The sequence below is a fragment of the Lepisosteus platostomus genome, chromosome 8 (genome assembly GCF_059453375.1).
Source record: "Lepisosteus platostomus isolate fLepPlt1 chromosome 8, fLepPlt1.hap1, whole genome shotgun sequence".
In the NCBI taxonomy this organism is placed as follows: domain Eukaryota; kingdom Metazoa; phylum Chordata; class Actinopteri; order Semionotiformes; family Lepisosteidae; genus Lepisosteus; species Lepisosteus platostomus.
In genome coordinates, this window is record NC_142618.1 from 48,095,236 (window position 1) to 48,239,414 (window position 144,179).

At 34.4% G+C, this 144,179-nt stretch overlaps 1 protein-coding gene across 3 annotated transcripts; it reads left to right on the plus strand.

Moving 5' to 3' along the window:
- Positions 1–51,823: 51,823 nt before the first annotated feature.
- On the plus strand, positions 51,824–118,333 carry LOC148657466 (cadherin-7-like). Of its 3 annotated transcripts, XM_088643764.1 has the most exons (13): positions 51,824–52,024; positions 67,513–67,583; positions 78,847–79,213; positions 80,352–80,646; positions 81,466–81,585; positions 88,097–88,264; positions 89,329–89,516; positions 96,043–96,296; positions 101,543–101,679; positions 102,272–102,393; positions 103,561–103,678; positions 104,501–104,752; positions 116,648–118,333. In XM_088643764.1, exons 3-13 carry the CDS (start codon positions 79,007–79,009, stop codon positions 117,136–117,138), a joined length of 2,352 nt encoding a protein of 783 aa, XP_088499890.1. In that variant the 5' UTR covers positions 51,824–52,024; positions 67,513–67,583; positions 78,847–79,006; the 3' UTR covers positions 117,139–118,333. The 3 variants fall into 3 exon arrangements, with proteins under 3 accessions (XP_088499890.1, XP_088499891.1, XP_088499892.1); XM_088643765.1 differs by lacking the exon at positions 67,513–67,583; XM_088643766.1 differs by lacking the exons at positions 51,824–52,024; positions 67,513–67,583 and adding an exon at positions 74,402–77,595.
- Positions 118,334–144,179: the final 25,846 nt, after the last annotated feature.

Here is a 144,179-nt window from a genome sequence, read left to right on the forward strand (position 1 = left end):
AACTTGGAGGTTTTCAGAATGAAGGGGCCTATCGTTTGACTTTGGTTCCGTTCGGCTCAGCTTCTCTTCGTTTTCATTCGTTTCGCTTCGTGTGTGTTTCCATATACAGTAGCTTCGGATTTGTTGGTTTGTGTTCGTCCCTTGTACTTTCATTTGTTTGTATTATCCTGTATTTCGCCATTGCCTTGCCCAAACATGTTATATCAACCTCTGTGTGCAAAGAGAGGACATTAGCTAGCCAATATGATAAAGAAATAAATGATTATTTTGTTTATTTCTTTTGCACATTTATTTGAGCATTTCCATCGATTGTACAAGCACTTGGAAACTGTCCAATCCCTAAAACCTTACAGCGTACACAGATTTCTAAACTGATCAGGATCGTTATCTTTGTCTTATGCATAATAATGTTCACCACCCTGTCCAGCAAATTAATAATAAACTTTATTTTATATACCATTTTAAACGAATAAGTAATTAGATTGCTCATAAACCTAATCACTTATTCTACATAAACACAGCGTAATGGCTCTCTGAAAATGCTTTTTCTTTTTATTTAGGCTCAGATTTCAACTATAGATCGTATTATTAATAACCATAATAGCGACCAACCAACAAAAACAACCATATAAACATAATACCAACCAAAAACATAGATAACAACCACAATACAAAATCAAATATATCAAACCATTAAACTCTCTCAAATTACCTCAATTATCATAATCCCACCCCTTATGCAAAACCAAACCCTCCTCCCATCCCAGTTTATCCTCTTTATTATAAACAAAATCCACCTCAATTTTCAACATAAAGCATTACACAAAATGAATACCTCAACACTCTATACTCAACAACGATAATTCACAAACAGCCAGAACATGTAACTCCACATTTCAAAATAGACCTGATTTCCATCGCCCCACCCCTTATGCACAACCAACACCCCTCCCCTATTCTCTCTCTCCACTGGCGTTTGTAATCGTTTTTATTTTTAAATAAATTTTAGCAAAGTCATGTATTTTAAAAATCTTAAGATTTCTATAGTTATGTCTTTATTTAGTGGTTTCATTAGTGACAAAGGCTAAACTTTCTTGGAAAAATTTCTTTTATGTAAACCATGTTTGCTATTAATTCATTTAGGGATAGAATATGTTCATTGTCTTCCAATGAAAGAAGGGTTCCTTTCGCCGTAGTCGAGTTGACATTAGAAGCTTGCCACGCCCGGACTGTTACACCAATGCATTAGCATGTTAAAGAGATTTCATTGAGGAGCCTAGCTTTCTTAACTAGTAAGTACTGTACTTACTGGGTTTTTGAGGGGCGGAGGTGTCTTTCGCTGGAAATCTCGCCCCCTTCTACTTTGAAAATACCTGTGAAACCGGTTTAATTCGTCACAGCCAGCCAGCAGAGAGGGGGGTTGTATTTGCAGTGCATCGGTATACAGTAACATATTCTAGCCCAGTAGATAGGAAAGCCAGAGCCGACCGCTACGCTGCCCACGTGTTATGCTCTTCGTTAAAGTCTAAGCCGGAACACATCATTATATCTCATTTTGTATTTCTTAAAAAAAAATCGTTTGCCCAGCCTAACAGTATTGTTGTTATTGTTTTAAACCTGTAAAGCGCTTTGAGGAGCCACCTTTAAAGGCGCCATATAAAATGAAGTTAGTTATTATTACTATTGTTAATTTGCTGGACAGAGAGGTGAACATGATTACACAGAAGACAAAGATAGCGATTTACGTTGCATTGTGCATTGTGCTGCTGTAATACAGTTTTAAATAATTAAAAGTCTAAACAGTATCAGCTTTATTTATGGGTTTTAAATAAAGGCAATTTAAACGCACTTTAAATCAATATAAATGTTAATATTGTAACGCATAGGTGACTATTCATTGTTATTAAAATTAGTTAAATTTGATCATGTTGTGATATTTAGAAATATACATTTGTTTGGTCCGAGTGAAGTTTTATTTAATCTCTGAGCCATACTGATTCTTATGGAAGCCAGTTTCCGCCAGGGAGTAAAAAAAAACACACTATGATATTCTCTCCGATACAGTGCAGTTAAAAACATATCTCTGATGCTGTTCCTAAATGAATATCGTTTATGACCATCAGACACTTTATGCTCCTTTTCTTTTTTCTAGAGGCATTTCATGATGTACTTTTCACTGATTAAACAATATTGGCTCTGGAACAGTTTTCAACCATGTCGTTTTATAAAAAGGGAAGATATGTGAACAAGCAAAACCCAAAACAAACATGTATGCCATACGGCGTACGCGTTACTGAAGCTTAAAGTTTAGCCTTTGTCACTAATGTAACCACTAAATAAAGACATATAGAAATCCCTATGTTACAGACTGTACAGATGCAGCCATTCAAAATGGGTGAGGTATTTCGCGGCATACCCCGGTGGGCGTGTCACAGTATCACGCGGTATCACGCATTTCACGTGTGTCACGTGACTAACTATCCGGCGTCGCCTTGTAAAACCGCCAGGGGGAGCTTAACCTCTCATGTACAGCATTTGAGCCTTTAATTTTGAACTGTGTATTACAGCATGTTAATCATCAGTCATTAAAATGTTGGTATATTTTATGAAAGCAAGATTGCTCAGTTGGACAAAAGTACACAACCTACCTTTACCAGAAATATTTATGCATCAAAGCCTTTACTGAAGATATTACTAATAGTATTAATAATGGATGACTTTGGACAAGCTGTATACTCAAAGTATAATTTCTTTAGCACATTTGTACAAGCACTTGGAATCTGTCCAAGCCATACTTTGTCAGGCATTTTGTTTTACTTCAACGGGGCATAAAAACTTCCTTGCTTTTAACAGGGCGTTTCATAATTTCTAGCTACGAAAATGATTTAAAATGCGACACCTATCATTCATCTAGAGCTTAAAATATCACAAGGAAAAATACACACCGGTATTCCATTTCTCCCTAAACATTGTAAGCTTCGAAGTCTTTAACTAACGTGATACCGGAGTCAACAAGCATACTTTTAGAATTTGATTAAAAGGGAATATAATATGGAATCGCGTATCTAAAGAATTTAATAACGGTATGATTATATCCGTGTACTGGCAGGACTGTGTAGGGCTGTTTCGCCTACCTGATCATGCGAGCTGTCTTGTAGCCTACTGGTCTAGGTGCGTGACTACCAACTGGCAGGTTGTGTGTTCGAATCCAGCTGGTGCTGGACTTTTATTTTAACAAACATTTCTTCGAAAAAATAGGTAAGCGATATTATGGACAATCAATTGACTTTTATATTTCAAAATATCGCAACATGATCGATATTTGCGATATTTTGAACATATCTTCCCTTCTGACAGCGGTTCCTGCTTCTATTGTGTGTGTGTGTGCAACAGTAAATTTTTATAGAGAAATGGAGGCTGGACAGTATGCGTTACAATATAAACATTTATATTGATTTAAATCGTGTTCTGATTTAAATCGCAAACGCGTGTTTAATTATGTGTTTTTTAATCATGATCAGGCTAATGCATTTCTACATTTTCTGTATGAACCAGCTTAGAGGTTCATACAGAAAGACAGCTTGTGTTTAAATTGAGTGTAAGGTAATTTATGCTTCTAAAGTCATGGTCAGTATTGTTGTACTGTGCTGTAATGTGTCACATTATTTTATAGCGTTTTTATTGCGTTATTAAATCCGGTGGCGCTGTGTTAGTTTCCTGACTTACATTATTTAAACTGTGACACTGATCATTCATCTCTAAATAAACTTTATTTTATATAGCGTTTTAAGCGAATAGGTAATTAGATTGCTCATAAACCTAATCACTTTTTCTACATAAACACAGCGTGATTGCTCTCTGAAAATGCTTTTCCTTTATTTTTAAAGTAGGCTCAGATTTCAACTATAGATCGTATTATTATAAACTTTCTTGGAAAAATGTATTTTATGTAAACCATGTTTGCTATTAATTCATTTAGGGCTAAAATACGTTCATTGTCTTCTAATCGAGTCGAGTTGACAATGGAAGCCTGCCACACCCGGACCGTTAAACCAACGCATTAGCACGTCAAAGCCCATTGAGCCAGTATTGGCTTTAGTATCCCCCCCTTCTCCCCTCAATTCAATTCAATTCAAGGTGTTTTATTTGCATGACAGATGGGTACAAGCAGTGTTGGGTACTGTATGTATATTGTAACGCTTACGGCAGACAGGCACTGTGTAGGAGCCGACGCACCAGAGCAGCGCCTGCAATTTTTATATTTATAACTTAGTTTTTAAAATTAGTCAAGCAATACGAAGCATCTCCTTTTACTTAGTGCCTGAGCATACTGCAACGCGTGTGAAGCCCATAAACGATATTAATTTTGGAACTTAAACATACAGTATATGGCTGGTCTCGGTACTTTAAAGAAAACATACACACCAGTATTCCATTTCTCCCTAAACATTTTAAGCATCGAAGTCTTTAACTAACGCGATACCGGAGTCAACAAGCATACTTTTAGAATTTGATTAAAAGGGAATATAATATGGAATCGCGTATCTCCAGAATTTAAAGACCAGACAATCGCAAACTCGTTTTCAATAAAATTATTTTATTCATTCAGCAGTTTGTGAGAGGGACATCCAGCAGGGAGAGACACACACACCAGTTTTCATTGACAACATTGTTTTTTTTTCAATTCCTCTTGTCTAACAGGAATGTTTTGTTTGTGGACAGACTGTTAGACAAGAGGAAAAGACCGCCTCCTCCTACGAAGCATTTCGTTGATCCGATCACTAATTCTTTTCCAGTCGTACGCAGCAAGGGTTGAGAATCTCCGATTCACCATTGTACTAATGGTTTCCCGGAGATTGCAAGGCAAGGCACTTTTGCCTCTGGACCCATCGAAATTTACAGACGTGGTCCACCCCCAGTAAATTTCAAAAGTCACAAGATTTCGAAACACGAGGGCGGCGTAGCGGTCGGCTCTTGCTTTCCCGTCTATGCCGATGCACTGCAAGTACAACCCCCCCTCCATCTCCTGGGTGATGGGTAGCAGTTGGACATCTGGGAGAATTATTCGTCCCACTGGCATCTGTGAATTCCGCTGTGCTTCCTGGGGGGAGATAGCCGGCGGGGACAGCATCAACAGATTCCTGCGCGGTGGTGAACTGAGAGGCCGGGATGGAGTGTCCTGAGGCGGTGTGTGCTCTGCGGGGGGCAGAGCTTCCGCCAGGCATTGCAGCCTGCGCGGCGGGGAGAGGCACTTTTCGGGAGACAGCTGCTCAACTGTTTGACTGCTGGAACTCTAGCCTCCCAATCCTCCCCAGTAATGCATCGTAATGCTCCCGCTGCTGCCGAAATGTCTCCATACAGGTGCTGCTTCTACAGGTTGGCACCCTGGCCAGTGGCCGAGAGCAGAGACCCACGGCCTGTGGCAAAATAACATAATTCATGTAAGAAATAAAGTCACACAGTAGTATTCATCAGTCGCAGAACAGAAGTCAAAATAAACTTTTCTTTTTTTCCGTCTTACCGCTTTCTTTTTTACTGTCCTGGTGGTAGATCGTTTCGCCCGTGCGGTGTTTTCTTGAAGAACAGGCTACGAAGAAATAATTATAATTGAATTTAAAATTCAAAACGGCAATAATACCTTGTAATATGCGCTATAATCGCGTATTTCAGATGAAGTCTGCTGTATTTGCTTACCCTTCGCTCTTTGGAAGCTGGGGCGGCAGAAGCACCCCGTCTCTTCCCGTAAAACGCCTTGGTCTCCATACTGTACTATGGTCGCTGTAGTGCAGGTTCGCAGTTTTTTTTTAGTGATGGGAGCTCACCCAATCCCTTGGTGTCTTTTATGCGTCACACATACTGTATTTCAGCGCCATATATTTCATGGATATTATGGAATATAATGGATGGATATCTTAGTTATCTTTCTAGTTCACAGGTTTGCATGCATAATTTAATTTTGAAAGCCACTGAGACATCAGGTACTACTGTTGTATTTATGAAAAAGAAACAAAACAAAAAACATACTAACAACTGTGCCATCCTACTCCTTAGTTAATACATTTTATTATTCATAAACAGTTAACATTGTTAGCAAAATATTTTGAATTATATTTAACCCTATTTTTTCTTTAGTTTTGTATTTAACTTATTATATGATAGTCAGACTTAATGTATATTTGAACAATGAAAATATATTTTTACAAGATTTTACATTAAGCACTTAAAATTAATATGGTTAATAATAGTAAACTGTAACATGCTGTAACAAGATCGGTTAAACTGCGAAGAAAATGCTTTCAGAGAAAATGTTTCAACCAAACCTGTTCCCACACACCCCGCCCCCACTACCATTAGAATATACACAAACATTTTAGCGTTTCATTCTGAGCAGAAGACCCTCACACCTGAAGAGTGCTGGCTGTGACGAATTAAACCGGTTTTACAGGTTTCAATCACAGACCATGTGACATGGGACTCAGTAAACTACAGTAACACCGTATTTGATAACGCTTTAAAAACGCTATAAAATAATGTGACTTGGCACAGAACAAGTTTACAGCACAGTACAAAGATAAATGCTGACCATGACTTTAGAAGCATAAATTGCCTTACACTCAATTTAAACACAAGCTGCCTTTAGCCCTCTAAGCTGGTTCATACAGAAATGTAGAGATCTAGGCTCAGAACACACAGCTTCATTAGCGAATACATATGCAGGACAACTAGAGAAGACGTTTTACAGAGGATGGATTTTTAGAAACATCCCATCAGACATCCCATCATATTCACAACGTGAAATCTAGAAAATAATATTACGTAACCAAAATCCGCAATATGGAAACAGAACCTGTGTAATTGTTGATAGATGATGTACTCGTAACATTTTTTCAAGACGAACTACAACATTTAAAAAATGACTTGTATGTACTTGATATCTCTAATCAATCCACGGGTCCCAGCACAAAACCTAGAAACATATACGTGAGCAGTACTTAAGCACTGTAGTATCGGTGTTAAGACATACCTCTCAAATACTGTAAATCAAGTTAAAAATATCTCAAGACCGATTCTGGTCGTAATGAAACCATGCAAGGGAGTTTTTATGTCCGTTGCAGTTCTTTTGCAACATGAATATAATTATATCGTTATTAATTTCTTAAGATTACGCGATTCCATATTATATTCCCTTTTAATCAAATTCTAAAAGTATGCTTGTTGACTCCGGTATCACGTTAGTTAAAGACTTCGAAGCTTACAATGTTTAGGGAGAAATGGAATACCGGTGTGTATTTTTTTCTTTAAAGTACCGAGACCAGCCATATACTGTATGTTTATGTTAAGATTTCCCTTCAGTGGTAAAATTAGATATGAATATTCAATACTTAAACAGGCACAGTTAAGACATTAAATATACATATACATATTGTATACAGTACAGTTTGCATACGGTAATATGTTTATGTTACGCGATTAAAAAATAAATAAATAAAACTGGAAGGTCCAGCACCACCATTATGTTTATATGGTTGTTTTTGTTGGTTGGTTGTTATTATGGTTATTAATAATACGATCTATAGTTGAAATCTGAGCCTAAATAAAAAGAAAAAGCAAGTGATTAGGTTTATGAGCAATCTAATTACTTATTCGTTTAAAACGCTATATAAAATAAAGTTTATTATTAATTTGCTGGACAGAGCGGTGAACATTATTATGCATAAGACAAAGATAACGATCCTGATCAGTTTAGAAATCTGTGTACGCTGTAAGGTTTTTACTTCTTAAACTTTTAAAATACACGTTTTGAATAGAAAGAAATCCTCTTCCTGGTAGTGTGTATAGCACACCAGCATGTCTTTTTTCTCCAATCAGAGGGGTGTCAGATAGTGTCAGCCAATCACCATTCTGCGTTGGGTAGCAACGGGTGACTGTTCTCAGGCGGAAGATCTAAACAGCTTAATGTTCGTGTTAAATATTTTTTTTAATTCAATTAAACGGGCACAGTTAAGACATTAAATATACATATACATACTGTATACAGTACAGTTTGCATACGGTAATATGTTTATGTTACGCGATTAAAAAATAAATAAATAAAAATGAAAAGTCCACCACCAGCTGGATTCGAACACACAACCTGCCAGCTGGTAGTCACGCACCTAGACCAGTAGGCTACAAGACAGCTCACATGATCAGGTAGGCGAAACAGCCCTACACAGCCCTGCCGCAGTACACGGATATAATCATACCGTTATTAAATTCTTTAGATACGCGATTCCATATTATATACAGCCCTACACAGCCCTGCCGCAGTACACGGATATAATCATACCGTTATTAAATTCTTTAGATACGCGATTCCATATTATATACAGCCCTACACAGCCCTGCCGCAGTACACGGATATAATCATACCGTTATTAATTTCTTGAGATACGCGATTCCATATTATATTCCCTTTTAATCAAATTCTAAAAGTATGCTTGTTGACTCCGGTATCACGTTAGTTAAAGACTTCGAAGCTTACAATGTTTAGGGAGAAATGGAATACTGGTGTGTATTTTTTTCTTTAAAGTACCAAGACCAGCTATATACTGTATGTTTACGTTCCAAAATTAATATCGTTTATGGCCTTCACACGCGTTACAGTATGCTCCTATTCTTTTTATGCTCAGCTACTAAGATTTCCCTTCAGTGGTAAAATTCAATATCTACAACGGGCACAGTAAAGACGTTTACAGTAAGTCTTTCTACGACAGACCAACGGACCACGAGTGCCCCTGTCGGTCAACCAATCACGCACCGCGGTATCGCGTGTCATCATACCTGCGGTATCTGTACCGCGGAGTCTGTACCGCGCACTTTGAATGGCTGCATCTGTATATGGCTGGTATTGGTAGTTTAAAGAAAAAATACACACCAGTATTCCACTTTCTCCCTAAACATTTTAAGCATCAGAGTCTTACATGTGGTTATTTCAGAAACGTTTGTACGTGCTCCTTCTGACCGTGTTACTGTTTACTGTTACTGACCATATTAAGTTTAAGTGCCTGTGGGCACTTTTCCTGTCCGTGGTGGGTGGACCGTCTTTCATTAGAAGGTTAGTCTGTTCTACTCTGAGAATGTAGAGGGGGTGGAAAGTGCCCGCGGTCATTTAATTAGTATTAAAATTCGCACTGATTCCCTTGCGAAGATACGAACATAGGAATATTCGTGCGTGGTCAAAAAAATGGCATAAAAACGACAAAGTGAAGGCTGTGAAAACATTCACAATGTAGTTTATACACAAAGCAAGTGTTCTCACAACTCTAGGAGGTTTCGTGAAAATGCTACAGGCGTGCCAAAATAATTATTTTTTTTAATTCAAGGTGACTTTACCGCGGTTTTCATTTTCAGATTGTGAATCAAAAAAAGCATTTAATTAAACACGCGATTGCGATTTTAATCACTGTATTGATTGAAACACACATTCTGTACAGATACAGTACAGTCACATTCTCCTGTCGTCCAGTGGTGTAAAATGAATTAGCAGGTGATTGAGATAACAATGCACCACCCACTGAGTGGAATGTTCTCATTTGTTCTCAAGTGTAAAAAGAGGTGATAATTCTTAATAATTCCATGTCGCATTAACTAACCTCTTAAGTTTATTCCGCCAGACAGTGCATGAATATAATTATATCATTATTAATTTGTTTAGATACGCAATTCCATATTATATTCCCTGTTAATCAAATTCTAAAAGTATGCATTTGTTAGATAACAAGCGAATTCACAGAAAAGGTTAAAAGACTATCACTTTTCACAAAGTATATAATCCTAATATGGTCAGGAGGAGCACGTAAAACGTTTCCCAAATAACAACATGTAAGACTTTGATGCTTAAAATGTTTAGGGAGAAATGGAATACTGGTGTGTATTTTTTCTTTAAACTACCAAGACCAGCAATATACAAGAATATACAATTTGTTAGGTATACAATATACAATTCTCAAGAATCACTTTGTATGATTGGAAACGAAAACATGATCGGATCAACTAAATGCTGTGGTGTTACTTTTTGTCAATGAAAAAATAAACTCTTTTCATTTACAAAGACGGTTACAAAGAACGTGGACCAGGGTAATACTTTGAGCTTACAGCTTGTCCAAGATCATTCATTATTAATACTATTAGTAATATCTTCGGTATTTTGATGCATAAAAATATTCCTGCATAATTAAAATATTTATGATAAAGGTGGTAGGTTGTGTACTTTTGTCCAACAGAACAATCTTGCTTTTTTAAAATATACCGCCTTTTTAATGTTTAATGATTAACATGCTGTAAAACACTGTTTAAATTTAAAAGTCTAAAGAGTATACATCTTAAATTCTTAATTGAATAAAGATTGTCCCTCAGCAGTGAGCGGGATTCGAAACCGACGTTTTCTGGTGACAGCTCAAATGCTGTTGAGGAGAGGTTAACCTTTATTAGCTCCACCTGGCTGTTTTACAAGGTGATTCCGGATACTATTAACATAATCTAATTTGCATACGGTATGATGCGGTATACTGCGACACGCCCACCGTGTTATACTGCAGCATACCCCGCTTGTTTTGAATGGCTGCATCTGTAGTGTTTCAGGTTTTGTTTTGGTAGTTAGGTCAGCTTTCCCTCACTTTATTAGCCAGATGCATTTTGTTAGTTTATTTTTTTTCCTTTGGCACCTCTCAGGTTCCCTTTCCCTGTGTGTTATTGTGTCCTGTATTTGTACCAGTCACTTTTAAAATAAATCACTTTTGCACCAAACTTGTTGTTGCATCCAAAACCATCCTAAATGTTACCCCCCTTTACCCCTAGACACTTGAGGTCGTAACTGTCTTGTTTCTCGTACATGTATAGTGTAGAAATTAACAACCCAGGACGACGATGTGACACTCGAACAAACTCTTTATTTCATCTGTAACTCCGAACCTGTTAGCTCCTACATTCACTATAACCTGTGACCCTGAGTAACCGTTATTCCCGCTCAGCCCTCCACCAATCAACATGCAGTTTCACTGCCGACGCACACAAATATTACAGTAACAATGGTTTTAAAATCAAAATCAACACACAACACCACAGACTATAGATCATAAGACACAAGACAACCTAAGCTTTGCAACAGTGTGTTTCATAACCAGATACAAAAGCATAAAGCAAATAATTTTTTTCATAGGGATACAGTATTGATCTAGCATTTTAGTTTAAAGGTGTTCCAAAGTCCATCAGTAATTTAACTATTCTCAAGCAAGATAAATCACAAAAGTAAAAATTCACCAAAATACAAAAAACATTGTCCACTAACTTGAAAAAAGTGAATTTCTATAGTACAACTAATTCCATGTGCTAAGGAAACCACCATTTCCACCCACACGAAGTCTAATGGTGCATGGATGTACTGCTGGAGGATTCTTGCCTGTATTTCACATACTGTATAGTGTGCTTTTAAATGTTGATGTTACTACCTTTGCTCTGCTTTGTTTCCTTACCCCTGTTAACTTGTGAAACACCCAGACAATGTAGTCAGGGGGATCATGGTTTCTTCTGTCATGTGTCAAGTGCTTTGTATTATGCCTTCAGCTTTTCCTATATGAAGGGTTTTACGCAAAGCAATGAAACATGATGGCTTCATCACTACATAATCCAACAGAGAGGAAATGTTTATGGTGGAAAATAGTAAAGCACAGCAGTGCCATGAACATAAAATGTGCTGAAATAATAGTTTCTGAAAAAGTACTGTTGCAGCAAAGCCTAATCTGTTATTTTTGCTTTGCAGTTACAGTACTTTAGGTTTGTCAATGCAAATTGTATACAGATTATATATATGTACTGTATGCATTTGATCATATAGGAGCAAAAACATACTTTGTGTTTGTCAGTGATTTTAAATGATCATATGCATTGGAACACATTCAGTTTAATCACATTTCAGAGTGTAAAAATCAATGTTTTGTTGCATATCCCTTTAGGCCATAGCTGCATGAAGTCTGTGACCCACTGTGCTAACCAAACTCAGTATAATCATTTGCGATTACTTGCTGCAGCCACTTTGAGTTCTTACCTTTTCTTAGGGTATTTGACCTCATTTGTTCTCTCTTAGTATTCAAAATGCATGTTCAATTGGATCTGTAAATTAACTGGGCCAGTATAAGACTTTCACTTATTTTCTGCTGATGACTACCTACTGTAGGTTGCATCGGCCTTATATTTTGGGTCATTGTCATGCTACATACTGTAGCATTGTCTCCTGACCAGAATAGCCTGACAGTAAAGACAATAATAACAGTAATAATAAATATTTATATATGATGTTATAAATACAAATTTTAATGCAGTAAAATTTCTGGAGCCCAACATCTAGCAATTATTCAAGGTACCATAAAATAAGAATAATGAAACAACTTGATTTTGGAACAGGATTTCTACTGGGATTTTGTATAGAGTTTTAAATATCTACACAGATTTTGTTTCTTGCAAAGAGGTTCTCTGAAACTCAATTCACACAATTTTTACTTGTGGAGACTCTTGAAAGATTTCTGGTTTACCCACACCGTTTTGACGACTTAAAGGTAGTAATTGAACAAAATTATTCTGCCCTAACATTCTTTAGAATACATTGCAGAACCTGAATGTCTGATTGCAGAATGTTAATAAATATGTGAAAGACAAATGAGAGGAAAATTAGTAATGTTTGAAAATTCCATGCAATGTTTATTTTAAAAACATTAAAATGATCAGCAGAATAGAAATCAGACAGGATTACTGTTTACCTTTCTTAAATTTATATTTTCAAAACAGAACACATTGAAATCAAAACTTTTTAAAAAAAAATCTTCAAATACATTATTATTTTTCTTATTTGAAAATTACTTTTTCTTTTAAATATGATTGACTTGTTTAATGTGTTCTGTACTTAGAGTGTTTGCAGTTCTTTTTTAAAATGTACAGTATCTGGTTAAATGACAATTCACACATGTGTTACTTTTAATTAACATTCTTTAAATCTTATTCTGATTTTAAGATCACTATACTGTAAAGGAACAAGTAAAGGTTTATTCCATGCTGAAAAGAGAAGAAAGGAAGCACAATGTTTCGGCTGTGGAGCCTTTAACTTTTATTAAATCAGATCACATTAGCATTTCTTTTGAGAGTTTACTTGTCTCTGCTTGCTTACATGCTTTTCTTACTAAATAATTCTCCAAGAAACAGAATCTGCATAGTTATACTTTCTATTTGGTCACAAAATAAGCTTACCTAACAACTTGGCTTTAAATGTTTTTTTTCTTCTGTTTGGTGTTGCCAGCTCTACTCACTATGGGAAAGCCTACTCAGAGGATAACTGCAGTATCATCTCTAACAGGCTGACATGGAATTGGTCTGTCAGTGTTTGGTTCTAAACTGTACCACTCCTGCTTAATTTGGGTTTGTTTAGATGAGAATGCTTGGTTATTTGTGCAGCTTTTCTAATTTTTGCAAATTTATTAAACTCAGATGCTGGTGTTGTAGACTGTATATGGTGTTGTTCTTTACCCCTGGAAGTGATCTTACTGTTTTTTTAATTCTTTGTTTTTGGGGCAATTAATTAAAGTTTTGAATCATTGCTTAAAAGATTTTCTGGTGGTAGAACTGTGTTATTTTTTATATATTATTGCTAAACAGTTCTAGCATATTTTTGAAGATGCTGTATCCTTGTTGAAAAACACCCGCTGTACTTTGTAGAACAGTTATACTGTACCTGCAATTCTGTAACCGTGTTCTATGCATTCAAGCACCTATTGTCACTATGAGTATTTCTGAAATTCACACTTTTAAACTGGTTTAGTTTAAATTATGGAATTGATTTAATATATGGAAAAACCTTAGTTTAGTTTGATGCTGCATTTAGTCTGCAAAACAAAAACATTCTCAGAAACTCAGAACTACAGTATCTTATATTATTTCTGTGAGTTCTCAATCACTTTTAATTTTAGAAGTGCATTTAATTCTTGATTTACACTACATGCAAAATAATTTGAACAGGTAACAGTTAAGAAAGGAAACAGAATTATTACAAATTACAGTTAAGGAACTTCACAAATTGTGCTCTTATTTATTTGGAAACCTAACGTCAGATCAATGTTATTAACTTAAAATACTGTACATTTCTGTTAGAAATACAAAGTATTGGAAAAGTTGTAAAGCCGGTAATTGTGATTGGATTTACAATTAAAAACACTAAAACAACTAATCAATTGTAATTAACTGGGACATTTCAGTGTAGTTAGAAGACCACTATTTAATGTCTTTATCTTTTCATCCTAAAGGAATATCACATACAATACCTTACAAAATACCTTACACATACACTAGCTCAAAATAGTGGAATCCTTCTAGGCTGTTCTGAAATAAACCCCTTATCCATCCTATAGAATTTTTTGTAGATGTCCCTCATGTTATAGCCAATATATTTTTCTCCGTGATCGTCATAAGCTATTTTTATTTTGGTATCTCTTTTGGCACAACAGCAGACATTTGCATGCTTTCTGTGCCCTTCTTAACTTCAGCGGTCATCCAAAAATGTCAAGCTTATACAGCCTTTGACAGAATGTCTGGATGTTATCCTTAGCTATAGACTTGAATTTAATGCAGTGTGGCTGCTGAGCTTGCAACAACGTTAATTACACACTTCTCTAAGCATCTAATTTCCACCCGCACTGCCCTTTTAAAACCTGCCTCCTCTAACCTAACCATTGCTTCACCTATTCAAGATGGCTGCTAAATTTAGTCTTCCTCATCACTGCCACTTCAAGGGTATGTTGGTGTGTCTTTTCATGCTCAGCTTCCACATTTAGTAGCTATTGATGAAAGCAAATCACAGCACTTTTATGTTATGCATGCTTGAGGACAAGAGTTTAAACATCCTCGTATCTTTTCAACACAGCATGCCTTGAAATGAAGGACCAGGCTAATGGCCTTGAAATTCTTGATTAGCTAAGCTTTATTCCCTACTATGTCAACAACAATACATTTTTGTCAGTAAACATTTCTGTTTAACCTATTTAAATGCATGACCAAACAACTACAGTACATTTGATTAACATTTTAGATACCAACCAAACATATACTAAAATATATAATTATGAAATTAAGATATGGAAGAAAAATAATGCTCTGGCTTTGAAAGCTTTTTGGAAAAGATGGATAATGGATAATACATGGTATTTTTTTCTGTTGTTTCCAGTTATTCTTGGAGCTTTTGTGTGAAATTACTATATATGAATTTAACTAATAAAAAAGGAAAAAATAAAATCTCTTTCCTCTTAGTTCATAGACTCATTTTTAATAAAGGGTTTATAATTCTGTAAAGAAATTAAGAAAACAATAGATAATAATTTGTTCAAATACTTGTTAATATATACAGTATATATGACATTTCATTTTATCATTTTAATTGAAATGTTTAACACAATAATTATCTCGACTTAAAATGAAGTTTCATGAACTATAGCGCATATGTTCTCCAAAATGTAGTAGTACCAACACAAATTCAATTACTTTTGAAGTACTGTATTGTATGTGAATATGCTTATGATTGTTGATTAAGATTCAGAGCTTGAATTTAAATGATACTACACCAATGAAAAAGATGGACTTCACAACATGATTTATAAGACAAGAGTCAGCTATAACTTTAAAGTTTAATTATTTCGATACACAGAAATGTTTTTTTTTTAGCTTTCTTGTCTTTTTTTGCTGTACAGAAGCTATCAGGCCTTTATTAAATAGTGAGTCCATTTAAAGATCAGTTTAGCCATTTTTCAAGATAAAATGTGATAAAGGTTTATTATGTGAGCTAGTGTAACAGTACATCTTTATTTGTTAGTAAATTGCATTCAATTATTTATATTTTTCAATAGAATGAAAAGCCTAAGGACTGTGATTTAAACAAAATCATGAATCTAACATTTACATGTACCTGTCTGTCTGCTTGAGAGTATAACATAAACAACAAACTTTCAGGCTTTTAGTCACACTTTACGTTACATGGATAGAGACAAGCTCTCTATTCCCCCTCCATGGATTTCCAATGTTGAATTACCTAACTTATCACCTAACTTACCTAAATCCCATTCATGCTCATGGGATCCTTGTTCCAGAATGCATAAATGTTTCTGCCAGTACAAAATCTCCTTCTTCCTTGTGAATTTTAATATAACCAAACCAGAGGCGAGAGTGCTGGGGCTAGGCACCACTCCAAAGTCTGGAGAGGACAAGAGAGTGACATAGGAAAGTGCCGTGAACCATCCTGGTAGATGTCCACAGACAAAAGCTACAGGAGATGAGCATCAGGAGGGCTAGTCATACTCTGTGTAGCAAAGTACCTGTGATGCTGCTGCCATAAGACCAAGAATCTGTCAGGAGAGGAATGCACCCATCAAAAAACATTCCTGCATGTACAACAAGTTCATGCTGGTCCTGGACACACATAGCACAGAAAGCTTTTCCTATTCAGATGAGGGTCCAGAATAAGCACACAAAAGGCCCAATGGAAGTTAAAGAATATGTTTTCCAGTAAAAATAAGACAATACACGTGTAGTTAATGTGCTCCAAGTGTAAATACAGACTTCATGTCAACACCTTGTGAAATCTAAATAGTGTAAAACACTGCTGCAAAAAAAGACCATTTTTTTTGGTGTGGTGGACTTGTCCTCTAAGATGAGGAGCTGTTTATGCTCATATCCTCTGAGTAACGGGAATCAAAACCCAAAGAAGAAGAGCGCTGTACTTGTCCCAGTGGTGCCATGATTCAGATTTTTCAGACTGATGTTTATTAGTGATTGAGGTTGCTGCAGGAGAAGGGGGAATTTAGAAGGCAGAGTGTAACAGAGCACAGTACACGTCGTGCATTAGAGAGGTGACATCACCCCCCTCTGAAATTTGGTGTAAAACTGTCCTGCAATAGAGAAGCTTTTTCATTTGTAATGATGGAGTTATTTACTGTCGAGGAAGTAATGCTGTACATGTTTATGCTCAGAGCCCACAAGAGACCAGAAACAAAATCCAGAAGGGACAGGGAGAACAGCACTTGTCACACACATACACAGAATTTCAAGCTTTCTTGAGGTAACATGGACCTTCTCCATGCTTTCTCTGGATTACAGGGAACAGTAAAAATAGAAGAAAATTTAACTATTTTATTCTTCTTGTTAATTATGTCACTGTTGCTAAGTAACCCTTACGTGAATGCAGTTACAGAAAGTTCTGTCTTCTCCAAAGAGCCAATAAAATATAATAGCAGGCTCATACCAACTTCAATGTCAAGCTATTTCTCAACCTTACATTCCTAAAATAATAGGCTTATGTTTTGTGAGTTGCAATATGCCTAGAGCATATCTGTTCACATGAACATTACTTTTAAACTCAATAATGTAAAACAACACTTTTAGTACCCATAGTAATGATTAATGCGACAGTGTCACATAGACAGTGTTGTATCCACCTTATTGAACTGCAGACCTAAGAACATTATAGTTCTTTTTTCCTAGTTGATAACCAGGGCTGGATAGATTCCCTAACAGCTCCAGGAGAGAAAAGTCCTGACTGGAACTTGGGGCCTGAGAAGAAGGCAGTTATCCATGCATACACCCCAGAGGTTTCACATCCACACATTTTTAATAACCCATGGATATTATAGACAGTTTGAAGGGAAGCTGAATTAAAAAACTGTCCCATCAAGTGTGAAGTGTGAAGTGAACTCCATCTCAAAACTGATAGCCACAATCACATGGCAGATGGAAAGCTTGTGGAACATGACGGCCATCAGATATACAGTAAGATCAGAAACCATATTGAATAGTAGTTCATTTTCCAGTTATGGGGCAGCAGGAGTCAAGTAGGTCCTGTGAAAGTTGTTGAGGATGGCTGAGAGGAGGAGCCCTAGTCCATTTCTACCATCCTGCAGAATCCAGGCTCTGGCAGATAAATTGGAAAGCCATATGGGAGCAAGCTATGATGTGGTGATAGCAGAGCAAGCAGTTCTAAATGCTACCGTAAAAGTCCTTGCTCAAAGTAACAATTAGAACACACCTGACCCGATGGGGGAAATGGAGGGACAAAGAGTGGCTCATTTGCTCCTGTCTATCAGTTGCTTGTAAAGCAGACATCTAGTTACACAGAAGGAGAAATCAAAAAGATAGCAAATATCTCTTGTTTATGCATGGGATACTCAAGGCGATACAGAACTTAGAAAACACTTACAAGTCAAGGTCATGATAAGGACTTTTTACATTGTGCTACTGAAGTGCAGCTTCAAGGCAAGGACCATGGTATGTTAACAACACTGGGAGTTTCTTTGAGCTGAGAGAGACAGCAGCAGAAATTGAATACCATTACAGAAGGAAAAGGTTGAAAAGATACTGGAAGAGAGAGATCCGTACAGGATCCATAAGCAGAGGAATTTGCTATACTGACTTAAGTGTTGATACATATGTAGTTTGGGGTCACTTTAAATACCCTCAGAAATTTCAGGGAGATATCATGATGGTTGCTGAGTGAATTCTGTCCTCACAATAGAACAAACATTACTTTATTAAAATATGTAGAGTTATTTTTTATGTGATCAATTGTAATGTTGAATCTTTCTGTTGAAAAGGTAATGCAGATATTGTGTTAATCACATAAAAAGAGTTTAATCCACATGTAAATTTCATCTGACTTTGCAAAACAAATATTCAGTGATTATTAAGCAGAGACAGGTGTGTCTCATTTTTACTTCATGGTGAAAACATGATTTTTTTATTCTGTAAGCAAATGACTGCTTAGGCTAAACTGCCCTGTTTCTAGCCTTTAGATACGCACTCCTTATCTCAACTATTTTTTATTCTAATGATTTATTAATTTGAAACCTTGCCTGTGGCAGGGCCAAAAAATGTTTTATATATAGTGAAGGTGCATGTGTATCTAGTTTATAAAATAGCTATACTAATGTACATTATATTTACAAGGGACTGGTTAAAGAGAGAAAAATGAAAATGAAGAAGAGATAGAAGAGGTACCTTTGGGACTAAAGACTGTAGCTCACAAACAGCATAATGTGAGAATCATCTATCTCTTCCTAACCTCATGTAATTTGTACTATCATAATGGTAAATCTTGAATTTCTATACTTGTGGGAATTTACTGCACAGATAACAGGCTATTTTAAATATACATTAAAAAGTATTTGTTATATTTATCCAAATTCTTCATTAGAGCAAGACAATTTAAATCAGATTTTTTTCTTTTTTAGCCTTTCCATTGCACATTTTCTACTGCATCACTTTGATATTGACAAGTATACCATAGCAAAATTCCAACACTGACTTTTCCTGTTGACTGATAAGAAACATAGCAACATAAGAAAGGTTATAAATAAAAAAGGCCTTTCGAGCAGTATACAGTAGCTTGTTTGGTAGTAACTAATTGATCCAGGGATCTCAACTTGTTGTTTGTTGAAAGAAGCCAAGGTATCAGCTTCAATAACATAGCTGGGAAGCTTGTTCCATACTCCCACAATCCTGACATGTGACATTTAAGCTAAGATATTTGTGAGGATAAAAGTTTTGCATTAAAAAATTATGTTATCTGTTTTGCCTGTTTAAAAAATTATGAATATGATTAAATTGTATTTAATTAAACACCTTCATTTTATTTTTGTGCTGAGTTATTCCATCATTTTTCATTTCTTTAAGCTCTCGTAAATGTTATTTGATACACTTTAGACCTCTTGCTACATTACTGCTTTAGTTGAAACTGTACATTGTCACATGGGTTTACATTAAAAATATCACGACTACAGTCAATTTCTTGTTAGTTGGTTTTGTCTTAAGAGTAGTAGGTCCACTGATGTTTAAAAGAGCTATGTATGTTGACCTATTTATGGTTTTGCTGTAACATAATTAATATTAATTTTAAATGTAAATAAAAGCTTCCTTAATTGAACAGTGATTCACCTTTACTGTAGGTTTTAATTACTTTATGTTGTTGTGAATGCCAGTTGGATACTATGTTCAAACAAGGAGCAGGTATATATAAAAAACAAAAGGAGATGTTCCACACATTGAAATGAAAGTCATTTAGGTGTCAGTATCATGGTTAAAAGAGAACAAGGAGAATTTAATTCCATGCTGAAAAGATAAAACATAATGTTTCAGCTGTTGAGCCTTCTTATGCCACCCTTGAAGATCACACACAGAAATTGGCTCGAACGTTTTTTCTACTTCCTACATTAATAATGAATTTTTAGAGAAGATATGAATCCTTAGTAATCCTTTCATGGACACCAGAAGAAATTAATTTATTAGCAGTTACTCTTTTGATAAGCAAACATTGATCCATTCATTTTCTAAACTCTATCCAATACAGGGTTGTGAGAAAGACAGAAGCAAAGGATGCAAGGAGGGATCCACCCTGGACAGATACTAACATGCACACACTCACACTGCCAATTTTCCTAGAAGCCAGTTTACCTATCAGTATGTCTGTTCAGTATGTTTGCACTGTGGGAGGAAACTAGAGCACCCAGCGAAAACACACATGAACACAGGGAGAACATACAAACTCCACACAGATAGCACACAAGGTACAGAATTGAACCCAAGCAGCAATGTTAACCACTGCACCACCATTCTGCCCAATAAGCAAACAAATAAAGAAAATATAATTTGTGCCATCCTTTAGTTTCCTTGATGACACTGACACAAATTCAAAGTGATTGTGATTGTAAGGGCTGTATTCTTAAAACATATCTTATGTTTACCTGCTTTTAACAAAGAAAAACTGAAAATTAATCATCAAAATATGTATAAACTACATAAAATAGAAAGTAATCCAGGATATCAGCTTCAGCAGTGTGTCTGAGTATCTTAATACAGACACTCACAGCCCTTTGTGTAAACAAGTGACTCTTAAATGCACTTTCCTTCAACCAAGTAAAAAGAATATAAGAAATAGCCAAGTGAAAAAGAAAATACAGACTAGTGAAAATCAGTAAAATCAGTGGCTATGTGTATTAAAGGTCGTTTTAAGTATATCCCTTCATTCTAGAGGCCATTGATAAAAGAAAATACAGTAAAATAATAAGGGGTACATATGGTATCAATCTATGACTAATTTATACTTGGTTAGGAAAAAAATGATACAACATTAACTTTATTTAGGACAAAGAGCAGATAACAATTCTTTACACAAAGAGATCTGAGCATCTGGAAGACTATTCCCAGGTTGAAGCCAGTTGAGGATTACACCCTCTCCTTTACATTCACTTATCTACTAATCTACCTAAAAGCACGATTTAAGTAGCCCCAGTCTTGTTTTTTATGTTATTATCTGCTAATTATTAGGAAAATGATTTTCTAGAGTAGCAGTATCTCCCTAGTGGTGGCCATCTGCAGTCTTCCAAGTGCCATGGAGTTTTGTTTTCATTTATTTTCTTGAGGATGATTATATAAAAATATTTAGGACTATAAAAAGGATATTTATAGAATTTAAAATATTAGAATTATAAAATGATCTGAGGATTCATTACAGATATTAGTTCATACACTTTATTAGGAAAATGCCATTTCAGATTTTTTATGGTAATGTAGTGGCAAGGCTTATTAATACAGGATTAAGTTTGCTGCTCCCTTGCCAGTCCCTCTCTCCCTCATCTCAGTGGTGCAGGACACACAGACGCCATTCCATTTGGTTCAGATTTAAGGTGTTTTTCTATCGGATAGAATTTCCTGATAAGGAACAACTCCCAAGGCTGAGATTCTCCAGCCACCGTAATAAATGGTCATCTCTGGCGCCTTGCTGTCTGGGAGATTCCAAGGGAGAGTCTCATCCCAGGTTGTTTACAACCCAAATGTCAAAGAGCATTGTTACTCATCCTCCACCTCGATCAGCTAATTCAGGAACTGGTAGGGCAGGGTAACCCCACGTGGGTCTCGAATGCCCGCGAAATGACTGTAGTTCCTCCAGATAAAAAGGCAGTACAAGGCCCAGAAGGTGCCCCTCCAGGACATTTCTGAGACTCAGCTCGGACAATCATGTGACGGCCAGTGAGTCCGAGTGCCAGGACTTTACTTTGTTCTAAGAGTAGGGACCGGAGGTTGCCTGCGCTTAACCAAAGGATCCGCCCGAGATTAGCCCAGCAGCAAGCCTCGTGAACCACCGGTACCCCACCGCAAACGTTCGCCTGATCAACGAGTGAACTACGGTCAGAACTGTCGACAGCTGAATCTCAATATTCAGGACTAGTGCTACATCGTGAATGAACCGGTCTTCTTGTGACTTGCTCGGAATCGCAGTCACTTTTCATTTGCACAAACTCTTGCTAGTTCACCCAAGACTAACTAGCCGGTCCTCAGAGAGCCCACTGCCAGTGCACCGCAGCAGAAATCTCTCCCTCCTTCTCCCACACCTCCAGCCGCACCGGGACAGGCTGGCACTGGGCCAGAGGATGTCGATTGGACGCAGCAACAGCCTGTCGCTGTTCCCTTGTGACCGCGGGAGATCTGAATCGACATAGATTGGATGAGTATTAAACATTCTGCATTATAGCTCGAGAATTCAATTGTTACCTCAACCCCAGTTGATATCAATTTAATTCCTACGAGTGATGTACTTGCTTTGGAGTATCTAGTGTAGAAGTTGTAATCAAAGCTCATTAATGAAACAGTATAAATGAATGTTATTCTGAATGTATGTCTCTCTTGGTTTGTAACTCTTCATGATTGAATATATACCTTTTGCATTCTACTACCCCTCACTGTAAGATCTGTTATGTTTATATGCAAATATTATGTATTAATAAATGTATTGTCTTGTATTAGTATCCGTGTGTGTGCGTTGCTGAGTTATTCTGCAAGGTCAGTTTTCTAATAGCCATCAAAGAATCTTTTTGTGACTTACTGCTACAATTAAAAATTGTCCGGTACGCTCTGTAATTTCTGGCAATTTCCGTCAGCGGTTTTATTTTTTTTAATTTAACAAACATTTTCTACTGTTTACATTCATAAAATCAAATTTGTTTCAAAGAACAAACTGACTGCAATAAAAATGTCAATAACTTTGAAAGGGTGATAAAAAAGTCATACTAAAGGTATTTCCCGCATATCATTGGCTAGTATGTTTAGAAATATGACGTGATTTCAAAAAATCACAAGGAAATAAACGCAGCTGATTGGTTCAGAAATACCTTGACTTTCATCGATACGGGCATTTTCAATGACCTACTGAACATATGCTATTTTTTCTAGTTTTTCTGATTATACTGTAACTCTAGTCAGGAAGAAAGTCTAGTCTTGACCATGTTTTTAATTCGATTACTACCATTAGACATGCTTTGATTTTTTTTTCTTTTTTGCAAGTAAGATTGTCTTAAGCTGTTTAAGTCAATATAGAATGTCTTGTCTCAACAATGTTATAAACAAGTATTGAGGATTGGGCAATTGACCATGCTAAACATGTTTAATAAGGTTATGAATGTCAATTTCACTCATTGTAAAGAAGAAATGTTACAATTTACAAGCACCTGTCATATTTTGAATTTTACATTGTTATCTTGCTAAGCAAAATTAACCTCCAATGAAACCTCCTTGTGAAAAAATATTTAATCATTGAATGATTGACAGAAATCTGCATTTTGTTAAATTGCTCTGTTACACAGTTCAGTGTTATTTCCAGTTCTTTAGTTCCTATAAAACAACAAAACAATTATTTTCTATACAACTCAATATGAAATATGATATTGCATATGTGTCATTGCAAACGTATGACAATATCCACAAGCAAATGACACTTTTTTCAGAAATATAGAAATTCAGCAACAACAAATATGAAATCAAACTATGAGAGAGTCTCCATATATAAACATGCAAAACATGCCATCAATTTCCCTACGGGATTAATAAAGTATTATCTATCTATCTAAAACAGTTTGCGGTATACCAGGGTACATGCATGTGTACCGTGGTATGTTTTCCAAAGGTGGTACCCAACCCTAGGTACTATCCATATTTTTTTATTCATTTTGTTTTATATTGGCTGTCTTCAATCCATGCAATAATTTAACCTGTAAGGATGCAATGCAGTGGGATGTATTAAATATCTTTCTCAATATACAGTAACTATACTGTATATAGTTGTATTGAGAAAGGTGTTCATCAAAATAAAAATCTCCCATGTGTAGAGAAGTTGGCTATGATGCAATAATCTCAAAGAAACAGCCCATTAACATTTCTCCATCCACCAAAAGTAATACAGTACTTTTATTAATTTGAAGATTGAAGTCGTTGGGAAAAACTTTTACATTTGAATAAGCCAGACAGTGCCATTAAGTGTTTATCCCCCAATTACTGTAAGCCATTTAAGTTCATACTTTAGCCAGTTACAAATTATGTTCAGGCCAATAAGGCATATAGTAATAAAGTTTGAAATAATTTATTAAAGTTGTCTAGTGGACTTTGAGTAAAGATTTGTTAGTTTTATTTTCCACATACCATAAATGATTTAGTGAGATACAGTATGTAACATCTAGCCAACTAATTAACATTATTATTTGTCATTGAAGTTCAGAATCTTACAATTGCAAACATAGATCTGCATCATACAGGTAACAAATACAAATACAATATGTTTTTTTCCCTGCAGTACTAGTGCAATAAAATCTAACCTGTTTTAGAATCCCATGGCATACACTATGGTCTATATCAATACTGAGTTTTAAACTGCTTCAGATGTAGCCATTCAAAATACCATGGGATTTGACCCACAGGCAGCAGAGGTATGTGATAATCAACAAGTGGCACTTGTGGTGAATTAGTTGTTAGTGAAATTATTGCTTCATTTAATCTCTCTACTGTGCATGTTTAAATTTGCTTAATATGGAATATTAATATGGAATTCTACAACTAAAGGGACATTTTGGTAGGTGAGCATAAACATAACAGGAGCATAACACCTCTGAATGTCATATAGTCATAAATGATATTAATTTAGGAATATAAATATATTATACATACTGTATGACTGGTAGTATTCCACTTTTTTCATGAACATTTTATGCATCAAAGTCTTTAACTCAGTCACTTACTGTAGTTATTTTGGAAAAGTTTTGACCTGTTCATTCTGAATATATTGAGTTTATATATATTTTGTAAAAAGCTATAATGTTTTAACCTTTTTCTGTGAATACTTGCTGTCGTTATTTCAGTTAAAAAAACATACTTTTTAGAATCTTAATAGGGAATATAATATGGAATTGCGTAACTAAACAAATGAATAATGATATTAATTTAAGGATCTAAATATATTTATATAGCCCATAGTATAACTATAGTCCACTTTCTTTGTAAACATGTTTTATTTTTCTTTGACTCATTCACTCATGATTACTTTTGAAACATTTTAAGCTGTTTGCTTCATCTGTATTTCCAAGCTGCACCTTGCTGCAGTGGTTCATGGATGGGTCTCCATCTGAGTTCAATTCCCACTTAGGGCACAAGTTTTTCTCCTAACAAACAAAGAATCCTTTTAAAAAAATAAAATAGTAAATATTATGTACCCTATATTAACAATTATTTATTAGTTTTTTTATATCACAATGTATTCAATGTTAAATTCTATTAATAATGAAATAAAAATGTGAATGAGCAATGTGAATACTATCAACATTGGGAGTAAAAACCAGTTCAACTGGTTTAAATCAATTCAATTCAATATACTTTATTCAGCGATTTGTGAAAATTTTCACAGGTTTTAGTTAAACTATATGTGGTACCTGGTTGCATTTGGGATCCCAGGTATAAGCAAGTTCATAACACAAGAATGCATAATGCTATTATGCAAAATAATAGCTTCTCAAAAATGTAAAAAAATTACATATTTTACGGCATGACTGGCAACTGATTGCTTCAATTTTTATTGAAAATCAAAAATATGACAATAACGTGTCCCTGCCTAAATTAGACATTGCATGGCTTTTATGAACAAAAAACGGGTGATCTTAGAATCTTTGTGTGAACTGTAAGTTTTTTTTCTTTTTAATAAAACATTAAAAACACTTTAAGTTTGTAAATGCAACATGGGTTTCATACACAAAAAATCACATTCTCCCCTACCCCTGTGGTGTGAAACAGAGCAGCAGGTCTTTTGGTAATGACGTGAATTAATTAACCTACAGACCATCTCCAGGATACTCGGAAAGGGGGAAGTGTTTCATGCTAGCCAACCAGTGCATTATCACCTTGCAGTAGGGGGAAAGGAAGTGGGCTGTAATTTCACTCTCCATTAATTCACTGATGCCCAATCCCCAATAGTCACTGATGCAGCTTTAGCCAAGTTATTCCTGGTTTAAATTCCTGTCTTAAGAAAATAATGTGATTTTTTGTGTATACGTTTCATGTTGTGTTGGTAAAATTATTTTAATAACGCGTTCACAAAGATTCTAAGCTGATCATGAGGAAGAAAAATCACTAACTTTTCATGCATATTACAGTATGTTGTGTTTATAACTATCTAAAAATGTTTTTTATAACTTTTGAAGTCATGCAATGTATAAATTAGTCATTGTTTCTTATTTTTGATTTTCTATTAAAAACAATTTAAATCGTGCAAACTCATCAAAGATTTATTTTTTATCATTTCAAAACTTGGACGATATGCCTCAGGGACTCATTCATAGTATAATGAACGTGTCTTCTCTATAACTCTTCAGTTTACAGCTTGTCCATGGTCATTCATATTAACATTACTCATATTATATTAGGTAGTAATACATTTAAACTGGAACATTTTTACAAATATAGAAAGAGGCAATACACAATGTGTCTCCTCTATAACGTCAGTTTACAGAATAAATCCCGCAGAGCCACAACATGGTAAACAACAGTCACTACAGTAGCTCACTTAAAGATGTAACATGTCTGTCTTCACTGTCATGGTATGTTTTCAACATTAATTAGCTGTTAATTAGCTCTGGCTACTGGCAATTGTAAAAATCACCCTTTTTCCCTCCTTTGTTTAACTTAAAGAATTAAATGAAGAAATCCTTAATTACGAAACCATCACTTATAATTCATCCAGATACACACACTCAAGCCGGGGCTAACAACCTCCCAGTAATACTTTGGACTGTGCAGTACTGTACTGTACTAGGGGTAGAATGTCGACTGTGACACCATTACTACTATAAGGACAATAAAAGTTTTAAAAAAAGTAAAAATGTTTTCAAAACATCCACTTGTGATATTTATCTGCTTGGTTACACGCTTCCAATGTTAATATTACTATCAAGTGGTGTTAAATCAGCACAACGTTTTTTTTTAAAATAACAGTAAGTGGTGCTCTTACTGCGTATTTTTAGAAAAGGATAAAACATTATAACTTTTCATGAAGTACAGTATATAAACTTTATAATATTAGAACAAGCATGTTAAAACCATAACCCATGTAAGTCACGTTAAAAACGTACATACATGTAATATTTATGAAGAAGGTGGAATACTGTTGTGTACCTTTTTATATTTAGCTACCACTATCACCTACTGTGTGGATATTAGGTACTGTATGTATTACATTATACTACTGTTTTTATTATTTACCCTTGGATGGGTACATACCTATGTGGATGTAAACTTCACATTCACAAGCTACAGTATAATAATAAACTCTGTTTTATATATCCAACTGAGCAATCTTGCTTTAATAAAATATACCTACTTTTTATTGAGTTCAATATTTAACGTGCTGCAATACACAGTTTAAAATGAAGTCTAACAGTATACAAATTAAATTCTATAACTGGAAAAGGATTGTCCCTCAACATTGACCAGGATTCGAAACCAGGCATTTCCAACTGCTCCACATGCCACGTTAAATTTTCACTGCTCTACCTAGTGGTTTTACAAAGAAGTGCAACCCCACAACTGAGTATTTTAAAATACCTACGGCTACTGAAGCCGCTGAACTGCAAACTACTGAGGTATTCCCCGTGCATTCTGAATGGCTGGATCTGTATGTATTCACAGAATCCCAGATATAGTGCCCTCCAAATGGATTAGAAAAATGAAATCAAAACCTGGATTTTCACTATGAACTCTAACAATAACTATTTTTTAATTAAAAAAATCATGACAAATAAGTACAACTCTAAAATAGTTTTATTTAAATCATAAATAAAAAAATATGTTATTTTTATTAAAGGCAAATCAGGTTTATCCTCATGGGTCAATTGAACAAACGGATAATGCTGATAATAATTCTTTCTGAAGTAGTTTCATTTTGTTGTTTGCTAAAATTAACAATGTCATCCATTAGCCAGCTACTCACAACTCCAGAGTTTGTTGCCTCAACACAATTTCATTAGGACAGTGTTGATGTTGTGAGATAAGAATATGGGCATCCGCATATAGATAATGAATCTAATAAACATTATATAACACATGTGGCAGCATGTAAAAACCATATAAAGTATCTACATTATAATAATAATAATAAACTTTATTTTATATAGCGTCTTTAAAGCTGGCTCCTCAAGGCGCTTTACAGAATGAGAACAACAATAAATAAAAAGAAAACACAAGATACAACATGATTACAATATAGAGAGGAGACCGTGGATGGTGGTACTAGGAAAAGCAGAGGGGTGAAGAATGGAACCAGTTAAGTAAAGGCTCTTCTAAATAAGAAGGTTTTGAGTCTGGATTTGAAGGAGTTTAAAGAAGGTGACTCTCTGATATCCTTGGGCAGAGAGTTCCAGAGCTTGGAGACATAACAAGAGAAGGCCCTGTCACCCATACAATGTAGACTTGCTTGGGGGACAGTAAGGAGACCAGAATTAGAAGAGCGAAGGTTGTGAGGTGGGGAGTAAGGCAATAATAGTTCAGGCAGGTACTGAGGTGCAAGGACTCCAGGACAGGAGTAATGTGATCACTTGCACTAGACCTGGTCAGGATCCTTGCTGCTGAATTTTGGACATTAAATATTTCCATATCAATGTGTCCATTATATTGGTATATTTTGGGGATGCTGCTATTGTGGCCTTAAGCAGAGCTCCTTGCAAATTGCTGTGATAATGAATCACTAGTTCATCATAGAAAATGAATCTTTGTTCTTTATTGATTTGTGTGGCTAAATAAGAGTTTAAATAAAATAAAAAGAAACAACTGTAGATACTGTAAATAAACTGGAGTAGGAATTGCCAAAGCACTAAAATAATTGTTACATAAGAGAATAAGGGGAAATACCTGACCCAAAAGACAGTGTTGAGACACCATATCAAAATCCAACTGTCTTTTTGGGCCATGTTGCAGAAGAGAGGTGATGACAGGTATCTGGGCTTTATGAAGTTGAGAATGATCTGAGAAAGGTGGATAAGAAACGTGGTAATTCAGCTGGAAGAGTCCCTCAGCCTCTGTCTTGGTGGGATAGAGAACACTGTTTACCTGTATTGGCTTGATAGGCTCACAGATGTGGCAGAGTGATATGTCTCAACATCTCACCACTGAGTACCTTTCCAAATTAATCCACTTGTGATGTACACTGGTCATCAGTAAAATTGAGTCAGAGATAACCCAGATCAAAGTGACGACATCACTCAATGAATGCACATGCAATTACTGAATCTCTTCAATTATTCTCCATAAAAGTTGTGGTTATATGTTTGCATTAATTCATCTGCTGCTTCTAGTCATCTCTATTAATTGTTCACAACAAATATGATTTTAATTTTTCAGGTTATGTTGGGTTTCTAAGTGTTATATTGTAATGGGTGGTCTATGCATTCTTTCATAATGATCTGTACATTTTGATCACACGTACATTTTGTTTAAATAAAATAATGTATCCTATAGTTTTTGATGTATTATTGAAACTGACATACTGCCTCCTGACATACAAGTCTTCTCAACGGATTATCTCACAGTAATATCAAGTATGATTATATTTGATTGTTGTTATTATCATATTACAGAGCTCATTAATTCAGAGTGATATTAATTCATGGTACCGACATCAAAACAGGTAAATTGTGAAATATTTACTACTATAATGCAGTCATATATGGCACCCCCTCTGACATGTCTACTGCTAGCAGCAGGTTTATTTTAGTTTATAATTGATGTATAATGTGAAGCATCATGTTTGAGAACTATTACTGTACTCATTTCATTCTACTGTCTCTTCTCAAGTGTCCATATAACATTCTCAAGTGTCCATATAACATTCAATATGTACAGGAATATTGTACAATGTACAAAATGCAAGAAATCTATTACATACTGTACCTTCAGAGAACTGTACTGTAGTGTCTCATCAGAGCAATCAACCCACCTGAAATACACTATCGACTTGCCAAATGCCAAATGACACTACAAACTGAGGTGATGGCTCTGTTATTCCTTTGTTCTGCAGGAGTAATGGAACATGCTAGATTTTCAGACTACACCCTGCGTAGAGTTGTCAGCCATGACTTTGCAAGGCTGAGCAAGTCATGAGTTTAATCAGGGTAATTTTAATTATCCATGTGTGATAATCACAGATAGCTTGCACATTACACAATGGGCACCTCTATGGTTTATGTAGAGATGAATAATCTGCATTAGTGATCATAACTGCATGTGTTTGTAATCAATAACTTCATTGCTGCTGTAGACAGTTCCAAAGACTGATGAAATACAGTATTATGGATGACTGTGCATGTTTCACAAATATAGCTGAATATATCAGGTAACCACAAACTGTCTGATACCTGCAGCATAACCTACAGTTGTTTTGAAGAATCAACTGGCATGAAAGGTAAATCTGCTAGCATTAGCCATCAGAGGCTGACTAAAGTGTCTCGAACATTAGTTCATCTGTAGTAAATAACAGTTATATTATCTTTTGATTATGTAACCTTAGCTGCATCTGGCACTGTTTCTCTTTTGTCCTCAATTGCATCTGCAACAAACTACTTATATTTATTGACTGTAAATTTGTAAGTTTCTTACCTTTTGTATTTTGTTCCTTTTTCAGTTATTAGTCTTTTGCTTCTTTAAATTCCCAATATTTCAAATACTTGTTTTCCTAAACCCTGATTAGCACTAATCTTAGACTAATTTACTCTCCAATTAATGTATTTTAGGATTAGAGTTAATTAGGGTTTGTGAAACTGGCAAATGGTGTTTTCCATTATGTAACGTGTTATTTACTGAAGATCCCATTTGCACTACTAGATAAAACTGGTTTAAATAGGTCTAAGCAAAGGTCTCAAATTTATTTTCAGGATTCCATTGACGTGTGACCAGAATCACCCTTGAGAAGGTCAATAATACTATTTCCTGAAAGCTATCCTGATCAGAGGCAATGCAAGGCAAGTCTTTAAAATAACATTTATGACTGCAGTAGATTTATACATGACAGCACTGTGGATAATCATGTTCATGCTCACACTCATTTGGTCAAAACAGAGCCTTTAGATTTCTGAAATGAGCCAAGATTATTGCCTCTTTACATTTCAATTGTAATAGGCTGTCTAAAGAGAAGAATCTGCTCTAACTAAAAATTCAAGACACCACTCTTTGAAAACCAGATAAAGCAGAAGTAATGTCCAATGCTAAAGACTGTTACTTACATTTTTTTATATTGACTGTTTAATAGTAGTACTTTAGATGGATATCATAGGATGACAACAAAATTACCCCTGAAGGCAAGGTAAATATTGTATTATTATTAGGGTACACAGAAGAGAGTAGGGGACCTTGAGTGGCTCAGTCAGTAGAGGCAGTTGCTTGGAAAGGAGGTTGAGCTTTGTGTTGCTCGCCTTGATCATTACACTAAGATGACTGTCATTTAGATTCCACAAGAGATGAAGCTCAATTAGCATTGTGAAGCTCAGAGTCAGCTGCCCCAGCAACTTGAGTGCTGTCAGGGTTGAGTTGGGATTAGTCGGCCAGAGATCTCTAGGCCTTCCCTCTAGCAGACTCCTGAGTCTTTGTGGGCATCTGCAGGCTGGCTCAGTCACATCACTGACCATTATTTCATTTTGTGGTGACTGTGGAGTTTTCAGCATGACACATAACAAATGGCTTAGAGGGTGGACGCATCACAGGAGCATGACTGTGTGTCTCACTCTTTCCCCAAAGGAAAATCAACTCTTAAAATAATTGGTTGTTTAAAATAAAAGTATATATATAATATTCCTTCAAACAGTTGTCAGTTCAATACTTCTTATAGTTTCAACATTAAACATACACATTAAACTTGATTTATCAAGCTCTAAAATATGTACTTATAAATACAGTACATGCTATACTGTATGCATATAGAACGCTTTCTTTGCAATATCAACATAAGTTCGGGGTTGAAGTCAACAAACAAAATGACAGTTTAATATTGACAGAATAATTGTGTAATTGATAAATACATTATATCCACTTTATATATTATCCTTGATCAAGTGTTCACTCTTATCAATATTATCCACAATTGTACAGTGTAATTTATATTTGAGCACACCAAACAACCAAAAAGACAAAAAAAAGCAAACACAGGTACAGTATGTTATCAACCAAGGTACACATAAAAATATATTTACAGTACATTATGAAAAAGAATCAGGTACTACAAGCTTGTATTGCTACAAAAAATAATATACACAATTTTTAATGTACAGTAATTACTTTAAAGCAAATATTTTTATTTTAACCATCACAACTTGAATGTTGAACTTAACGTGTGCATTAAAAACATTGTGTCAGCAAAACTATAAATAGTCAAAACCTTAAACCTTATGATATCCCATAAAAGTTCGATTTCAGATATTTGAGTTTTGATTTCAAGTTCAGTTTAAAAATGTGTTTTATTCCATTTGTAATTGAAACAAATGGGACATCACTGGACGAGGATGAGTTTGGAAGATACTCTGTTTTTTTTCCATCCACGTGGAACCTATCCTGACAAGCAACAGGTGCAAGAAAGTATGCATCCTGGATGGGACAGACACTAACGTATACACACTCAAAGCCAGGGCCTATTTTCTTAGAAACTAGTTAACCAGCCAGCATGTCTTTGCACTGTGGGAGAAAAACAAAGCACCTGTTGGAACCCCCCACAAACACAGGGAGAACACATAAATAGGTCCAGTGCTGTAAGAAAGTATGCCTAACCAATGCTCCACCATTCCATCACATGTATAGTTTTATATAGTGTAAAGTGTATATAATGCAGTCCATGTCAACTCGGATTTGTTACTTATGTGAAGAAACTTTACAAATAGAAAGACTCTGGCTTTTAAACCATACAGTACAGTTAATGTATAAATTAAATCTATTTTAAGCTCTGTTATAGCCTGTAAAGTGATAAGGTTTTCATTGAAAAGGGAGGTTGGTTAGCTTCAAAGAAATCTGCTGTTCTCCTGTTGGTGAATTTAAGTGTTTTCACTTTGCTCTTGTAATCACTGGCAGATGCTCGGGCGAACATGAAGTTTGACCCCCCAACAAACAAATCATTATTCTAACCTTCTATTGACTAAGCAAGTTCAGACCTTTTTTATTCATTGGCGCAAAAAGGCTTTCACACACAGACTGCTTGAAGCAGAAAAACACATTGTATTCCTGGAGGCAGGCTTTTGAAAAGAAACAGTGACAGAGGGAAACAGCAGCCTTTTTAAAAATGTTTCTGTCAAGTGACATCTGCTGTTTTTTGCTGAGGACTGCTTTAATGTCACTAACCTTGTTTCTCTTTCTATGAAGGTTTTTAATTTTGCAGAGAAAGGCTATATTGCCTTTGGAATCCTTCATAAGAAAAAAATCATTTCTTATTATCTTCAGAGTTTATTGTGTCAGCAGCAAATCACTCCTGTCTTATGGTTTTAAATAATATAGTGATTAAATATTGTATTTACTGTAGCTGTACATTTAAATGTATTAAAATGTATGATAATGTTGCAATTATTATTCATTATCTTGGCCTAAAACCCATCAAAGTCACATAATTATTGGAAAAGTGGAATGTTCAAACGAAAAGAAGTGGACTAATTGTTTATAGTAAGAAGAACAGGACCATAATTGTAAAAATAAATAACATCCTATTTATATGCATACAAACTACATTGCTGTGCAAAAGTGTTAACATAACATAACCTCACTTTATTAGTCCTATACAATTTCTTGCATTAGGAATTCATCTTTTTGCATACCCCAGCTTCCTCTCCATGAGACACACACATACACAGACAGAAAGAGAGCCTGGGATCTGAGTGCAGGGTCAGCCATTGTACAGCAGCCCTGAAGCAGTTGGGGTTAAGGGCCTTGCTCAGAAGCCCAACAGAGTAGGATTCCTCTGCCAGCCGCGGGATTTGAATCAGCAACCTTCCAGCCACAGGTGCAGATCCTTAGCCACAGAGCCACCACTTCTCTCCAAATGTTAGATCATTTATATGGTTGTACTATTGAACCATAGTACAATGATTGTGATGAGTGATTTTCTACTGAGCATTTATTAGTTCTGATTTATAATATAGATCTATATGCTATGGGTGATCCTGATAGATCAAATTGTTTTGGCATAAAAGTTGCTATTTCACCTCACAGATACGTCAAAAGAAAGGAATTACCTTAATAATGAGGAACATCTAACAATGAGAACATCAGATTCGAGTAGTTAATTTGTTGGACCAAGTTTTTGAAGAATTCAATCATTATGAATTAGAGAAAGCTAAATGACAAGCTTGTTTTCTTCTCTTTCAAGATGTATCAATTCTCCATCCATTTTCAGTCTTCTTTTCCTGGCGATGGTCACGGCTAATAACAGTCAAACCTGAAGTTGTTATAATAGTAGAAAACAAGAGCAGAGACATTGAGCAAAATGTTGATGCTCACAACATACATTTATTGCAAATCATTTTGTGTATAAGGTTATCTAAATCTTTTACTTAACAGTATACATATCTTATCAATCTGCATTTTTGTTTCATAAAATTTAGATTAATTTGCTTATACTTTATTTGGGTGTGGAGTGGAAATATTTGTTAAATCTTGCATTAAAACTACTAAACTTTTGAGAAAGCATGGCTGCCTGCATTTCTGTATAAATCCTTAAATTAGATTTTGAAAGCATCCAGCCTTCCAAAGGACAGAGAGGGCAAATGGCACTATGCAGTCTGTCACAGATAACCTGAATTATAGGAGAGGGTGGAGACCTAAGAAGAAAGAAACTGAAAAGGTCATTCTCCTTGTTGGCATACTAATAAATGCTTAATGCAGCCTCTTGATACTAACCAATGGCAAACAAGTGCTCAAGCCTGTTCTGTAGAAGACTGGAAAAAGGAAATGAAGTGATGGGTTTATGACCTTGGGACAATTTATTGCCTGCATTTTTTTCTAATGTCTGACATTAGAGAGATAGATCCATTTTAAGGTTCCTATTTATTCATTAATTTGGTAATGAGGACATCTTTCATTTGCTCATTTGCAGACTTGACTATTTGTTTAATTAAAATAATGTAATAAAACACTGCATGAAAGATTTAAAAAAAATATGTTGTGGTACAGTAAATACAGTATCTTGTATTATATTTAACCTCTATGAAAATCCTTATGATATACTGTATTATGTTTAATAATATAACAATAATATTTTAAACAGTAGTATCTACCATCTAAAATATATCTAAAATACTATTAGGCACAATAAATATATTTATTGCAAATAAAAGGATTATAAGAAGTTCTGGAATTTTTATTTCTTGGTTACCAAATTATTTAACTTTAACATTTCTTGAAGTTGAAATCATCTTTATATTAATATAATCTACCAACCTTAATTTGAATTTGGTTAAACCTGAAATGAGTTAATGGGCCAATGGTTTCCTTTCATTTCTACCTATCCTTATTTTCTTATGTAGAAGTGCATTTTAAATTGCACAGTTAAAGACAATACACTGATTTCCTTCAAGAAAGGTTTGGATGAGAAATCTCTGTTCGCTTACTTACTATCAATCATATTGGCTGAATGGCTTTTTCTAATTTTTAACCTTTCTTATGCTTACATGTATTTATAGAGAAGAAAGACATTACAGGCTGTACACACCAACATAAACATACACATAAACAGCAACATAAAGATATACATGTAGGTTTCTTTTAGCAAAGTGTGACTGAATCACACTGAAACATTGACACAAGTCAGGGAACAAATGCTGGGATTAACAATGCTATGCAACTGTGACAATTCAATGATGCTTTGATCCAGATTTCTCAAGTAGAGTTGAGTTTATTTTCAACATTATGACAGGTGGATGCTCTCAGTTGAAATTAGCTTTCACAAGTGCTAATTGATTTATAGACTTTTAAGGTAAATTAGGAGGTACAGTACTTGCCATGTCTAACATGGTTAGAATAGAACAGTCATTCATCCATCCATTTTTAGTCAATTTATCCTGATATGAATTTGAGTCTTAGATGTGTTATTCCATTTTATTAAAACCCAGTTTGTATAAAAACTCTCAATAAAGCAGCCAGTACAAGCTGATTCAAGAGTTATTTTGTTATAACATACAGTAACAGCATTTGAGAGAAAGTCATTCAGCCCATCTAGTTGGTTTGCTTGCTACTGTAGTTGCTCATAAATATCATCCAACCACTTCTCCTTAATTTCTATTTGCATTCTCTGGATTATGCTTCAATTCACTTAATTCATTGGATTGGATTTCTCTTCAAGTTCATTGGATTGATGCTTTCAATGACTTTGAAATCTTGAATCAGGTCCTGTCATAATCTTACCAGTTCAAGGCTATAAAGATTCAGTTCTTTAAGTATCTCAATGTAAGGCAATTACTTTATTGAAACAATTAGAAACATTTGAAAAATAAAATGTGTGAGTGATTTGGCAACTGGTAGGAATTAAAAGTGCAATACTTAATAATAATCATGAGATACTGTAATCATGAGCCATTGTTCTTAGGGTCTATAAGATTCCAAACAAAACAGATAGATTGGTAAACCCAGTATCTTCAACATACAGTACTTTGCACTAAGGTTTAATAAAGTGAAGAAATTTAACAGAAATGAAGTCAAAACATTATAATAGAACCAACTTTTACATTTTCTATTACCATAAAGAAAATGAAGCAAAAAGCATAAAAAACAAGACAGAGGCATACAACAAAAGAATTAGACCCAACACATAATTCCCCAATAGGTTTGACACTATGCTAATCAAAGGAGCACACATCAACACATGCTGTGCTCTAGTTCTTTAAAGTGCATTCCCAACTTCAGTTTGACTTCTCCAGAAAATTTTCACCTAATAGCTTCCCTTGTGACCTTAAGAAAAATCTCAAGTTTATGTCTTAACTGCTGAATTGTGTTTCATCTTTACTTTCTCCAGCAGATTCTTCCAGATCTGATTGTACTTCAGTTGTGGTGATCATACTCAATCCACATTTGATTAAAGGTAACTGGCATACTGCTATGGTCCTTGTACAAGAAAATGAGGGGTAATGACAATATGTACTAAAAAACTTTTATATAATGCAGGTTGTACAGTACTTACAAAGCCTATGTGGTACTTACTGATTATGCTGATTTGATTTTCACTTGGCAAGCTGAGGGTACCATAGGCAACAGAAACCCCAGCAATCCCATTAGTGCTTGACCTGTTTTGAGCCACTTCTTTGGATATCACAATTACAGTAAGCAAAAAATATGACAGTCTTGAATCTTTATACAACTGAGATTAACTTCTGCCCAGAAAAAAGTAAGTTCTTTCTTTTCAAACATGTTCAAAGAGCAGTGGTTCTCAAAACAGGATCAAGTTTTAAGAGACAGGTTGTTGGAATGAAATATTAAAATTACTGTGTGAACTTTTTATGCGATTAATAACATTTTTCCTCAGACTAAATTACAGTTGTAATTGAATATTTTTTACTAATATTATGCTTCTGGTCTTACTGGAGGCATATCAAATTTAAGTTAATAAAGTTGCATAGGTACAGTATATACAGTTAACTATAAAAAAAATCGACCGTCTTATATTTTAAGAGAACATACTGTATACTAAAAAAATACTTGTAATAAAAATCACTTTTATTTCAGACTTAATCCAGGTCTTGCTTCTTGATGTTAAATTGAAATTGATATATTACATTTTGCCTCTCCTCCCTCAAAACAATTTTTACATGTACATATACTGTATATTGCTTGATATGAGATATACAAATATTATAAACATTAGGAACACAATTTTAGGCATTGGTGATTCATACAGTCCTACATAATTTATAATTGGGGTTCAGTATTTCTCTAAAATAGGATCTTAAATACTCTCCAATTTGTCTCAATCATTTGAAAATGCTGATTTGTTTGAAACAATTTGACTGTACCCAATTTAATTTAAAGTAATATTAAACAATGTAAGAAACAATGAAGAAACCTACTAATATAATCCATATAGTTATAATGCCAGTCTACATTACTGAGTTGATAATCAGGTAGTAAAAATAATTTCCAAATTTAACCTTTAATTGCACTTTATTAGCATGAAGTAAATGATTATTGTATTGATTTCAATACGTTAAAACTTTAAAACTGGACATTTTTCAATAAAAGGTGGTACAGAAGATTTTTTAGAAAGAAATGTTTCTAAGTCATGTTATTTATTCTAAGAGGTACACTTCATTTGTTAAACAGGACTTACTGTATGCTCTCAAAAATCAAGCTTGTAATAATGTCTTTGCAAGAAATTGTATAGACAGTCTCATTTCGTCCATGTGCTTGTCCATTTTCATCTCAAAATAATTGTGAAGTCTGCGTCTCTCTCAATTGAATACAATTATGCACAAAAATCTGCACCAAACAGCCCAGTCAGTTTGATGATAATTTCTGTTGATGCAGATAAACAGTCATCTGCATGTGGCTGTTTGATTACTGACTGATGGACCCATTTAGCTGTCTTCTCGACATTGTTCAGCTTTATTAAATATGATGTATACTGAGTCCTTCAGGGATGAGGATTTCAGAGGTAATCTTTTTATAGCACGAATCTTCAGAAGGTATTCGTCTGTTAAAATGGTAACTTTTGCTTTATAGAAAAGAGTCTTAATTTCTTCACACTAAAGGGGGTTAAAATGTATCTATATACTTTCCTTTTCTTCTCAGTAACATATTTAGGTTTATTATATACCTGTATTTAGTCAATACATACTGTAATGTTAAAAATACAGGGAGTAAAGAAATTAATTTTCTTTAAAATTTTTCAAGAATTAATAATACAGAGCAGGATTACAAATAATTAAAATAAACAATCATAACTCCCAAATCTTAAAGATATATGAAGAATATATCCAAGTGGTTGGTATAGTTAGATGCATCTGAATGCACAGCTCTGGTGAAACAGTAATAAAGCAGAGGTAGACTGAGATAAACAAATATTTATTAACAATAACACAAAATAAAACAACACACTACACAACATACAACTTAAGGTATTTTAAAACAAGGCCTACATCCTAACCAACCAGAAAAACAGTATTGGGTTGTGAGACATCTAAATAGGTGGGTGTTACACTTCAGAGGAGGATGAATATTATGTTTTGTTTTGTTTTGTTTTTTTCCTGAATGTTAACACATTTTAGATCTTTCCTAATTTAAGACCAATAAGAACTGAAAATGTAATCATTAAGGTACATTGCAGACATTTTGACTACCAAATGATTAAAATGGCAAATCAATGATGCAAAATTGTTGAACATTTACCAGTCACATTGTTGTATCAATGTTATGCAAACAATGCATTGATATCTTTCAGCCTTACAAAATATCAAATCAATAGCAGCATGCAAAAATGATTAATATATTTAAATACCGTACTTAAAAATACAGCATGTCAATAAAGTGTAAGTTTCAGTTTTACTTAATTCAATTAGTAATACAGTGTGATGATGTAAACACAAAAAATATAGTTTAAAGATTATAAGGAGGTTTTATAATTTGTCTTTTGTGCAATTCTAAAAACATTTGCATTGTCTGTCTGATAGAAAGGATACAAATAATTGTTATACTGAACAAGACCAACACTCATCCCCTTCCAGTTTGTACACCTTATGTACCTTATGTACAAACTGTGTATACAGTATGTAGACACCTACTGTACCTACTGTATAGTTCTGTGTCTTAAAACACAGAAGTGACTTTGAGCCTTAAACTGTGACTACAGAAGTTGAAAATAATTAATTTTAGAATTTGTTTTCTTGTATTTTGTCAATTTGATTATGCAGATACATTCACATTATTTGAGAAACATTAGCACACTCGGTGAATAACTTATTAGTATGATTGTCTGTCTGAGACCAAAATGTCTATGTGAACACGGCCATTATTACTAATAGAAAATTATCAGTCAATATGAAATACAGAAAGTTGCACTAACAATGAGCTGTGAAATTGTGAAATTACTGTAAACTGTTTATAGATTTTTTTTTTAATTCAGCAAAAATATCAAATATTTTTTCAGTGCCTTGTGGATGTGTTATTTCCTTTCAGTTAAGCTTATGTTTCAAGACCTTAAAGTCTCCTTAATATGACAACATATAGTTTTTTACTTTACTTTTTATTCTAAAGTAGTTTATGGTAATGGCCGTATATTAAAAAAAGACATTCCGGAGGCCATCCTGGTTTATTCAGGACCCCTATGTCACCAAATTGTAATTCTGCTGTCACTGAGACAGTGTCTACCATTGTTGGAGTTAAGCAGCATTTCACCAACAAGGTGATGATTTAACATGGTTCTATAAATTGTATTACTGCCACATTTGTGGTACAAATTTGAAGTAGATTTTAGTATGATCAAATATGAAAAGTGTCAGGTTAGTGCAGGGATTTCTAAGATGTCTGAGAATAAAATGGCAGTCAGACAGCCATTAAACAGGCTGTTTTAAAGTCTGGTGAACATCAAGAAAAACATATAAACCACTAAGCCCCCCACTTAGCAAGCATTTTGGGTTCAGAGACAAGTGAACAGGCATATACTGTACCTATTGAGGCTGTATGAGAAGAATGGGATAGAAACTCACAAGCATGTGTTGTAAGGTACCACAGTTTAAGATGGTGTAAAACAGTAATCCAAGCGTCATAAATGAACCCAGGTGTAGGGCCAGACAGGCAAAACAGGGAAATAGCAGGCAGTGAGATGGGTGAGGAAACAGGTAGTCAAACACAGTCCAGATCTGTGATCCTAGCAAGCAGGGTCTCAATTTATATGACACAAAGTGAAAGCTCAAAGGGAAATACACAGGCCCAGGTCGGCATGAAATAGAAAGGTTTATAACACAAGTAATGTATAAACCACAGCTCAAAGTGCCAAGGGAAAGTACAAAAGGCAAAGTCAAAGCACAGCAAAGCCAAGAATCCAAACAGAGTGCAAGACAGGGAACTAGGAATACATAACTAAGGACTTTAGAGTCTCAGCATTAACTTTTATAACAGAAACATCAAATAGCTTGCTTCACCAGGAGACAGGAGAGGAGAGGTGTGTACCCACAAGTGAAGCAAGCTTTTTGTCTGACTGCTTTTCCTCAGCAACTGGGCTGACAGGTAGGACAGGTGTGGCTAGCAGCTGTGGTAGAACTAACCTATTCCCCAGCACTTCCACAAGGATGGGGATGACATCTGCAACCTGCTTCAAAGCTTGTGTCGCTCACATACAGCTTGTGTTGCTTCACACAGTAGACTCACTGTACTGTATATCAACCCTGCTGGGGACAAATGTTACACACCATTATTAATTAACTATGCCATTCAGCTGAATAAAATGATTAAATAATAATTAATTGTTTTCCAGAAAATACAGTCACCCCACTATGTATCCTTTTATATATTCCTTTATTTTTCTGTATCTAACAAAAACAAATCTACTGTTAACTCTGCTTTTTTAGAAATGCAATGAAAGCCTCCAAAGATTTCCTGTTTTCCTGGTGTTAAAAAGGATGTAACATACAGAAGATATTCTGCAGTAGCATGCATCATCATGGTTATTGTCAGAGAGCTCTTGAAAACTACAATAATATGGTCATTGACCTTCACAAGTTGAGGGAAATCTACAATATAAATCACAAATGTTACCACTATGAACTGAAGTTTCCACTATTAAGGAATGTAAAGTGGTAATCTCGTCCTGCCCCTAGGACTTCTTCATTTTATTAGTCTGGGGATTCCCAAAAGCACAGGGATTCAATTTGGATGAACTACATAGTCAATGACTGAAGAGAAACACTCAAACCCATACAATTCATTTTCAACAGAAAAGTGCATACTAAGAATTGTGTTTAAAAAATTCAACCATTCAATGTCACCTGGATGGATGTAAAATTCATGTCTGGGTTGTAAGAAAGAATGCTCTTCAGAGGGCGATCCACATAAAGAGGCATCTTGAATTAACAACAATTGGAACCATTAATTTTGGTCAGAAGAAAGAAAATTAGAAGTTTTTACTTGGTCATCGGTGTCCTGTCCTTTCCTGTCCTGAAAAAGGTGAAGCTTATTTTGTGAAAACAATATTTTCCTCTATGAAAGGTCTGTGGTGTTTTAAGGGAATTTTGTATAGTTTCTGGGGTACTTTTTAAAATATGGTGAATTAGGAACTCCAATGTATATCAGGATATTTTGGTGAAACACCTGGTTCCCATTGCCAAGAAGCTCAAGCTTGGCCAAAATGCACATCCCATTCAAAGCATTCATCTGAATCAACAATGAAGTGGTGAAACTAACTGCACATAAAGACAATGTTCTCAACTGCACCATCCCAAACCACAAATTCATCAAAATCATCTGAAGGATCTAGAGCATATCTGCGTAGAGGAATGGTCAACTCCTTCATCCTCAAAAAGGCTACATTATTAGAAACAACAGGAAACATCTTGTTAGTACAATGTAATCTTTGCCAAAGGACATCTTACATAATACAAACTATAGGGGTGTGAATAAAAGTAACTCTTGTGTGTTTTGTACTTTAATAAATAATGAATATGACATTGCACTCTTACAAAGCTATAAAACTATATAGCTATATTATTATATTACAATAATATTATATTTAAAGATTTACTAAGGAACAAACATTTTCCAATCTGTAACTGTTTTTATATTTTGTAAGTTATGAATATGAATAAAACCTGAGGGCATGGTATATGATAATAATATCCAATTGATTTATTTCAGTAGCTGTTCTCCTTTAAAATTATTCAATTTTCTACAATGAAACCCCAAGAATGAATTAATATATGTTTAACAATCCTAGTGACAGTATACTATAAGCAGGATGTTACTGCTTATACTTTAATACTTTAATAAGAAAATAATTTCTTATTAAAACATCAAAATATTTATCTAATTTTTGCTCCAAGTCAAATGAATTCAAACTAAATGTAGGAGAAATTACATTTAAAAAATTTAAGTATTGAAGTATTATGTACAATATACTGATTTGTATCACAGAATATACTGTTCTTTTGATGCTGGTTTGTTATCTGTTCCAACCTTTGAAATGACAATGCTTTTCTGTACTAATTTATCCAGAATTTTACCTTCTGAAATCTATTAGAGATTCCAAGTATGTACATACTTTCAAATCTCATCTATAAACTTCACTTTCATTAAGCTTGCACTTATAATTAGTTTTCTCTTACAATTAATCTATGAATTGGCTACATTACTCTGCTCTCCTCCCCACTGATAGCTGATGTGTGGTGAGCGTTCTGGCGCACTATGGCTGCCGTCGCATCATCCAGGTGGATGCTGCACATTGGTGGTGGTGGAGGGGAGTCCCCATTACCTGTAAAGCGCTTTGAGTGGAGTGTCCAGAAAAGCGCTATATAAGTGTAAGCAATTATTATTATTATTATTATTATTATTATTAAAATTAATTCTCATAATGAAATTTCTAGTTCATATTTTGTTTCCTTTATTTTGTTTTTAAACTCTTGAGAAATTTAGTGACGATACTGTAGGTGCTTTATATGGATAGTGCAGTTGTATAGTTGTTAATATTCCTGCCTCACAGCACTGGGGACCTGGGTTTAATTCCTGGGGTACTATCAATGTGGAGTCAGTAGTTCTCCCGAGTGGTAGAGTGAAAATTTAAAAAAATCTGAATTCCCATATAGAATTTTCTCTTCTCTAACCACCCTTTGCAAAAAATATACTAGCAATCAAAACATCACTGGTCTTTTCCTTATTATTCATAAATTTCGCCTTGACATCAGAACATCTGCTAAAGGTGTGGGGAAATGCACAATCGGTGATATTTATTTAATCTCCACTGTCTTCACCCAATGCATTCCAACAGAGAAATACAGTACACTTGCTCAGCAAGGTTTCTCATCAATCTTTTTAAATGTATAAATGTTAGTTCTTGCCTGGTGCTAACTCAAATTAACGTCTTTGCATTTTCTCAACATCTCAGGTCCTGCTCACTTTAACTGGAATTAAAATGTACTACGGCCTAGCACAATAAAAATACAATTCTTAGTAAATCTTATTTTCTAAGAAATGAGCTCCTCTTATTTGGATCCCAGGAAGAAGCATGCTTAAAGTTTCTACATTCTCTTTGTAATCAAGAAAATGTAATAGGTTAGTGACTCATTTTAACAGGACCTCAAGAGGATATATTATAGACTTAAGCCTGTTTACCTGAGGCTCCACAGATATCAATACACATCAATTTTTCAGGGCCATAAACTAAGTTCTGTATTGTGCTGCTGTAATAACATTGACTACGTTGAATTTAACACATAGAGCCAGATCTCCATGTATGAAGACATCAAATAATAATTACAGTCTGGTTTAATGAAGATTTTAATCCATACATGATCTTAAAGTCATTTATTGCTTGTAAGGATTTTTTGTCTGCCCCATTTTTTCAATGTCCATTAAAAATCAATAGATTCTCATTGTCACTCTTGCATTGCATTTACAACTAAAGAAATATTAATATAGATATGTATTGTATGGTTCTAATAGTAAAATAGGTTTCGTTTACTATTTTATGCTGCATGACATCCTAATTTTCATCTGAAGGTCAGTTTTAATTAAACAAATTTCCTTTCTTATATTCATATGGCATTGTCTAATTGCTTATAAGTTAAAAAAGGTATAATTACAGGAGGACCTGTCACAGAAATATCCAGTGTTGTAAAATTATGGTCCCACTTTGAAAAGACCACCTATGTTAATCAACAAGTTAATGGGAGCTCGTTAATAGGCCTCTTAATATTGGTTGAACTGTAATTCTTATGATCTATTTCACCGTCATTTTAAAACATTTAGTATGTGAATGCCATTATCAAGTTCAATTGCAGCATTCAGTCTAAAAATCCTTGGAATGGCCAGTCTGTCCGAAAGAGTTTGCCCACACAATGAATGACAACTGCATATAATATGACCCAGTCCATGTCATGATTGTCTTTTTTTGAATGAAATTCAGCGCACTCCTGGAATTTTGATTTAAATGTTTAAATAATTCATAGTCAACTGTCTTGACTGTCCATTGTTTCAGAATGTGCAAGGTGAATCAAATAAGCAAATAGACTAATAAATCCTATTACTTGTGTCTAAGAATAGTTTTTTCTTTCATAATCTTGGTCAATTGGTTTACAGTTTGTAGAGTACAATTGTGAATAACAATTCAAATGTGTTTTCATCATATTACTTTGAGCAAACCTAGTGAAGAAGAGAAAAACATAGTATTCCATTCATACTGTATTTGTAGTATTACTTTCACTACTGGATGTCTTGTTAGTAGTTATGATGAATACTGTTAGTATAAGAGGGATATGGAAATGACAGAGAATACTAATACAAGAGCTTTAGAACACTCAGCATTAACTCAAACAGTTGGCTGAATTACAGAAACTAGTTCAGAACTACATTTTAACATTATTTTCCCTGTTGTAGAGAGAAAGAAAATGATAAAGTAATTAAATGCCAAATATTACACAACAACAGAAAATATTTCAGCAACTGACTTATTATAGACTATTGCTGTTCATGTGCATAGGTATTGCTTACTTTCTTTAGTCTATAGACAGTAAAATACTAAGTGCACTGTTTTGTTTATCATTTTGTTTTTAAAGTTTTTTTTTAATTATATTAATCAAATAATTATTATCTATAAATGTAGGCTACTACTTTATTTATTTTAATACACAAACACACAATGAGCAAACTCATCTCATGTGTCTCACCTGGCTAAACTAGGAGCCTGAGGCAGGAGATTATTGTAGTGACTGAATGCTCCTTCCTCCAACCAGATGCAGGTAACTACTTTCATCACTGTCAAATCCCTGCCTACCTATTTTTGGCACATTCTTATTAGATTGTATTGCCCTCTCTTTAAAGTTTGCACGTCCATTCTTTTTAGAATGCACATTCTAGTTTTCTAGTTTACATGATCATGCTATTTAATATGTACGTCCTTATTTTGTAAGATTATGCATCTTCACTTTTTATTTATTTTCTCTTCCACGCTTTTTTATTTGCAAAACAGTTTTTATTTGCTTGTCCTTTGCACTTCAGGGCCACCATACATTTTTTTTTTAAATTTAAAATCATCCTAATCTTGTCAAGAAATTCAGGGATTATTTTAATGTTTTTTTTTGTAACATTCCACACACAACAAATGTGATCAATTCTACACTAGGCAGTGAGATTATTAACAGAATAATTGTCCTGTAACAAATGTAGTTTTCACCAAATCAAACGCATTTCTTTATGTACACAGAACTCAGAGAACCTTTTAGTATTCTTCCTGTATGAATATGTTCTACATATATAAAAATCAGAAGGTACAATCCTAGTCTGTCCCACATTCACTCTGCTAAATACAGTATACAGTATATGTTACCTTCCTGAACTTTCTCTTGTACATCTCTCTCATACTGTATGTCTCAGTCTGCATTATCAAAGAAGCCCTGTTGACCTTGAAGTCCTCTTTCTTGTTCTTTCCATTTATGGAAATATATTTTGGAGGACCCTGAAAACAAGTTCTTCCAGAAAATAGATTCCAGTGCCCAACATGATGAAATCTCCATACAAGCTCCACAGACCCAGACATTTTCAATCATACCAGATTCTGCATTGGGCTTCTTTTCTCTCTTATAACAGCTCTTATCATGCCAGGACTATGGATGTAAAGAAGTGCAGTTTAGGACCCTGTGCAGATGGTATAACCCGGAAGTGACTGGAAAAGGGCTACGGGGAAAACACAGTTAGGAAAGGGAGGAATGGCAAACAGGGGGCGGTGCTGACAGTGGTCAGGGGCAAGGGAGGAGCACAGGCAAAAAAGTCCAGGGAAGTCCAATCAGAAAATCCGGGCACAGTCCAAAATCCAAACCTGGGTGATCCATCCAAGACAAGACGAACAACGTTAAAATCTGGAGCGGAATCCGGAACAGGACAGGAGGTTAAAACAGACTGATGAGGCCAGGCGCTCCAAGCCCCAGACTCAGCTCGGTCAGGATCCCGATCGGAAGCCTAAGCCCTCAAGCTACGGATGTAGGGCGACTTGATGCTAGACAGGCCTCCAGACGTCCGTGTTCCAATTCTGAGCCCCGAGGTTCCGGAGCACCGGGTTTAGATAAAGAATGGAACAAGGGGGCAGGTGAAAGTGATAATGAACTTAGCACAAAAGGGTCAGAGTCCCCTTAAGAGGACGGATGATGATCATGACAATGGATTGCAGCAGATCAATATTTCACCAAAGCCTTTAGATCATCATTCAAACCTGACCCTTCTTGTACAAGCTAGATTTCTCCATACATTGGGATAGCTTCACAAATTAAAGTCAAAGCAAATAAAATCACAGTCTCTGGCATCTACAGCATTGAGAAATTGTGTATCTTATCTGGGTGTGGTAAATACTGTAAATGATTTATGCTAAAATACTACCAACTGAATGCCACTATTAGATTACCATGGTAATTTCTGCAGATTGTTACTAACTAATAAATCTTCATATACTCCCTGCTGGCATGTAAGGTCAGGAATTTTGACAGTTTTTGCATTTGGAGCTCATGTTTGTAGTGTTATGAAAGTATTTTTTCTTTCATTTTTGCAACATTGCTTGTATTTCCTAAATTTTGTACCAAGCTGATATGAAAAGGCTAAAGTGTACTTTTGTCTTTTCCAGGCTTTCTTCTTGTAGTGCAGTGCTTGTTGGTGCATCTAAACATGTTATTTAACAACTTAAAGGCATGTTCAAAACTCAGCCAATCAGATTCTAAACGAAAATGCATGAAAATATATTATGTTGTGCAGGTTCCTTGCACCTCCTTTGGATTTTTTGAAAATACTGCTGCCAAACCTGTAGTGATTATAAGGTTTGGCTCTTGACTCAACCAGTTAACTCTCTTTGCACCTGCATGCCATCTCTAGATGTCGGCCTTCTTTCAGTTTCTAACGTTTATTTGCCTTTTTTTGTTGTGTTGCTCTGAGACAACAGAATGATCTCCCAGCCCATATCAAATCTTTCAAGTCTGTCAACAATTTTAAATACTTCATCAAAACTCACCTTTTACTCTAGCTTTTAATTATTGTCAAAGTTGTTGTAATGAAAACATTTCTTGACCTAACCATGACTTTTTATCATACTAACTTTTAATATAAAAATCAAAATCTTCATTAAATTACAAAATCTACTGTTTTGCTTTGTAACTGAATAAATCTTATTTTAGTAGAATTACTGGAGTGGAAACAAAATTGCCTTTTCTAGAGCATGTTCATCATTTGCATTGCATCTAAGCATGTCTTAAGGCCACCACACTGGAAATTGTGGAAATTCTAACCTTATATAAAACTAAATGTGCTGCTTAAACATCATATGAATGTCTTATAAGCAGATCTAGTATATCTAGTCAAAATTATTATTATAATGGTGGTTGACTCTTCATTGACTGCTATTAACTTTCTCATCAGTCCAGCCATCCATTTTCTAACCGCTTTATCTAATACAGGGTCACGAAGGGAGCCAGAGCCAATCAACCCTAGAAATGGGCACAGTGGATGATATGCCCTGACAGGACGTACTCTTCTTGTCTTTTTTATTTTTGCATCACACAGTTCAGTATTCAATGCCATCAGAAAGGTTGCATGTAGCGTGCCCTATCTCTTTATTTATCTTTCTCCTGGAGAGGTGGCTCAAGAAGAGACAAATTTGGCTTAACATAATGTTTAATATTGCTTTGTACATTTTTATTTGATAGTGTTTCAATTTTACCTAAAAGATTCCACTATGACATGACATGTTGTGATTCTGTTCTGCTAATTTAAAACCCCAAAAGTAGGATATTTTTCTCACTTTTGATCTTAACATTGTAATATCTCTACTCAATCTCTTAGATGAGTAATTCACTCAATTAATCTCTTATTCAGAGCAGGCCAAGCTAATAATAATGGGAGCAAACATAGGTAGTAAGTTACACATGAATTACAACAATCTTTATTTGTGTTTTGATGTCTTTATTTGCACTTGTTCAATTCAGCTGACCTTAATATGAAGTGAGTAAAATAATGGGGAATCAAAATGTTTTTGACATACACCCTGGTCCAACTTTCTTTTGTCTTAATCATGCAAGTATTTCCTTCAAAAAGATGGAGATTTATTGTAAATGTTGATCGTGAAATGTATGAGATCTCAGTTCAGCGATGGTAGATTTCCTTTGGGATAAGAACTTGAATATGAATTAGCACCTCAACAATTGGCAAGTCATGGTACTTTTTCAGAGCAACACTTCTATTAATCAGATTTTGCGGTTGACAGGATTTTGTCATAGTGAGTATGCTCTCCTGAAACAGCAAGATTATATGTAATATACAGTAAATAAATGTATGTCTTTATTGCTATTAGTATTCAAACTTATACTATAAGTTATAGACACTAAATATTTTATAAAGAGTTTGGTTTATTTTCTTACATTTTTTTTCTTATTATGTAATTGGCAATGACAGTAAACTCCCACCTTTTTAAAAAATTCGTACACAATCGTCTTGGACATCATCATCCATCTTGTATCTACTTATTAAAACTAACCCAACAAATGCCTTGTAAAAAATTGATATCACCAACAGTACTATGCATACAATTTTTTGATTCAAATGGAGCTTTTCAAATCATTCCTCTCATGAAAAGATTTACATGCTAATACTCTTACTATACTGTAAGAAAACTGCAGTTTAAACAATTTTATGTTTCATGTGTTAGGAAGACTAAAGCAAGCTTCTAGCTCTAATTGTAGATATATTTAAATATCTCAAAGAGAAAATAGCGAATCAGAAACAGGAAAACAGGTGCTTGACCAGAGATGAACAGTCATGAGAGTCACACTAGCCATACTTCTGTTTCGACAATGAGGTGGGGCGCCCTTTTATACACTCCTATGAGACAACAGCAAAAGGTGACAGGAGAGAGATGAATGCCAAAACTCTTGCCAGTTGAAACAAAGCAATTTTAATTTAGCAAATACGTGTTCCTAGCAGCACCTTGTACACATTATCACACACACAACCCTCCCAATCGCAGCTTCCCAAAAATCCTAACTGCTATTATGCTATCAGCTGTTCACATTCAAATTAAACAGTTGGCTTGAGTCAAGTTATCATAGCAAATGTACTGTATCAGAACAGAAACAGATGTTAAATATCATTTAATATTTAGTACTACATATTTCATTTTTTTCATTAAAATTATACTTTGTTTCTGGTCATTAAAAAAGAGCAGTACAATTTTGTTTAAATATTTTGGATACTCAAAATATCCAAAATATCTATATTTTATTCTCCAGAGAGTTTCCATAAATACTGTGGTAAACAGTAATAGTTGCTCAATGGATGTTTTAAATCATATAGAAAGTTTGAAAATTTCATGTAATATCGCAAAGATGTTTTAAAATTATTATTATTATTAATCACAAAACTAAAGCCAACAGAATAAATTTTAAAGCTGCTGTTGAATGCATTTTTCTGAAAAACATTTTTATACTGAAACAGGTGTTTATTCATACTAAGATAAAATGGAAAGTGGATTTAACAACATTTCATAATGTACAGTAATATTATTTGAATGAGCAGCTCATGAAGTACTATACCATCAACACCTTGGGGTACACCTCACTAATTTGTGGCTTTAGCATGCTATAGAGACTCTTTCTAGTAGTACTGTGCATTGTCATACTTAAAGTACATAGAGCTTCATGATGATGACACAGTGCTTCATTTGAACAAAACCGGTGTAATCACAAAATGTAATTTCTTTCATATTTAACTCATACGTAGATTTTACATGTAAAAACAAGTCGCAATTATTATGAAAACAATTATGTTAAAGGATAATAATTCTCCTACTAAAGTCATAAACATGCACATCTGTCATGGAGTTCTCTGTTGTTTGAATGTACAGTATTTCCTGTTAAAATTAATTTGATAAAGTCAAATCTGTAGGTCACGGATGACGCATAATTTTCATGTAACTTAAGAAGCAGCTCGTTTGTCCCATATGACCAATGTCAAAACAGAAACTGTGCCCTTTTACTTACAAAATACTTTTGCAAAAGACAGATTGCCATCTTTGCCACACCAGCTATATTCCTAATAAGTACTTTATTGTTCTTGAAGGAAAAAAAATCCATTTGTACTTCCATGCCTCGACTGTCTGCATTATAATGAAGGCTGTGAATGTCCAGCAGGATTGTGATGTGCTCCTGGACAAAAGTGCCTGTGTTTGATTTGCCTCCTTGGAGTTCAAGAAAAAAAAGAAAAGAGTTTGGGGTGGTTGGGGGAGAGCTATGCATTAGCATTGTGGAAGAAAATAGTCAGTTTTCTCACAGCACATTTCTAGCTTCATTGCCTAGCACTGGTGATTACCCCTCAGTCTGAGAACTTATATGAAGATTGCTGTACTGAAAATAAAGTATGCTTTTTGCAGTAGTGATAATGGGCCACTTGCCTTTTAACGAATTGCAAAGGCGCCAAGGTAAGTTGTTCATTTCAACTGAGGATTGAATATACTGTACTCATTTGCCTATTGTTTAAATGCAAGGATTAAAATACATGCTTTTAACAAACAAGGTTAATTGAAAGAAGATAAATGTGTGAGTAAATCTAAGCAGTACAGACGTGTGGGTATTAATATTTCTAGTAAAAACCTTGGAACAGGTTATTGTCTAATGAAGAAATAACAATCTAGATGGGCTGTATTGCCTCCCCTTGTTTGTTCTTATGTGTGTGGTGAAATATTGTGTAGCAATTTGGTTGTGTTGTTTTGGCACCTGTTTCAAGCAGGCCTTTTCAAGAAATCATGTAAACAATCTTTAGGAGATGTCACTTAGCCTTAGTAATCTTAATTTAGGAAAGTTTTTTTATTTTTTTACATTTTTAAGTTTTTAATTAAATATGAATTTAATATGAACTAAGCTTCTCCTTAGATCTTATTGTAGAAAAGAATGCATTGGCTTTTGAAAAACAAGTCTCAATGAAAATGTCTGCTTGTCTGTAAAGGCCTGCTTAGCTTATTACTGAAGATGATTTTTAGTATTAATATAAAAATAACTAAAGGGATTTCCTGCTTTTACTTATATATGTAGGGGTTTTATGTTCTTATGGTATCCTACAAAAGCACAATGTAAAATGCAGCTTCTTTACAAGGCTTCATCTCTTTGATTCTTGCCCAGTACAATCAAAACTAAAAGCTTAACAAGAATACTGTACATTGAAGATGTCTCAGTGAATATTGAACAGTTATACAGTATGACGGTGTAATTAAATATATATATTTGCCACAAGATACTAAAGCATAGCTCCTGTTGAAGTTCAGTCCCTGTAAGAATGAGCATGCCGAAACCTCTAGTTTAAAATTACAATGTACAGAAGTTCTTAATAAGTTCTTCATAAGGAAAGGTGGAATGTTACAGAATGAGTTATTGTTTTTTGTCCTGATATTTATGTCAAAGCTCAGAAGCTTATTGCACACATATGGTCGGATTCCTGGGCATGCTTGGTCAGTTTTCGATAAAATAATTTTCTGTTAGAAATGTTGCATCACTGTTGATTTCTCAGAATGAATATTGTGTTTTTTAAAGTATAAAAGCATAATGACAATATGGTTTCTCTTAAACTGGAAATCACAGTGATAAGAGCCACATGGGGATAGACTTCAATTCTGGATTGGGAGTACTGTCTGCATGACGTTTGTACTGTATGTTTTGCCTGTGTTTTCATGGGTTTTCTCCCAAAAACTCCTAGGATAATTGACATTTTGGAAAATTTACCCTGGTGTGAGTGTGTGCATGCCTGTGTTTACTGTATGTGTGTGTCCTACGATGGACTGGCATCCCATCCAGGATTGCACCCCAACTTATTGCTGCTGGGATAAGCTCTGGTTCTCCCACAACCATGAATGGGAAGAAGCAGTTAAAAAATGGATGGATTTAAAGTCTTGCAATGACTGCTTCTAATTTTGCTGAAAACATCAGGTATGAAGAAGGCTTCACAGCCAAAATATTTTTTTTCTTTTTATAGGGTAGAATTAACCTCTGCTTTTTCCTTTGGTGTTTTACATCTGATACAGTTCTCCATTTGTACTTAAAACTATATGCATTTAATCTCCAATTTCATTTTTATAGAAAGTCCCACACTATCGCCAGTATGAGTGAAGTCTTGTCTTCAGTTGTACTTATTAAATGCCCAAACCTTTTGGAGTCTTGACAGAATGCAATGAAGAGCCTTTAACATATGTACTATAAACTAATATTTCAGGTAGTTATATTAGCTTTACATTAAAAAAATAAAATACATTCTCTACAAAATCTATAATATGTAAACATAATTTCAAGAGGGACAACAATGTCCAAGAATTAGATACTTGTGAATGTTTGTTTTTTTTGCTGCAATGGATGTGGCTTAACCTGCTTGATTAATGCATAGGCTCCTAGCCATAGGATAAGGAGGCTTGAACCTCAGAGATACGTTAACCAAGAGGTACAGTAGCTGCAAGGTGGAGGAGGAGTGCTTGAGATGAATGCAAAGAGAGATGTCTGTGTTTGATATATTTAGCTAATTTCCTTACTGATTGTGATTAAGCACAGCTGTGTGAGATTAACATGTTGTTGTTATCTCTCTTGAACTTCAATTAATAACTTTTATTTATTATCCATCCATTTTTAATAACCACAAAGTCTAACACATTGTTAGAGTAAACCAGACCTTAAACTGGTTTACTGTGACAGTCTGGATGGGACAGCCTGTAACAAGGCAAACATGCACTCACATTCACGTGTGGGGGACAGTTTAGAAATGTTCAAATGGGAAGCTGCAAAGGAACAAGCAGAGATTGATTACTGTACATGCTGAAAAGTAGAAAGAAAAGAAAAACAACTGCTGAGCTTTCTGTCAACTTGAAGAAGAGTTATTTGTTTCTTTCTACTTTTCAGTGAGAAATTAACCTCTATGCCTACAATTTAGAGATACCAATTAACCTAAACGTCATGGGCTTTGGACTGTGGGAGCATATGGAAAAAAACAACGTACTGTCATGAAGACTCGCAAACACCATGCAGAAACAAATTCTCAGACCAGAATCACACCTACAGTAGGAGCTGTGCGGCAGAAGTGCTAACTGCTATGCCTCTGTGCAACCCAAATGATTGATGTTATTTATTTAGGGTTTTGTGAGCAATAAAATCTTAAGACTCCAATAATACAGATGAGTCTTAAGTGAACTAGTGAATTAATATTAATTATTTGTTTCTTATCTCATGTTTTCTTCCATTATAGTGTAGCTGAGGAGAATTTCTCCAGTATGAAATAGGTAAAGTTTTCATTCTACTTATTTATTTTAAATTTGGACAGACCACATTTGTATGGATATACAGTATTTGAATTAATCTGATTTTACTTGATCAAAAGCTTTCAAATAATTAAACTTGGAACCTTCTCCTGTGTAAAGAAATCAAACTTGTCTATGTGACTTGGAGGTGATATGATGTTTAGTGAAGACAGGATAATGGTCTGACTCAGAGAAGTGGGTGTCACTGTTTCATGAAGCAGAACTGTAAAACCTGTTCCCATCACAGCTTCCCCAACGACCAATTAAAATGGTCCTAATGTGTCCTAAACAATGGCTTGTCTGATTGTGTAGCAGAAAAAGCTTTAGGCTGTTTTCATTGTAACTGTTACTAACACTCTTCAATCTGCAGACCCCAGAGGGGTCCATTGAAGGCACATTTTTTCACTCAGTAAGGTAGACATTATTTTGCTGTAAGCACCTTAATCTTGTGCTTATAAATGACAGCCTTGGGGTCAAAAGCAAGTCTATTTGTCCTTGTTATCTAAACATTTGTGAAGACAAAGTTAAATGGAGTAATTGTACTTCTAATTCTTGCAACCTTAACATATAACATAGCAATAAAACATTTTTCTGAAACATTTGTATGGAAGTCTAATCAATATATTGTGTTATCCTGTTTTAATTGGAAGAACTTAACTGCATGAAACTTGGATCATTTTTGTAATGTAAAGTTCTCATATGTGTATAAAAGCATACTTTATAAAGGATTTACAACCACTTTTTGAAAAAAAACATTTTACATTTTCAATGGCATTTCAAGCATTTTATTTGATTTAACTGTCTGTACTTTGTATTTTTTGTTAATCTGAAATATTTGAAAAAAAATCAAAATTAATAAAATGAGCTTACTCTGTATGTTTTGGCTATAACTGAAATATTTTTAAATGTACCCCATAAAAGCACTCAAAAGTCATTACAGTGCTTTCAAGTCAGGTACTGTACCTCTACATAGAGTATCTCTACCAGGTTTGTCTACCAGTACTTTAAAAAGCATAACAATATTGTTGTAAATCCTTCACTTTAAGGAAAACTTTCTTTTAACAATACAATTGAAACAGTACCCTAATAGGTACAGTAGGATTTCACAGAGAAAATTAATTTCCTCCATTTAATTTGTAAAGGAACGGATCAGAAAGATAGAAGCTCTATTTTGTAGTGATTGTTTTGGATATATGCACCTACATCACTCTTTTAAAAATTTACAGGTGTATATTTCTTGCCACAACAGCTTATTGTGATGTTATGGTATAGTTATGGTAAACTATACACTTACCATTACATAAGTAGCATGAGCAGAAGTGAAAGTACTGTTTTCACTTTTAAATTCAATACGTGTTATTAATTTACTGGAGGTAAATACTCTTTAAAACTTTCTTTAAAAATGTGAATATTTGATTTTTGGTACTTTCAGCTTGTTCTGAAAATGTAGTATTCATTAGATTTTATATTATCTTTTTCATTTAATTTAATAGTTGTATTCATAAACTATGGCTGAATATGCAGTATACAATATATAGTATAAATTTTGTATCACTTATTACAATTATGGCCTTAAGCAACTTGACCATAAGACAAAATTAATAAATATAACAATTTACAAATTTAACTAAAACCATTAATAATGATGCCATTAAAGCTGGTCCAGTTAAGCCACTCACACAGATTTATTTGTTTATTTAAATTTAAAATGTTTATTTAGTCTGCAGAGCTTTTCTGTTTTGGTGTTGCACAGTGACAGTTTTTTAATATTTTTCCCCATTGTTCAGATGAAAATCAAGGTAGCGTAACACTTTAACAAAGTGCAACTTTAGTTAGTCAGAGAATCCATGCTACTCATAATGATAACTCAAAGAGGTAATAATGGTTTGAGCTCTAATTTCCAAACTGAGACAGCGCTATTAAAAAAGAAGGATAGTTCTCAGAATACAGCACAAGCTTGCCAGGATGTAATGATCTCCATTGACATCAAGGAGTACAGGAATCAGCCATATGAGAGCTAATCTGGGCCCTGACAAGCAGCATGTGTTGTAAATGATGGGGTTGTCTTGCACCCAAAAAAAAACAAGTTTTTTCCCTTAAAGCAAACTGGTATAAGACTAGTTTTGTGAGTTTTAATGCACTATCTTTAGATTTCAATTGATGCAGCTGGCAGCTTCGTGACAGGCCTTCATTAGCACACGATTCATTGAGCACTAATTGAAATGTCAGTCCCCAAGGCAGACAGATATGAATATGTCCAGTTTACTAAAAAAAATGTTTTAAAAACTACACCAAAAAGAAACCACTGTGTACCATCAAGGGATTTGATGTTTAAAAACTTAGATGCATGACTTTAAAATATGCATACTCATACCCCAGGGAAATTAAAACAATGTTTTTCTTTGGAATTGAGATTATTAGAAACATTATTTACAGGGCATGAATAAATCTGGGAATTCAAAGAGGAGAACACTGAACTAAATTGAAATGCAGAGGGAGTGTGAAGTTGGTGATTACTACTGAATAAAGTTGCAGATTGTTTCACTGATTGAAGGGTGCCATTCTTGAGGCTCATTAACTTTTTAATTCTTACAATGTTTCTAACAGACATTTATGTATGCATTCTTAAAGGTATCTGAAGCATTTTTATAAAATATGGGAGTGGACATTTCATACTTCTGGAGTTTCTGAATTGACTACAGCAAAAATAGCAAAAACAATTTTAGAAGGTTACAAGCTGATGGAATGATGACTGTCTCTGTGGTTCATCTGACCTTCCATCTTTTGTGCCATGCAGTGTGTAAACACTAACCTAATACTAAGCTGTGAAGGAGAATAAAAAATTATTTAATATTAACACTCAATGCCCTCTGACTTTTAGGAGCGATGTCTTTATTATTTTCTGGTATAGCAAGCCAGTTTAACAAAATGTACCCATCAAAACTATATACAGTACAGCACTACTTGCTGTTCTCTATGAATGCTCCATTTCTATACATCATTTGCTACAATTAAGTACGTTTTAAATACTTACTGTATATACACATACAACAAAAGTGTGTCTCTTGTGATCCTACCTTGTTAGTAATTTTTATCACTGAATATAAATCTTATTTATGACATAATGTCAGAAGATCACGTTAACGGTGCTTCAAGAGTTAAAAAAGCTAAGAAAAATAAGGAAAGTATTTCTAGTATTTTCTAAGACTTGAAGTGATAGAAAGGTGTAAAAAGGGTGAGAGAGGCATTTGCAATACCTTAATTGCACAGTTAAATGATCTAATAATCACAATGAGGTATTTATGAGGTAGTCACAGTGAGTAATAGTAATTGTGTAATAGTATAAATTCTAGACCTCAGGAACAAGTCTTTAGCTTTTATATGTAAAATAATAGGAATTTTATTTTTTGTCAAATTTTAAACAGTCAGAACATACAGTGCTTTCGGAAATCAAGAGGTGGGTAAGAACTGGCAGAATTGAAATGCAAGTTATACAGGCTTCAGAATTAGTCATCAGCCTCACCTTTAAATGCCGTTTTATCACCTGAGGGATTGATTACACTAACACTCAGTGGCTGCAATGTGAAGTGAAAAGGATTTCTTCTAGTTGCATACATACTGTAGCAGAGTTTTGTCATTTTGCCATTTTGCCATTTTGATCTGGGAAAGAGAACAGGCAATATGCAAGGTTAAAGGGATGTTGTGTGTTGCTCTATCACATTTTTAAATGGTAATCATACCCAGATCAGATCAACACAACCACTTCTGGTTCAAGAATGAATACTCATGCTATCATAGTTCAACCTCCTACAATGTGTTTCAAAAATGCAATCTAGTTCCTACCAATTAAAATGTTTGATTTACTGCACCAAACCAGACTTACATATTTCTATTTAGACCAATTTCCTGCAAAGCTTATAGCCTCAGATAAGAAAGATCTTATTTATTTTTGTGTGTTCTTTGATTAATCATTCATCACCCAATAGTTTCATTCTGGCATCTTGTAAACTACAGCAATTTCCCCTATCATAAAAAATATTTATATCCTAATAAAATTATAGCACATAAAGTGGAGACCAAGCTACTGAACCACTTAAACACTTGTGATCACTTACAGTAATTCTATTCAGGTTTCAGGCACAAACACAGTAAAGAGACTGCACTGTGGCCTTACATGTACATGATTCTGGTTTCTCTTTAGACTCAATACATCTTTGCAATTGCATTCAACACCAGTTTCAAGTAGGATCAAATCATTGGTCTTCTCAGGATTATTATCTACACTATATGCAAAGATGAACAAAACTAAATATTAACCTTCCTATACATATCTCTGAGAACATGGTGTGCTGAAGATTTCTTCAGCTTCCTTAGCCATTGGAAATCTCTCAGTGATAAAAGCTACACTACAGACATGATGCAGTTTGTCTGAATGAGAAGGGCATCAGCAAAGGTAAGCATCATAAACATAAACATACATTCATTTATATTAAAAAAGAAGGGAGGTTTACAAAACAACTTGCATCATCCCATTATGAGGGAAAATGAATGAAATGAAAAAAAAAATATTAAGGTTAATTTTGAGATAACAAAAGAACTGTAAATGATGAAGTGAAGTGTTTTAGAGACTATGAAACATCATACATCCATGAATGAAAGATTTAGACGAGGTTTCTCTCTGAGGTTTCCACAGGAGTTCACCATTTTAGCTCTTATGTGGGCTAAAGGTAGTCACTGAGCCAAAATGGCTGCCACCAGTGAAGTAATTGAGCCCAGGTGTGTACAGGTACAATCAAGGTTAAGCTGGGGTACTTAAACCCTGCAGTAAAGGATGGGAAATGTGAGTAGGAAAAATGTGGGGAGTTCTGATGCCCACCAAAAAAAAAACAACAATCTGCAGTTGAGCTCTGTGGTTTGTGGGCAAAATAATTTAACTTACGCTGTAGCATACCAACCTAAAGTATAGGCAAGACTCTAAGCTAGATATGATTTGTTTCAATACTGTAGCCTTATAGAAATAAAAGTAGATAAGATTCTGAGGATTTGTAATGTTGAGAAAAACAAAGACCCTCCCATATGATATCGATTTGAAAGTGTTGTTACTTTAGTAATCACAAGGTCTTGTGTTATTTCTCAGTTTAGATTCCCAGACTAGACTTGTTGCTATTGACTACTCAAATTTAATTGCCTTGCTTCCATACAGTATGTGCTTGCTTTTGCCATAACAACCAGACCCTGTCACCTGAAGCTGCTTAACATTTAACTGTAAATACTTCAGCATGTAAGAGGATTCATTTAACATCATTAAAACAACACCACATAAAATGTTGTTTTACTTTCCCTCAGAATCTATGCAACGGCTTCTAAGCATCATTTGCGCTCTATTAATTACTCCCACAGTGTGACTGGAGCAACATGAACTCTTTTAGTCTGTAATGTGTGCCATCAGTCTTACCACAAAGAACTTTCATATTGCTTTGGGATTTACAAAACTGAAAGTGGGCCTCTTTGAACCACCTTCACCTTGCTGAGGGAAACAAAACATAAAAGGTCTTCAAGGAACACTCCTAACATGTAAAAAAAGGGACAAGGGAAGGTTTCTGGAAAGAAACAGAGAAAAATAAGAGACAAATTCAAGGTGAAATAATGCAAAAACAAAGTTTGGAAAGGCAACAGGATAAAACTGTGTAAGAGTGGCAGATGGAAAAAATAGATGACCACATTTTCTAGAGTGTTATTAAAGTTATAAGGACAAACCAACAAGGTTAAAATGAGCAGTGCAAAGAAAATATTTGATAACAACATGACATTTCACCTAAGACATGATTGTTCCAAAACAAATACAACAACACAGCGGTACATAAAGAATATTAATTGAAACTTGTTTAAAAAATACATTATAAATAAAAATCTATTGAAACGTAGTCTGGTGTCATTCCTGATGTCAGTGGACAGTGAGTCCCAGATTTCAGAACTGTATACAATTTAAGCATATTTCCCAAATAATTTATGTGTAGTTTGATGCGACAGCAAGTAAAGCGGTCCTGAGAAAATGAGAAACAGCTTAAGGGACCAAAATCTCCACCCAATTAGAATGAGGTTATTTTTAAAGGTATTTATACATTATGGGTAAAGTTTTCAAATTCTATCTGAATGTAGATTGGATGTCAATAATAAGGAGAAAAAGAAGGTGTCACGATTATAGTCCCCCCTCCTTAAGGGTGCTCCAGCCCTTTCACTTGAGACTTTATTCTGTGCACCTGTTTCCTATTCCCAGCCCACCTTAAAAGCCAGGCGCTGACGCTCATCCGGGCTCTGCATCTGATTTCCATATCGTGCGAGTCCGGGACCTGGGAGCGCCTGGTCCCGTTAAGGTTTTAACCCCTGTTCCTGTTCCTGTTCCTGTTCCTTGTCTGCCGGTTCCGACCCGGTCTTCTTGTTTTTAATTCCTTGTTCTGATGGATCTCCTGGTTTTGGACTTTCTCGTGTGTTTTTTGATATTCCCTAAGGACTACTCTTTTGGATTGTTTGCCTCGGCCACACCTCCCCCGTGCACCAGCGCACCTTGGACACGCCCCCCTGTCTTCAGCCCCGTTTTCCTGCATGACGTTTCCCTAGTGTTTCCCCACTCCGTCGGATTGTGTCGTCCGCATAGGGTCCGGAAAGAACTGATCGTTACAGAAGGGAAGTGATATGGTCCTGCCATTTAGAACAATGAGAAATTTAGCTGAAGCATTCTGAATGTGTTTTAGCTTTAAGAGTTGGATGTTTAGATTAAGATTAAGATGTTTTGCTTTTAACTGTCTGTGTTAATGAAAGATATTTATGCAGTGATATATTTTGGTAACAAGGTCACCAGAATTGTATACAATATTCTAAATTCAGTTTCACCAGTATATTGCACAATTTGAACATAACAGGAATGTTTACCCCTATTTTTGTGCAAACGTGTGTAAACAAATTGTGCCAAATTATGCATTTGGATTCTTATCAATTTAACAGATATTGGAAATCCACAATCAGTGAGTTTCAGAGGCCTACTTATTTTAGACCTAGAAAATTCCAAAATTTCTTTGATTTTTGCTAGGAAGTTATTAGGATTCCTTTTGATCTTATTGTGTCTTCCTCCATGTTTGCTTGCCTCTTAGCACAAGGACAGACAGCTACTGTATGTAAATATAGCAAAACAATATCCATTCGTCCAAAACTTCTGAGTAAGGCAATCAAGCTGAGCAGTGAAAATGTTAAATGAAACTCATTTGCCCCTCCCCAGTTGCAATGATGTTATTTAATTACACACAAAATGAGCAAAAGAGGTTTTATCCTTGTTTCTTTATTAATAATAAAGGCTGATGCCAGCATGCTAACATGCTAAGAAATTACTAACCTGAAATGAGCTGGTAGAAGAAATGCATTAGTTCTATAGCGTCACATATTCTAAACAGCATTATATAATGACTTAGTTTCTGTAATGTAATGATTTTTATAATTGATTAAAATTAATGCATTATAAAACCATCCCAATATGTTTTCCCCCTTCAGGTTTGAATAGTGTTACCAGAAACAATGAGATTGATTCTGTCTCTGTGGTAATGTAATACAGCATATTAATTCAGAGTTATAGTTTCCATGCCCTTCATGGGATGGTTCTTTGTCTATGTCATTGTTTTTTTTTTTCCGTTGCTTTCAAATTACAATGCTTAGTAATCTGGAAGTAATGTAAAGGAAATGCTAAATTACAAGGTGATCTACAAAAGGGAGAACAGTATATTGAAATGCATTAAAGATGAAAAGAAGCAGCTGTTCTCATTACATTAACATAGCTATTCAAACCTACCCAGAACTATAGTTTAATATTGGTATAAGGTAATAAAATTTAGTGAGCAGTAAATCGTAGATGACAACCTTTGCTGTTTTCCTTCCTTAATGCCTTGTTTTCCATATATCAAAGACATCCAGCTAACCATAATGCTTTCCGTTTGGTTTGTCCCTATAGTCACTGTATCATTTTCATGGACTTTATGTACATGCATGAAAGTGATGTAATACAACAACAGCAGAATCCATCTATCTCTAGACTGTTATGGTTGTAGCTAAAATGCATTTCAGGCATATAAGGAAGGTTAAAAATAACAAAGGCCTAAGAAAAAAATATAGTACTGATCTCCTGAGTGTCTGATGTATTAAGGGTTTCTGTTTGGGTCCAAATGCAGATTAAGCTCTGTAACCTAGAGACTGCTGGTATGAATCTGGTCCTTTGTGATCAGGAATCATGAAGAAATGTACAAAGCTTGAGTATCACCATACTGAGGAAGGGTTATGGTCCATCAGGGCTTCCTCAGCTTGAAACACAAAAGAGACCTTTGCTGATTGCCAGGCATCTGTGACTTTGCGGTGTTATCAATGTCAGATACATCTGCACTCCTTCCATTTGAGCTGTCTTGTTAACACCATGGGTTTGCAGTGAGAAAAGAAGTAAAAGATTCACTGTGTGGTGGTTTGTGGCACTTACAGTATTTTCTGCTACTGTACAAGCCAATATCCAATCATAAACAAATAAAGCTAAGCAAAAGCTATGTTAAAAAATCCAAAGTCTATGGTGATAAAAATAATAGAAATCTGTTTCACAATAACACCATAACCTAAAAAAAAACAATTGAACAAGCAATAACAGTAACTGGCAAGAAAACTTAACATGTTATATTAAGATATTGAGAAGGAGCTTCATGAATTCTCAACATACAGATGGCAGGTATTCAAGGTAATTAGTGTTTGGACATAGAACTAGTTAAAGGGTAAAATAGACAGAAAGCACATAATGGGTGAATATAACAATAGGTATGAAGAAATTAGCTAAGAATCACAAATATCTGTTTTAGGACCACTGCTTTTTGTGATCTTTATCAGTGATTTACTGCAGATTCTGATATAGTTAGTTAACTAGTCATGTTAACAAATGCCATTGCAAATGCAAATAAACTCTAAAAAATAGACTCTACTCAAGATGAGGCAAACATCTAAGAGGGGACTTTTAATGGAAACAAGTATAGAATGTTACACACAGGCTTCAAAAACATAACCTACAAATATATCATTAAGTTAAAAAAAACTTAAAGGCTTCCTGTGGAATTTTATTGATGAAAAAGGGGTCTTTCCCTTATATGTCCAAACTTTTGATAAAATGCAACCTTAGTCACAGTATTCCATCCTCAAATACTGATTTCTTCTTTGTTTTCTCAAGAACACTTACCCTTATATTTCGTCAGTGAAACAACAATTTAAGAGTGTCAAATTAACAGATGTGCAGTGTATTGTCAATTGCATGCTCATGTATTTTGAATTTTAAATTCAAAGATCACCATTAGCACAATCTTAAGCTAACATGCTTAAAGATTGATCAATTCCAAATTGCCATTTTTGAAGCAATTCAATTGTAACATGAATGCATTTTGTGATTTCACAGCAATAAACGAATTCCAAAAATGACAGAATGGAAAATTTGGAATGATTTCTTTTTTTAGCATTTCAGTAGGACAGACTGCAATTGAATTAAATATCACATTGCTCACTCTGACTATTAGTGTAATGACAGAGGAATGCTGATTGCAACATATTTCCTTAGACACTACAATAAAGTGTTTTGTCAAAATGTCTTTGCTATATTTAAACATTGAGGACACAGACCTTGAGGGAAAAATACTAAATGACTTGGGGGCTAACAAATACAATTCCAATTAGTTTCAACTTATTGTGATGTTTCAGATTTAGTTTTCTGTTATGGTCATATTTATAGATTTAGTACTGAGTCGTTTTGTAGAAAATAGAGACTTTTGTAATTGTGTGTTTCAGAGAATCTGTATTATTTGTTTATATAGAGTTCTTTTGAGTTTTTCAGTTTCTGGTGATTACGTGAAGTTAATGACAATACTTTGAGAACATGTTTAATCTAAAAAACAATAATGCGATTGGCAGTTTAATTTTCAGAGATATGCAAACAGAAAGAACAGAACAATATAAAGGCTTCCAAACAAAGTCCACACTGTCTCTAACTGAGGACCAGGTAACTGGTCAACTCTATATGTACAGTATCAAGTGCAGTCGGACAGATGAGGCAAGTATGTAGCACAAAACACAACTCAATCAAGATCTTGATCTATGTAGCAGGACACAGTAAAGCCAAGCCTATAAGGGTGAAATACACTTTCAAATTCCTGAGAAGGAATGTATAGCTTGATGTAGACTTCAGGGTTTATGATTCTATGAACAGCCAATGGTACAGTACCTGAGAGGTTGCTGTGAAAATATTGTTTGTCCACAATAGGCCATCATTGTCCATTATCATGTGTTTATACAACCAAAACTGTAAATTGCTGCTACTCAAAAATAGTTTGGTCAATTAACTATCAGCTTGGTTTATATCTTTCCTGTTATGATACAATTAAAACAGTTAAATGTGATACCTGCAAGAGCTAAGATAGCCAACTGACCATTATTTCATGATTCCCGGGAAGTACTGTAAAAAATTAAATGAAGCTTGGCAGATTTCAAACCATTTTCATATTTAGACCTCCCAGGTTAATGTGATTATTTTTCACCCACATTTTGTTCTCATTCAATAGAATTTCAATAGAAAGTTTTGAAAATAAAACTGGGAGATTACACCCAGACTTAGTAAATCCAATTCTAGTAGCATAGTAAATTCAAAGCCTCTGTCTTGGGAACTACTGTACCGATTCAATTTGAACTTAGTGCTGTACAGATAATCAATATCAAAATCGGCTATCAATTTGCACACCAATTTCCTAAATCCATGTTGAGTCAATAACTTTGTGGTGAAATATATACTGTATTGTACTGAAAACTGCCCCTCTTCAAAAACTGTTTAGCTTATTGTGTCAGTATTTCCCACTATATTGTAGTGACAAAGCAATTATAATATGGTAAAGTGAGCTTCCTGTGCATACAAGACAACTGTCTTCAGCCATTTTGTTTTGTTTTTTTAATTTTGCTTCTATCTTGAGTATTGGTGCACCAACTGAAACTTCAAGACTGAAACCTGTTTCTGATCTGAGCTAAACCTCAAAAGCTATGGCAATTCTTTTATACTCACACCATGTCATCACCTGCTCTGGCTCCTGTTACAACATGTTGTACATAAAGCCTGTTTTGCTGACTAGCTCAAACCTGTTATCATTCTAGTGTCAAATGCAATATGGTGATATGGAGGTTTTGGAGTAAATAAAGATGACCACTTGATTACCTCTTAGTTACCTTCTCAATCGGCAGCCTGTGCCACAATCTGCTCACATTCAAAAACTGTTTGGTTAATTAACGTTAGATTCCTTAGATTGCACTATAGTGACAATATTATTATATGTATCAAGGAAATATTCAAAATGTCTTTGCTAAAAACACTTGAAGTAATCATTTTCATATTTCCTGTGCTTTTTCTTTCTTCCTATGAATTTTCATCCCCAATTCTTCCAAAGAAAATCTATAGTAGTTCTGTTCATGTGAAAAATTTATTTTTTTTTCTGTTATTATTTACAGAATATAAAGGCTGCCACATAATTTGAGAGCTGAGCACATTGAAAAAAATGAGTTAATCTGGTAATGTCACAGAGTTTATATTTTGCATCTGTTTTTTTCCAAAAAGGCCTATTTGAACAAAATTACATTACAGATTAGTGGTCCAGATTGGGTAAATGATACCAAATGTATTTATTATGAATAGTATTTTAAAGAACACTGAGAAAGACATACAGTAAAGCAGTGCTCATTACTAGATACACAATTTCATGCTGTCTCTAAAATTGTAAGCCAATCTGATAGAATGTTGTAGCATTTCAATTACCTTGACTTTGCAAATTATTTCTTTAAAGAAAGGTTTACATAGTTACTAAAAACGTTTTGACAAAACATTTATTTTTTTGTTGCTGTTAATGTTATAAACAGGTCTGTTTTCACAAACAAGCTTTCAATTAATTTCAATGCACACACCCTTTAAAGATATAACTCTTAAGTTGTTTAGTACCTTCACACAGTGTACTTTTTTCAATTACATTTGGAAACTGAATATTCTGAGTACTTGTACATTTTTATCAGAGCATGAAAGAAGATGTGATATCTGATTTTAAAAATGAGTTACACCATGATAAAAAATGTAGATTGATGACTGGCTGTGTCTGAAAACCAATGTCCAGATGCACTTAGCTGACAGACATGAACACAATGAAGGACTTCAGAAAACAATTACTGCTCTGCTTAAACGTTTTGTGTGCCTTGAATAAGATGTCAAAATTAATGGACAATATTGTCCCTTTCATTAAAATAAGAAAATAAATGCTAGAATATAAAGAGTGCTGAAGTCACATACAAATGCACATGCAGACCTGAGTAGGCACACACACCCCCATGAGTGTACCCCTGCAGAGACAGACCCAATATGCACTATGTCAGTCTGACAATCTGCTAATGTTAATAACACAGAAGACATTCACAACAAAAAGATAAGAGCATGTGAATTCAATGAAAGCAGTGGCTCACAAAAGGATAATTTGTGCCATCAGTTAAATTGACAGTTTAAATCTGGGCCTTTCAGCCTATATTTTTCCTTGTCTTTTTCCATAAAAAATCAGAAGGCTAAGGACACAGTATCAGATGAGTCTGCTAAACCCTGTTGACTAGGAAACAGCACAAAGCAACTATTGTAAGTATTTATTTCCTTTACTGTTTTGTACCTGGCCTTTTACACCAGTTATTACCCAGCTGGAAAGGGGAGAAAGACACAAGAGAAAATGAATTAACTATTAAGTCTTAAAATCATTCACTGGGACCACTGATAATTCCCTTGTCCTTCAGTCATTTTATGTGTTCAGCCTGGAATAAAACAAACCAGACAAACTACAGGCTTTAATGTACTCAGAATGTTGTTGTCTCCTTATTGTGAATGGATTAATCTGATTTGCTTTTTTTCAACCCAGGATGGAAACAAAAGCAAAAAAAACAATCATCAGTAATGGCAACATATGTTACAACCATTACTTTTTGTGTTTCTTTGTTCACTTTTTAGATGTTTTTAATGCATATAGAAAAAATGTTAACCAATTGACAAACATACAAAATGTGTTTGCCAATGGATCAATTTATTCTTAATTACTCAGGGAAATAAAGTTTGTCCATGTTAAAAAATGCTTTCCATTTGCTAAGTTTATTATTACATTGATTAAAAGTGCAAAACATTTGGCTCATCTTTCTATGCAGTTCAGTATTCAATGTAAAATACAGACTAAATAGTTTTTGTATGACTTGATTTTTAAATTGTCCAGTGTATATTTTTCTTGCACTTCGTATTTTCGGAAAATTTATTGTTCATTTGTTTATTTTCTTAAAATATTTAATATGAGCCCCTACAGAATTTCTTTTAAAAGGTGACTGTGGCCTAAATTGAATTTTGTGAATTACAAACTGGGAAAAAACTTCTTCATCTTTAAACAAGAATCATTACACTTTTCACTTACACTTACACTGAGTTGGTGCGCAAAACTGACATTTGTTTTCCATCTCAGACGTAAAGCTGTAAATCATTGCATCCCTATTCAACTGGAAAAAAATGAAAACATAATAATTTGTCCGTAAATATTCGGGCAGTGCATCATTTCTTAGTTTACTGTATTATGAATATTACTAAAAGAAAAAAATCATATTCTCTTTTTACCCATACTAATGTCTTCAGCAATATGCTTCATTCCTGGAATATCCTACCCAATTCTATATCATGTACAGTCCAGTGAGAAACAATGGTAGCCTGCCTCAATGTTTAAACTAACAACATATTCATTTTACACAAATTGCTTGTTTCAAAACATCGATATAAAGAAACACTGCCAAAATGAAGCAGTGTAGTCTCTTTAGCTTTCAAACTTGCCTTTTGGCAAATACTGTCACTTAGTGATGGAATCTGTCTCTCCCAATTGAAAATCAAGTATGCATATTATAAAATCACTTTGGAAACAGCTACTATGTCTACATGGCATGTTATGTTAGCAGCTATATGCTATCAGCAATATGCTAAATTAGTATTTGCAGGGTAGAACATTTAAATACCCAACGGGACGTATGTGTGAGTTCAAAATCCAGTTTTGTATAGAATGTAACGAATTATTGGGTTCATTTAAAAAGAAATGATCAGTGTTTGAATATTGGCTTTACACATATAAACATATACTGTATGCAAAATTAATCAGTGATATTAGCCATTTTATTAAATAAATATTGCTGAACATGACGGAATACAATCCCCATAATCCAGGTGCCGGTGTCTATATCCTTCATTAAAAAAGAGTATTAGAATCTGACTATGATAAGTGCATTCTTTTGTAATTAAGAATAATTATTTTTGTGTATATGTAAAAAAGGTGTAAGGTTAATAATTTCAATTATTAAATTAAAACGTACTTATAGCCAGTCCACCAGCAATCTCTCACTGTTAAACATCTAGTGTTATATTTTTGTTTAAATGCCTAAATTGATCTTTAATGTGTTACAATTCCAATGTTTAATTGATTGTTTTCTTTTCAGTTTTTAGAATATATGTTTTTCTATAACTTGTAATGTATAAATTAGCAGTTTACTGTTACTTAATGTCTGTGAATAGTGTCAGCCTGTTACTATTATAAATCTATACCCTTGTTATACAACAATCCTGTTTTGCTGTGACATAGATACAGTAGTTAAGTTATACTGTACCTTCAGAGAAACAACTTGCAAAATATTGCTGGATATAGTAGGTGATTGTGCAAATAAAAAATAAATAATAACCAGCCAAAGAGAAACATACCTTAATACTCCTGACACTAAGATTGTATAATATTCTGAATTTTAAAAGGGAACTAAAATATATTTTTTTAGAATCACTTGCATTTGTGTCCTAACAATAAACCTAAAACCCTAATGCTACTAATAACTTTACAACTGAGTTGGTGCGGACAAACTGCAGAGAATACAGATAATCAGATAAAACTAGAAAGGTTTTAAGTTCACAAATTGCCAGGAGTTTATACAAACCTTCTCACTTCTTGCTTAATATACTGTGTATTTATGTCATTTCAAGTATTTATTTCTAAATTATATAAATACATAAACATAATTAAAATCACTTTGTAAAGAAAATAATCCAATAAAAGTCAACAATTCAGATAACATGATAGGATCTAGCTCAATAATAAGATGTGAAGATGCTAGAAAAAAACCTGATGTAAGTGCATTATACAAATTGAATGCAGTAAGATACTCCAAGGTTTGAGCTGTTTACATTTCACTATACAATTAACTGTGTGAAAAAAACCCTCCAAAGCCCAGAATTATTTCATCAGTTACTTCTGCACTTTTTATTTTATGTACTGTAATATAAGAGATAGATGTAACAAAAAAAACATTGAAAACCACTAGAACTAAAATGTTCTCAATAATAATAATAATAATAATAATAATAATAATAATAATAATAATAATAATAATAATTTCTGGACACTCCACTCAAAGCGCTTTACAGGTAATGGGGACTCCCCTCCACCACCACCAATGTGCAGCATCCACCTGGATGATGCGACGGCAGCCATAGTGCGCCAGAACGCTCACCACACATCAGCTATCAGTAGGGAGGAGAGCAGAGTAATGTAGCCAATTTATAGATGATGAAAGGAGGGGGGTGGCATATGTTTTCAGGTGTCACAATGCTTGTGCTAATAAAAATAAACATGTTCCAGAAATGTAGAGGGAAATGTGTAGAGGGTGTCAAGAACCTTAAATGATTCTTAAACCAGGCAAAGAATTATCAAGACTGACAGAGAAACTATGCATTAAGCATGGAAACATAATGATGGGTATTCTGTACCATATCATACTAATCTTGTTTCAGCTACATCCTGAACTATTTTGTTTTCCTTTGACCTTAGCAGGAATGACTTGTCTAGTCCTTGAATAGTCATTTTGGTTCTCTCTCTAATCTTTCAGGTGCTTTTGTTGCACATTGTTAAATATATGCATTTTCTGTGGTGGCATTTGCAGCCTATACCTATTTCTCTTTGGATGTCACCTTCAAACAGCCTCTGCTCTTTTCATTTTGCACTTTGGAAGAAGGCTGATGCTGCTGAAAAAAGATTTCTGAAATCTGTATATCTGAATAAGTATATACCTCTTTAATCAGACTAAAAAAAATATGTTTTATTTATCTTACAAGAAGAGAAACTTGCTAATAACTTCTTAAATGCAAAAAAATGGCTGCTTTTCATTTGGTTATGTTGCTTTCAATTCACACACTGTTTTCAATTATAGAGTCAGTTTTAAAACTAAAGTGGTTATAGCCAGAGTCAAATGATACTGTAGATCTGTTTGCCTACATATCTGTCTGCATAAACTCTATAGTGTCACGATTATAGTCCCTCATCCTTAAGGGTAATCCAGCCCTTCACTTTAGACTTTATTCTGTGCACCTGATCCCTATTCCCAGCCCACCTTAAAAGCCAGGCGCTGACGCCCATCCGGGCTCTGCATCTGGTTTCCGTGCCGTGCGAGTCCGGGACCTGGAAGCGCCTGGTCCCGTTAAGGTTTTAATCTCTGTTCCCGTTCCTGTTCCCTGTCCGCCGGTTCCGACCCGGTTTCTGGTTTTAATTCCGTGTTTTGATGGATCTCCTGGTTTTGGACTTACCCTTGTGTTTTTGGATAGGATTATTCTTTTGGATTGTTTGCCTCGGCCACACCTCCCCCGTACACCAGCGCACCTTGGACACGCCCCCCTGTTTTCAGCCCCGTATTCCTGCATGACGTTTCCCCAGTGTTTCCCCACTTTTTTGGATTGTGTCGTCCGCATAGGGTCCGGAAAGAACTGTTCATTACATATAGCTTGCTCTGTTAACAATGATCAGGGGGTTGTTGTACTCCCTGTAACTGTTTGGAGTTCTGTGAAGATGTAAGAGATCCAACAACACTAGAATCTAGCATTCCTACCTTGAATAAGGCAGAATATGCAAACTCTGTACAGATGGCTCTTTAGTACAATATCAAACTACTATGAAATCTATTTTATACAGCAGCAGAATAGTACCTAAAAATGTGTGCAACTGCAAATCCAATCTACATTGAATCTTTACACATTTGCAAGTGGTTACAAACTGAAATGATCAGTTAAATCCCTGAATCCCTGGTTTGCTATAATAATTTAGCCTCATCTACTTCACCTTATGTATTCTAAATAAATGGCACCATAATCATTAATTAGCATCAGAGAAAGTGAAATACACAGAAATGTTCCATATTATAGATCACCAGAAGTTGCTCTTCCCATCATGAATGAGTAACAGAACACAAACCTTAGATTGCAAATGAAGTGGAAAACATTTGGAATGTCATTGTGCAATTAATGAGTTTTTTACAGGTTTTTTTTAGTGTTAATTGATTCCCGGCTGCTGAAATGTGTTTTCAAAGTGACAAATAATCAAGACTCCTTTAAAATAACATTAGCCCCATTCCACAAGCTGCCACTGGCTCTTTTATCACATTGAAGCAAAATGATAAATTATTCTGAAAACAATTATTCATAATTTAAATGCAACAAATGAGTGTAGCATCCAATTGTGCTAAACATGAAGCATTAAATGTTTCTAAACAAAAACAAAATACAGATGGATTTATATCTTTGACAGAAAAAGTGGGGTTATTTAAAATTATTATATAATCAAAGGAGGATGAATGCCAACAAGGTCCCCTTTTTCAATAATTGACTTCAATATCTCATTTGTCCTCTATTTGCTGATATCAATATTTGTACCTGATGTGGCACCTACAGTTTAAGATTTTTTTTTTTCCCTGTGAAATCATATTCTTCTCAGCCAGGAGTACTCCATGCAGCTCAGCAAGTATACATATCTATGGAGGAAAAACTAAAGGTCAAATCCTTACTGAAAATTTGAAACAAAGGAATATGAAACAAAGGGGCAGGTAAAGACAGAAAGGTCCTTGTAATCATGGCTGGGTGATGTAAAATGAGGAACTGTCAGTCTGGCGATAACTTTGATCTTCACTGCTCTGACGCGTCCCCTAAGTAGTTGTCTTTCTGTTTTGACAATGTACTGTAGATAGCAGGGCATTTTCTACAAGAGAGGCAATACAGTAAATACGATTAAGGGACAAACATGATGCCCTCTGGGTGATCTTGAAATGGGCAGAGAGGTCGTGTTAGCTACTTGATATGTATTTGCACGTGGTACATCATCTGGCATGGATGACTGCTGTGGACAGTCAAGGGTACTAGGGACAAGGAGACTGCATAGATAAAGTTGCCAGCATTGTGTGGTTTGGAAAAAAAAACGTTTCCAGTTGAGTGGTCATTCTGTGAATTCTGGATGATATAAAGCAGTTCTGGATACAGGATGTCTTTGTAGGATTGATATTCTGAGTGCAGATTTTGGCTTACGTGAGGGCCCTGTCAATGCAATGTAAGGAATGTCCTCTATAAAACAGAGCACACTTTAAGTGTTTTGTCTGACCTGGTGGAAAGAAAGGTTACTGAAGGAAATTCCATTCAGGATGAGAACCACTCCAGCTTGTTGCATAAGGCTGTAGCTTGAGGAATCCAGCATTACATGCTTGTTAACTGTGTGTGAGCTGTGAATCTGTCATCATGAGAAATGACAGAGAAGTGTATAGGGATGTGATGCCCATGGTGAAGATGAAACATTCTGGATTTTGAAATTGAAGCTGTCAAACAGCAGGAAAACAAAGAATCCTTGATGTACAAAGGAATATCTTCACCAAGTAGTCTCATTAAGCTATTAAGGAAAGCTTTGATGTGAGTAGTAGGGCAGTTGATTTCCGATACAATCGGACATCCTCTGGTATTTAGTTTGTGGATGTTAGAAAGAAGATAAAATTGAGAGGCCTGGAATAAATTGAACTCTGACTTGTCGAAGAAAAAAAACATGGCACCACTTTGTGTTTGGAAAGTTAGAATGTCTCCCAACCACAACAAGTTGTTCTCTGTTGGTTTCTCAGAACCAAACTCGCATGTGTATAGTACTATCTAATGCCTTCAGCCTGGAACTTCTGTCTCACTATGTAGCAGCATACTGTATTTGTAGAGCACAATGTCTTTCTTAGAGATACCTCAATCAAATATACAAATCTTGTTAAGAGGAGGTAACGTTTAGTAGCCTTGCCCACTATCAGTCATGAGTTGAACATTTGAACCTGTCCAAATGTAATGAGACTGCAAATGTGATTGTCAAACGGTGCTTATCAGTGCCTACAAAAATGGGCATTGACATTGACAGTCCTGCCCCCAGCTTCCCAGTGGCCACTTATCTCCTACATTGTGACAGTCGTGGCATTTTGATAATTAGTGCATATTGGTCCCAACTTTCAATAATTATGGGTACAGGTTTAGTAACATGAATATCACAATCACATCCACATTTGTATTAAAATGACTAAATGAGCTTTTATGATTGGTACGTTGATTGGTTGTAAATTAAGTACAGTAAGTGAAATTATTTTTACTGATCATTTGTGAACATTTATAGAGTAAAATGTTGAATGCTTAAAAGTATGAAAGATGCAAGACTTTTGAATTTAAGCAGAAACATCTCTTAGAAATAATGCATGATTTGATATTTTTTGTTTATCTTTGTAGTCAATAGTAAATTGCTTTTGTTAGTAAAGTATGTATGTCAGACAAAAAGGATGCTCATATAGGTGTGAAGGGTCTGTAGAGGTTGATGTTATTAAGCATGATACAGATAGTGTATATCAGATAAGTAATGACTCCATGCTAGAATTAAAATATAAAGAAACCATATCCCACCAAGTGACACTTATAGTTACAGTCTTATGGGTACTCATGTTTTGTAATGAGAAGTCAAAAGCAGGTGTTAAGTAGATTGGAAACCAAAAATGCAGAACAATATGAAAGAAATACATTTAAAAATAATAAACAGAGCTGAATAATATTCAGTGAGAGTTAACCATATAATGAGAAAAGGATATCTGTGACTCCAAAAGATTTGTGAAAAACACTAAGGATGTCATACTTTTGAAGAATGCCCTGAGGTAAATATTAATGCAGTAATTGAGTGTTTGTGATGATAGGTTGGATGAACTGAAAAAGTGGTTAGAGATAGTTTAAAGTTTTTGAACAAAGAGGAGAGACAAACTTTGCCTGCATGTAGATTGATACAATAGATTCATATCACTGTCAATGACAGTGCACAAGGCCATATAACATTCCAGTAAGCTACTGTATGCTATGTAGCAAGTGACTGATGAACAAATTGCCTCATGACTTAAGTCACAGTTTTCCATACTGCAAGTATCTGCATTTGACTCAAAGGTAGAAATTAATGCTCCAAGAATCCACCTTTATCTTTCCCTGTGTCTCCTTTTAGCCACAATGTTCTTGACAGTCAAAGACTGCAGTGGCTCATCAGGGCTTATCGGGGCTTATCAGGGCTCATCAGGCAACAGAACAGGCAATAGCTCATTAGGAAGCAGGAGTCCTGGCAATGGTTGTAACTCTGTGATGGTAGGCTGGACCTGAATGAGAAATGAGGACAGCCTAAGAACAATTACTACTCCCCGTCGGAGACAAATGAGATGTGGTTTGCTGTAGGTCACCAAGGAAGTCAGGCAATGATTCCAAAGTCTGCACTTCTGTCTCAAAGTGCTTCGATGCTGAATGTAGTGCAGTATGACCATTATGCCACACTCCAACTGCTGTGGAAGTGTTACCCAGTAGTGCAGCACAAGGTAAAGCCTGCCCTGTACTATTTCTTCATTTTCAAAGGAATCTTGACAGTTTGAACACCTTATTCTTTTCACTCATCTGCCAGCAGCAGAATTAGCAGACATTCAAATAGGGCTTATGGTCCTCAGTGGTTTCTATAACTCTCAGAGTATCATTAATACAAAGAAGTTTTTGCCTTTGGCCAACACCTCAGCTGCACACAAACAGTGTGCCCATTGAGCAGAGGCAAGTGGAGGTTGTGCATTGGAACCAACCCTCACTGAATGTCTTCAAAGTGAAAGGCACTGCACTGGGGAGCAAGACCAAAGTAACAGCCTATTCTTTTACAGTCCATAAAGAGAGCCTATGGAGAAATGTATTATTTATGGAGCTGGGATTGTACAATTTTTGGTTTGAACTCAGTGTAAGAGTATGAAAATAAAAGAAAACTAAAAACAACGTCAGTTTAAGATTTTCAGAATGAGTGTGGAATGTTCACAGCTGAAGTTTCTCATTTAACATCACAACAGAAAAGTATCTAATTATTTTTAACAACTGTGAACTTTTTAGAAGGTTTGGAAATTTGCTCTTATCACTAAATAACTGACTATCTGAATAACTATCACTGAATAATTTTATATTATGACAAGTGTTTTATTTGTAAAAGTATCCAGTTGTCTCATCTCAGATATTAAAAACTATACAAGATAAATGTTTGATTCTTGGCATAGATTGTTAACCAACATACATTTTGAAAAAAAGACACTTCAAGGGTAATAATGGCAAGAAATCTGTAGTTTCATGGCCTATGAATGATACATTTGTTGAAGATATTTTCATAATTCAGTTAAAGCAAAAAGCTGTTGAATTTGCTTTTGTTAAAATCTATCTAATTTAGGTCAGGTTAGGTATATATTGCATGTGTTTATAATTTATTTGGCTTTTGTCTTAAAAGGGGATGTTGCTATGGAACCAGTGATATTTAAATATTTTAAGGAAACAACCAAATGTTTTGACACACTTATTTCTGGAACTGGGAGCAAGCACAAGTGATCAGTACTTTATTTTGGAGGAGAGAAAAGAAAAAGAATAGAAAAGAAATGACAAAAGTTGGGGTTTTCTGCATCAAATGATACTTTCCATCTCTTGTACTCATTGATAAACAGAAACTCATGAAGTAATGTTGGGTATTTTCTTTTTGTAGAAGGTCTTAATTTCCTTTCTAAATCCACCAAGATACTTTTGTATTAGAATTCATTTTTGCTTAGGGACCATAGATCATCTCATTTTATCATGAATTTAGAGTTTAAATGTTAGCTGTGAGAATATTTTTTTACCAGTTGGAAAGAGAGAAAATCCAAACATCAGAAAATGCCTTTGAAGGCATGGTGATGTTTAGACAACATCACTTCTGGCAATGTCTATGCTTTTTGCATCTGGATAAGTTACAGGTTTTGACACAGAAGGATAATAAAGGAGCATTTTGTGAAAAAAATGAAGAGTATAAAGGAAGCTGTGTTACAGGCACTGAAGGCGAAAAAAAGGGAAATTTAAAGGAAACAAGAACTGTCAGTACAAAAGAGCAGCTTATAAATGAATCACATGTGGTGGTCTCTGTGTAATGTCGAGGAAACGGATGAGCAGCTAAACAGTTTAGATGCAAATATTTAAAGTGTTGCAGCAACAGTTCAACACTAATTTTTGTAGAAATAAAAAACAACAGGATTTTTAATTTTTCTGAGAAGAATGAATCTTCATTTGGACTACCTTTTTTCTCCCTTTAATTTATCTGGTATGTAAAAGGGGAAATAAAGAAACATTGAATGCCTTGGAAAACACTGGGGAAATGGAAAAGATGAATGTTTATGAACAACTGAAAGACAACAGTATAAGTTAAAGGCTTTGGCATGAAAAAATTGGCTTCAGCAGGTGAAGAGTCCCACAGGTAAGAAGTCCTGAGCAATGCTAATCACTGTGCAACAGTGCCGCCCTAAGGCAAAACATTTAATATTAAATTGACAGGTGTACTGTATTGTGACATGCAGGTGGCATGGTGGAGCAGAGTTTAGCATTGCTTCCTCACAGCACTGGGGCCTTGGGGTAAGTTCCAGGGTGATTTCTGCATAGAATTTGTAATTTCTCCTCTTGTTCTTGCGAGTTTCCTCTGGGTGCTCCAGTTTTCTCCCACAGTCAAAAGACACATTGGTAGGTTAATCAGTTTCTGGGAAAATGTGCCATTGTGAGTGTGTGCATGTTTATATCTGTGTGTGCCCTCTAATGTACTGGCTTCCAGTTGTGGGCATATCCTGACTTGCACCCATTGCTTGCCAGGATAGGCTTCAGCTCCCCTGTAACCCTGTATTGTTCCATACTCCCACAACCCTTTTGGTAAATAAGAGCTTCCTGTTCTCAGCTTTAAATGCAGTTTCATGTATTTTCTACTTTTGACCTCTGGTTTATGTTTCATTCTGAAGAAGTCTCCTGGGTTGACTTTGCCATTGCCTTTGAGAATTATGAATACCCTTATCACGTCCCCTCATAATCTTCTCTGTTCAAGACTAAAAAGTTCTGTTCCTTCAGCCTGTAAATTTAATTTAGGGCATTCCCTTAAGCTGTGGAATGTATTTGGTTGCTTATCTCTGGACAGATTCCAGAGTAGAAATATATTTTTCTATAATGTGGTGACAAAATTCATTATAAATGAATGTCACATCCTTGAGTAATATGACAGACAAATGACTTCTGTTAAAGAGATATTGGCTTATACATAATAGAGTGACGTATTGCTGGCTATGCACACAAAAAAATACAACTGCAGTAAACACAGAAACATCTTGTTTTGATTGCCTCCTCCCTGCAAACAAACATAGTTAATCTAAGAGTATCTTCATGTGTTAACACTACCAAAAAATATTTGAAAGTATCATTTAAAAACTGATGATAATGCTGTATACAATCTAATGAATGTGCTTTTGAAGGCTCTTCATACAAGCTCTTAGAGAAAAACTTTATCTGTAATGATCACTAAAAAATTAAGAAATAATTGAGATGCACTCTTCCATATTACTGATTTTGTAATTTACCACTTTTACCATATTATTTTAATAGACAGATTTAGAGTATTTTCATGTTCATGCTTATGTTTTGAATTTTTTTTTAAACTTTTCAGGTGATTTTTATATATTTATTTTCACAGGCATGCAGAAAGCTAGAGAAATGGAAAAGCCTGATTGCTAAAATCGGGGAAAGATTAATACATTATCAATTTACATTCTCCGAAACATAAAAACGTTTTAATAAAGCAGTGACATTTGTGTTGTTTGTACTATACTGGAACAAGATAATAAAAAAGAACAATGAACTGTTCTGCTTGGTTGCCCATGCTAATTGCATTTTCTATGATGGGCTGCTGTGTAACAAATGAAACAAGAACAAAGCTCTGCTTAAAAACCCCAAGTCTCAACAAAGAACAATATATTTCTCATCGTCGCCTACGTCGTGGCTGGATATGGAAACAATTCTTTGTTCCTGAAGAAGACCCAGCTCCACGTACTATTGGGCAGGTACTGTAACTGTAACAAAAACATTTACTGTTTTAGAACATTTTAATAAATACCCTGTAAACAGTCAGCTTTTTGAATATGTCAGCAGCTGGCTGTATATAAACATCAGGAAAGTTCTAGTTTTACCTATTATTTTGGTAAATCACAAATATTTTAACTTTACGTGCTAGAAAAACTTAAGATATCAATGAATGATCATTTTATTTGAAGTCTCAATAGATTTATGAAAAACATAGCCAGAATATGTAAAATCTGCAGGATGATGTGGATCCAGCTACAAATGTAGTGATATGTTTGGAGAATATTAATGAATTTAGGAATCATCATTCAGACATTTTTGTTAATCAGTTAGGACATACCTTCTTTATCTGCTATAAGACAGACTATGAAAACCAAAAATAACAATGTTTTATTCTATATTTTTAGTTTAAAAAAAAATTAAATGCCAGGCATAAATTACTCATTCCTGTTTACTGTCCAGAGAGGAAGGTGGGGATCTACCTTGGAAATTTTGCATGTAGATCATTTCAGAATTGCTTCAATGTTTTCTAAGTCATGATATATTTTTTGGAATGAGAAGCCCCCTTTCTCACTTTTACTTGGACACATGAGTTAAAAACAGAACTGTTGGATGTGTAATGGTACAGTACTACTGCAAAAGTAGTGATACCTCATAAGCAAATAGAGGGTACTTGGTAATTTAACATAAAGCCCTATATTCAGAACTCTTGGGGCCTGATTTTGATAAATCGAGTGCAAGAGCAACACATAATGTCATTGGTACAGCACTGGACATAGTGATTTTCCCAAAGATAATTATTTTGACCAAATGTACAGTAGTACCCAAGGGTTCATCCGTGTTAGTGCTTCATGCAGTGAAAAAATCTAACACATGTTTATCTTTGAAACGCGCTTCGTAAATTGTGGAACAAAACTGTATAATTTTTAACTTTATGTTATATACACATACTATAGCTTAGGAAATATAATTTTGGCATGTATTTTTAGGGTAAAATAAAAGTTATTTAAAGAGCAAAACATCACAAAATAACGGAAAAAGGACTAAAAGAGAAACTGTATATCCTAGCAAATTTTGTAATATGTTACCTTTCTTTTCTTTTATTTTACTGTATTACAGCTAAAATCAGATTATGACAAAGTTAACTTTTCTATAAAGTACATTCTTTCTGGAGAAGGTGCTGGAGATGTCTTTAGAATTGATGAAGATACTGGTGAAATTTACACAATGAAGAAGCTAGACAGAGAGAAGAAATCCTCCTACATATTGCGAGCACAAGCCATTGATAGGTTATCAATGCAGCCTGTAGAACCGGAGTCTGAATTTATTATCAAAGTTCAAGACATCAATGACAATGTGCCAGAGTTCCAAAATGAACCCTATGTTGCTACAATTGCTGAAATGTGTCCAACTGGTAAGTTTTCTTTTTCTCAGATTTCATAGAACATCAAGCTGAAGCTCTTTAGCCTAGTCTAATACTGTACAAATTGATTTCCTAATTTGTATAACAAAGAAATTTGAAATACATTTGACTACACATTCTTTACTCAGCTAGTATAACAGAATTGATGAAAGAAACTAATTACAATTAAACTATAATATATATACCTTTTACATACTAAGAATGTGTTAAACAATAATTATTTAATTCAACAATATCTACACTTCATTTGTGTTATTAATAAGCGTGAGATAAAATATTTTCATAAATAATAGTGTTAACATGAACAAAATATAAACAATATATAATATCTTTAAATTGGTATTTTTATGATGCAAATACATAACAATTAATTTGGTACTTGCTATATTGGACACATACTGTTTATTAAAAAATAAATCACAAAAAAGTGGAGTCAAAACATGTCTTACATTTTACTAACAAAACAGTTATTTCTAATTTATAATTATAACCAGAACATTTTGTATATTATGAATCATTTTTGCTTGTTAATTATGAAGTCATAGGTCCAGGTTTCATTGGTTATAAATTTCCATTAGCTCAGTGATCTGTGAGACATCAAGTAGTGTGAAGAGAGAGGACGGTCTCCGCAGGAATAATAACTGTCATGCACACCTGTACCTCCCAGATCTGTGTGCAGCAGTGTGCTGAAAGCACAGGCCGCAACCAGCCACTGCATAACACGCCCTTTGCATAATTATTCATTTAGTAAATGATAACACATGATTAAGCTAATGTTGCTTTTGTTTCTCTCCTTTATTTTTCACTCAGGGACCACAGTCATACAAGTGACAGCCACAGATGCTGATGATCCTTCTTATGGGAACAATGCCAGATTAATCTATAGCATCCTGCAGGGACAGCCCTACTTCTCTGTGGAACCAACAACAGGTAGCTAAATAAACAGAAAAAACAGCTTCCAATTGGAATTTCCAGAAACCTTTCTTATCTTATTATTCCATTTGATACCTGTTATTTCAATTGTATGCTCTTGTACTGTAGCATTACATAGTGCTACAGTACATAGTGCTATAGTCCTGAAAATATAAATGATGGCAGACAGAATTATTGCATGTTCCTCATTTAATGTGTTAGATAGATCAACGATATGAGTTGAGTAGACTATGGCGTGAGTTGATTAAGGCGCCCTAAAAAAAGATCATAAGGAGTAAATTAAATTTGGTCACCAAAGATACAGTAGCATATTCGTAGATTCCCATCATCACCAACATGTAAAGTTAAGAAATATACACTGTTAAGTTTGAGCCCAATATTGAGTTTCACTAATAATCTCACTAATTAATCTGGTGAGTGTTTTTTTTTTTTATTAAGGGGAAATTTACATCACCTTCAACACTTCTTTGGTGAGGTTTTAACAGGATCTGTCCATGTTCAATTTTAAAGTGTGGTTTCCAAGTTGGGTTGTAATGCCTGAGATTATGTGGTGATTCATTTTAGAACATGTGGCTCATTTTCACATACGCAGGAGAGGGAATGGAAAAATAAAGACATCAAGGAACATACAATATTTTAATTTTAGCATATGATTGTGACCTAAGAATGATAGAACGTCAGAGAAAAAAAGCATCACCATAATAAGGCAAGTTAACAAAATGATTTAGTGTATAACCTATATAATCTAATGGTATGCATACTGTAATTTTTAGAGTAATACCAGTAATACAAGACAACCTTTTGCTTAAGACCCATAAGTGGTATCTACATGTTTAAAAAAATGTATTCTTGTTATTTATGATTATGTGTATAAAATGTCAGTGCAACACGTTAAAGTAATCATTTTAAATTAAAATTTAAAATCATTTTAATTTGACTATAATATGCTTTTCTTTTTTTCCCACATAATGTACTTAGAAAACAGTTTATAGCAGAAAACAAATATATGGTTAATATATTTTCCTATATTTTAACAGTTTTGTTAAGAATGACCTGCAATTCTGCTGTGTTATTTTATGTGGGACATGGTCCTTGAAAACTATAATCATCTATAATTAAACATTATTATTTCTTAAAATACCACAATCTTTATTTTACAATATGAAACTACTTTTGATTCAGTTCTGTAACTCTTAATTAAGTGAATAGGACATTAGAAACTGAAAATAATAACACAATGTGATAAAGATTTACCAGGTACTGTTACAGAATATCCAAAATGTTAACATTTAGTCAATCTAATAAATCACCTCCTCTGACCTTGTGGACCTCAAGAAGTAGGCTTAAACATTTTTTTCTAAGGAAGGTTAGTTCATTATGTTTTTGTAATATAAAAGAAAACTCTTGGATGATAATTCTGGAACTGTTTAATGCCAGGTTAAAGAGACTTACCATTTTTACAGTCCTTCATACTGCTTTCAGAATATCATATAAAACTATACCCCACAGCCAATGGGTTCATAAAATGTCAAATTTTCAATTACCAGACATGTTTCTTTGCTCATGAAATACAATTATCTGTCAATTCCCTTTTAAACACACTGTTTCATTTTATTTAAAAAAAAAACATTAGGTTTCAAATAGTGAAAAAGAACACCTGGAAACAGTTACAGAGAGACAGGGAAGTTATGATTTATAGAAAGTCTCCATTTCAGGATGACACTTTTGTCTTCATAGTTTATATACACTAAAATGATTCTGAAATAAATATTCTTAACACAAAATTTGACATAGATACTGATTTAAACAAAGCATAACCATGCTAGACTACAATTTTTGGAAACTTCTGTACTTCAAAGATCTTTTTTTTCCAAATAATGATGTACATATTTTTCTGATCCTGAAGGAATGGAAAAGAATAGAAAAAACTTAAGAAAAAATATGCAACAGTTTGGTGATTCTCTTTATTAAATTTAAAGTTAATATATTGTTAGAAATGTGAGGCTATGAAAATGGTGAAAATCAGGATTTGACTGAGCGGCTTTATCAATAATTGAAATAGTTATTCATTATCCACAAATTGTGAGTGATTTCTTTAGGATATATCTGAGTGGCTGGTATAATTAGAGGCACATTAATTCTTTGTTCTTTGGCATAGCTATGGTAGGGGACCAATAATACAGGCACACTTGGTTAAACAATTATTTATTACAATGACAAGACACAGACTACACTACAAACAACACATATGACACAGAAGTGACTCTATGTACAGTATTAACAAACAAGGTGATTCAGAGGCCTAATATTCCAGAAAATCCCAAAGTGCTACTAAGCATTGAACTCTTAATGTCTACAGAAGCCACATAAGAGATAATGTCATGCCCAGTACACTCAGTGACAGATAAGCTGCCTTCTAACTAAATACAATGCAACCTTCAGTTAAATCTCTCTCTCTGCGCCCCAGATGCCACAAAATAAATGGGAGCCTATATCACTATCCATAACAATGCACCCTAAGCAGGAAAGATGTTTCTAACTGAGGTATCTTTTACCAAGGAAGCCCACGTTTCCTTACAAACACAGAGTAACATGCTCTCTCTAGCAAGGTTCAAACACTTATCTCCAGCCAGGTATGGTTTGGATGATCATGAAGTAGGGGCTCTCGCCTGGCGCAAGCTTCACGTCTCAACTCCTCTGGACTCCTCTCTCTTCTCCTTGTTCCCTGCTTCTTGTTTCTTCATTCTTCTCCCCTGTGCAATATCTTGTATTTCTCCTTGACAGTCATTAACCCACAACGTACCATACCTAGGTATACAAAGGTAAAGTTAAAGTAAAGTTATAAGTGTTTACTCTTTCAAGTGTCACAAACATTATCTAAAATCTAAAAGACACTTTTCATCTCAGAGTTTTCTGTTCTCTGGCACAGCTTTGGTGAAAAGAATAATAAATCAGGCACACTGGGTTAAACAAAAAAATATTAATAATTGCACAACACAAACTAAACAACACTCTAGGTGTCTTGAAAGGCCTAGGTATTGCCCAACCAGGAGACCCCAGACTGCTACCAAGTATTTGAATCCTATGCCTAACAGTCCCAAGAATATAGATAAACCCACCAAACAGAATACAACCTAGAGTCAAACCTCTCTCTTGATAAACTCAGATGCTACAAAAGGAATTGGAAGTGTAATTTTCTATTCCAAAAATGCATCCATTAACCAGGAGAGAGCATTTATAACTTAGGGATTTCTATGTAAGAAATCTGAGTTAAATCTGAGTTACCTGAAATCAACAGAACAGCAAATTGTCTTAACAAGGTTCAAATACTTAATTTTAATCTGGTCTTAAAGGCCGTTTAGAAAAAGGACCTCCATCTCCACTGTCTCTTCTCCTCTCTCATGAACTCTCTCTGTCTATCTTGCTCTCCTCCATCTCTTTCTCTCCTTTATCCTTCTTAATTATCATACCTGCCTGATTCTATTCTGTTTTTCAACTGTTGATGAGTCTTTTTACCCAGAACCTTAATTAATCAAGGTAAACCAGACTATTCCTTTGATCAGTGTCTGTCAGACCATCTTCCATTCAGCAAACGCCTCTGTTTTTTTATTGCTTTGAAGCTCCTGAAAACTACAAATGTTGACATGAGCTAGATGTTTGACTTTTGTCCCTATATTCTTGAAACACCTCAATAGTCACTTCCAAATACCATAACATAAATATAAATATATAAAATAACCATTATTTACAGATTTATTTTCTCCAAAATAGAAAATATTGGAGGGTTTTCACTAGATGGCACAGGGCAGGAGTTTTGCAGTAGGTAGTATTGAGGAGAACTAACAGTCAGCTTGTGTGAGGACATCTCAAAGTGCTCAAAATAGATGTAACAAAATACAAAAGAAAACACTGGAAATTATACCATATCATAAATACAGACTTCAGTAATACTTTAAATATTTTTATGTGTTGACAAATAATTATTGTGTTTAAAAAATATAATATTTAATCTACTTATAAGTATACTACTTATACTTTAAGATACTTCCCTTTAAAATTGGAACTGGTTATCACATGAAATGGAAAGAACTTAATTAAGTTTGTAATTTAATAGAAATGTCTTTATGTTTCATAATTATGGAGAGCTGTAAGCAAAGACAAATTTTGATATTAAAAATAATATGCTATCACCAAGAAATAACAAAAGCACATTTCATAAAGGCACGCAGTTTTGTCATCATTCGGTTTGAATGTTTATACTGATATATAATATGTAGCCCTGTCATATTTAAAAGCGGCCTTAATGTAACTTTTGTTGATTGTGAATTGATGGATGAATTTACCACCTAGAAATTGTTATGGTAAATTGTGAAAGCCCTTTAGGGCTATTAGGAATCAATTGGACAAAATAAAAAAAAGCAATATTTGAACATAGATTCAAACCTAATGTGTACAATTTAGAATAAAATTGAAAAAAAATGTACATTATAATAAATCACCAAGAGTAATAATATAAATGTAAATTGATCTGTTGTGATACAAATGGCTGGAAATACAAAGAAATGAATAAAATCTGAATTACATACATTGTCTGCTTCTCATAAAATTACTTCATTTCATCATACTGTCGTAGTCTGTCATAGTCTCAGAGACAAGTAAAAGGAGTATACTTTTATCTCCAGATGGTCTGTCTTAGATTAATGAACTAAGAGATCCTGATGTTGGATATTTATCTCTATAGATACCAAAATGGACCTCCTTTTCAATGTCGTAGTCTGTGCCACAGACTCGGGATATGCTGCTTATCAGTGACCATTTCCATCTTCATTCCTAATGTTTTACACAGAGACATGAGTTGCGAAGCTTATTGTCTGGTCACAGTAACGGAAAGATTATTAGAAGTCAATAACGACATAATTGTAGTGTTATGCACTTAATGCTTAACAATATTATAATATATCATATTATATTATATTATATTATATTATATTATATTATATTATATTATATTATATTATATTATATTATATTATGGATAACACAAAACAAAAAGGGGAAAAAACACTACAATACCTGCTAGTAGGTGCACTGTGGTGTAACATTTTAATATGTTGGGGTTCGTATTTTCACCAGAGTACCCAGTGGATTGTGGACATTCTTGCAGAAAGTTAAAAACATAATTATGCTAAGTAAGTGAGCTGTACTATTAAAGGTTTTAGCAATACGCTTAGGCTCTTTGTTGATCTTAAGAGCAGATCCTCCTTTGAAGAAGGGATATCTACAACCAAGTGGTTAATTTTGGATTTGCCAATGATTTCATTGAGACCACTAAGAGATACAACTAAGATAAATTAGTTCTAAGCTCCAGGTCTCTATCTACTTAACCAATACTAAATGTATTCTTCACATTAAACTGCTTGTGATGCAAGATGAAGAAGCCAGTGATACTCCAGTAAGATGCTCACATGTGTGTATTTTGTAAAAGGAGGTTTTTATGGTAAAGAAGCACCTGACCGAAGAGAAGCATCACTGCTACACACTAAGCTGTGTATCCGATGTCAAGGCATATGTGATTACACCAGACAACCTCCTATCTATATTCCGATTGTCACAAGGAGACAACATTTCCAAGTAAAATATTTTGTCATAATAATATATCTTGGAGCCAAAAAAAAAAACTAGCCATTAAATAAAGTAGACCTCAGGTATAAGGGGATGATCAGAGCCAAGAATGTCAAGTAGATTTCTATTACAACTACAGTGTATTTATGTAATATATTGCTATATACCTGGTTTAGAAGTTCTAACATAGAATTTCTAACAGCAGAATTATCCATACTCTATAAAGTGCTGTTTTTCTTCTGGGTATGCTAAGTAAACATATTTGTTGTTGATGTTGTTGTTGTTGTTGTTGTTGTTGTTGTTGTTGTTGTTTTTTTTTTGTTGAGAGCTGTACTAGTGCTCTAGTAATAGTAATAATGTACAAAAACATGGGTAAATACTGAATAAGTACTTTACATTTTGAGCATTTGCACACAATAAAAAAGCTAATTTTAAAGATTAATTGAACCCAAAAAGTGTTTAAATTAAATTGGGAAATATTTTTTTCTAATAAAGAAACAATGCAAATAGTTATTCTAGTACCTAAACTAAAGTAACAAAGGTTTTAGTTAAATTAAGTTTGTGGTGAACAAAAGAAAGCAGGGGTTGCTCCATTATTAACTAGTGGTGAGTTAAAGGGTGAGCGCATGACAAATATAAAAGAGCTCTACCACCAACTTCAATTTTAGACAAAGGATTCACAGTACGGTGTTATGTGTGAGCTTTCTTTTAGTTTGCATGAAAAATGTTAAAAGCCATGATAAATAAACTCACACTATCAGTGCTTTTCCGTGTAATTCACCCTTGTTAAAGAATAAGCATCATTGAAAATGTTAATTCTTTAATAATGCACTGCACATTATTCACATTCATTATTGCGTTATTGCTACTTGCATGTGTTTCATAGGTACAATTGTTACTTCTTGGCCTGATATGGACAGAGAAGCCAAAGAGCAACATTTGGTGATTGTACAAGTGAAAGACATGATGGGCCTGAGAGGAGGATTTTCTGCAACAACCACAGTAACCATTAATTTGTCTGATGTAAATGACAATGGGCCTAAATTTCAGCACAGTAAGTATAAGTACAACTATAGTTTTACTCCCCTATTTTTATTCTAATATTTCCATCTTTATTCTCACATCCAGCATGATCACATCCTGTCCTATATGAGGACAATTTTGGACGTGTTATTTTGGATTTATAGTATTATAGAGAATAGATTATTAATTCCGTCTTAAAAATATTTCCTTTCTGGAACAAAGTACTGCTTAGTCCATTCTGTATTGCTATCCAAGTTCTTTATAAAGCGAGGGAAATATTTAACCCTAAAATAAAGTAAACATTATTTTTCATGATCTTTAGAACAAATAGAAGAAAACAGAATCAATCCTGGTGAAATTAAAGCACTTTGTATCCTGTATACAGATGTCATCCCTTACATGTAACATGGGAGAACTGACCATTAAGAGTTTAAGTCTATCTGTTTTTTTCTATAGATTTTTTTTGTCCTGATTGTAACATTCTATGTGTAATTATACATAGCTGCAAGGCCTTAATTAACTTTTTTTGTAAACTGATATTGTTGTCTTTAACATTATTTTTCTTTCTACAGATAAACACCTTCACGTGCAAATCACACTCATCTAATCACCTTAAATGGTGCAAAAAGGGTGTTCTGGACTACATTTGAATTTACTCCAAAAAAGATCACAGTACATAAAGCCTCTGTATACCTCTGTATACTGCTCCAAGCTTTCTATTACACAGAAAACTCACGTTAATCAGACTATATACCTAAACATTTAAGTATTTAATTTTTTGTCTACATAACTTTTAGGAATATTGTCTAATACAGACAAACACAAATACTTTACCGCAACCAAAATAATGACCAGCTGCTATAAACATAGAAGTCTTGCTGAAGTCTGGTATTGCATTAAGTTTAGCTTTTTATATTTTTCCTTCATTTAGTTTTTTAAGAACTACTTGGTATTTAACATCATAAACAGAATCTACTAATTTAATAGGAAAATGTGTGTGTCCAATAATATCAAGAAAATAATTAAATGAATATATACATAAATCATACAAATATGCTATTTCTACATTGAATATCTCACCTCTAACCAATATAGAGTTCTACTCGTTTCCCATACCTGAGTCAGCACCAGTGGGAACCATAATTGGTAGAATCATGGCTGAAGACAGGGATGTGGGCCTAAATGGCATGATGAACTACACAATCGAGGAGACAGATAGCACAGGTGTGTTTGAGATTCTGACTGACCCCAACACTCAAGAGGGAGTGATTATACTTCAAAAGGTGAGTCACATCAAAACACCTGTATGCATAGATGCTAAAATCAATAAATTCTAAGGGCCGTAGTAGAAGAATTCACCATATTTATATTTAGTGTGAGGGGCCAGTAGATTTTAAAAGTGGTTCTTCTTAATTTATAAAAAGTCATTTTTTTAAAGTAATTTCTTAAAATTTCATTATTTTATACAGTCAGAAAATGCCTTAGTAATTCTGAAAGATATTTAACATGTAAGAATTATTACTCCCACTCAAAAGAGATATTAGTATTTCAGGTGTTTTGTGTAATTCAATGCAATTGTGAAACACCAGTGGGTAATTTCAGTGGTTTCATTGCAAATGAAAACCTCTCAAAAACCAATGTTTTACAGACATGTCAGATCCATAGAAATTATGTTTCAATAATTATTTGTACACTTAAAACCTAATGGTGGTTGTCTTCTTAGTTAGGAGATTATTTTTAAGAACTGCATTTGTCAGTACAGTACAAGAGCTTTAAATGAAAACAATCAGGAGAGTCAATATCAGATATTCAAATAACTGATGTCAGGAATTCTTCCACATCTTTTTACAAATCAATATAATAAAAATTCTGAAAATGTAATATTTGTGAAGAATGACTTATTTGTTTAGTATGTGTTCTTAATATAGAATATTATATTATTATACGTTGTTGGGCCTACTCCTTGTTCTTCAAGGTACCACTACCCTCTTAGCAACCCTTTGAAACTAAGATTCACTGACCTGCAGCAATCACTGGGCACAGGGGCAGTGCTGTACACTCCTGGAAATGCTTGCCCTCGCATTTATTAGACAGAGACAAGAATGCAAGTGCAGGCTCGAGAGAATGGAGAAGAAAATGGAGTAAATTCAAATGTAGAGCAAGACTTATCGTTAGAGTCATCTTTGAAAATTTCTTCCTGGCTGTCCATTGGATGAGCTTATTAATGATGAAATGAATGTTAGTTACTCACCTACTGTATATGTCAAAAAAGAAAGTGTTTTAGCATTTTTCAAACAATGGGAAATTTAAATCCTGAGTCATTATTTTAAAATTATGAAGTTAAAGACATCATTTAACTTGATTTTTAAGACATAATGTTGTGTTTTTGGTCAGGTTCAATGCTTTACATGGACCATTGTTTTCAGTTTTAGGTGCATGTGGGCATACAGTACATGCCACTGTACAGCCCTCTAGAGTGTATGAGGTGCAGTTGGTATACCAGGTTGGCATCCAGGTTTTCCAGACAGCAACACATCCTGAAATTTGCCTGCACAAATCTGATGCAGGCCTACATTTCTCTGTAAACCTTTCAGGTGTAGAAGTGAATCCTTAAAGTATTGTAGCTGCATGTGGTTGTCATACAATTAATACTATGTTAAAATCTAACTAATCTTGTAACTATGTTACAAATCAGATATTGTGTTAAATCGAATGAAATTCTGGTGAATCGGATTCAATTATTCAGACCAATTAAAGAATTTAATACAAATGGTGATTTCATTCATTTATAAATGCAACATTTTTTAATTATATTAATATTAATTGAATATTTAACATACTGTAATATGTGGACTGCACATACATCCTCATTAAAGCTCTTACAGAGCCAAATAAATCAGTTCACAACATCAATGTTTAAAAAAAAACAAATTTAGCCTAAAAATATGAATATTGATTACACAAAGACAATAACAACTATCAATGATTTCCATCAAAAAAACGTAAACTTATTTTTAAACTGACTATTATTTTTAATGTGAACTTTGCAAGTGCTCATGCGAAATGTAGTTAGATGAGCACATCGAAACTTAACAGAAATAACAATAATTGACCGAGTTACAAATTTGATATAAAATATATTATAAATTATTATTATTAAAAATGTTCAAAAACCTTTTCCATTTAATTACATGATTCCTCATTAATATTCTATATTAAGCGGATCTAAAAAAGTAGTACAAAAGATTAAATGAAGTCTAGATTTCCCTAACATTTAATACACCACAAATACAATCTATTTTTGGCAGCAAAATGCTAAATTTGGCATTCTTAAGCACACTGCACTATACTTCCCCACAGCTTACCGCCAATGCAAGTTTTGATGCACTTTGTAGATGGCTGCACCCGTATGCAGTCATCCTTATACTATTGCCTTCACTTTTGTTAAAATGGCTTAACAATATGTTTGTGTATTTATCAGAGTAAAGATTCATGTTTAAGTTTCACTTGTTATAAGTGCAGTCATTACTGTTTATTACTGTTTATGGAAAAAGGAATCATTTTTTAAGAGGCTGATGTTTAAGCATGTAGAAGAAGGAATATATAATTCTACAGTAGTTCAGTACATGAAGTAGATAGTATGAACTAGAACTAGAACTGATATTCCTTGTCTTGGAATCTATTAAATGTGATTAAATGTGAAATTTACACATACCTGCATAAAGAACTAATCGATCATTCAATATTAATATTGTGAAATAATTTAAGCTAAGTTGAAACTCCAGATGCACTTACAGTATGTTAAGGTGGCGCAACAGTATTTCATTTAATTCCTCGTTCAATTTAATTTGGACACAGCATTAAATCAGATGCAGCTAAAATTTATGTATCTTGCCTCAGGAATCTGTAAATCTGGTAATTCTCTGATATTGTCTAACTCTTTTGAAAGCCAGTGAATATTACTAATGCTCACCATCTGAAGCAGTAAGATCAGTATTTCCATTGAGAGGTAAATATCCTGAGTAAAGTCAAATTGACTACCAAATTAAGCTCTAAGGCTAGAGCTCAAAATAAGTCAAGTAATATATCACTAGAGCTTATTGTACATCTATACTTTACATATCAATAGACAAACCAAATGAGTCACTATGTGATTTGGCAAGCCTGTCTCAACACAAACAAATTCCCACCTTTCGCTCAATTCTGTCGACAAATGTTTCTACAGTACGCTTTACCAGATAACATTCCTTTCAAATAATTTAATGACAAAATATTAGCTGTCTTAATTGCAGTATAAATTGAAAAACAAACAGCAAGTGGAAACATCTGAAATAAAGTCAGAGTGTTATTTTATGAAAGAACAGCCGAAACATTATGTTTTTTTTCTTCTCTTTTCAGCATGGAATAAACCTACTACTACTTGTTACTTTGTTGTTGTTACTGCTGTTCTTTGTTTAGCTTTTGGTCTTTGTATCATTCATTTGTGTATATCACAAATAAACTGAACTGAACTTTTAAGAAATTTAGTGCTTTAATTCAACTACTATAAAAACTGTAGTTTTCAATTAAGCTCTGTCCAGTAAATTATACCCCTGAATTATATTCATGGGGAGAAACATAGCATAAATTACATCTAAGAAAACTTTAGAATGTTATTTGTCTAACTCAGATTAGGCAGACTGTGCTGAATTGGAAATCAGGAGATATAATGTACTATTCTAAATATTATGTAAACTATGACTAAACATTAAATTGGAACAATAAAAAAACTCTGTCCCCTGTAAAATGAGGAGTCTCCTGTATTACACATTTAAACAATGTTTTGTTTGATTACAACAAATTGATTACACATTTAAACAATTTATCAATTATGCAATAGAATCCAAACTAGAGTCAGTATGTAGAATATGTACAAATTGGCAACAGTATTCTAGAGTAGTGGCTAAGCATCTAGACTCAGTACTGAAAGGTTGGGTGTTAAAATCTCAGATAGCCAAAAATATGAAATGCTAAGATGTATAAGTAGTTACAAATAGACTTTTGTGCATTTGTATAGTCACAGTCTAATCACTGATTGAGAGAAACTACCTGTTGGTCCCTATGATCATGATACCTGACAGCTGGAATCCTCCCTATTTAAATGTGTGCTGCCTCAGAGAGTGAAAGAGAATCAGAGTGGAATGAGCCACTGGAGAATTGTTGGCTTTTTTCCTTTCAACAAAACAAAAAAAAATGGAGCAGAAAGTTAGCAAGTTATCCAACAAAAAAGGCCATTGAATCACTTTTTTCAGATATGAATAGGCAGAGTTGTGTGAATTATGCCCTAATATAGAGACAGAATCACCAACCAAGAGATGAATGGCTGGATCAAGAAACAGTATATAGGAGCAGGTTCAGTAATCTATCTACCACAGTATAACCCAGATATAGTAGGGCACAGTATAGAGGCCCGCTGTGAGGGGGTGTCATCTTTCACAGGCTACACTGTGATTTCTTACAGGTCAGACTTCTTGAAGCACAAAAAGTATTTAGGATCTGAATAGACTGAATTTAAATTTAGAATGAGGTGCTTTATTTTGCATTCTTTATGTTTGTGGAAATATGTATTCCCATTTTTCTGGTATTCACTGGAGAAAGAGAACTTATTTCTGGTTACAGAGTATTTTACTTTGTAAGAATGGTTTTACTTTCCATTTACTGAACTGTATCTCATTAGGAACATGTTAGGATCTGTCTGCTCTCACTGAATCACCTGGGTGACTAAGGCTTGGTTCTGTAAACCAGCATACACAGGGCAGGTACTGTCATTTATTTACTGATAATAGTCAATGTATGTTTAGTAGTTTTGTAAATAGTAAGCAGAAACATCTACGCTATTGCCAGTTCATTTACTCTGAAACCATGCAGTCCCAGTATTAAAGAATACATAAACTAAACTTGGCATTTCCTGACTATCGAGGAAAGATGTTTCTATATTGTATATACTTGCTGCAACACAAGCAGGCATCAGGAATAACCTCTTTGCCTTATTTTATTTAATTTATTCACAACCATCCCCCTGTGTATTACTGTATACATAGTGGGTTTCCTCTTCATTTTTTCTTCCACTGTGCAAAGATGTACTCGTAGGTTAATTGGCTTCTAAGAAAGTTGGCCATGGTGTGAGTGTGTGTGTTTGTGTCTGGTTTGTGCCCTGTGATGGACTGGCATCTTGTTCAGGGTGTATCCTTGCCCCCTTTGCTTACTGGGTTAGACCCAGGCTCCCCCTGACCCTATACTGCATAAAGTGGTTTAGAAAATGAATGAACGGCTGGATATTAAATTTACTGACTGACACTTTTATCCAAGCTGACTTACTTTGATGAGAAATTCTTTGATTGTAGATGGCGTTTAAACAGGACAAAGTTATTGATCACACATGTAAAAAATAAAGGGAAGAATAGGAATATTTTCATAGATGTGAATGAATCCCCACTATCTCAACTAAGTAAATCAAAAAGTGTTATTTATATTGTGTTAAAGTGAAATAGAAATGAAGAAAATAACACTGCTACTGTACAAGGGTGCAAAGGACACAGCTTAAAATGTTTCAATCACTAATGATCACAGATTTATTTCCCATCATTTGCCCTGAGATAAAAAAGTAAGAATACATTTAAAATGCTGCACTGTGATTGTTATCATATGAAATGTTGAGTTTTTAGTACAATCTATGACTATAATTGAATAAATACTTAAATAAGAAGCTTTATGTCAAAAATAAAGACTTAAATTCATCTAGACACTTTTTTTTCTAAAAATTAGATTAAAAAACATTTGGAAAACAAGTTATTGTATTTGTGAGAGTGTGAAAATGTAAAATAATTACATTTTGGAAAAAATATGAATATATATATTGATGATACTCAATCAAGACTTATTTAACAATTGTTTTAACAAGAAAGCAATCAATAATAATAACAATAACTTTGTTTACTTCGATGTTGGAGGCTAGTATGGTAGCACAAACAGTTGTGTAACTATAAAGATCTAAAAGCAGTTTCATTTCCTCTCCCAGGATTTTTCATCTGAATTCCTGGTGTACCCATGAATACTTTTAATGTATGAGTACACCATGAACATCAAAAAACTAAATTCGCTTATGATTTTCTGCTATTAATTTGAAAAGTGTAAACTTAGAAATTTTGAGAAATTCAATAGAGATATTAAATATGATTTATTAAATATGATATTAAATATGATTTATTTTCTGAAAAATACACTTTTAGAAATCATGGGGTTCAAATGCTTTTTAGAAAAACAAACATACTGTATCTCACACCACATTAATAAGTTCTAAGTACAACAAAGTGGACTATTCCAGAAAAAAAATGGAATCTATGAAATGAAATGTGGTGATTAAAGAACTAAAAAATAATTTCCAGTCCTTTTATTTTGTGTTCAAGAAGTCAAAATGTTGTACTGCCTCAAAGCTGTAATTCTTAACATCTCACAAAATAAAAATAAAATAAAATAAAATGTACTAAAATTGTTCTACAATTCATTTGTGGAGCATATTTTAGTGAACAGATAAGGAACTGCAGTCCTTGAGGTACAAATTAAAACCATAAAAAATGCTTTCCAACTGAAGTAATTAGTTCACTTAGATAATCTAGAGCACCCAGGCCATATCCTGGCACTGGAGTTGCCCATTTCTGCAACTATGTAATTAATGATTTTTATGCTTTCTACTGTAAGTGTCCTTGTCTTTAATAAATGAACAAAATAGTCATAAAAGTATATATATATGTTGTTGTTTTTTTGTTTAAGGCCTTAGATTATGAAAATAGAAGACGGTTCACCATATCTGTGGAGGCAATCAATGCCTACATCGATACACGGTTTCTCACCTTCAACCAATTCAGAGACAAAACCACTGTGAAGGTAACTGTTGAAAATGTGGATGAGCCTCCTCTATTTTTTCCTCATGAGTATTTTTGGGAAATCCTGGAAAATACAGCTGTTGGAACAGCCATTGGCAGAGTGAATGCATACGACAGAGATGCAGCCAATAATCCTGTTAGGTAGGCTAACTTTAACTTGACTTTCAATAAACACAAAACCTTACCCTGGTGACATGTTTAGAAGTGTGTTCTCTATAAATAACATCATATCAGCACTTCAGTATACAATAATTCAGGTTATATTATGAAACAGTAACCACAGGGGAATGAAAATGATTTATTTTAAATTGTGTCAGCAGCTTTATGCATCCAGTTACCTTTCAACTTTCCCAGTGCCCAATACTTCGTTACATTTATCTTATATTACTTCACCGTGAAATGAAACCTACTGAATAAAACATACATGCTTTGTATTTATTGCTTTTTCCATCTAGTGTATGAGTCTTATCACAAAACACTGTTCATGGGGTAAAAAGTGCATAAATAAAATTAAATAACGAATGAAGATGGAAATAATGTGTGGGTCTGCCTGTATCCACCTTTGCATATTATTTTATTTTCTAGCAGGTGTATGTAGTACACAGTGCAAAGGGAAACATTTAACTAGGTGGTGACAAGAGCCATCTATTTTTTCTTCTCAATGCATATGAAGTATGAATCACGCTTGGTAATATTTAATTTGCATTCCCTTACAAAATTGAAATGTCTCATAAAACTAAACCCCAACGTGTCTTAATAACTGCCTTTATAGTTGAACCGCGAGAACAGAAGAAAATTGGCAATCTAGATGAGGCTATAAGGCCCATTTTGCTCTTCTGGTAGTTTAAATCTAAATAAATGTTAACTTTTATCCAGCTATTTCTTAAAGGAGTGTGGGCTTCAACCACCTCGCTGGGAGCCTATTCCAGACACAAGTATTTGTGAAAAAATAATTTCCTATTTTCATGTCTGAATTCTGAACTTTTTTCTCATTTGTGTCCCCATATTGTCAAGGCCCTTTTATTGCTACTTCAGTCTACTGAGTTGACTTACTGTATACAGTTTATACAATACACCACTTAGGATTTTATATTCCGTATTTAATCCAAATTGTTTCTCAGTCTACTTTGTTAATCATTAATATAAATCAGGAAGAGCAACAGGTCTTATCTGAACCCCTGTGGTACGCCACTGCTTACATTTGTTTATTAAGAGGTTGCACTCTTTCAAATGAAACTGTTTTTGTTCCTTGTGCCTATATTTTTTTGGAGTCCTATTGCTTTCAATTTCCTCATATGGGAGGAACACATGCCTGATGTTCCCCATTTTCCTTTCTGTTCCTTACATTTTGAGTATGATTGAGCTATAATAATTTAAGTCTGAATATGATTTATTTTTAAGTTTTTCTTTCTTATTATTGACCTGTGCTCTTCCTATCCCTCTAGAACAGGCTTTTTCTGAGCTTTTGTATCCCCCCATGTGCTTGTATAGTGCTTTCTTTTGCTTCCTGAGTGGATCACAATGTTCATTATATTTGTCATGTATCTTGACCTTTTTTAAGTCCATAAAGAAGAGTAACAATAATGAATAATAATAATAATAATAATAATAATAATAATAATAATAATAAATAATTGCTTACACTTACAGATGCAGCCATTCAAAATACGCGGGCGATACCGCATTATTTTCCGGTGCGCTGTACGCAGTCTACCGCGAGTTACCGGTAAATACCGCTAGTTACCGTAAATTCTCCTATAATACCGCAAGCAAAATAATAGTATCCGGAATTTCCGCAAGGTGGAGCTAATAAAGCTCAACCTCTCATGTTTGAGCTGTCGCCATCAAAGTCTTTAACGAAGATATTACTAATAGTATTAATAATGAATGACCTTGGACAAGCTGTAAACTCAAAGTATTGCCCTGGTCCACATTCTTTTTTTCATTGACCGTCTTTGTAAAAGTAACACCACAGCATTTCGCAATCACGCATTTGTTTCCAATCATGCAAAGTACAGTAATTTTTGAGAATCGATTCACCATGCCTTTCACATGCTCATAAAAGAGATTGATTTAGGAACATAAACATATTACTGTATGCAAACTGTACTGTATACAGTATGTATATGTATATTTAATGTCTTAACTGTGCCCGTTTAAGTATTGAATATTTATATGGAATTTTACCACTGAAGGGAAATCTTAGTGTCTGAGCATAAAAAGAATAGGAGCATACTATAACGCGTGTGAAGGCCATAAACGATATTAATTTTGGAACTTAAACATACAGTATATGGCTGGTCTCGGTACTTTAAAGAAAACATACACACCAGTATTCCATTTCTCCCTAAACATTTTAAGCATCGAAGTCTTTAACTAACGTGATACCGGCGTCAACAAGCATACTTTTAGAATTTGATTAAAAGGGAATATAATATGGAATCGCGTATCTCAAGAAATTAATAACGATATAATTATATTCATGTTGCAAAAAAACTTCAATGGACATAAAAACTCCCTTGCTTTTAACAGAACGTTTCATAATTTCCAACTACGAAATTTATTCAAACTGCGACACTTATTCAATCAGAGCTCGAAATATCACAAGGATCCTCTAGAGCACAGCAAAGACTGTATTAAAAGTATAATGGTGACAAACTAGTATACTTTAGATATTTTTTTCTGAACCGGGGAAAATCTGATCATGTTTCTCTATAACAATAATATAAACATTATTTTACATATCACCTTTATGTGATATCACCTTAAGGACAGCACATACAAGGGTTAATTGCACAATGGACCGCGCAAAGAAATTTAATATAGTCTTCTTTAGGTGTGAGGGCAGGAGTGGATCGCAGAAGGCATAATCAGCAAATTAGGAAAACAAAGAACCGGACAGGTGAGAAAAAGGATCAGATCAGAAAAAGGAACAGCTATAACGCCCAGGTTTTACGCTCCCTCTATGCTGAATGAATAAAAGCATTTTATTAAAAACGCGTTTGCATTTGTCTGGTTATTTACTGTGTAATCTGTGGTTTACATCTACTGTATTGCTTTGAGATGCCACTTTTAAAGGTGATATGTAAAATAAAGTTTTGTATTATTGTTATAGAGAAACATGATCAGATTTTCCCTGGTTCAGAAAAAAGACAATTACAATCTGTAATCTTTCCACTTGTATGTCATCGGAAAATACAATAAGTTTCTGCTTTGTGTAAGGATGGTATCAAAAAGTAATCTAAGTGGTGAGAAAGCTGTGCTCCTCAAAGCGCTTTACAGGATAAAAACAACAGCAATAGTGTTAAGCTGGGATTTTTTTATAGAAATACAAAATTAGATATAATGATGTGCTCCGGCTAAGACATTAACGAGTACAACCCCCCTCTCTGCGGGAGTGCTGGCTGTGACGAATTAAACCGGTTTCACAGGTATTTTCAAAGTAGAAGGGGGCGAGATTTCCAGCGAAAGACACCTCCCCATCCAAAGGCAAGGAAGTTCAGTACTTACTAGTTAAGAAAGCTAGGCTCCTCAATGAAATCGCTTTAACATGCTAATGCGTTGGTGTGACAGTCCGGGCGTGGCAAGCTTCTAATGTCAACTCGACTCGATTGGAAGACAATGAACATATTCTAGCCCTAAATTAATTAATAGCAAACATGGTTTACATAAAAGACATTTTTCCAAGAAAGTTTATAATAATACGATCTATAGTTGAAATCTGAGCCTAAATAAAAAGAAAAAGCATTTTCAGAGAGCAATCACGCTGTGTTTATGTAGAAAAAGCAATTAAGTTTATGAGCAATCTAATTACTTATTCGTTTAAAACGCTATATAAAATAAAGTTTATTATTAATTTGTGGACAGAGCGGTGAACATTATTATGGATAAGACAAAGATAACGATCCTGATCAGTTTAGAAATCTGTGTAAGCTGTAAGGTTTTTACTTCTTAAACTTTTAAAATACACGTTTCGAATAGAAAGAAATCATCTTCCTGGTACAGTATGTATAGCAAACCATGAATATAATTATATTGTTATTAATTTCTTTAGATACGCGATTCCATATTATATTCCCTTTTAATCAAATTCTAAAAGTATGCTTGTTGACTCCGGTATTTAGTTAAAGACTTCAATGCTTAAAATGTTTAGGGAGAAATGGAATACTGGTGTGTATTTTTTCTTTAAAGTATAAGACCAGCCATATACTGTATGTTTATGTTCCAAAATTAATATCGTTTATGGCCTTCACACGCGTTACAATATGCTCCTATTCTTTTTATGCTCAGCTACTAAGATTTCCCTTCAGTGGTAAAATTCCATATAAATATTCAATACTACAACGGGCACAGTAAAGACGTTTACTGTAAATCTTTCTACGACAGACCAACGGACCACAAGTGCCCCTGTCAGTCAACCAATCATGTACCGTGGATCCGCACGTCATCGTGCGTCACAATGCCCGACACCGTAGCCAATTACCTCTGGTACGTGTCTGTACCGCGCACTTTGAATGGCTGCATCTGTATATACTTTGAGTGGACACTCCACTCCACCATACTCCACTCCACCATAGTGTACCAGAACGCTCACCACACATCAGCTATTAGTGTGGAGGAGAGCAGATGTGTGGTAAGCGTTCTGGGAAATTTGGCCAGGATGCCGGGGTTACACCCCTACTCTTTTCGAGAAACATCCTGGGATTTTTAATGACCACAGAGTCAGGACCTTGGTTTTACGCCTCATCCGAAGGATGGCACCAGTTTACATTATAGTGTCTCCGTCACTATACTGGGGCATTAGGACCCACATAGACTGCAGGGTGAGCCCCCCCTGCTGGCCCCACTAACACGTCTTCCAGCAGCAACCTTAGTTTTTCCCAGGAGGTCTCCCATCCAGGTACTGACCAGGCTCACACCTGCTTAGCTTCAGTGGGCTGCCAGTTGTACGTTGCAGGGTGATATGGCTCCTGGCTTATTAATTATGTCTTGAGGAGAATGTTATATGTACAGTACATGTGTTAAAGGGACTAAATATCTCCAGTCAAGATAAAAGGAAACTGAGAGGAACTTTGAGATGAGTATGAAAAGGAGTATGGACCGGGGGACAGAAAAATATTGGAACAATCTTTTGTCCTTTTTTAGAGAACGTACTTTGTCTGCACAAGCCTTGAAAAGTACAAAATAAAAAAACAAATAAACTACAGTGTAAAGGACAATAGTAACCTGCCGGTTACATAAAATATATTCTAGACTGTTTGCAGTTTTTTTTTACTTCTAAAGCTCTGTGACCACTATGCATTTAATGGGATAACATAAAAAAATATGATTGTATGGTCCTGAATAGCTTTTCAAGTATTCAGTGGCTTCATGTTGTCATTTTTAAGGTATTACTTTGATGAAAGAACAAATATGAACAAAATGTTCAGTATTGATCAATATAATGGAACCATTACCATTGCAAAACCCTTGGATCGGGAGACAGCTCATTGGCACAATTTAACTGTTTCTGCCAGAGAGACACGTAAGTGTACAGTCTAATAACAAAAACTTTGGTATTTAAATAAATATATTGTGTTTAGTATATCTGCATATGCGCTTACTGTGATATTAGCATGTGATATAAAATACAAATTGTTCTTCTTTTAACAAAACAACTAAAGAGAAAACTATTTAAATGCAGATCAGCAAGCTACATATTTAGTTTGAGATTAATAAAAGTATATGAAATGGCATTTAAATAAAAAAGCAATAAACACTACTACAGCAGTTATCTGCCCTTAAGTATCTCACATACAGCATTTTACTAAATTGTACATTCAGTACAGCTTCTGCCTTCCTTAGTCATATTCAGACAAGCAATGATTTCATAAGAATTAATCTTTCATGTTCAATTGAGCAAGAGTTTAAGTAACTGAAAATACTAAATCATATGCTGTAATTCACAGTATTTTGACATTTCCATTGGTTTAAAGAAAGATGTACTGTCGCTTCATCTGAAAAGTTAAAAAGCTCTGAGAGCTAAGCTGTCAGACATTCATTTATACTAAACCAATGGAATCCTTGACTATGATTTCAAATATCACATTACTAATTTCGATGTATCTCTTTTCCAGGAGAAAATTATTTATTTTCTAAAGCGCAGATAACCATACAGGTTATGGATGTTAATGATAATGCCCCACAATTCTCCAAACAGTATACACCTTATGTATGTGAAGGAACACAATCGGGAGAGGTAAGCATTTTGCATTCGCATACTTTTAAGCTGATGCAAAGTATCCAGAGGAAGATTTCTTCCTATTTTCTGCTGTTACATTGTATGTCTAGTACAATTTTTATTGAAACGTTTTAGTTTTACAAGGTGCAAAGAACAAAAAAAAATGGCAATGTTCAAATCATTATTTCATTGTGCAATATAATGTATTTCTTTTTGACTAAGGTATTCATGTGGCTTGAATGGAATGTTTGAATTGTACAGTATAAGCCAACTATAAGCAAAACCAGGGGGATTAATGGAAGTTTTAGTAATTCACGATGGTGTATTATATAATAGCTATCTACGTTGGGGAAACCAGAAGGAGACTAGGAGACCGCTTCAGAGAACATGTTAGGGCTGTATAGATTAAAGATTTCTCCAAGCCCATAGTTTATCATTTCACCTCTGACGGCCATGATCACACTGATCTCTCTGTCTCTGTTCTCAAGGAAGGGTTTCTCTTGGTTCACACCTTCCCCTTTTTCTCAATAACAGACTTATTTTTGTGTAATCTTCTCTATTCACATGCAGGTTTCGACTTCACACCTTTCTTCACCCCTCTCCACTTTGCACCACCTGATTGGCCTCTCTGCCTCTCCCCTGCTACTGCCTCCTCCACTCTCCCAGCTTTTGTACTATTTAATCTGTCTGCCCTGTCTTTTTCACACCCAAAGAAGGCTCCACAGATGAAACATTGTGTTTTCTTTATTCTCTTTTCAGCATGGAATAATCCTATTACTTGTTCCTTTGCATCCTATGCATGCTGATGCTGCTACCCACCTGAACTACTTATATAATGTTTATATTATAAAAAGTCTTATAGAATGTATGATATTTTATAATGTATGAGTAATGTATGTAGTAGTTTATAATTATGTAGTAATTTATAATGTATGTAGTGTATTTTAGAGGTCTGAGAAAGAATGTGTTTAAGTACAGTGGTTTAATTAAACACAATATTATATTAACTTACTATTTTATTTATCAAAAACATACAAAAATAAAATTAGGTGATTATTTCAAAGGAACAATGTTGAAGACAAATGAGAAAATAACTGCATTATAAGTAGTAAGGTTTCATATTGGTTTGGATTTTTATATAGATATTATTTATTAAATTAATACTTACTTCTGCTCCTTTCAAAGATGATACAACGAATAAGTGCAGTGGATAAAGATGATCCAGAAGAAGGTCACCATTTCTATTTTTCTTTGGTTTCCGAAAAACACATCAACCCCAATTTCACATTAAGGGATAATCAAGGTAGAGTACAGTAAAATGTATTCAATATTAATTGAACTTTTTACCATTTTAAAAAGAACCTAAAAAAGCACTAAATATACTGCATATTATCTGAAGACGATTAACACATGAATTCAAGAGAACGTTAACAGTACTGTGGAAAAGAATGGAATAGATAAAGATAAGCACAGGCCACACATTCTTCAATGCCCCAAAGATTGGAATACATATAGGAACTACACAGAAATACAAATATACAGTATTTTATGCTGCTATTTTAACCATGTTCATTGTATACTAATTGTCTATTTTAAAATTTCTGTATAAAGGCCACTGACCATCTAACAAATATACAATACAATGCCTACAGAAAGTTTACAGATCCTTTCCAAAGTAACACATAACAGCCTGAAATCACACATTAAATCAGAATTTATTTACCTTTATATACATTGTAACATACAACCTCCAAATGAAAAAGAAATGCTCAGACATTTTTAAAAATAATTACTAATATTTAATATGTAAAACCACATCATCAATATATTTAACATAGTTTCAATATTCTTAATTTTCAGTTTTCACATGGAGTTTGTTCAGTTTAGATGGAAATTGAAAAAAATAAAAATGTGTAAAATTATTTACTAAATAATGAACATGTTCCTGTTTACTTTATTCTCCTATGGTTAACTACTTTGAACAAGTAGTGTCTTGGATAGATATCATGCATTACCCTCTATCTTTAATGAACTCTTACCAAATATGTTTTTTTGGTTCTTATTTTATTTCCTGCACCTGCATAAGCGGAAGTCTTATGTGATCACTTCCTGTTGATTGTTTCAGATAACACTGCTGGGGTTCTAACGAGAAGAAGCAGTTTTAGCAGAAAGGAGAGGGCATATTATTACCTGCCTATCGTTATTGTTGACAATGGCACCCCAGCACTCACTAGCACCACAACCCTCACAATCGAAGTATGCAGCTGCTACCCAGATGGCAATTGCCGATCTAATGGTGTGGAGGCTTTTGCCCTGTCCATTGGCCTTAGCATTGAGACCCTAATTGCAATTTCATCATGTCTGCTGATTATAGTAGGTAAGTTGATAACTCCTTCTTTAATTTGTGCCCAGAATTTTATAACATTAGTTCATTTTTACAGAGTGAAAGGTTTGTGCAAAATTTGGAATCATGGCAAAATGGTTTTGTGCAAAATTTTGAAAACAAGATTTGATCCCATGTCAGGAAAAATACAAGAATGAATTCTATCATTATCTAACAAAAAATCTAACCTGAGGCTTGTAATATTGTTTATTCTAACAGACATGAGGAAGTTTATCAAAAGGTTTGAAAGCAAGGCTATAGCTGAGGTAAAATACAACAGTCAGATGTATGAGAAGGATAAGCAAAATATGGTTGTCTCTCTCCTAGGATTTACTGTACATCCTATGAAACAATAGTGGTTTGGACTTATTTAAAACATTAGAGGAGGAAATTGACAAAGAATGAAAAGCATGTGTAAAATGATTTGAACTGTGCTTGGAACTCTATCTGTCCAGATTACCATGCCAAACATACAGTATGGCTAAAATACTTACTGTAGGATTTGCAATGAATGAAGTGCTTTTTAATGAACAACATGCATGGACTGACAGTTTGTGGATGTAACCAAGATATATCTTTTTTATGATTGGATTTTTTTGCTTTAAAATTGTATGTACAGTATTTTCCATTCTCTTTATATAATTAAAAATAAATTGTGTTATTCAGGTTAACAACTCTCCTACCGGAGTCTTATGCAGGTGTTCTAAGCTTCCATTTAATTGTATACACTACAAATAAACTTTGTTTCCACATAAACTCAAAGATAATTGTCTAAAGACCAAAAAATGCAATTAAGAAGACATGTTTTACGGGACAAAACAGTTATGTATAACATACAACAATATGAAAAAAATAAAAAAATAGCATTGAGATTTCTTCATATTTTTAAAAACAAATGCCATTTTTACAATTATTATGACACTTATAGAATATTTAGAACTGATAACCAAGTGATCAAAAGTAAAATGGAAATGTGTAATTTAAACACTTACTATAAATAAACAAAGTACTTCAGTCATATGCCCAATTCACTAATGAGAAACTCCTGACATAGCAGACAAATACCAAAAGTCACAGTCTAGGGTAACATTAGAAAATAGCTAAACTGTTGCAGCTAAACCCAGCTGTTGAAGACCAAGCAAGATCTCAGTATGGCAACTGAGTTATTCAATATTCAATTAGCCTGTTACAGTTCTCATGTTAGATAAATGTTCCTGGTCAAATCCCAAGATGCAAATATATATATTAAGAATAATATGCAGAATAATGTTATTTTACCATTTTGCCAAACCACTAATAAAAGTGTGTAGGTTTCCATTGTTCTATGAGGGCATTGATGAATGTTGATAATTAGTTTCACATTTAAAGTTCAGACACATATAAACTCCAAGAGATGATCCATACACTTGTACAAACAGGGTAGAATACGAAGAAAAGTTCCTCATACTTGGTGTTACAATTTTTAAGCAGATGGAATTTGTGTAATGTACAGTAAAGTTTGCTTTTCATCCTCAGCCAACAGCAACTTTCATTATAAAAACATAAAAACAGGCTTAAAAATATCAAGATGTTCATGCTTAGCCAATGCTAGAATGCTCATCATGTCTCTGAACATTTTGTGAACTCTATGAAAGAGTTTATGTAAATAAAGGAGATAAATAATAGCCATCCAAATTCTCAGGTCTAACTCCCAAGCTGTGAGTTGAATTGGTACTTTTTTGCTAAAGCAAATAGAAGAACTAAAAACAGTTTATTGAACAAGGAAGCAACATTTTACATGTAATTTGTCAGAAACAGCTTTTCAGAATTTAGTTTACTTTGCTAATTTTAATTTTCACACCCATTTTCATATATCCCATCAGAGCTTTTTAGATATATTCATAGTATTTACTAGACACATTTTCAAAACTGCAAATATATAAATATATATTATAATATTGTCACCATTGCTCAGAAGTGTTTTCATCATAAATTCAAAACCCTGATTCATACATACTGTAATTGATCAATTGTGATTGATGAGTAGGACAACATACTATTGTCCTTGTCAATTTATTGTGCTGTAATCAAGCTTTTTCACTTAAGGGACTAGCAGAAGTCTGTCATCATTTTGACATCCCACCTTCTTTTTTTCATAATCTTGATATCCTGTTCAAACATTTCTGTTATGACCATCTTTAAAGCCATATAGGTTGCTCTACCTTTCTGTCTTGTTCCTTGGTTCCCTGTGCCTGTTCATGTGCTTCCGGTGTGTCTGGTGGAGGTGTGCTATTTTTTTCCGGTCTGTCCTATCCTCCTCACTCGGCATTGGGATCGGTTGTCCAGAGGCACACCTCACCAGGTCGCCCCACATCCGCTACCTAAGGGTTTGTCCCCGACTCTGCCCGAGACCTTGAGCCTGGTGTGAACCCCCTGCTTCTTCGCATTGGGTCTTTAAGTCTTGCCAGTCTCACTCCATGGCTAGCCTCCGGCTTCTGTGACAGAATGCCAAGCCTGCACTGGACCCTGTGTGCGAGTCTGGCCTCCCTGGCTTCTGGTTTCCTGCCTTCCCTAGCCTCTGTTTCCCTTTCTCCCTGGTCTTTTTTTTCTGGTTTCCTGGCCTCTCTGGCTTCTGATTCCCTGGCCTACCCAGCTTCTGGTTCCCTGGCCTACATGGCTTCTGGTTCCCTGTCTCCCTGGTCTTTTTATGTATTGTTTGTCCCCATGGATTCCGCGGTTTTATCGGTTGTACGTTATTTTTTACATGTTTTATCTGGTTTTTGTCTTTGTCCTCATGAGCCCCGCCCACCTCCCCCTCCCTCTACTAATAAAGGTTTATGCTGGATGAGGGGGTTAGCTCTCAGACATGCATTCACAGAGGTTTCCTTTTTCCTCCCCCCAGTGCTGTGCAGCTTATTATTTTTTGGGCGTCCGGAGCCACCCTTGAAGGTGTGTGTGGGAGGGTACTGTCACAAGTCTCTTCCTACCCCTAGAGGATGCTCCACCTTTTTGTCCTGTTTCTTGCTTCCCTGTGCCTGTTCATTTGCTTGGGGTGCACCTGGTGGAGGTTTGTTATTTATTTCCGGTCTTTCCTTTCCTCCTCACTCAATTGGGATTGGTTGTCAAGAGGCTTGCATTACCAGGTTTCCCCACGTCCTCTACCTGAGGCTTATGTCCGATAAGTTGAGCCCGGAGCGAACAAGGGGGTTCCTGGCGCTTCGCATAGGATCTTCTCGTCTCACTGGTGTCTCTCTCCACGAGTAGCCTCTGGCTTCCGTGACAATTTCTCTTTGTTCCTCACTCACACTACCAAGACGTTCTGGAAAATAGTACACATCTGTGTAAAATAACTTTTTAAGCTGTTGTGGCAAGTGAAAAGAAAGATCTGTGCCTTAGATTATACTGTAGGTCTCATTGTAGATTAAAAGTAGGGATAGAACAAAAAGTTAGGGAGAAGAATAGTATTTTTTATCTTTACGCCACAGGTGTTTAAACCTTGTGTGGAGCTCAAAATATGCATGATATACTTTCTTTAACATTTCCTTAATATTTGTATTAAACTAAATCTGGGACCTGCAGGGTTCTGTAGGTACAACAAGACTCATGGGGTCAGAAATCTGGTTTGAAAAAATGTGATTGATTTACTCTGTGCCAAGATCAACTTTATTATTTATACTGTATATAATAAAATACAGACTTTCATGCAGACAGGGTGAATTGATTCTATGGAGTTACTGTACAATTCTATTTAATTTCCAGTTCAACTATTGCATTACTCTTACTGGGCTTCCCAAGTGGTTTAACCAGTAAAGGCAATTGCCCAAAGCACAGGGTGAGCTCTATGATGCATTTGTACAAATACATTTACTGTATATCTGTATAGGGATATAAGAATATAACATCTGAACATATATGTATTTAATAAACCATTATTTGTTTATATTGCACACATATATTACATAATTGTGTGTAAAGGAACAAGTAATAGATTTATTCCATGTTGAAACGAGAAGAAAGAAAACACAATGTTTCAGCTGTGAAGCCTTCTTCGGGTGTCAATTGACAAGGAAAATATTATGTTGTCCTACTCATCAATGACAATTGATCAATTATGTATGTTTTTTTTTTAATTTATTATGAAAACATTTCTGAGCAATTGTGATAAAACTATACTATATATGTATATATTTGTAGTAATGTCTCTAGTAAGTACTATGAATATACAGATGCAGCCATTCAAAGTGCGCGGTACAGACACCGCAGTACAGATACCGCAGGTATGATGACACGCGATACCGCGGTACGTGATTGGTTGACCGACAGGGGCACTCGTGGTCCGTTGGTCTGTCGTAGAAAGTATTACTGTAAACGTCGTTACTGTGCCCGTTGTAAATATTGAATTTTACCACGGAAGGGAAATCTTAGTAGCTGAGCATAAAAAGAATAGGAGCATACTGTAACGCGTGTGAAGGCCATAAACGATATTAATTTTGGAACGTAAACATACAGTATATGGCTGGTCTTGGTACTTTAAAGAAAAAAATACACACCAGTATTCCATTTCTCCCTAAACATTGTAACATTATGCGGCAGGACTGTGTAAGGCTGTTTCGCCTGCCTGATCATGTGAGCTGTCTTGTAGCCTACTGGTCTAGGTGCGTGACTACCAACTGGCAGGTTGTGTGTTTGAATCCAGCTGGTGCTGGACTTTTATTTTAACAAACATTTCTTCGAAAAAATAGGTAAGCGATATTATGGACAATCAATTGACTTTTATATTTCAAAATATCGCAACATGATCGATATTTGCGATATTTTGAACATATCTTCCCTTCTGACAGCGGTTCCTGCTTCTATTGTGTGTGTGTGTGCAACAGTAAATTTTTATAGAGAAATGGAGGCTGGACAGTATGCGTTACAATATAAACATTTATATTGATTTAAATCGTGTTCTGATTTAAATCGCAAACGCATGTTTAATTATGTGTTTTTTAATCATGATCAGGCTAATGCATTTCTACATTTTCTGTATGAACCAGCTTAGAGGTTCATACAGAATGAAAGCTTGTGTTTAAATTGAGTGTAAGGTAATTTATGCTTCTAAAGTCATGGTCAGTATTGTTGTACTGTGCTGTACTGTGTCACATTATTTTATAGCGTTTTTATTGCGTTATTAAATCCGGTGGCGCTGTGTTAGTTTCCTGACTCACATTATTTAAACTGCGACACTGATCATTCATCTCTAAATAAACTTTATTTTATATAGCGTTTTAAGCCAATAGGTAATTAGATTGCTCATAAACCTAATCACTTTTTCTACATAAACACAGCGTGATTGCTCTCTGAAAATGCTTTTCCTTTATTTTTAAAGTAGGCTCAGATTTCAGATTATAGATCGTATTATTATAAACTTTCTTGGAAAAATGTATTTTATGTAAACCATGTTTGCTATTAATTCATTTAGGGCTAAAATACGTTCATTGTCTTCTAATCGAGTCGAGTTGACATTGGAAGCCTGCCACACCCGGACCGTTAAACCAACGCATTAGCATGTCAAAGCCCATTGAGCCAGTATTGGCTTTAGTATCCCCCCCTTCTCCCCTCAATTCAATTCAATTCAAGGTGTTTTATTTGCATGACAGATGGGTACAAGCAGTGTTGGGTACTGTATGTATATTGTAACGCTTACGGCAGACAGGCACTGTGTAGGAGCCGACGCACCAGAGCAGCGCCTGCAATTTTTATATTTATAACTTAGTTTTTAAAATTAGTCAAGCAATACAAAGCATCTCCTTTTACTTAGTGCCTGAGCATACTGCAACGCGTGTGAAGCCCATAAACGATATTAATTTTGGAACTTAAACATACAGTATATGGCTGGTCTCGGTACTTTAAAGAAAACATACACACCAGTATTCCATTTCTCCCTAAACATTTTAAGCATCGAAGTCTTTAACTAACGCGATACCGGAGTCAACAAGCATACTTTTAGAATTTGATTAAAAGGGAATATAATATGGAATCGCGTATCTCCAGAATTTAAAGACCAGACAATCGCAAACTCGTTTTCAATAAAATTATTTTATTCATTCAGCAGTTTGTGAGAGGGACATCCAGCAGGGAGAGACACACACACCGGTTTTCATTGACAACATTGTTTTTTTTTCAATTCCTCTTGTCTAACAGGAATGTTTTGTTTGTGGACAGACTGTTAGACAAGAGGAAAAGACCGCCTCCTCCTACGAAGCATTTCGTTGATCCGATCACGAATTCTTTTCCAGTCGTACGCAGCAAGGGTTGAGAATCTCCGATTCACCATCGTACTAATGGTTTCCCGGAGATTGCAAGGCACTTTTGCCTCTGGACCCATCGAAATTTACAGACGTGGTCCACCCCCAGTAAATTTCAAAAGTCACAAGATTTCGAAACACGAGGGCGGCGTAGCGGTCGGCTCTTGCTTTCCCGTCTATGCCGATGCACTGCAAGTACAACCCCCCCCTCCATCTCCTGGGTGATGGGTAGCAGTTGGACATCTGGGAGAATTATTCGTCCCACTGGCATCTGTGAATTCCGCTGTGCTTCCTGGGGGGAGATAGCCGGCGGGGACAGCATCAACAGATTCCTGCGCGGTGGTGAACTGAGAGGCCGGGATGGAGTGTCCTGAGGCGGTGTGTGCTCTGCGGGGGGCAGAGCTTCCGCCAGGCATTGCAACCTGCGCGGCGGGGAGAGGCACTTTTCGGGAGACAGCTGCTCAACTGTTTGACTGCTGGAACATACTGTCTCCTTCCTCTGCATTTTCAGGAGTGTCTCTAGCCTCCCAATCCTCCCCAGTAATGCATCGTACTGCTCCCGCTGCTGCCGAAATGTCTCCATACAGGTGCTGCTTCTACAGGTTGGCACCCTGGCCAGTGGCCGAGAGCAGATACCCACGGCCTGTGGCAAAATAACATAATTCATGTAAGAAATACAGTCACACAGTAGTATTCATCAGTCGCGGAACAGAAGTCAAAATAAACTTTTCTTTTTTTCCCGTCTTACCGCTTTCTTTTTTACTGTCCTGGTGGTAGATCGTTTCGCCCGTGCGGTGTTTTCTTGAAGAACAGGCTACGAAGAAATAATTATAATTGAATTTAAAATTCAAAACTGCAATAATACCTTGTAATATGCGCTGTAATCGCGTATTTCAGATTAAGTCTGCTGTATTTGCTTACCCTTCGCTCTTTGGAAGCTAGGGCGGCAGAAGCACCCCGTCTCTTCCCGTAAAAGGTCTTGGTCTCCATACTGTACTATGGTCGCTGTAGTGCAGGTTCGCAGTTTTTTTTTTTGTGATGGGAGCTCACCCAATCCCTTGGTGTCTTTTATGCTATATTCACATGTACGGCTAGAGTGTGTTCATTGTCTTCCAATGAAAGGCGGGTGCCTTTTGCCGAAGTCGGGAGACATTGGGGGCTTGCCACACCCGGACTGTTAAACCAACGCATTAGCACGTCAAAGCACATTGAGGACCCGGGCGCAATAGTTGTTTTGTCCCTTGATTTACTGATCTGCATTAATTAAATCTTGTCAGTCAGGTCTTTTTTTCTCTATTTCAATTGTCGTTTACACATGCACGACTTTAAAAGCTAGCAAGACAGGTTTCGATTCACATTAGCTGGCGAGCCTTGTTAAAAAAAACAATGACAATGTAACATGCCACTGTTTGTTCATGAACAAAGTTATACTGAGACTTCCTTAGATACGCGATTAAAAAATAAATAAAAATTTGAATCTCCTGCGGAACACATTCCATAAGAATCAGCGGTTCTACAACATATATCGCCTTTAAAGGTGGCTTCTCAAAACGCTTTACGGGATAAAAACAACCAGAACAGCAGCAACAACAATATTGTATTTCATTGCACTTTGAAAACCAAGTAATAACTTAACTCAGTACGTGCAAACGTTTTGTATGTTGCTGTCTTGAATGCCTGCGTACCCATAAGTATCTTATTTGCCTTGAGGCCTGTCTACAGTATATTTGTCCCCCTTTCTCCCTCAATTCATTTCAATTCAAGGTGTTTTATTTGCATGACAGATGGGTACCATTCTTGTTGGGAATGTATACTTTGATATTTACACCCGGCGCATCACCGAGGGAGCGTCTGCATTTATAACTTAGTTTTTATAATTAGTCAAGCAATATGAAGCATCTCCTTTAGCTTTTAAGTCCCTTACGGTTTTTTCGTATTATATTCCCTATTAATCAAACTCTAAAAGTATGTATCGGCTTGTCAGTCAGGTCTTTTTTTCTCTATTTCAATTGTCGTTTACACATGCACGACTTTAAAAGCTAGCAAGGCAGGTTTCGATTCACATTAGCTGGCGAGCCTTGTTAAAAAAAACAATGACAATGTAACATGCCACTGTTTGTTCATGAACAAAGTTATACTGAGACTTCCTTAGATACGCGATTAAAAAATAAATAAAAATTTGAATCTCCTGCAGAACACATTCCATAAGAATCAGCGGTTCTACAACATATATCGCCTTTAAAGGTGGCTTCTCAAAACGCTTTACGGGATAAAAACAACCAGAACAGCAGCAACAACAATATTGTATTTCATTGCACTTTGAAAACCAAGTAATAACTTAACTCAGTACGTGCAAACGTTTTGTATGTTGCTGTCTTGAATGCCTGCGTACCCATAAGTATCTTATTTGCCTTGAGGCCTGTCTACAGTATATTTGTTCCCCTTTCTCCCTCAATTCATTTCAATTCAAGGTGTTTTATTTGCATGACAGATGGGTACCATTCTTGTTGGGAATGTATACTTTGATATTTACACCCGGCGCGTCACCGAGGGAGCGTCTGCATTTATAACTTAGTTTTTATAATTAGTCAAGCAATATGAAGCATCTCCTTTAGCTTTTAAGTCCCTTACAGTTTTTTCGTATTATATTCCCTATTAATCAAACTCTAAGAGTATGTATCGGCTTGTCAGTCAGGTCTTTTTTTCTCTATTTCAATTGTCGTTTACACATGCACGACTTTAAAAGCTAGCAAGGCAGGTTTCGATTCACATTAGCTGGCGAGCCTTGTTAAAAAAAACAATGACAATGTAACATGCCACTGTTTGTTCATGAACAAAGTTATACTGAGACTTCCTTAGATACGCGATTAAAAAATAAATAAAAATTTGAATCTCCTGCGGAACACATTCCATAAGAATCAGCGGTTCTACAACATATATCGCCTTTAAAGGTGGCTTCTCAAAACGCTTTACGGGATAAAAACAACCAGAACAGCAGCAACAACAATATTGTATTTCATTGCACTTTGAAAACCAAGTAATAACTTAACTCAGTACGTGCAAACGTTTTGTATGTTGCTGTCTTGAATGCCTGCGTACCCATAAGTATCTTATTTGCCTTGAGGCCTGCCTACAGTATATTTGTCCCCCTATCTCCCTCAATTCATTTCAATTCAAGGTGTTTTATTTGCATGACAGATGGGTACCATTCTTGTTGGGAATGTATACTTTGATATTTACACCCGGCGCGTCACCGAGGGAGCGTCTGCATTTATAACTTAGTTTTTATAATTAGTCAAGCAATATGAAGCATCTCCTTTAGCTTTTAAGTCCCTTACGGTTTTTTCGTATTATATTCCCTATTAATCAAACTCTAAGAGTATGTATCGGCTTGTCAGTCAGGTCTTTTTTTCTCTATTTCAATTGTCGTTTACACATGCACGACTTTAAAAGCTAGCAAGACAGGTTTCGATTCACATTAGCTGGCGAGCCTTGTTAAAAAAAACAATGACAATGTAACATGCCACTGTTTGTTCATGAACAAAGTTATACTGAGACTTCCTTAGATACGCGATTAAAAAATAAATAAAAATTTGAATCTCCTGCGGAACACATTCCATAAGAATCAGCGGTTCTACAACATATATCGCCTTTAAAGGTGGCTTCTCAAAACGCTTTACGGGATAAAAACAACCAGAACAGCAGCAACAACAATATTGTATTTCATTGCACTTTGAAAATTGCATTTGAGCACGGTTTTTGACTTTCTTAAAATTGCATTTTGGGCGCGGACAGCACATACAAGGGTTAATGAACTGCGCCAAGAAATTTAAAATAGTTTTCTTTAGGTGTGAGGGTAGGAGTGGACCGCAGCAGGCATAATCAGCAAACCAGGAAAACAAAGACCTTACCTATTTTTTCGAAGAAATGTTTGTTAAAATAAAAGTCCAGCACCAGCTGGATTCGAACACACAACCTGCCAGTTGGTAGTCACGCACCTAGACCAGTAGGCTACAAGACAGCTCGCATGATCAGGCAGGCGAAACAGCCCTACACAGACCTGCCGCAGTACACGGATATAATCATACCGTTATTAAATTCTTTAGATACGCGATTCCATATTATATTCCCTTTTAATCAAATTCTAAAAGTATGCTTGTTGACTCCGGTATCACGTTAGTTAAAGACTTCGAAGCTTACAATGTTTAGGGAGAAATGGAATACCGGTGTGTATTTTTCCTTGTGATATTTTAAGCTCTAGTTGAATGATAGGTGTCGCATTTTAAATCATTTTCGTAGCTAGAAATTATGAAACGCCCTGTTAAAAGCAAGGAAGTTTTTATGCCCCGTTGAAGTAAAACAAAATGCCTGACAAAGTATGGCTTGGACAGATTCCAAGTGCTTGTACAAATGTGCTAAAGAAATTATACTTTGAGTATACAGCTTGTCCAAAGTCATCCATTATTAATACTATTAGTAATATCTTCAGTAAAGGCTTTGATGCATAAATATTTCTGATAAAGGTAGGTTGTGTACTTCTGTCCAACTGAGCAATCTTGCTTTCATAATATATACCAACATTTTAATGACTGATGATTAACATGCTGTAATACACAGTTCAAAATTAAAGGCTCAAATGCTGTACATGAGAGGTTAAGCTCCCCCTGGCGGTTTTACAAGGCGACGCCGGATAGTTAGTCACGTGACACGCGTGATACCGCGTGATACTGCGTGATACTGTGACACGCCCACCGGGGTATGCCGCGAAATACCTCACCCATTTTGAATGGCTGCATCTGTATCTAAAAAACCCTGATGGGATATATTAAAATGGTTGTGAAGATTAAAATTACCAAAGTAAACTAAATTCTGAAAAGCTGTTTCTGACAAATTGCATGTAGAGTGTTGCTTCCTTCTTCAATAAACTGTTTTTAGTTCTGCTATTTCTGCTATTTGCTTTAGCAAAGAAGTACAGATTCAACTCATAACTTGGGAATTAGACTGAGGATTTAGATGGCTATTATTTATCTCCTTTATTTACAGAAACCCCATTGTAGACTTCACAAAATGCTTAGAGACATGATGAGCTTTCTAGCACTGGCTAAGCATGAACTTCTTGATATTTTTCAGCCTGTTTTGATCTTTATATAATTGTGTGTATGTCTATATATAGTACCACCCATACAATATGGGTGACATGCATTCGCCAGGAAATTGTATGTGATGAAAAAACAAAATTGATGTCACTTTTGGATTCAACTCCCTGAATTGACAGAAAACAGCTACGTACATTTGAAACAATTATGTAGGCCATGCTTTATTATGTTTTGTTATGAATTCATACCAATAATAAATGCTAAATGCAGTGCTGCCCTCTGTATTGCTGAAATACTACCTGTGTATTGCTTAAACAGTTGTTATATCCCATGCTGATGTGCTTTAGTTTTTTTTTTTATTAAACTGTTGTCATGAGTATAATATAGTTATGTTTCTGTCTACCGCTGCAGGATGCTGTGATAAATGACATGATACATGTTATTTAGTCCATTGGCTTGCTTATACAATTTCTAACCATTAGTTTAATCATATCAGTTACTCCCCTAACAATTTTGTGTTGCAGTCCTTTCACTACTAATACTGGCAGTGAAGAGACATAAGAAGAAGCAGCTTGGTGACGAGAAATGGGAGGAAGTGGCAGAGAATGTTGTATGTTACAATGAGAAGGGATATGGGGAAGAGGATACCCATGCCATTGTCCCAGTCATTCTGAGATCCAACCCAAAGCAGAGGAATCGGAGAACTCATAAAGAAGAAGTGGCTGCAAGCATCCGTATGTCTCTGAGGCAGTCCTTTCTAATTGGACCTGAGGATGAAGTCTTCAGGCAGTTTATTTTGGAGAGGCTGTTTGAGGCTGACACTGATCCTTACGCTCCTCCTTTTGATTACTTGCACACATTTGCCTATGAAGGGACAGGCTCAGCAGCTGGGTCACTGAGTTCTCTTGGTTCATGGCCTTCTGAACAGAATTATGATTACATCTGTGACTCTGGACCATGTTTCAAAAGACTTGCTTATTTGTATGTTGGTGGTCATGAGGAAACAGACCTGTAGGCCAAAATAATACCTAAGGTCAATTCATATATAAAGAATATGGACATTTCCTTCTTATTGGTGACATTTAGAATCATTTTGAAAGAATAGATGCACATACATGTACAGTTTTTATAATGGAATTGTTGCTCTTTACTTTTAGGCATGCAGTGCCTTATTGCCTTTTTTAACAAATGTAAAACTAACAATGCAGCTTTTCTAATACTGTATCACATATGCTGTTATGCTGTTGCATTGTTACATTAACATAAATGTAAAAATCTCAAAACATTTAATCTTGAAAACATTAAACTGACCAAACAAAATCCATGCTAAAGAAATCGCATATTTATAAAATACATTTAATCTTTAAGTGACATTCCTGAAGACAATTAAATACAGTAGATCCCTTTTCCAAGTACTTTTCATGTGCTCACATTTACAACAGTCCATGAGGTTTAAAATAATTGTGAAATAAAATAGTCAAATTTGAGACTCACAGTAAGAAAACCAAAGAAAAATAAAGGTAAGGTAATTTAGCACCCATCTTAATTTCCTTATTTATTTTCCTGCATGATATGATGTTGTGTTGCATTAAAGATGACTGAGTATTGATTTATTTTTATTACTGATGTTTCAGAGACAGTACATTCATTATCTAGCTTTGAAGACTTACTGTAAGTTCACTCCAAGATAAATTAGTTACCTGTTTGGGTTTGATGTAAACACTTTCATGACATGGACATTAAGCAGACACAGTAAACATGGTGTAAATTAGAGCACAAAAGGAAAGAAACAACAATTAAAAAATGATGCTCACATTGACACAGATACAGTATATAGACCATGGGTGTCACAGACAGATCTCTGATTCGCAAATCCCCAAGTCAAAAGACTTGTCTTTTGCTGGGAAGATTTCCAATTTTCCTGAGAGACCCAGGAAGCAATGTCACAATTACCATCTTATTCTACACCATCTGCCTTGAAAAATAAAAATAAGTTTCAAATGCTTCTGTTTTTCTATTCTTTGTAAAAATCGTATTTTTTCCCAAATGATAATGTCTTCATTAAAATGTTTGCATTTTAGGAAACTTTGTAAAGTGTCCATTTTTGGTGATTAAAAGTGGGGTCCGTTATTTATATATTAAAAGGGCTATACTGCTTCTTTCAATTGTGTTCCAGAACAAAAATAAAATGTTCTGATATTATGAAAAAACTTTGTTCATCTTTTTAATTTTTTTCCCCTGTTTCCAGTGTAGCTGGGTCTTGGTTTATTTTTTTGATAGAAGGCATCAAACCATACTTATTATGGTAGAATTGTATGATTTTTGCTTTGCAAAAGTATGTTTTGATTTGCATGATGTTGTTTTATTTAGTTAAAAATCAAATTAAAAACCCAATTCAAAATATTGAATTATATAATTTATGACATAAATACTTCAAATGAAAGGGATGAAAGGGTAAGTACTGTTTATTACAATTTATGTATGTGTGACATGAAAAGTAAATGTTTATTACCCTATGATAAAATTAACTGTATGTTATCATTAAACTATGAAAGCTGTATATATTATTAGTTTTATAACAAACATCAACTGAAATTTTCAGTTAGTGTATACATTTCCATTGTGATGAATGTTTGAACAGTTTAACTTAGTCATTTATTGAATATATTCTTTTAGGTAATGTGTATGACTGAATGGCAGTATAAATGGCATAATTTGAAGTGTCTAAATGCATCCCTATTTTTATAACTAAAATAAAATAATTTAAACACTTGTGTAGTAATCAGCAAAAAATGAGTAAAATTAGTAAAAATCACTCCACCTCTAAACTCCATACTGCATTTTCATGCCTGAGGCACAATGCATGTTTAAATTTTCACTTGTCAAAATACAGCTAATCTTCTTTGCAAAATCATATTGTCCTAATCCAATACTTTACAGATTAATTAAACAATTTTTGTATGGATCAATCACTGCTGCCACTAATTACTGCAAATTCAAAAGTGAAAATAAAGCCCCAGGATGAAAAGGAATGTGGGATTATCACAGAAATCAAAATTTAACACATCAGAGAGTTCAGCCAAGGTGCAAGAGCTATTAGTAGAAATTCTTTGGTCTCCTACAGTTGGTTATGTACTTGTGAATAGGATTAGTTTTTTGCCAAACTGGCATTACTTGACATTTTCTGTAAATAATTCAGTTTAATGGCAGAAATACCACAGGGAACAAAGTAGGCACAGGGAAGAAAAAATATTGATTTATATTTAGTTAAAAAATAGCTTTTGAAAATTAAAATTGAATGTAAGCAACAAATGTATTTCTAATCAGATAATAAAATATTTACTCTCATTTTTAATCTTGTAAAAATTGTACTCTGCGGTATTGCGTGATAATATACTCCCCAAACACATACAGTAAGAAATCAAAAGAGAATATGTTATACATGTATGATTACTGGGAAATGTGACTATTATGCACCAGGACAGCCAATCATTAAATGTAAAATTGCTGTCTTGAGCAGTGAACAGTTTTTGTCAATATACGTTCAACTTTTACAGGTTTTTTATAATTATTTTGTTATGCAGTTCAATTGGTTGTCTCCCATAAGTTAATGATGAAGTAGTTTAAAAATGAATGACTGTTGCTCTGTATGCCACTGATATTTTATGGTTAGCTTAGCCACCAGTCTTTAACTGTAAAATTAATGCCTAACTATACATTTGTTTACAATATTTTTCTGTAAGTATATACTGTATTTTATATTTACATTTTAAGGGATTTACAATACATGAAATACTGTTTGTAATCTTTTAACTTCATTATGCTGTCATATTTACTATATTTTCCATATGTTTTACATTTATATATTTTGTTGGTGTCCTGTCCAGAGTGTACCCTGCCTTGCACCCGTTGCTTGCTGGGATAGGCTCTTGCTCCCCTGTGACTCTGACTTGGAAGAAGCAGTTTGAAAATTGATGAATTGGATAAACATTTTGCCATGTGCTTCCATTTTAGATTATTTTAAGCTAATTAAGACCTTGCTCTCTGCCCACTCCACTAATTACACATATCACTTGAGAACAGCATTTTCTCTCGATTTCTAGAAATCAAGGTGGTATCTCTTGGGTTGACTGTGTACTGCTTCTCTGACTGTGTCATTTAACCTTCGTTCCTCTGTCTGGATTTAATTTTGCAAGGTGCCTGAAACAACAGCATTATTAACTGCCATTCAAGATTTGTTAGCTGTAAATTTTTGACATCTATTTGTTAGAATACTTGAACAATCCACTGCAGACACTGAACAGTTTGGTATTGTATATATGTATGTACAGTCACAGACAAAATGCATGAGCTGAAGTATCCTCCAAATGTTAGTAATTAAACATACACTACATACAGTGTTCTAAGTATTATGTACAATGTGGCTAATAACTTCACATAAACAGAATTTCAAGTATTTAAATTTTTAGTGAAATTTAAGAAATTCTATTTTTTCTGCAGTTCTCTCTTCCACAACATACTAAATGTTTAGTCGAAGATACAGTACGTGTCTCAGGGTGGACCTATTACTGCTCTCAGTAATCACATTCAAAACATAGTTTTAATTATTATTGTGGCTGTAAGAGGTGTGGGTGGATCAATAGAAGGCACTTTTAATGCCTGTGGCAAAGATCGTAAGAACAGTACTTGAACCCTGTTGTCAGTGTTGAACCCTGTATTCTTTGCTAAATTCCAGTTTAGGCTTGCACAATCTGACCGTAAATTGTAACTCTTGCTTCACTTATTGAAGTAATTTTTATTCACCTACCATAATCTGCTATGCAGTGGGCTTGTAGACATAATTGCTACATTTCACCAGGTAGGTGCACCACTGCAGCAGTGAATGAAGTGGGGTCCCCACTATATCTAAAGCTCTTTGGGATGTTATAAGCTTGAAAAATTCTATAAACCACTGTGATGAGGAAGATAATCAAGAAACCACTGTATGTCATTTGGAATATTTGTGCTTACCTGTGCTGCAGTTGCAAACAAATTGCTTGATTCGATAAATGTTTGAAAAAAAAAGTATTTTCTGTTAAGAGTTACAGCTGACTTCTTCTTTAACAAGTTGACATTAGCTAAATTGTTTAATAAGACAAGGGCCTCAGCAAATATCTCACCAGGGAAGTAATTTGTTGTTTACGACATTTCAGATTAGTGAAGCAGTAATCCCCCTATGGGATCCTCTACGCTTAGATTCATTTTTGTGATTACAGATTACAATGCAATGTGGCATCATGTAATATTGCACTATCAAACTTATTTAAAAAAAATAAGCCAATACATTTTTTTTGCTCACATTTGCCTTAATTCCTTAATTTATATCAAAAGGTAGAAGTACTGTATGATTGTTTTACAAGGAAAATGTATTTAATCACCTTTATTTTTATTTTATTAAAAAAAAAAACATTATTATTATTGTTGTTGTTGGTGTCATATCAATTTTGTATAGTTGGATTATACCAGATTTTTTATTTTTGTCTATAGTCATTCCAATAGTAACTAACCTTTATTAAAATCTATTTTTTAAGTATTTTGTATTGTGCACTGCATTAGAAAAACTTTATTACAGTTTATTTTTAGAGAATTCCATACAAAATATCTATAAAATATAAAAGTCTTTTTTCTCAAAAGCATTTTGATATACTTTTATATACTTGATATACAGTACTATTGGTATATTTTGTAATTTTTTAAACTTAGACCATGAGTACATGTATACTGAGACCAATAATTTCTAGTAACAAACTTCAATGTACTATGAATTTGAAATTCCATTAAAAGAAGTAATAGTATTGGCCACTTTTCTTTGATATGTATAGCATTTTGTTATTATTTTAGAGTATATTATTATTCAGCATTGTTCAACATTATTCAGCATTGTGGTATGGTGGAGTAGCTAGTGCTGGTGTCTCACAGCTCTAGGATCCTGGTTCAATTAAGACTTTCCATGCCTTTTTTTTTTTTTTTTGGAGGGGTGTTCCTGTTTTCTCACTGAAGTAAACAGGATGTCCTTAACTGGCTACTTTAAACTGCCCATCACAGGGCTTGATCCCTGTGAAGGAAGCAGAACACTCCACTCAATCCATGGAATCAAGTTTGAGTCACATCTTTTCACTGTGTAAATGAGGTCATTGTTAACATGAGTCAAAATAACACTTACATCCTTTTTGAAGATGCCTTTTCAAATTGATTCCCGCTAATCTGTTATTAATATTTTTCACATTCCTCTTTTTCCCATGTAATACTTGCTCTTATCTGCATAAAATATATCAAGTGGCATCTTGTTTAGTAATAGAAAAATATGCAATGTGAAAGCAAAACCTCCACAAGCTATATTTCTGCCACACTACCAGCAATATGAATAAGTCCTTTTATCTTCCTTTCTTGCAGGAGCATTAAGGACTTGTGTAACAGCAGGGCATGGTTTGATATCTTTGAATTCTGAAAGTCATAGTACTAAAGTTGCTTATGGCTAGACTAGAATTATTCATTTTTATTTACTTTGATAAAGCCTGCACTCTGCATTTTAGTACATAAACTAGCCCTATGCTTTATTCTGTAAAAATGAGTCGCTTAATTTATTTTTTAATAAATCACTTGAGATTGAACTGCTATACAAATGGGTATTCTGTGTTGGAACAGATTTTCCCATTTATCACATTTGTTTTCATACTCTTGTTTTAAATATGAGAATAAAGTTAACCTATAATGAAAAAACATATCTTAAAAAACAGTTAACGTTATTATTTTAGCCGTTATCCATGATATGTAAAAAATAAAACATCTCAAAATAGAAGCATCTATGTAGAATCTGTGTACATACAGATCCAGCCATTCAGAATGCATGCTGGATAATGCAGCATTGTGGTGCACGTGCTGCGGGGCACTGCGTGCTTTTAAAAATTTTCAGCTGTTGGAGTGCACTCTTTGTAAAACCACCAGGTTGAGCAGTGAAAGTTTAGTGTGGCGTGTGGAAACATTTGGGCTGTCACCATAAAATTCCCTGTTTCAAATCCCCAGTAAATGCTGAGAGACAATATTTTTATGATTATAGAATTTAAGTTGTATGCTGTTTAGACTTTTATTAATTTTAAACTGTGTATTGCAGTACTTTAAATATTAAATTAATTTTAAAAAGAAAGTTGGGCTATTTGACAAAAACAACATTAGTCAGTTCGATATATTGAAAATAGTTTATTATTCTACTGTGGCTTGTTGTGAACTGATGTGCTTCTTTCAAGCTTACATTCGCATTGAGATAATTTCTAATGTTCCTTAATGCAATTTTTAGCAATGAGTAATCAGGATAATTTAACTTATGTTACAGTACATACTGTACTGTAGTGGTTTTAAAGCCATATAGTCTCATACATAATATATGTACATACAGTAGATGGTAGTGGTAGGTAAATATATCAATACAAAGTACACACAGTATTCCACTGTCTTCATAAATATCAGTAATAACATTAAAAATGTACATAGACTAATATAAAGTTTCTGGAAACTTCACAATTAAAGAGCTCTGAAAAAGTAACAAAAGATACAGAAAACATTAGCTTTTTTAAGGCTGAAGCTAAAATCCAGTCCAAATAATTAAGACAATTGAAAATTTACAACATTTTGGACATTAAAGTGTTAGAGATGTACTGTAAATAAATGGTTTCGATGTAAAACCACAAATAGTTTATAGAAATTATTTACACTGTACATTGCTTGCTCTCTCTTGATGCCACCTCTTCTCTGATGGAGCTCATTGGGCAGTGAGCTATTTCCTCAGAGAATATGATTTAATCTGTACCAAACACATTGTGTTTACAAAAATAGTTTGTTTAAAACATTTAAACATTTAATTAAAAAGTAAAAAAACTTACAGCATACACAAAGATTCTAAGCTGATCAAGAGGAAGAACAATCACCTGTTTTATGCAGATAAAAAGTGTTTTTTAACTATTTTAAAATAAAGCTATTAAAGTCACATGCAATCTATAAGTTAGGTAGGAACACGTCATTGTTTCTTATAAAATAAAAGAATCAGTTGCCCATCTTGCCGTACAGTATTATGTTACATTTCTTACATTTTGAGAGACTTCAGAATGCCTCAACTGATGCATAAAAAATGTAGCATAACACATGGTATGGTGAAAAAGCTATTAAACACGGAACATCTTTCCTCCTGTCAAAAGAATTTCATATGTAGTTTCACATAGTTTCAGAATTAAAGAGAAGTTGGACCCAATGAGTTTGTGTTATTCTGCTTTATATGGTCATGTGTTTTACATACATACAGTAGCTTTTAAATAATAATTATTGCATTATGAAGTCACTTACTCCTTTAATAAGGCTTCTAAAAATGCAACCAGGTACTAGGTGGTGTTTAAATAAAAACTGAACATTTAAATTTTCTAACTTTTTTAGTTTTAAAAAGGAGTCTTTTTTGTGCCCTGAGACTCTTGAAAAACATATGCCCTGAGGGGGTATCAAACGCAGACCTTTGGAGCAAGAGGCACCAAACCCACTGTACCAATGCCCTCTCAGAAACATAGCTGAAACAGACAGGTCTAAATGTTTTTTTTTTAAAGTAATCACAAGTGAGTGAGTCAAAGCACTTGATACAGATATTTACAAAGAAAGGGAAATAAGGTTATACTACCAACCATACAAATATATTTAGATCCTTAAATTAATATGGTTATTAATTTATTTAGTTATGCAATTCCATATTGTACTGTATATTATACTGTAAATTATATACTGTATTCCCTATTATGTGGATTCTAAAAAGTATTTTTTTACTGAAATAATAACAGCATGTATTCATAAAGTTAAAACATTATAGATTTTTATAAAGTATATAAACTTAATATAGTCAGAATGAACGTCAAAACTTTTCCAAAAAAAACATTAAGTGATTGAGTTAAAGACTTTGATACATACAATTTTTATGCAGAAAATGTAATATTGTTATGTATTTTTTATGTTAGCTCCAATGCCAGCCATATACAGCATGTATAACATATTTATATTCTTAAATTAATATAATTTATGATGTTTAGAGATGTTATGCTCCTGTTATTTCTATGCCCAGCTACCAAAATGTTCCTTTAGTTGTACAATTCCATGTTAATATTCCATATTAGGCAGATTTAAACACGCACAGTAGAGAAATTAAATTAAGAAATGATTTCACTTAATCTAATGCACCACAAGTGCCACCTACAGATTATCTTTTGCCAGTGTATTACATACCACAACGCACCGCACAACTTTACCGTATTCAGAAGAAATATGACAATTTCTGATTGGCTACATCTGTAAATACAAATAACCATATATTTCTATTTCAAATTACAGGGTATTAAGAGAAAGACAACGTGCCTCTGGTGTTACATATTGAGACCCAAGAGAAACAAGCAAATAAAGGCAGACCCTGAACATACTCAAGCACTGGAAGATTGTGGACATTGGTTGATGGATGTCTGAGCTCTGAAAAAAAAAGAATTGCCCATAAAAAAGATATCTGCAAACATGGGAATCTGGTACAGTAAGATGCATTGATGAACATTACAAATGATCTTTTAATAATTTTATGAAGATGGATTCCAGTACCAGTAAAAACACACAGGTTTTCTGTCAAACACTGGGTGACGAAAAACATTTTAATTGTATACACAGACTTTCGGATTAGTATTGAGTTTGAATTGGTAAATTATTTATTTGTATAGTCCTATGCTCCTGAAACAACAGCAATTGCACACAAACACATACTGTAGTTTATTATATGGTGCACAGAATAAAATTATTACCCCTGAAAATAATAGAACTGCCTCTTACCCATACTTACCTTCTTATAATCATAAAGTGATTAGTAAGCCATACACAATTGGTGCCTGGAATATTTCTGTCTTAAGCAGAGGTGGTATACTAGAGTAAGTTGTTTTGAATATGAACAGAAAGAGTCTTTGCATGAGTTCTTGGCCATTCAAGTGGATGTGTGTTTAAAATCACTCTGCTCAACCCTGGATAACCATCAAACATTAATCCAAATGTGGCTATGGTAGGTAGCTCAAAAACACCAGCTCTTGTCTGTTCTTGTCAGAGCCAGAACATGCAGAGATGGAATAGAAAGTAGTTTGCTCTAACCTTCCCAAGCTTAGCAACCAGAAGTCTGTAGCAGAAACACTTATTTTTAGTTTAGAATCACCAAATATTTTTTTTATTCTAAACTTGATAGTTACAGGTACTTAAAGAACATCTTAACTTTACATTATACATACAGTATATAGGATTTTCCTAAGGTCTTTTACTGTTTATTAAACAAGATATTTGCTTCATTTAACGAATAGTTATCCATTAATAACCTCAGAGCCCAGTTAGAAGTTTTACAAATAGTATAGTCAGCTAATCATTAGACCAACTGAGAATATTGGTGAAACAAAACCAGAAGGAACTACTGTAGGTCCTCCAGGAATTGAGTTTGAGTTACCTGATCTAGACAGATAGCTAAGGATAACACACCATGTACCCCCCAATTCCAATAAAGAACACACTCTTGCACATATTGTAGAAACTGGACCAAAGTGTTATTTAAAAATTAACCAAATAAAATCGAAATATTATTCAATGCATGATGTAATACTGCATATAAGAAGTAGGAGATCTAAATCTAACTTGTATTTATTTTCCTTGAAATAAACAGTTCTGTAAATATATTTCATGGGTGCTCATGATATTCATTTTATACAGTATGTTGTATATGAAAAATGTGTTACTGAAAAAATAGGACACTTCATTAGAAGCTAATAAAAAAATAAGGATTTTAAAAATAAATATGGATATTTTCATCCATTGTCAAAATCTGAGATGGTACTAGTAACGATATTTTCTTCCTGTAGTTTTTGACATGAAACCTTGGCTTCGTATTATAAGTATATGTTTACAGTGTAAATTAAGTCTATCCATATGAGTTTTAAGTAATGGTGTTATTTTTTCTGATGTGTTGATGTTTTAAAATGAGACCACATCACACTTCGTGGAAATTCTGAAAAATAAAAAAGAGGAAGTGTCATCAGCAGCTTGACACCTGTGCAGAGAGTTAAATTGGTCCAATGAAGCCTTATTTAAAATAATTTCTTCCTCTTCTTAAGTCTTGTGCTGTTGATGAATTATGCAGACCTACAAAACATGCTAGACTTTTGCCCTCAGAGATTAATCTTGGAGAGCCCTAAACTATCCACAAGTTAACAAAGACAAGCACACAGATATTTCAGACTGTATATGGGTCAAAATAGCTAAGGCAGGTCAAAACCTTATTTAAATATGAAGGAAACACAAAGATGATTTGGACTGCGGGGTCTAATTGACTCTGTTACTCTAGTTGTGTTAGATATTCTCACAACTGTACATTAGTTTCAAAGAGAAGATTAAAGAAAAGCAATACTGTATTTGAACTTACAAATTCCTTCAGAAGGGTTGCAGTTTTCTAGCATTGCTATTGCTTGAGGTGATCATAGAACACTTTCTAAAAGTATTCAGACCCTTCCCATGGTTTCTAATTTTGTGAAGTTACTTTACATTTTAGACTTAATTAAAAAGCTGAAAGTTCTAACTGAAGACTGAGGGTAAGATAAGTTTAAAGTAAATGTCAAAGTTTAAAGTAAATGTCGGCAAACATTAAGAACATTAGAATTAGACTTCTGAACTTATCAAGGCTTTTTGGATCTCTCTGGCTGGGGGGTATTTTTAATACATTCTTGGCAAATTTGTTCGAACATTCTTAATTTGCCCGGGATTTGCCCGCTGATAGACAGCAGTTTTAAAGTGTTTTCACAGAGTCTCAATAGGATTCCAATCAAGGACATTCACTTTCTAATTTTTAAACCACCCCAGTGTAGATTTGGCCTTGTGCCATCTATCACTGTCAAGGATCATTTTCCTGCTGAAAGGTGAATTTTTGTCCCAGTTTTTGGAAGTAGTTTTCCTCTAAGTTCTGCCAGTCCTTTGCTCTACCTACTGTATGTTCCCATCAGTCTTCACAAGATTGCCAGTCCCTGGATGAGAAACAGAACTACAAAATAATTCTGCGACCACCACGTCTGATAGTATAGATAGACTTGAGTGGGTGCACTTCTGGCTTTTCATCAGATATAATGCTTTTAGATAAAAAAGTTCCAATTTTGACTGACCTCAAATCTACATGCCATATGTTTACAATGTATTACAGTTGTAAGTATGTGGGAACTGAGTTTTTTTGTAGTTACAAAGCCCCTTTCTGAAGTAACTGGGCTATTGAGCTTTGGACATTTGCTCCTATCTAAGCCACAACAAATGGTTTTAATACTATTTTTTTCAAGTTAATTATGTTTAATTATTTCCTTTTTGCTTTCAATGTGTGGAGTAGGTTGTGTATACTGTATAACAAATATTGATTGTAACTTAAAAGTGTCTTGACTGCAAGATTTAAAGCAACAAATCTTAAAACTGTCCAAGGGTGAATACTTTTATGTAGTATGAACAGAATTTCCATAATTGGTGTTAGCTATCTGTATTCAAGGGAGTTATTGTGAATTATTTCTTATTCGTACTGTTTATAGCAGACATTTAACACATACTGTAGTTTGGACAATATTTCACTTAAAATTAAAAATTTTCTTTACTGATGTAGCCATTTGATTTATTTTTTAATATCTTAGAATACTGTTTCCAGCTATGCAGATGATCTGTCAATTATGCAGATGCAAGATTAGATTACAGAATACTTTTCACATTACTGAATCCTAGCAGCTCATTAGCTACATGCAGTCCACCAAAGAGCAAAAAGAGCTTTGAACCTAAATATTTATATCAAAGCTTAAATATTTAGCACTGAGATTTAAATATTTAATTCAGAAATCAATATTCAGGCATATATCAATGAGATACAACTTACAAAAGTGTTCTGATATTAAAAATCTAATGTAGTATGAAAATTCATCAATTTCCCATTCAGGATCAATAAAGTCTTATCTAATCTAATAAAAAATACTGAAATATACAGACATATTAGGTCTATAGATTGGTATGCAAAATAATAACAGATAACATGCAAATAATAGCAAAGTAGCAAAATAAAGATAATGTAAAGATTGAGTTTAGTTTCTGAATTTTGATTATATTACTTTTAGTTTCAGGGCAACTTAAAAATTAATTTATTGCTGGAAAAAGTCAATTTCATCTAGAACTGTATGGCCATCTTAGCTCCATGGGAGGTAGCATAATTCCTTTTTATAATTTGCATTATTTTTCATGTAATTCATATGCACTGGAGACAAGGTCAGTAGGATTTTTAGGTCACTTTTATATCATATAGTACTAAAGATAATACTACATACTGTACATTGCATAACATGATTGTGATCACTTAGAATGAGAGCATGAGTATACTACAGCCAAGTGGATTTACTTGTCATTATAAATTGGTAATTATAGATGGCCTTAAAAAACTGCTGGGTTATAGCTCTCCAGGGTTACAACTTGCCACCCCTCATGTAGGAAATATGATGAATTGCTTATGCCAGCTCATGGAACTTGAAGCATATAATTATCTGACTGTGTAAAGACATATTTTACTAAAGCAAAAACATTCATTACTAAATTATGTTTGGGTTCAGCTATTTAAATGTGTCAGAAAAGGTATATGCTGTTATGCATGTTTATAATTTAATGTTAAGTTATTACTGTATAATATTAATACCAGAAGTTTTAGAGATGTAAGATTAAGTATTAGCATGCACTGTTATATCATGCAAGTAATATCATGCACATCATGCACTGGGTGACATCCTGGCATTAAACCTGTAAATAAAATAATATTTCTACACTTAGTCTTGGAATATTACACTAGTACAACATTTTTCAAATAATCCTTTTTAGAGCATATCAGTACATGGTATATCTAAAACCATCATAAAGGCTATATAATTTAATAAAAGAACATTCATAGTCATTTTTAACCACTTTTTCATATTATACAACATAATACAACACTTATATAACATATTCTTTTTTCATTAATGAACAATAAATTGATCTATTAATGCATTATATCAACTTGAAAAACACATACAATACAAATTTTGAATCAGTCACTGTGTCACATGACTTACAAAATCATATATTTTCTGTGATGCAACTCACAACTGACAACCCACTGAAGCTAAACAGCTGTGTGCCTGGTCAGTACCTGGATGGACCTGGGAAAAACCAAGGCTGCTGCTGGAAGAGGAGTTAGTGGGGCCAGAAGGGGTTGCTCACCCTGGGTCCTAATGCCCCAGAATAGTAATGGGGACACTATGATGTAAAAAGGCACCATCCTTCTAATGAGACATAAAACCGAGGTCCTGACTCTCTTTGGTCATTAAAGGGCATTTCTTGAAAAGAGTAGGGGTGTTACCCCAGTGTCTTGGCCACAATACCCATTGGCCTTTACCAATCATGGCCTCCTAATAATCCCCATCTATGAATTGGCTTTATCACTCTGTTCTCCTCCCACTGATAGCTGGTGTGTGGTGAATGTACAATGTGCAGTATGACTGCCATTGTATCATCCAGGTGGATGCTGCACATTTGTGGTGATGGAGAGGACTCCCTATGACCTGTAAAGTGCTTTGAGTGGAGAGTCCAAAAAAGCGCTATATTATATAAGTGTAAGGAATTATTATTATTTATTATTAGGTATAACAATTACTTTGATTTTTAGTAATGTAATACCATAGCATGTAGCCTTGGTAAAGATTCTTTACTTAGTAGTTTTCATCTTTCTTTCATCAATCTTTGTAAGACGTAGGAGCTGTATTGGATGCAATATGTTGGATTGTTCTCTCTTAAGGAGTACAAAAGCACTAAAAAAGTGACACCATTTCCATTTAGAAATTGAACACATCATAGGAAGAAATTTGAAGGTTTGCACTGAGAGGATTAATAATAAAGAAAAATAAATGTTTTTGCTTTTTTATTTATAAGTATTGTTACAATAATGTTGTATAAAAGCCTTTTATTTAAAGTGTGTATTTTTATTGTATTTAGCTTAGGAACTGTATTGTTATAATTTTGTTATTTATAACAAAAATTAAATTGTTTTAATTTAATTTTATGATTTATCATGTGCCATAAACATATTTATAAGTTCTCTTTATGTTACATGTGTTTAATCTGTTAACATAAATGCTTTAATAGCTAAGTAGGCTTGATAAGTCCTTTGATTTATTACTTAGAAATGTTGAGTTTTTTTTTAAATTTAAGATTATGAAATTATCATTTAAATACAATACTGATTTCTTAGAAGAGCATCGGAGGAATGAGAAAATGAAGTATGTGGTTCTGTTATAATTCACAGCACCATTCCTAATTTAATTTAACATTGTACTTTCCTTTGGTCCAAACTGTGTTCTGAATGCCATTATAGAATATCAGGGCTTTTGCCTCAGACTTGAAAAGTTTCATTAATAAAGAGCAGATTAATTTCAGTTGCTGTCAGAGTGCAGACTCTGTTAAAAGGATTGATATGCTTGCATTAATTCAGCTTTTTGAAAACCATGCCTGCAAAGTATTACCAGTACTATAAATCTGCATTTAAAAAAAATAGGTTGCTAAATGACTCAGATCTTTATAATTAAATTGATAAAATATTATGTATTTAAGCAATAAACAATTAATTTGGGTTTACAAGTACACATACATGTCATATAGTGTATCTCGTGTGATGTATTACCTAAGAAAATGAAGTTCTGTCTTGTAAAGACTTAAGAAATAAATGTATATCTATTTGAGTAAATATAAAATGCATGTCCATGTTTCTTACCAATTTCACATAAAACATTTATTTAATCTATTTACCTAATAACACCTAATAACACAATAACTATAAAATGGGTTTCAACAGTATTTGCCCAAAATGGCCTTTACAAATGCATCAGAACTGAGGTTAATGTGCATCAAAATGCATCCTTGATCTTCCTCAGTTCTCCAATAGACAGAAAGATGGATTCATCCCACCTTAACCAATCAAGAGTAGCTTATAACACTTGGGTTTTTAACAACATTACACAATGTTTAAATCCAGTGGCTTTCAAATCAATAATATACAAGGACCTGCAAAAGTCCTAATAAATACTATATTAAAGCCATTGCTCCTCCTAATTTACAGTATATGAATGCCCTGGGTGTTTGACTACTTACAGTAGCAAGCAAGTTACTGTATATTCACTGATTGTACCATACTAGGTGTTTAATAGGAAACTCCAGAAGTTGCAAAAGTCTCAAAGAGACTTTAAACAAATTCAGGAATAAGCAATTACCTGACAGATGATATGTAGTATATAAACTAAATACTAAGTGTAGGGTTTTGCAGGTAGATAGCAAAAAACATAATCTACTATACATGCAGTGCTTTCAAAAAAGAATTCAGACCCTTACAAAGTTAACTTCTTCTTCTTCTTCTTCTTCTTCTTCTTCTTCTTCTTCTTCTTCCTCTTTCACAGCCTTAGTCCCAGACTGTCCTGGGGTCAGCTGCTTTGGTTGCTCTTCTCCACTTGTCTCTGTCGAGCACATCTTCCTCACTCACTTCACATACCTCCATATCTTTTCTAGGCCTGCCTCTTCCCCTGTTACCTTCCACCTCAAATTCCATTACCCTCTTTGTAACTTCCTCAACGTCCCTCCTCATGATATGCCCATACCACCGTAACCGCGCCTCTCGCATCTTCTCAACTACATCCACCACCCTACATCGTCTACGGATTTCTTCATTTCTGATCTTATCCTTCATTGAAATCTGCAGAATCCATCTCAACATCCTCAACATGGCATTTCAGTTCTTCTCAACCCTCTTCCCTCTTTTCAACTGCCAAGCATTCAGCTCCATATAGTAGTACAGGTCTAATCACAGTCTTGTACATTTTGCACTTTAACTTTCTGTCACAGATTATTCCAGTTATTTCTCTCCACTTGTTCCATCCAGCTTTCACTCTTTGTTTTACAGCCAGTGTTTCTCCTCCCTTTACCAGTTTTGATCCAAGGTATTTAAAGCCATCAACCTGTTTCAGTTTTCCTCCATTTGTCTCCTCAACATTGGTCATAGTATCTCCTCTTCTCTCCATTACCATTATTTCAGATTTTTCTGCATTCATTTTCAGTACACCGTTTTCCAGATTCCTCTGCCATTTGAACACTTTCTCCTGTAGTTCTACTTCTGAATCTGCCATCAGTGCCACATCATCAGCAAAGATGAGTCCCCAAGGCACTTCTGTTCTTACCTCCTCTGTCAGTGTGTCAATAATTTTTTAAAAAATGAAAGGACTTAGTGCTGATCCTTGGTGTACTCCAACTGTGATTTCAAACTCTTTTGTCTCTCCCCGTTGTGTGACCACCTTTGTAGTTGCATCTCTATAGGTTGCTTGAACTAACCTCACCATGCTTTCTGGTACAACCCTTACAAAGTTTACACTAACACAAATTAGATATCACTAGTGGAAATTCCAGGGGGATGCTTTTAAAACAAATTTAACATACAGTACTGAAAAAGCACTTATTTATACAAGAGGTGAGTATGGAACATTAGGAGAAACTGTTTTGAAGAGACAGGAACGATACGAGGGCCAACCCACTGAAGCTAAGCAGGTGTGAGCCTGGTCAGTACCTGGATGGGAGACCTCCTGGGAAAAACTAAGGTTGCTGCTGGAAGAGGTATTAGTGGGGCCAGCAGGGGGCGCTCACCCTGCGGTCCATGTGGGTCCTAATGCCCAAGTATAGTGATGGGGACACTATTCTGTAACACAAGCGCCGTCTTTCAGATGAGACATAAAACCGAGCTCCTGACTCTCTGTGGTCATTAAAAATCCCAGGGTGTTTCTCGAAAAGAGTAGGGGTGTAACCCTGGCGTCCTGGCCAAATTTCCCATGCATCCTAATAATCCCCCTCTATGAGTTGGCTACATTACTTTGTTCTCCTCCCCCCCCCCGACAGCAGGCGGAGCGACGCGCCGGTTGGAGTATTCTCTGTCGCATTTAATGGCAACGTCAGCTCAAAGATTCGGTTCAAGCCACCAAATGGAGACGGGTGTGCCGACAAGCAGACCCTGCTGATGCGGGATTAACGCTAGGATGAGAGAGGAAAGATATGAAGACCATATGTAATATATCAAAAAGAGTATTCAGGTTCAGGTAATGATGTTAGATGTATCAAGAGTCTTTGTAGCTATGTAGGTCATACTAATTAAAATATCTACAGTGTAGAACACCAAATACAGATGTTGATTATAATCCAATACTGTATAATGAAATAATGAAATATAGTCTCCCTAATATTTATAATGAAAATTGTATGTGCAAAATAAGAAGTAGTTGTTTATGACCTTCCCAACTTTCCGAAAATAGACTGGTAAACACCTGTAGGAATAGCTTCCGCATAAACTGAAACGGTAGACTGTTTTTTTTTTACAATTTTCAGAAAGCATACTTTGAACAAATGAGACATTGCATAAGAGAATCATATAAAATCAGATAAGAGATAGGAAATCTTTATTAAATTGAATGGTTTAAACAGATTCTAAATGTAGCACAGAATAAATTGATCCCAAAAGTGAGTAAATCAAAATCTAAAAAAGTATCCCAAATTGTTGAACAAATCAATCAGCTTAAATAAAAGTACTTTATAAAATGATTAAAAGAAGGATCAAGTTAAAGAGAAATACATAATGAAGTGCAAGCATTGCTAAAAAATAATGGTATAAGAAAGGCAAAGAGTGTTGTCATGTATTTATTATTCATAAGAATGGTGACAAAACTGAAGTAAATAATTACTGACAGGAAAGTCTGACTTCTATCACTTGTCAGGTAAAGGAAACACTTATAAAATCTAAACTAGATTTGCATTAAACAAGTAAAAACAGTAATAGATACACATAGGGCATATAGCATGATAGAAGTTTTTTTCATAAACTTCCTCATTAACAATTTAAAAATTGTAAGCAGTAGGCATTCAAGGAAATGTAAGTGTCTGGTTTGAAAATTTGTTACTAGATAACAGGTAAATATTCAAATAGGGTGTGGGGTACCACAGAGATCTGTACTAGATATTAATATTCTAGATTCCAGAACAGTTAAACAACTATAATTTGCAAATTATACCACATTAAGAGGTTAGCAAACACTGTAGAAGCAATAAATGCAATTCAAGAAGTTTCAGGTAATATTAATGACTGCACACATGGCAGATAACATTTAATATAGATACTGTAGATGAGTGTAACACATGCAGGTAGTACAATATAAGTTTTAAATGCAAAATGAGAAACAGTGAGCTAGGAAAGACTACTTAATGTACGATAGAGACTTACTGTAGGTTGCTTGAGACAAAAAAATGCTAGGATTTATACAGAAGCAGCCATTCAAAATGCATGGTAAACCCCGTACTGTGCGAAATTATCTGCAGAATAGCGCAGAATACTGCAGTTCGTGATTGACTGGCCAAAATGACCGACAGGTGGCACTTGTGGTGCATTGGTTGTTAGTGAAACAATTGCTTTATTTAATCTCTTTACTGTGCATGTTTAAATCTGCTTAATATTAAATATTAATTTGGAATTTTACAACTAAAGGAAAAGTTTAGTAACTGAGCATAAAAAGTAGAGGAGCATAACATGTCCGAAGGTCATACATTATATTAAATTAGGAATATAAACATATTATGTGAGCCAAATATGGCTGGTATTTGTAGTTTAAATAAAAAATACACACCAGTATTCCACTTTCTTCATAAACATTTTAAGCATCAAGGTCTTTCATTTAGTTGCATACTGTGGTTATTTTGGAAAAGTTGTTACGTGCTCCTTCTGACTATATTAAGTTTATATACTTTATAAAAAGTTATAATGTTTTAACCTTTTCTATGAATACGTGCACTCATTATCGCAGTAAAAAAACTCATACTTTTTAGAGTCTGCTAAATAGGAAATATAATATGGAATCGCTTATCTAAGGAAATTAATAATGATATTATTTAAGGATCTAAATATGTGTATTTAAATATCTGGTAGTATTAATATAATCCACTTTGTAAACATGTTTTATTTTTAACTTTCATTCACGCATGATTACTTTCATTTTTAAGCTGTTCGTCTCAGCTGTGTTTCCGAGCAGCCTGTTGGTACAGCAGGTTTGTCAACAGGGGTTCTGTCTATGCAATCCGAGTTCAATACACACTTAGGGAACAAGTTTTTCTTCTAACAAAGACTTTAAAAAAATAAAATAGTAAAAATGATGTACACTACATTAACATTATTTTTTTATATATTATAAAAATATATAACGTGTCTAACGTGTGTCCGCCTAATGTGTCTGCCTAAAATAGACATTGCATTACGGTCTTCAAGCAAAATTAGCTGTTTGTTAAAATCGACTACTTTGCAAGCAGTACATGACTTCTCAAAAGGTACCTTTTGTCTCTTGTGCAAACTCAACAAAGGTTTATTTTTTATAACTGCATTTATTGGTCAAAGATGATCCTTTAAGGAAATCAATATTTTTTTCTTTCTGGGTGCTCCTGGGGTGTACTCACAAGGTCCACACCAGCCGTGACCTACAGTAGATGTCCATACACCTAGGAGGAATCTACATTGTTGATTACTTATAATTGCATTTTTTAATACTAATGACATTTCATTCTGTTTTCTATGGGTTGTTGGGGTCTTGTTTTATTCAAAAAGCAAATTTACATTAAGGAGAAAATTGTTACCCCAATTTATATTAAATAATATGCATTAATGTATTCAGTGCATTATAGAACATTATAATAAAATGTCATTAGTGGGATTTTCAACCATGTATTTCTCAGTATTCCATCCATAAAAGGACTGTTTGGGGAATTCATTACTTTATATTAAAAAGCCAAGGGTATTATATCTTGTCACTTGAGAACAGGGGCTAAGAAAAAAAAGCAAATGTGCAGATGAGATCTCTTGAGGAAATATTAATTTGCTGTTGCTTATTGTTTTCATGCTAATGAATGCAGTATGGCATATCGTGCCAATTCAGAATCAGTTTTATATCACAAAAATAGATCCTTCTATTAAGACTTAATTTTCCTTATGTGTACCTGTATTTAATTAATTGCAGAATTGTACATGGATAAAAATGGATTATCCAAGACAACAATTTGAATTCAGTTGCTCCTCATAGAACATAAGCCTGTGCATACCCATTCCAGATGTTGCTCTTTCACAGTTTTAACATGTGCCACTGTTTTGTCAAGGTAAAATATGGCTGTTCTTTTGATCACCACACATTAGGGGTTCTAACAAGAGAATTGCCTGAAAATAAACTGAAGTGAATTAAAGTACAAAAGGCAAAATGGCATCTGTTTGTAAATAATTGTTGTAGCAGGATGTTGCACACTTGTAAAAGCTTTATGTGGTATGTTATTTGTTACAAAGAATCCTGATTAAGGCATCCATCCATTTTATAACTGCTTCGGTCCAATGCAAAGTCAAGGGCAGACTTATTCCGGCAAGCAACAGAAGCAAGGTGGGGCACACCCTGCATGGGACGCCAGTCATTTGCAGTGGTAAAAGCAAATGTTGACCTTTTAGCTCAGTAAAAAAAAAACTTTGTATTAAATAGTGAAAATAAAATTTCTTGTTGAGTAGTCTTCCAAGCATGCAGCTTTCAGTTCTACGGTAGATTTAATGTGATGATAAAATGTCATTTCAGTTATTTCATTTACAAAATTGTCTTTCTGTGTATACATTTACAATGAGAATGAAGTTTCTGAACTTGACAGATAGATTTGATTTGATGTCCTTTCGAACTTATTTTTTTTTAAAAACATGTCTGGTATAAGTTAAAATGAGCATGAAGTATTACATCATATGAGGTATGGTTTATGGTACTGTATAATTCATCTGGTGAAACAATATAATTGAGCTTCTGATGCGTAATGGCCAGGTGCTTGCTATATTTCAATGATGTACATTGTTCCACACTACTTTGGGAACCTTTGCAAAAATGCAAAAACATATTATTCTGTTGTTGATATTGTTTGTGCTTATATTGGTGGTTTTTAGTTTCTACATTGTTTTCCTTTCAGGATTCTAGTTTCAGATCCATGAAATTTGAAAAACTGCATTTATTGGTCAAAGATGATCCTTTAAGGAAACCAATATTTTTTCCTATCAGAATTATAATTAATCTGTCAAACCACTCCAAACATTTTTTCTGCCCTACTAAGCTTTAAGTCACGAGTAATAGCATATACTGTACATTTTTAACATTAATTGTCCATTTTTTTTAAATTATTAAAAAAATAATGCAAGTAAAAGACAAAACAATTAAGAATGGAAAAGGCATCAATATATACATTATACTATATAAATGTTAATGTTCTTGTATTATCAATGTCTTTTATTTTGAGACACAACAAAAACATCTTTAATTATCTTTTCATTTTTTTTAAATCTTAATCTTCCTCTAAAAATCTTTTAATTTATAAGAAAAGAAGATATTGGCATTTTCCCCCACCAGATACAGTAGCTAGAAGACAAAAAAGTCCAAATGTCATTGCTAAATTAACAAAACAAAGTTAATGTTGCCTGATACCGTTAACATTCAATTCATATTTCAGACATTTAATCCAAATTTGTATTTAGTGACATGACAGCAGGTGCAGTATTGTGGAAAAGAATGTGAATTCACAATTCACTTTAATCACATTTGGCTTTTTCCGTATAAATATCTGGAAAATAAACATTAATGGGCTTAGGGTTAGGGTAAGTAGTGGTCAGTAATGGTCTCAGAATGTGATAATAGTTCAGTGACACTCAAGCTATCTAGGAAAGCAGCAAAACAATATGTAAATACAATATGCTTATTCACATTTTTTCTTGCTATTTCCAACAGTGTAAGAGATAAACATTTAATATGTATGGACAGGAGGCAACCCTAACTACCAAATGTGCTTTGTTAAGCAGAATTAGTTAGAATTGAATGGCACAAATCCAGGACTTTCTTGTTACATATTATATGTAAAGATGAAATGAAATATATATGTTTAAGTATATTGCAAATAACTTTCTGGGCAGGAAGACTACTACAGATACATTTATCTGTGCAAGCATTGTATTTTTTAAGCAAATATTAATTTAAAAGTACTTTTCTTATTGCAGCTGTTTTGTGTTTATATCTGTCACATACAGTACTAATGTATGTTCAGTATTTTAGGAAAAAACAAAATGTATATTATACTGGAAAACACTACTTAGCTTTTTGGTCATGTTATGTGATATTGCATTGTTTTTAAGATATGACTCAGCAGCCTCCACTAGAAAAATAACATAGTTATGTTGTTGTAGAAGGTGCTGTTATAGAAGAAAGGCAGAGATTTGTGCTCATAAAATAAACCAAAGGCAGGTAGGTAAACAGCTGCGTGAACAAACAGCAGCTCAGTGGTACATACAAACATTGTTTGGAGTAAGCAACAGAGACAGGCTGGGAAGCACAGGCAAGTGGTACAGTACATACACACACAGTCCAAAACAGGTGAGGTTCAAAGCTGGTTAAACACAGAAGCAAATCACACAAAGGGAAATCCAGACTTAGAGATGAGGAGAACAAGCAGAGTCTGTAACCTGATAGATACAACAAAAGCACAAGAGGGAGATGCAGAGAACAAAAACGGGTAGCAGCAAAGGTGTGGAATTCAGGAAAAGAACTCTGGACCTCGGAGAGAAGCTCAAAAGGTAGTAAACTCTATGACGGAGATCCCAAACACAGCCAGATCACGGCTGAGGTGAGTATGGTATATTACTCCCTCCTGGTGATACAAAATTTCTGTCAAATTAATTGCCACAGTAACCAGCACTAATGCACAGGTGATTTTAGGTGTGACTCGCTATTGTGTTAATTCTACTGTAGCTTGCTGTTTCACTCATCTGCTGTGATGAGCATGCCATATGTATGGTCTCTTTACAGGTAGTTTTTCCTCCTTTTTTTGCATTTCCTAATAGGATAGTACTACAGTATGTGCTTTACTGTATTACAATGTTTTCTAAGTACTGTATTTCCTTTTCTCTCCCCCCTTTTTGTGAAAAAGCATATAACTGTAAACAAGTTAATAATTTTCTGAATATGAATTAAGAATTCATTTATAACTAAATTCAAGTTAGAGACTAGCTACAACAGGTATGTTAATGCTGACACTATCAAGTGTCTGTTTTTATTCCAGACAGATCATTGTTAAGTAGAGTAATCATCTACACTGTACAATATCTTATCTCTAGAAAGAAAATTAATGAGGTGCTAAACTCACATAAAGTATATTGTTTAATTCCATGCTACATACGACTGTTACAATTATAATGAGATTTGATATCAGCTTTTCCCAAACATGTTTAATTCAAAATGGCACAATGAAGTTTAATTAATTAGAATCTGACTGATATTAAATTGAAATGAACTCAAAATGACAATATTCTATTCACATCTTTGATAGAATGTCACTAATTCAATACTGTAGTAATTCCCGTATTAGATATACTGTACACCTGCTAAACACAGATTATAAATCCAGTACAATATGGCGGCTCTTGTTTACAAGAGACAGCTTCTACCAAACAGAAACCTGAAGCAAGTCTCGAGTTTTTTTAATGTACAATTGGCATGAGGGTGAAGGTTTTTTTTAATTTAATTCAGAACTCCAAAATTTTTTAATGACTTCACACTTACAGTATGTTAAAACATTTTCTTATATTGGAAGTAGCTGTGGAGACTTCTTCAGGTGCCTCACTCCACACATGAACATTCCATGTTACAGAATGATAACATGTAATAATGATATGTATTTGTAATGAGTGCATTAAATTAAGTAATGGTAATAATGATTTGATTTTTGTTTTCATACAGACAAAAGCACACTGTATATGCTACTGAGTCATCTAACGCTGTACCTAATATTAACACAGCATTCAAAGTGAGTACAGCAAACACAATTAAAAATAAAATGCATATTCCTGTATGTTTAGAATATGTTGTTTAGAACATGTTGTTCTAAGCAATCTATGTCAAGGTTGTGAAACCATAATAAAAGTTGAATGAATGTTTGTTTGCCAAAGATCCTGGAGTACTACACTGGTCATTACAACGGGCTTGCCTGAAACATGTAATATATGGATGTCTGAAAAAAGTTTAATGAGATTAGGTGATATATTTTTATTTATATTATTATATTTTATTTCATTTTTATACATAACAGGACAGATGTTAACATCTCAATGAGATTTACATGAACAATTTCATGTTAGGACATTTTTGACTAAAGTCCATCCATTAATTTTCTAACGTTCTCATCAATTCACAGTTGTTGGGCAACAAGCGTTTGTCTCAGCAAGCAAAAAGTGCAAGGCAGGATACACCATGGAAGGGATACCAGTCCATTGCAAGACAGAAGGGCAGACAAGTGCACATTTATACCTAGGGCTAAATTTTCCAGAAGCCAATTAACCTACAGTACAAGTATATTTTTGGACTGTGAGAGGAAACTAGAGCACATGAAGGAAACCCATGCAAACACAGTGAGAACATATGTAACCTAGCTTTTTGAGGCAGCAATGCCAACCACTATGCCACTGTGCTACCTAAGTATAAACTTTAGATTGAATTAATTTATTTTTAAAAACAATTACTGTAATATATTTTTAGCAAACAATCCACATTGTCTGCATGAACACTGCTTTAATAAAATAATTTCTATTTGATATGAAAATAATTTTCTATTTGATCTCAAAGATTGTTTTATACAGTATTTTGTCCTTAAATGTCCATTTTGTTGTCAACCACTTGGATGATTTTAAGGGCAGGGCAATTGTTTAATATTATGTAATACAATTATATTATAATATGATATACTAGTATGTAGTAAATACAAATAATATTGAATGATGTAAAGTAAGTTACAATTAATTGTAGAGTAAGACGTTACATCTGCAAAAGAAGTGAATTTAATGAATTTAGGATTGCAAATTGGTACAATATCTGTGTAGGTTTCCATTTTAAATGGTCATTTTAAACAACTATTAAAAAGCATGATTTTGTCTTATACATACATTTAAACAGACGTTGTATGAAGTGCATTTAAATTTTTGTTGATTGAATTTTGGAAACTCTATTCACCTTTCTAAAACAAAATCCCAGATTCAGATAAAAAATACAGACATTTCTCTTATGATTACCATTCTGTATGCACATATTATGAAGGATGCACATTCATGAAAAATAAAATGTCATCAATTCAGCTAGTAGGAGTAGTACATCATTAATAACAGAGAGACCTTTGAAGATCCTGCATTAATGTCTAATTAGGTTTGGTAACCTTTAGGTAACTGAAGTGTATGAATACTAAATAGATCAAGGGATCTTGTATTGCATGTGAACTATCTACTCAGTATGTTTGAGGGTGCTCTGACATTACAAAGTATCGTCCCTATTTGTAAAAAGGGCATAGTATTAAAATTGCAAAAGCACAACCATCATGGTGATATAAGCCATTTTTCACATAATACACTCCACAAACTATAACACTTAGCTTTCTTCACTTTGACAGAAAACCAAAAAGATATTGTGATAAGGGAGTTTCACAATGCTTTCACGGGCATATGGTGACACAAAGGAATTTTTAAGGGAATTTCTCAGATTTATTATATCCTATAGTAACATATCCCTTCTGGTTTGCTTTTCTTTGTTTCTTTGTGGGCTGTATTCAACGTTCTGCATGGATTCTGCAGACCAGCACAGATGTAATGTTAGACATGTTGTTGATATTTAGTAGTGATACATTTGACCTTAGAAAAAGTGTATACCTGGAGATCTTTAAAAATGTAAAGTTTTTAAAGAAAGTTCAGGACTATTCTCCATTATGTTTCATCCCACAAATTCTATAAAGATCAAAACACCCCTTGTTTTTTCACATTCATTTGTCCATTACATTCCTTTTCCAACCTCCTTCACCCACCCCATTCTATCTACTCCTTAGCAGTTACCCCTTGGTTAATTCTTCACTCTGCATGGGGTTCTCATTTCCTCATCCTATGTCTTTAACCAAGTGGATTAATGCAAACATCTTTATTCCTAACCTTCCTTTTTTTTATTCCTTGTGAATATTATTTGACAAATCACTTGCAAAAGTGACATTGTACTGTGGATGAAACAAACAGAAACAGACATAAACATTACTAACATTTTAACATTTCGTACCCTTTTTTAAATTTCAGTTAACCAAATCATTAACTGAAGTGTCTCTTAATGATAAAAAAAAACATATTACTGTACATTTCAATTTTCTAAAAAAATAGAATTGTTTCTGTTTTCTAAAAAAACATTTTTTTGTTCAGGAATTAAGGTGCTACAATTCATTGTCATTTAACATAAAACAATATATTAGGCCTTATCTGATGTTGCTGATCTTTGTGTGTTCTGTGTTATCTGTAATGCGGTGCATTGCATTATGTAATTCACTGGCCAAAGATGATCAATAGGTGGCACTTAGGTGCATTTGATCAGTAGTTCTCAAACAGAGCGCCCCTAGGCAGTATGCCAGATGACTCTGGACATTTTTTGTGTACGCTGAAAAATTGGAAATTAAATATTATGTAACTTTTTCATCTGTAATTTACTTAATCAGTTTCAGAAAACTTGAGACAGGTTTTCATATTTTCTATTTTAATAAAATTAGTTTATGTGTCAAATATGCAGCAACGTGCTAAGCTACGCCAATACTGTACACGCTAATGCTAGAGTGTTCATACTCCTCTTGAGCTTTCAGAGACACAGCTGAGCACTACATTCACCAACAAAACGAGTGATCGAAAATAAATACATTGCAAAAATCAAGTATTATGTCATGGCTGAAAGGAATAGACACCAAGGGTACTGATGCCAGTTCCAATAGATCAGGTTGAGAACGAGGAGAATTATACATTGGCCACTAGGGTTA

Bases quoted from the DNA above. Each gene is read 5' to 3' on its own strand.
- LOC148657466 (XM_088643764.1), top strand. From the start codon at position 79,007: ATGAACTGTTCTGCTTGGTTGCCCATGCTAATTGCATTTTCTATGATG. The intron at 89,517-96,042 runs GTGAGTCACATC...TTTTTGTTTAAG, and splicing joins GAGTGATTATACTTCAAAAG to GCCTTAGATTATGAAAATAG. The intron at 96,297-101,542 runs GTAGGCTAACTT...GTCATTTTTAAG, and splicing joins GCAGCCAATAATCCTGTTAG to GTATTACTTTGATGAAAGAA.